The 143,504-nt window shown below is 52.0% G+C and overlaps 1 protein-coding gene and 1 long non-coding RNA gene across 3 annotated transcripts; one reads left to right on the top strand and one right to left on the bottom strand.

The window, feature by feature from the left end:
* The first annotated feature begins 30,935 nt into the window (after positions 1–30,935).
* Positions 30,936–43,263, top strand: LOC139272551 (uncharacterized). The gene is made up of 2 exons (XR_011594883.1): positions 30,936–30,985; positions 41,284–43,263. It is a non-coding gene; the product is annotated as an uncharacterized lncRNA (long non-coding RNA).
* Positions 43,264–75,436: 32,173 nt separating this feature from the next.
* On the bottom strand, positions 75,437–118,319 carry LOC139272924 (zinc finger protein 395-like). 2 transcript variants are annotated; one of them, XM_070889038.1, is made up of 9 exons: positions 117,671–118,319; positions 100,181–100,438; positions 94,452–94,702; positions 91,957–92,066; positions 90,989–91,176; positions 83,400–83,500; positions 76,905–77,163; positions 76,066–76,184; positions 75,437–75,977 (listed from the first exon to the last, which is right to left on the bottom strand). In XM_070889038.1, the coding sequence occupies exons 2-9, from the start codon at positions 100,430–100,432 to the stop codon at positions 75,866–75,868; spliced, it is 1,392 nt and encodes a 463-aa protein (XP_070745139.1). In that variant the 5' UTR covers positions 100,433–100,438; positions 117,671–118,319; the 3' UTR covers positions 75,437–75,865. The 2 variants fall into 2 exon arrangements, with proteins under 2 accessions (XP_070745139.1, XP_070745140.1); XM_070889039.1 differs by having other exon boundaries at positions 91,957–92,063.
* Between the last annotated feature and the right edge of the window lie 25,185 nt (positions 118,320–143,504).

The following is a 143,504-nucleotide window of genomic DNA, read 5'->3' as shown; positions in this document are numbered from 1 at the left end:
ATGGGGCAGTGGGGAAGGCCGTGAGTAGCATGGTATGGGGCAGTGGGGAAGGCAGTGAGTAGCATGGTATGGGGCAGTGGGGAAGACAGTGAGCAGCATGGTATGGGGCAGTGGGGAAGGCAGTGAGTAGCATGGCATGGCGCAGTGGGGAAGCAGTGAGTAGCATGGTATGGGGCAGTGGGGAAGACAGTGAGTAGCATGGTATGGGGCAGTGGGGTAAACAGTGAGTCGCGTGGTATGGGGCAGTGGGGACGGCACTGAGTAGCATGGTATGGGGTATTGGGGAAGGCAGTGAGTAGCATGGTATGGGGCAGTGGGGAAGGCAGTGTGTAGCATGGTATGGGGCAGTAGGGAAGGCAGTGAGTAGCATGGTATGGGGCAGTGGGGAAGGCAGTGAGTAGCATGATATGGGGCAGTGGGGAAGCATTGAGCAGCATGGTATGGAGAGTGGGGAAGCAGTGAGTGGCATGGTATGGGGCAGTGGGGAAGGCAGTGAGTAGCATGGTATGGGGCAGTGGGGAAGGCAGTGAGTAACATGGTATGGGGCAGTGGGGAAGGCAGTAAGTAACATGGTATGGGGCAGTGGGGAAGGCAGTGAGTAGCATGGTATGGGGCAGTGGGGAAAACAGTGAGTAGCATCGTATGGGGCAGTGGGGAAGCAGTGAGTAGCATGGTATGGGGCAGTGGGAAAGCAGTGTGTAGCATGGTATGGGGCAGTGGGGAAGGCAGTGAGTAGCTTGGTATGGAGAGTGGGGAAGGCAGTGAGTAGCATGGTATGGGGCAGTGGGGAAGGCAGTGAGTAGCATGGTATGGGGCAGTGGGGAAGGCAGTGAGTAGTATGCTATGGGGCAGTGGGGAAGGCAGTGAGGAGCATGGTATGGGGCAGTGGGGAAGCAGTGAGTAGCATGGTATGGGGCAGTGGGGTAGCAGTGAGTCGCATGGTATGGGGCAGTGGGGAAGGCAGTGAGTAGCATGGTATGGGGCAGTGGGGAAGGCAGTGAGTAGCATGGTATGGGGCAGTGGGGAAGGCAGTGAGTAGCATGGTATGGGGCAGTGGGGAAGGCAGTGACTAGCATTGTATGGGGCAGTGGGGAAGGCAGTGAGTAGCATGGTGTGGGGAAGGCAGTGAGTAGCATGGTATGGGGCAGTGGGGAAGCAGTGAGTAGCATGGTATGGGGCAGTGGGAAAGCAGTGTGGAGCATGGTATGGGGCAGTGGGAAAGGCAGTGAGTAGCTTGGTATGGAGAGTGGGGAAGGCAGTGAGTAGCATGGTATGGGGCAGTGGGGAAGCAGTATGCAGCATGGTATGGGGCAGTGGGGAAGGCAGTGAGTAGCTTAGTATGGAGAGTGGGGAAGGCACTGAGTAGCATGGTATGGGGCAGTGGGGAAGGCAGTGAGAAGCATGAAATGGGGCAGTGGGGAAGGCAGTGAGTAGTATGGTATGGGGCAGTGGGGAAGGCAGTGAGGAGCATGGTATGGGGCAGTGGGGAAGGCAGTGAGTAGCATGGTATGAGGCAGTGGGGAATGCAGTGAGTAGCATGGTATGGGGCAGTGGGGAAGGCAGTGAGTAGCATGGTATGGGGCAGCGGGGAATGCAGTGAGTAGCATGGTATGGTGCAGTGGGGAAGGCAGTGACTAGCATGGTATGGGGCAGTGGGGAAGGCAGTGAGTAGCATGGTGTGGGGAAGGCAGTGAGTAGCATGGTATGGGGCAGTGGGGAAGCACTGAGTAGCATGGTATGGGGCAGTGGAGAAGGCAGTGAGCAGCATGGAATGAGGCAGTGGGGAAGCAGTGAGTAGCATGGTATGGGGCAGTGGGGAAGCAGTGAGAAGCTTGGTATGGGGCAGTGGGGAAGGCAGTGAGTAGCATGGTATGGGGCAGTGGGGAAGGCAGTGAGTAGCATGGTATGGGGCAGTGGGGAAGCAGTGTGTCGCATGGTATGGGGCAGTGGGGAAGGCAGTGAGTAGCTTGGTATGGAGAGTGGGGAAGGCAGTGTGTAGCATGGTATGGGGCAGTGGGGAAGGCAATGAGTAGCATGGTATGGGGCAATGGGGAAGGCAGTGATTAGAATGGTATGGGGCAGTGGGAAAGGCAGTGAGTAGTATGGTATGGGGCAGCGGGAAAGGCAGTGAGTAGCATGGTATGGTGCAGTGGGGAAGGCAGTGAGTAGTATGGTATGGGGCAGTGGGGAAGACCGTGAGTGGCATGGTGTGGGGCAGTGGGGAAGGCAGTGAGTAGCATGGTATGGGGCAGTGGGGAAGCAGTGAGTAGCATGGTATGGGGCAGTGGGGAAGGCAGTGAGTAACATGGTATGGGGCAGTGGGGAAAATGTGAGTAGCATGGTATGGAGAGTGGGGAAGGCAGTGAGTAGCATGGTATGGGGCACTGGGGAAGCAGTGAGTAGCATGGAATGGGGCAGTGGGAAAGCAGTGTGTAGCATGGTATGGGGCAGTGGGGAAGGCAGTGAGTAGCTTGGTATGGAGAGTGGGGAAGGCAGTGAGTAGCATGGTATGGGGCAGTGGGGAAGCAGTATGTAGCATGGTATGGGGCAGTGGGGAAGGCAGTGAGTAGCATGGTATGGGGCAGTGGGGAAGGCAGTGACTAGCATTGTATGGGGCAGTGGGGAAGGCAGTGAGTAGCATGGTGTGGGGAAGTGGGGAAGGCAGTGAGTAGCATGGTATGGGGCAGTGGGGAAGCAGTGAGTAGCATGGTATGGGGCAGTGGGAAAGCAGTGTGGAGCATGGTATGGGGCAGTGGGGAAGGCAGTGAGTAGCTTGGTATGGAGAGTGGGGAAGGCAGTGAGTAGCATGGTATGGGGCAGTGGGGAAGCAGTATGCAGCATGGTATGGGGCAGTGGGGAAGGCAGTGAGTAGCTTGGTATGGAGAGTGGGGAAGCAGTGAGTAGCATGGTATGGGGCAGTGGGGAAGGCAGTGAGTATCTTAGTATGGAGAGTGGGGAAGGCAGTGAGTAGCATGGTATGGGGCAGTGGGGAAGGCAGTGAGAAGCATGAAATGGGGCAGTGGGGAAGGCAGTGAGTAGTATGGTATGGGGCAGTGGGGAAGGCAGTGAGGAGCATGGTATGGGGCAGTGGGGAAAGCAGTGAGTAGCATGGTATGAGGCAGTGGGGAATGCAGTGAGTAGCATGGTATGGGGCAGTGGGGAAGGCAGTGAGTAGCATGGTATGGGGCAGCGGGGAATGCAGTGAGTAGCATGGTATGGTGCAGTGGGGAAGGCAGTGACTAGCTTGGTATGGGGCAGTGGGGAAGGCAGTGAGTAGCATGGTATGGGGAAGTGGGGAAGGCAGTGAGTAGCATGGTATGGGGCAGTGGGGAAGCACTGAGTAGCATGGTATGGGGCAGTGGAGAAGGCAGTGAGCAGCATGGAATGAGGCAGTGGGGAAGCAGTGAGTAGCATGGTATGGGGCAGTGGGGAAGCAGTGAGAAGCTTGGTATGGGGCAGTGGGGAAGGCAGTGAGTAACATGGTATGGGGCAGTGGGGAAGGCAGTGAGTAGCATGGTATGGGGCAGTGGGGAAGCAGTGTGTCGCATGGTATGGGGCAGTGGGGAAGGCAGTGAGTAGCTTGGTATGGAGAGTGGGGAAGGCAGTGTGTAGCATGGTATGGGGCAGTGGGGAAGGCAATGAGTAGCATGGTATGGGGCAATGGGGAAGGCAGTGATTAGAATGGTATGGGGCAGTGGGAAAGGCAGTGAGTAGTATGGTATGGGGCAGCGGGAAAGGCAGTGAGTAGCATGGTATGGTGCAGTGGGGAAGGCAGTGAGTAGTATGGTATGGGGCAGTGGGGAAGACCGTGAGTGGCATGGTGTGGGGCAGTGGGGAAGGCAGTGAGTAGCATGGTATGGGGCAGTGGGGAAGCAGTGAGTAGCATGGTATGGGGCAGTGGGGAAGGCAGTGAGTAACATGGTATGGGGCAGTGGGGAAAATGTGAGTAGCATGGAATGGAGAGTGGGGAAGGCAGTGAGTAGCATGGTATGGGGCACTGGGGAAGCAGTGAGTAGCATGGAATGGGGCAGTGGGGAAGCAGTGAGTAGCATGGTATGGGGCAGTGGGAAAGCAGTGTGTAGCATGGTATGGGGCAGTGGGGAAGGCAGTGAGTAGCTTGGTATGGAGAGTGGGGAAGGCAGTGAGTAGCATGGTATGGGGCAGTGGGGAAGCAGTATGTAGCATGGTATGGGGCAGTGGGGAAGGCAGTGAGTAGCTTGGTATGGAGAGTGGGGAAGCAGTGAGTAGCATGGTATGGGGCAGTGGGGAAGGCAGTGAGTAGCTTAGTATGGAGAGTGGGGAAGGCAGTGAGTAGCATGGTATGGGGCAGTAGGGAAGGCAGTGAGCAGCATGAAATGGGGCAGTGGGGAAGGCAGTGAGTAGTATGGTATGGGGCAGTGGGGAAGGCAGTGAGGAGCATGGTATGGGGCAGTGGGGAAGGCAGTGAGTAGCATGGTATGGGGCAGTGGGGAATGCAGTGAGTAGCATGGTATGGGGCAGTGGGGAAGGCAGTGAGTAGCATGGTATGGGGCAGTGGGGAATGCAGTGAGTAGCATGGTATGGGGCAGTGGGGAAGGCAGTGAGTAGCATGGTATGGGGCAGTGGGGAAGGCAGTGAGTAGCATGGTATGGGGCAGTGGGGAAGGCAGTGAGTAGCTTGGTATGGAGAGTGGGGAAGGCAGTGAGTAGCATGGTATGGGGCAGTGGGGAAGGCAGTGAGGAGCATGGTATGGGGTAGGGGGGAAGCAGTGAGTAGCATGGTATGGGGCAGTGGGGTAGCAGTGAGTCGCATGGTATGGGGCAGTGGGGAAGGCAGTGAGTAGCATGGTATGGGGCAGTGGGGAATGCAGTGAGTAGCATGGTATGGGGCAGTGGGGAAGGCAGTGAGTAGCATGGTATGGGGCAGTGGGGAAGGCAGTGAGTAGCATGGTATGGGGCAGTGGGGAAGGCAGTGACTAGCATGGTATGGGGCAGTGGGGAAGGCAGTGAGTAGCATGGTATGGGGAAGTGGGGAAGGCAGTGAGTAGCTTAGTATGGAGCGTGGGGAAGGCAGTGAGTAGCATGGTATGGGGCAGTGGGGAAGGCAGTGAGAAGCATGGAATGGGGCAGTGGGGAAGGCAGTGAGTAGTATGCTATGGGGCAGTGGGGAAGGCAGTGAGGAGCATGGTATGGGGCAGTGGGGAAGCAGTGGGTAGCATGGTATGGGGCAGTGGGGTAGCAGTGAGTCGCATGGTATGGGGCAGTGGGGAAGGCAGTGAGTAGCATGGTATGGGGCAGTGGGGAAGGCAGTGAGTAGCATGGTATGGGGCAGTGGGGAAGGCAGTGAGTAGCATGGTATGGGGCAGTGGGGAAGGCAGTGACTAGCATTGTATGGGGCAGTGGGGAAGGCAGTGAGTAGCATGGTGTGGGGAAGTGGGGAAGGCAGTGAGTAGCATGGTATGGGGCAGTGGGGAAGCACTGAGTAGCATGGTATGGGGCAGTGGAGAAGGCAGTGAGTAGCATGGAATAGGGCAGTGGGGAAGCAGTGAGTAGCATGGTATGGGGCAGTGGGGAAGCAGTGAGTAGCTTGGTATGGGGCAGTGGGGAAGGCAGTGAGTAGCATGGTATGGGGCAGTGGGGAAGGCAGTGAGTAGCATGGTATGGGGCAGTGGGGAAGGCAGTGAGGAGCATGGTATGGGGCAGTGGGGAAGGCAGTGAGTAGCATGGTATGGGGCAGTGGGGAATGCAGTGAGTAGCATGGTATGGGGCAGTGGGGAAGGCAGTGAGTAGCATGGTATGGGGCAGTGGGGAATGCAGTGAGTAGCATGGTATGGGGCAGTGGGGAAGGCAGTGAGTAGCATGGTATGGGGCAGTGGGGAAGGCAGTGAGTGGCATGGTATGGGGCAGTGGGGAAGGCAGTGAGTAGCTTGGTATGGAGAGTGGGGAAGGCAGTGTGTAGCATGGTATGGGGCAGTGGGGAAGGCAGTGAGGAGCATGGTATGGGGTAGTGGGGAAGCAGTGAGTAGCATGGTATGGGGCAGTGGGGTAGCAGTGAGTCGCATGGTATGGGGCAGTGGGGAAGGCAGTGAGTAGCATGGTATGGGGCAGTGGGGAATGCAGTGAGTAGCATGGTATGGGGCAGTGGGGAAGGCAGTGAGTAGCATGGTATGGGGCAGTGGGGAAGGCAGTGAGTAGCATGGTATGGGGCAGTGGGGAAGGCAGTGACTAGCATGGTATGGGGCAGTGGGGAAGGCAGTGAGTAGCATGGTATGGGGAAGTGGGGAAGGCAGTGAGTAGCATGGTTTGGGGCAGTGGGGAAGCACTGAGTAGCATGGTATGGGGCAGTGGAGAAGGCAGTGAGTAGCATGGAATGGGGCAGTGGGGAAGCAGTGAGTAGCATGGTATGGGGCAGTGGGGAAGCAGTGAGTAGCTTGGTATGGGGCAGTGGGGAAGGCAGTGAGTAGCATGGTATGGGGCAGTGGGGAAGGCAGTGAGTAGCATGGTATGGGGCAGTGGGGAAGACAGTGAGCAGCATGGTATGGGGCAGTGGGGAAGGCAGTGAGTAGCATGGCATGGCGCAGTGGGGAAGCAGTGAGTAGCATGGTATGGGGCAGTGGGGAAGACAGTGAGTAGCATGGTATGGGGCAGTGGCGTAAACAGTGAGTCGCGTGGTATGGGGCAGTGGGGACGGCACTGAGTAGCATGGTATGGGGTATTGGGTAAGGCAGTGAGTAGCATGGTATGGGGCAGTGGGGAAGGCAGTGTGTAGCATGGTATGGGGCAGTAGGGAAGGCAGTGAGTAGCATGGTATGGGGCAGTGGGGAAGGCAGTGAGTAGCATGGTATGGGGCAGTGGGGAAGCAGTGAGCAGCATGGTATGGAGAGTGGGGAAGCAGTGAGTGACATGGTATGGGGCAGTGGGGAAGGCAGTGAGTAGCATGGTATGGGGCAGTGGGGAAGGCAGTGAGTAACATGGTATGGGGCAGTGGGGAAGGCAGTAAGTAACATGGTATGGGGCAGTGGGGAAGGCAGTGAGTAGCATGGTATGGGGCAGTAGGGAAAGCAGTGAGTAGCATCGTATGGGGCAGTGGGGAAGCAGTGAGTAGCATGGTATGGGGCAGTGGGAAAGCAGTGTGTAGCATGGTATGGGGCAGTGGGGAAGGCAGTGAGTAGCTTGGTATGGAGAGTGGGGAAGGCAGTGAGTAGCATGGTATGGGGCAGTGGGGAAGGCAGTGAGTAGCTTAGTATGGAGCGTGGGGAAGGCAGTGAGTAGCATGGTATGGGGCAGTGGGGAAGGCAGTGAGAAGCATGGAATGGGGCAGTGGGGAAGGCAGTGAGTAGTGTGCTATGGGGCAGTGGGGAAGGCAGTGAGGAGCATGGTATGGGGCAGTGGGGAAGCACTGAGTAGCATGGTATGGGGCAGTGGAGAAGGCAGTGAGTAGCATGGAATAGGGCAGTGGGGAAGCAGTGAGTAGCATGGTATGGGGCAGTGGGGAAGGCAGTGAGCAGCATGGTCTGGGGCAGTGTGGAAGCAGTGTGTAGCATGGTATGGGGCAGTGGGGAAGGCAGTGAGTAGCTTGGTATGGAGAGTGGGGAAGGCAGTGTGTAGCATGGTATGGGGCAGTGGGGAAGGCAATGAGTAGCATGGTATGGGGCAATGGGAAAGGCAGTGAGTAGTATGGTATGGGGAAGTGGGAAAGGCAGTGAGTAGTATGGTATGGGGCAGTGGGAAAGGCCGTGAGTAGCATGGTATGGTGCAGTGGGGAAGGCAGTGAGTAGTATGGTATGGGGCAGTGGGGAATGCAGTGAGTAGCATGGTATGGGGCAGTGGGGAAGGCAGTGAGTAGCATGGTATGGGGCAGTGGGCAAGCAGTGAGTAGCATGGTATGGGGCTGTGGGGAAGCAGTGAGTAGCATGGTATGGGGCAGTGGGGAAGGCAGTGAGTAGCATGGTATGGGGCAGTGGGGAAGGCAGTGAGTTGCATGGTATGGGGCAGTGGGAAAGGCAGTGACTAGCATGGTATGGGGCAGTGGGGAAGGCAGTGAGTAGCATGGTATGGGGAAGTGGGGAAGGCAGTGAGTAGCATGGTATGGGGCAGTGGGGAAGCACTGAGTAGCATGGTATGGGGCAGTGGGGAAGCAGTGAGTAGCTTGGTATGGGGCAGTGGGGAAGGCAGTGAGTGGCATGGTATGGGGCAGTGGGGAAGGCAGTGAGTAGCATGGTATGGGGCAGTGGGGAAGCAGTGTGTAGCATGGTATGGGGCAGTGGGGAAGGCAGTGAGTAGCTTGGTATGGAGAGTGGGGAAGGCAGTGTGTAGCATGGTATGGGGCAGTGGGTAAGGTAATGAGTAGCATGGTATGGGGCAATGGGGAAGGCAGTGAGTAGTATGGTATGGGGCAGTGGGAAAGGCAGTGAGTAGTATGGTATGGGGCAGTGGGAAAGGCAGTGAGTAGCATGGTATGGGGCAGTGGGGAAGGCAGTGAGTAGTATGGTATGGGGTACTGGGGAAGACCGTGAGCAGCATGGTATGGGGCAGTAGGGAAGGCAGTGAGTAGCATGGTATGGGGCAGTGGGAAATGCAGTGAGTAGCATGGTATGGGGCAATGGGGAAGGCAGTGAGTAGTATGGTATGGGGCAGTGGGAAAGGCAGTGAGTAGTATGGTATGGGGCAGTGGGAAAGGCAGTGAGTAGCATGGTATGGGGCAGTGGGGAAGGCAGTGAGTAGTATGGTATGGGGCAGTGGGGAAGACAGTGAGCAGCATGGCTTGGGGAAAACAGTGAGTAGCATGGTATGGGGTATTGGGGAAGGCAATGAGTAGCATGGTATGGGGCAGTGGGGAAGGCAGTGAGTAGCATGGTATGGGGCAGTAGGGAAGGCAGTGAGTAGCATGGTATGGGGCAGTGGGGAAGGCAGTGAGTAGCATGGTATGGGGCAGTCGGGAAGGCAGTGAGTAGCATGGTATGGGGCAGTGGGGAAGCAGTGAGTAGCATGGTATGGGGCAGTGGGGAAGCAGTGAGTAGCATGGTATGGGGCAGTGGGGAAGCAGTGAGTAGCATGGTATGGGGCAGTGGGGAAGGCAGTGAGTAGCATGGTATGGGGCAGTGGGCAAGCAGTGAGTAGCATGGTATGGGGCTGTCGGGAAGCAGTGAGTAGCATGGTATGGGGCAGTGGGGAAGAAGTGAGTAGCATGGTATGGGGCAGTGGGGAAGGCAGTGAGTAGCATGGTATGGGGCAGTGGGGAAGGCAGTGAGTAGCATGGTATGGGGCAGTGGGGAAGACAGTGAGCAGCATGGTATGGGGCAGTGGGGAAGACAGTGAGTAGCGTGGTATGGGGCAGTGGGGACGGCACTGAGTAGCATGGTATGGGGCATTGGGGAAGGCAGTGAGTAGCATGGTATGGGGCAGTGGGGAAGGCAGTGAGTAGCATGGTATGGGGTATTGGGGAAGGCAGTGAATAGCATGGTATGGGGCAGTAGGGAAGACAGTGAGTAGCATGGTATGGGGCAGTGGGGAAGGCAGTGAGCAGCATGGTATGGGGCAGTGGGGACGGCAGTGACTAGCATGGTATGGGGCAGTGGGGAAGGCAGTGAGTAGCATGGTATGGGGCACTGGGAAAGGCAGTGAGTAGCATGGTATGGGGCAGTCAGGAAGCAGTGAGTAGCATGGTATGGGGCAGTGGGGAAGGCAGTGAGTAGCATGGTATGGGGCAGTGGGGAAGGCAGTGAGTAGCATGGTATGGGGCAGTGGGGAAGCAGTGAGTAGCATGGTATGGGGCAGTGGGGAAGGCAGTGAGTAGCATGGTATGGGGCAGTGGCGAAGACAGTGAGTAGCATGGTATGGGGCAGTGGGGAAGACAAGTGAGCAGCATGGTATGGGGCAGTGGGGAAGGCAGTGAGTAGCATGGTATGGGGCAGTGGGGAAGACAGTGAGTAGAATGGTATGGGGCAGTGGGGCAGGCGGTGAGTAGCATAGTATGGGGCAGTCAGGAAGCAGTGAGTAGCATGGTATGGGGCAGTGGGGAAGGCAGTGAGTAGCATGGTATGGGGCAGTGGGGAAGCACTGAGTAGCATGGTATGGGGCAGTGGGGAAGGCAGTGAGTAGCATGGTATGGAGAGTGGGTAAGGCAGTAAGTAGCATGGTATGGGGCAGTGGGGAAGGCAGTGAGTAGCATGGTATGGGGCAGTGGGGAAGCAGTGAGTAACATGGTATGGGGCACTGGGGAAGCAGTGAGTAGCATGGTATGGGGCAGTGGGGAAGCAGTGAGTAGCATGGTATGGGACAGTGGGAAAGCAGTGTGTAGCATGGTATGGGGCAGTGGGGAAGGCAGTGTGTAGCTTGGTGTGGAGAGTGGGGAAGGCAGTGAGTAGCATGGTATGGGGCAGTGGGGAAGCAGTATGTAGCATGGTATGGGGCAGCGGGGAAGGCAGTGAGTAGCTTGGTATGGAGAGTGGGGAAGCAGTGAGTAGCATGGTATGGGGCAGTGGGGAAGGCAGTGAGTAGCATGGTATGGGGCAGTGGGGAAGCAGTGAGTAGCATGGTATGGGGCAGTGGGGAAGGCAGTGAGTTGCATGGTATGGGGCAGTGGGAAAGGCAGTGACTAGCATGGTATGGGGCAGTGGGGAAGGCAGTGAGTAGCATGGTATGGGGAAGTGGGGAAGGCAGTGAGTAGCATGGTATGGGGCAGTGGGGAAGCACTGAGTAGCATGGTATGGGGCAGTGGGGAAGCAGTGAGTAGCTTGGTATGGGGCAGTGGGGAAGGCAGTGAGTGGCATGGTATGGGGCAGTGGGGAAGGCAGTGAGTAGCATGGTATGGGGCAGTGGGGAAGCAGTGTGTAGCATGGTATGGGGCAGTGGGGAAGGCAGTGAGTAGCTTGGTATGGAGAGTGGGGAAGGCAGTGTGTAGCATGGTATGGGGCAGTGGGTAAGGCAATGAGTAGCATGGTATGGGGCAATGGGGAAGGCAGTGAGTAGTATGGTATGGGGCAGTGGGAAAGGCAGTGAGTAGTATGGTATGGGGCAGTGGGAAAGGCAGTGAGTAGCATGGTATGGGGCAGTGGGGAAGGCAGTGAGTAGTATGGTATGGGGTACTGGGGAAGACCGTGAGCAGCATGGTATGGGGCAGTAGGGAAGGCAGTGAGTAGCATGGTATGGGGCAGTGGGGAATGCAGTGAGTAGCATGGTATGGGGCAATGGGGAAGGCAGTGAGTAGTATGGTATGGGGCAGTGGGAAAGGCAGTGAGTAGTATGGTATGGGGCAGTGGGAAAGGCAGTGAGTAGCATGGTATGGGGCAGTGGGGAAGGCAGTGAGTAGTATGGTATGGGGCAGTGGGGAAGACAGTGAGCAGCATGGCTTGGGGAAAACAGTGAGTAGCATGGTATGGGGTATTGGGGAAGGCAGTGAGTAGCATGGTATGGGGCAGTGGGGAAGGCAGTGAGTAGCATGGTATGGGGCAGTAGGGAAGGCAGTGAGTAGCATGGTATGGGGCAGTGGGGAAGGCAGTGAGTAGCATGGTATGGGGCAGTCGGGAAGGCAGTGAGTAGCATGGTATGGGGCAGTGGGGAAGCAGTGAGTAGCATGGTATGGGGCAGTGGGGAAGCAGTGAGTAGCATGGTATGGGGCAGTGGGGAAGCAGTGAGTAGCATGGTATGGGGCAGTGGGGAAGGCAGTGAGTAGCATGGTATGGGGCAGTGGGCAAGCAGTGAGTAGCATGGTATGGGGCTGTGGGGAAGCAGTGAGTAGCATGGTATGGGGCAGTGGGGAAGAAGTGAGTAGCATGGTATGGGGCAGTGGGGAAGGCAGTGAGTAGCATGGTATGGGGCAGTGGGGAAGGCAGTGAGTAGCATGGTATGGGGCAGTGGGGAAGACAGTGAGCAGCATGGTATGGGGCAGTGGGGAAGACAGTGAGTAGCGTGGTATGGGGCAGTGGGGACGGCACTGAGTAGCATGGTATGGGGCATTGGGGAAGGCAGTGAGTAGCATGGTATGGGGCAGTGGGGAAGGCAGTGAGTAGCATGGTATGGGGTATTGGGGAAGGCAGTGAATAGCATGGTATGGGGCAGTAGGGAAGACAGTGAGTAGCATGGTATGGGGCAGTGGGGGAGACAGTGAGCAGCATGGTATGGGGCAGTGGGGAAGGTAGTGAGTAGCATGGTATGGGGCAGTGGGGAAGCAGTGAGTAGCATAGTATGGGGCAGTGGGGAGGCAGTGAGCAGCATGGTATGGGGCAGTGGGGAAGGCAGTGAGTAGCATAGTATGGGGCAGTCAGGAAGCAGTGAGTAGCATGGTATGGGGCAGTGGGGAAGGCAGTGAGTAGCATGGTATGGGGCAGTGGGGAAGCACTGAGTAGCATGGTATGGGGCAGTGGGGAAGCACTGAGTAGCATGGTATGGGGCAGTGGAGAAGGCAGTGAGTAGCATGGTATGGGGCAGTGGGGAAGCAGTGAGTAGCATGGTATGGGGCAGTGGGGTAGCAGTGAGTCGCATGGTATGGGGCAGTGGGGAAGGCAGTGAGTAGCATGGTATGGGGCAGTGGGGAATGCAGTGAGTTGCATGGTATGGGGCAGTGGGGAAGGCAGTGAGTAGCATGGTATGGGGCAGTGGGGAAGGCAGTGAGTTGCATGGTATGGGGCAGTGGGGAAGGCAGTGACTAGCATGGTATGGGGCAGTGGGGAAGGCAGTGAGTAGCATGGTATGGGGAAGTGGGGAAGGCAGTGAGTTGCATGGTATGGGGCAGTGGGGAAGCACTGAGTAGCATCGTATGGGGCAGTGGGGAAGCAGTGAGTAGCTTGGTATGGGGCAGTGGGGAAGGCAGTGAGTGGCATGGTATGGGGCAGTGGGGAAGGCAGTGAGTAGCATGGTATGGGGCAGTGGGGAAGCAGTGTGTAGCATGGTATGGGGCAGTGGGGAAGGCAGTGAGTAGCTTGGTATGGAGAGTGGGGAAGGCAGTGTGTAGCATGGTATGGGGCAGTGGGTAAGGCAATGAGTAGCATGGTATGGGGCAATGGGGAAGGCAGTGAGTAGTATGGTATGGGGCAGTGGGAAAGGCAGTGAGTAGTATGGTATGGGGCAGTGGGAAAGGCAGTGAGTAGCATGGTATGGGGCAGTGGGGAAGGCAGTGAGTCGCATGGTATGGGGCAGTGGGGAAGGCAGTGAGTAGCATGGTATGGGGCAGTGGGGAATGCAGTGAGTTGCATGGTATGGGGCAGTGGGGAAGGCAGTGAGTAGCATGGTATGGGGTATTGGGGAAGGCAGTGAATAGCATGGTATGGGGCAGTAGGGAAGACAGTGAGTAGCATGGTATGGGGCAGTGGGGGAGACAGTGAGCAGCATGGTATGGGGCAGTGGGGAAGGTAGTGAGTAGCATGGTATGGGGCAGTGGGGAAGCAGTGAGTAGCATAGTATGGGGCAGTGGGGAGGCAGTGAGCAGCATGGTATGGGGCAGTGGGGAAGGCAGTGAGTAGCATAGTATGGGGCAGTCAGGAAGCAGTGAGTAGCATGGTATGGGGCAGTGGGGAAGGCAGTGAGTAGCATGGTATGGGGCAGTGGGGAAGCACTGAGTAGCATGGTATGGGGCAGTGGGGAAGCACTGAGTAGCATGGTATGGGGCAGTGGAGAAGGCAGTGAGTAGCATGGTATGGGGCAGTGGGGAAGCAGTGAGTAGCATGGTATGGGGCAGTGGGGTAGCAGTGAGTCGCATGGTATGGGGCAGTGGGGAAGGCAGTGAGTAGCATGGTATGGGGCAGTGGGGAATGCAGTGAGTTGCATGGTATGGGGCAGTGGGGAAGGCAGTGAGTAGCATGGTATGGGGCAGTGGGGAAGGCAGTGAGTTGCATGGTATGGGGCAGTGGGGAAGGCAGTGACTAGCATGGTATGGGGCAGTGGGGAAGGCAGTGAGTAGCATGGTATGGGGAAGTGGGGAAGGCAGTGAGTTGCATGGTATGGGGCAGTGGGGAAGCACTGAGTAGCATCGTATGGGGCAGTGGGGAAGCAGTGAGTAGCTTGGTATGGGGCAGTGGGGAAGGCAGTGAGTGGCATGGTATGGGGCAGTGGGGAAGGCAGTGAGTAGCATGGTATGGGGCAGTGGGGAAGCAGTGTGTAGCATGGTATGGGGCAGTGGGGAAGGCAGTGAGTAGCTTGGTATGGAGAGTGGGGAAGGCAGTGTGTAGCATGGTATGGGGCAGTGGGTAAGGCAATGAGTAGCATGGTATGGGGCAATGGGGAAGGCAGTGAGTAGTATGGTATGGGGCAGTGGGAAAGGCAGTGAGTAGTATGGTATGGGGCAGTGGGAAAGGCAGTGAGTAGCATGGTATGGGGCAGTGGGGAAGGCAGTGAGTAGTATGGTATGGGGCAGTGGGAAAGGCAGTGAGTAGTATGGTATGGGGCAGTGGGAAAGGCAGTGAGTAGCATGGTATGGGGCAGTGGGGAAGGCAGTGAGTAGTATGGTATGGGGCAGTGGGGAAGACAGTGAGCAGCATGGCTTGGGGAAAACAGTTAGTAGCGTGGTATGGGGCAGTGGGGAAGGCACTAAGTAGCATGGTATGGGGTATTGGGGAAGGCAGTGAGTAGCATGGTATGGGGCAGTGGGGAAGGCAGTGAGTAGCATGGTATGGGGCAGTAGGGAAGGTAGTGAGTAGCATGGTATGGGGCAGTGGGGAAGGCAGTGAGTAGCATGGTATGGGGCAGTGGGCAAGCAGTGAGTAGCATGGTATGGGGCTGTGGGGAAGCAGTGAGTAGCATGGTATGGGGCAGTGGGGAAGGCAGTGAGTAGCATGGTATGGGGCAGTGGGGAAGGCAGTGAGTTGCATGGTATGGGGCAGTGGGAAAGGCAGTGACTAGCATGGTATGGGGCAGTGGGGAAGGCAGTGAGTAGCATGGTATGGGGAAGTGGGGAAGGCAGTGAGTAGCATGGTATGGGGCAGTGGGGAAGCACTGAGTAGCATGGTATGGGGCAGTGGGGAAGCAGTGAGTAGCTTGGTATGGGGCAGTGGGGAAGGCAGTGAGTGGCATGGTATGGGGCAGTGGGGAAGGCAGTGAGTAGCATGGTATGGGGCAGTGGGGAAGCAGTGTGTAGCATGGTATGGGGCAGTGGGGAAGGCAGTGAGTAGCTTGGTATGGAGAGTGGGGAAGGCAGTGTGTAGCATGGTATGGGGCAGTGGGTAAGGTAATGAGTAGCATGGTATGGGGCAATGGGGAAGGCAGTGAGTAGTATGGTATGGGGCAGTGGGAAAGGCAGTGAGTAGTATGGTATGGGGCAGTGGGAAAGGCAGTGAGTAGCATGGTATGGGGCAGTGGGGAAGGCAGTGAGTAGTATGGTATGGGGTACTGGGGAAGACCGTGAGCAGCATGGTATGGGGCAGTAGGGAAGGCAGTGAGTAGCATGGTATGGGGCAGTGGGAAATGCAGTGAGTAGCATGGTATGGGGCAATGGGGAAGGCAGTGAGTAGTATGGTATGGGGCAGTGGGAAAGGCAGTGAGTAGTATGGTATGGGGCAGTGGGAAAGGCAGTGAGTAGCATGGTATGGGGCAGTGGGGAAGGCAGTGAGTAGTATGGTATGGGGCAGTGGGGAAGACAGTGAGCAGCATGGCTTGGGGAAAACAGTGAGTAGCATGGTATGGGGTATTGGGGAAGGCAATGAGTAGCATGGTATGGGGCAGTGGGGAAGGCAGTGAGTAGCATGGTATGGGGCAGTAGGGAAGGCAGTGAGTAGCATGGTATGGGGCAGTGGGGAAGGCAGTGAGTAGCATGGTATGGGGCAGTCGGGAAGGCAGTGAGTAGCATGGTATGGGGCAGTGGGGAAGCAGTGAGTAGCATGGTATGGGGCAGTGGGGAAGCAGTGAGTAGCATGGTATGGGGCAGTGGGGAAGCAGTGAGTAGCATGGTATGGGGCAGTGGGGAAGGCAGTGAGTAGCATGGTATGGGGCAGTGGGCAAGCAGTGAGTAGCATGGTATGGGGCTGTCGGGAAGCAGTGAGTAGCATGGTATGGGGCAGTGGGGAAGAAGTGAGTAGCATGGTATGGGGCAGTGGGGAAGGCAGTGAGTAGCATGGTATGGGGCAGTGGGGAAGGCAGTGAGTAGCATGGTATGGGGCAGTGGGGAAGACAGTGAGCAGCATGGTATGGGGCAGTGGGGAAGACAGTGAGTAGCGTGGTATGGGGCAGTGGGGACGGCACTGAGTAGCATGGTATGGGGCATTGGGGAAGGCAGTGAGTAGCATGGTATGGGGCAGTGGGGAAGGCAGTGAGTAGCATGGTATGGGGTATTGGGGAAGGCAGTGAATAGCATGGTATGGGGCAGTAGGGAAGACAGTGAGTAGCATGGTATGGGGCAGTGGGGAAGGCAGTGAGCAGCATGGTATGGGGCAGTGGGGACGGCAGTGACTAGCATGGTATGGGGCAGTGGGGAAGGCAGTGAGTAGCATGGTATGGGGCACTGGGAAAGGCAGTGAGTAGCATGGTATGGGGCAGTCAGGAAGCAGTGAGTAGCATGGTATGGGGCAGTGGGGAAGGCAGTGAGTAGCATGGTATGGGGCAGTGGGGAAGGCAGTGAGTAGCATGGTATGGGGCAGTGGCGAAGACAGTGAGTAGCATGGTATGGGGCAGTGGGGAAGACAAGTGAGCAGCATGGTATGGGGCAGTGGGGAAGGCAGTGAGTAGCATGGTATGGGGCAGTGGGGAAGACAGTGAGTAGAATGGTATGGGGCAGTGGGGCAGGCGGTGAGTAGCATAGTATGGGGCAGTCAGGAAGCAGTGAGTAGCATGGTATGGGGCAGTGGGGAAGGCAGTGAGTAGCATGGTATGGGGCAGTGGGGAAGCACTGAGTAGCATGGTATGGGGCAGTGGGGAAGGCAGTGAGTAGCATGGTATGGAGAGTGGGTAAGGCAGTAAGTAGCATGGTATGGGGCAGTGGGGAAGGCAGTGAGTAGCATGGTATGGGGCAGTGGGGAAGCAGTGAGTAACATGGTATGGGGCACTGGGGAAGCAGTGAGTAGCATGGTATGGGGCAGTGGGGAAGCAGTGAGTAGCATGGTATGGGACAGTGGGAAAGCAGTGTGTAGCATGGTATGGGGCAGTGGGGAAGGCAGTGTGTAGCTTGGTGTGGAGAGTGGGGAAGGCAGTGAGTAGCATGGTATGGGGCAGTGGGGAAGCAGTATGTAGCATGGTATGGGGCAGCGGGGAAGGCAGTGAGTAGCTTGGTATGGAGAGTGGGGAAGCAGTGAGTAGCATGGTATGGGGCAGTGGGGAAGGCAGTGAGTAGCTTAGTATGGAGAGTGGGGAAGGCAGTGAGTAGCATGGTATGGGGCAGTGGGGAAGGCAGTGAGAAGCATGGAATGGGGCAGTGGGGAAGGCAGTGAGTAGTATGGTATGGGGCAGTGGGGAAGGCAGTGAGGAGCATGGTATGGGGCAGTGGGGAATCAGTGAGTAGCATGGTATGGGGCAGTGGGGTAGCAGTGAGTCGCATGGTATGGGGCAGTGGGGAAGGCAGTGAGTAGCATGGTATGGGGCAGTGGGGAATGCAGTGAGTTGCATGGTATGGGGCAGTGGGGAAGGCAGTGAGTAGCATGGTATGGGGCAGTGGGGAAGGCAGTGAGTTGCATGGTATGGGGCAGTGGGAAAGGCAGTGACTAGCATGGTATGGGGCAGTGGGGAAGGCAGTGAGTAGCATGGTATGGGGAAGTGGGGAAGGCAGTGAGTAGCATGGTATGGGGCAGTGGGGAAGCACTGAGTAGCATGGTATGGGGCAGTGGGGAAGCAGTGAGTAGCTTGGTATGGGGCAGTGGGGAAGGCAGTGAGTGGCATGGTATGGGGCAGTGGGGAAGGCAGTGAGTAGCATGGTATGGGGCAGTGGGGAAGCAGTGTGTAGCATGGTATGGGGCAGTGGGGAAGGCAGTGAGTAGCTTGGTATGGAGAGTGGGGAAGGCAGTGTGTAGCATGGTATGGGGCAGTGGGTAAGGCAATGAGTAGCATGGTATGGGGCAATGGGGAAGGCAGTGAGTAGTATGGTATGGGGCAGTGGGAAAGGCAGTGAGTAGTATGGTATGGGGCAGTGGGAAAGGCAGTGAGTAGCATGGTATGGGGCAGTGGGGAAGGCAGTGAGTAGTATGGTATGGGGTACTGGGGAAGACCGTGAGCAGCATGGTATGGGGCAGTAGGGAAGGCAGTGAGTAGCATGGTATGGGGCAGTGGGGAATGCAGTGAGTAGCATGGTATGGGGCAATGGGGAAGGCAGTGAGTAGTATGGTATGGGGCAGTGGGAAAGGCAGTGAGTAGTATGGTATGGGGCAGTGGGAAAGGCAGTGAGTAGCATGGTATGGGGCAGTGGGGAAGGCAGTGAGTAGTATGGTATGGGGCAGTGGGGAAGACAGTGAGCAGCATGGCTTGGGGAAAACAGTGAGTAGCATGGTATGGGGTATTGGGGAAGGCAGTGAGTAGCATGGTATGGGGCAGTGGGGAAGGCAGTGAGTAGCATGGTATGGGGCAGTAGGGAAGGCAGTGAGTAGCATGGTATGGGGCAGTGGGGAAGGCAGTGAGTAGCATGGTATGGGGCAGTCGGGAAGGCAGTGAGTAGCATGGTATGGGGCAGTGGGGAAGCAGTGAGTAGCATGGTATGGGGCAGTGGGGAAGCAGTGAGTAGCATGGTATGGGGCAGTGGGGAAGCAGTGAGTAGCATGGTATGGGGCAGTGGGGAAGGCAGTGAGTAGCATGGTATGGGGCAGTGGGCAAGCAGTGAGTAGCATGGTATGGGGCTGTGGGGAAGCAGTGAGTAGCATGGTATGGGGCAGTGGGGAAGAAGTGAGTAGCATGGTATGGGGCAGTGGGGAAGGCAGTGAGTAGCATGGTATGGGGCAGTGGGGAAGGCAGTGAGTAGCATGGTATGGGGCAGTGGGGAAGACAGTGAGCAGCATGGTATGGGGCAGTGGGGAAGACAGTGAGTAGCGTGGTATGGGGCAGTGGGGACGGCACTGAGTAGCATGGTATGGGGCATTGGGGAAGGCAGTGAGTAGCATGGTATGGGGCAGTGGGGAAGGCAGTGAGTAGCATGGTATGGGGTATTGGGGAAGGCAGTGAATAGCATGGTATGGGGCAGTAGGGAAGACAGTGAGTAGCATGGTATGGGGCAGTGGGGGAGACAGTGAGCAGCATGGTATGGGGCAGTGGGGAAGGTAGTGAGTAGCATGGTATGGGGCAGTGGGGAAGCAGTGAGTAGCATAGTATGGGGCAGTGGGGAGGCAGTGAGCAGCATGGTATGGGGCAGTGGGGAAGGCAGTGAGTAGCATAGTATGGGGCAGTCAGGAAGCAGTGAGTAGCATGGTATGGGGCAGTGGGGAAGGCAGTGAGTAGCATGGTATGGGGCAGTGGGGAAGCACTGAGTAGCATGGTATGGGGCAGTGGGGAAGCACTGAGTAGCATGGTATGGGGCAGTGGAGAAGGCAGTGAGTAGCATGGTATGGGGCAGTGGGGCAGCAGTGAGTAGCATGGTATGGGGCAGTGGGGTAGCAGTGAGTCGCATGGTATGGGGCAGTGGGGAAGGCAGTGAGTAGCATGGTATGGGGCAGTGGGGAATGCAGTGAGTTGCATGGTATGGGGCAGTGGGGAAGGCAGTGAGTAGCATGGTATGGGGCAGTGGGGAAGGCAGTGAGTTGCATGGTATGGGGCAGTGGGGAAGGCAGTGACTAGCATGGTATGGGGCAGTGGGGAAGGCAGTGAGTAGCATGGTATGGGGAAGTGGGGAAGGCAGTGAGTTGCATGGTATGGGGCAGTGGGGAAGCACTGAGTAGCATCGTATGGGGCAGTGGGGAAGCAGTGAGTAGCTTGGTATGGGGCAGTGGGGAAGGCAGTGAGTGGCATGGTATGGGGCAGTGGGGAAGGCAGTGAGTAGCATGGTATGGGGCAGTGGGGAAGCAGTGTGTAGCATGGTATGGGGCAGTGGGGAAGGCAGTGAGTAGCTTGGTATGGAGAGTGGGGAAGGCAGTGTGTAGCATGGTATGGGGCAGTGGGTAAGGCAATGAGTAGCATGGTATGGGGCAATGGGGAAGGCAGTGAGTAGTATGGTATGGGGCAGTGGGAAAGGCAGTGAGTAGTATGGTATGGGGCAGTGGGAAAGGCAGTGAGTAGCATGGTATGGGGCAGTGGGGAAGGCAGTGAGTCGCATGGTATGGGTCAGTGGGGAAGGCAGTGAGTAGCATGGTATGGGGCAGTGGGGAATGCAGTGAGTTGCATGGTATGGGGCAGTGGGGAAGGCAGTGAGTAGCATGGTATGGGGTATTGGGGAAGGCAGTGAATAGCATGGTATGGGGCAGTAGGGAAGACAGTGAGTAGCATGGTATGGGGCAGTGGGGGAGACAGTGAGCAGCATGGTATGGGGCAGTGGGGAAGGTAGTGAGTAGCATGGTATGGGGCAGTGGGGAAGCAGTGAGTAGCATAGTATGGGGCAGTGGGGAGGCAGTGAGCAGCATGGTATGGGGCAGTGGGGAAGGCAGTGAGTAGCATAGTATGGGGCAGTCAGGAAGCAGTGAGTAGCATGGTATGGGGCAGTGGGGAAGGCAGTGAGTAGCATGGTATGGGGCAGTGGGGAAGCACTGAGTAGCATGGTATGGGGCAGTGGGGAAGCACTGAGTAGCATGGTATGGGGCAGTGGAGAAGGCAGTGAGTAGCATGGTATGGGGCAGTGGGGAAGCAGTGAGTAGCATGGTATGGGGCAGTGGGGTAGCAGTGAGTCGCATGGTATGGGGCAGTGGGGAAGGCAGTGAGTAGCATGGTATGGGGCAGTGGGGAATGCAGTGAGTTGCATGGTATGGGGCAGTGGGGAAGGCAGTGAGTAGCATGGTATGGGGCAGTGGGGAAGGCAGTGAGTTGCATGGTATGGGGCAGTGGGGAAGGCAGTGACTAGCATGGTATGGGGCAGTGGGGAAGGCAGTGAGTAGCATGGTATGGGGAAGTGGGGAAGGCAGTGAGTTGCATGGTATGGGGCAGTGGGGAAGCACTGAGTAGCATCGTATGGGGCAGTGGGGAAGCAGTGAGTAGCTTGGTATGGGGCAGTGGGGAAGGCAGTGAGTGGCATGGTATGGGGCAGTGGGGAAGGCAGTGAGTAGCATGGTATGGGGCAGTGGGGAAGCAGTGTGTAGCATGGTATGGGGCAGTGGGGAAGGCAGTGAGTAGCTTGGTATGGAGAGTGGGGAAGGCAGTGTGTAGCATGGTATGGGGCAGTGGGTAAGGCAATGAGTAGCATGGTATGGGGCAATGGGGAAGGCAGTGAGTAGTATGGTATGGGGCAGTGGGAAAGGCAGTGAGTAGTATGGTATGGGGCAGTGGGAAAGGCAGTGAGTAGCATGGTATGGGGCAGTGGGGAAGGCAGTGAGTAGTATGGTATGGGGCAGTGGGAAAGGCAGTGAGTAGTATGGTATGGGGCAGTGGGAAAGGCAGTGAGTAGCATGGTATGGGGCAGTGGGGAAGGCAGTGAGTAGTATGGTATGGGGCAGTGGGGAAGACAGTGAGCAGCATGGCTTGGGGAAAACAGTTAGTAGCGTGGTATGGGGCAGTGGGGAAGGCACTAAGTAGCATGGTATGGGGTATTGGGGAAGGCAGTGAGTAGCATGGTATGGGGCAGTGGGGAAGGCAGTGAGTAGCATGGTATGGGGCAGTAGGGAAGGTAGTGAGTAGCATGGTATGGGGCAGTGGGGAAGGCAGTGAGTAGCATGGTATGGGGCAGTCGGGAAGGCAGTGAGTAGCATGGTATGGGGTAGTGGGGAAGCAGTGAGTAGCATGGTATGGGGCAGTGGGGAAGCAGTGAGTAGCATGGTATGGGGCAGTGGGGAAGCAGTGAGTAGCATGGTATGGGGCAGTGGGGAAGCAGTGAGTAGCATGGTATGGGGCAGTGGGGAAGCAGTGAGTAGCATGGTATGGGGCAGTGGGGAAGCAGTGAGTAGCATGGTATGGGGCAGTGGGGAAGGCAGTGAGTAGCATGGTATGGGGCAGTGGGCAAGCAGTGAGTAGCTTGGTATGGGGCTGTGGGGAAGCAGTGAGTAGCATGGTATGGGGCAGTGGGGAAGAAGTGAGTAGCATGGTATGGGGCAGTGGGGAAGGCAGTGAGTAGCATGGTATGGGGCAGTGGGGAAGGCAGTGAGTAGCATGGTATGGGGCAGTGCGGAAGACAGTGAGCAGCATGGTATGGGGCAGTGGGGAAGACAGTGAGTAGCGTGGTATGGGGCAGTGGGGACGGCACTGAGTAGCATGGTATGGGGTATTGGGGAAGGCAGTGAGTAGCATGGTATGGGGCAGTGGGGAAGGCAGTGAGCAGCATGGTATGGGGCAGTGGGGACGGCAGTGACTAGCATGGTATGGGGCAGTGGGGAAGGCAGTGAGTAGCATGGTATGGGGCACTGGGGAAGGCAGTGAGTATCATGGTATGCGGCAGTGGGGAAGGCAGTGAGTAGCATGGTATGGGGCAGTGGGGAAGGCAGTGAGTAGCATGGTATGGGGCAGTGGGGAAGCAGTGAGTAGCATGGTATGGGGCAGTGGGGAAGGCAGTGAGTAGCATGGTATGGGGCAGTGGGGAAGACAGTGAGTAGCATGGTATGGGGCAGTGGGGAAGACAAGTGAGCAGCATGGTATGGGGCAGTGGGGAAGGCAGTGAGTAGCATGGTATGGGGCAGTGGGGAAGACAGTGAGTAGAATGGTATGGGGCAGTGGGGCAGGCGGTGAGTAGCATGGTATGGGGCAGTGGGGGAGACAGTGAGCAGCATGGTATGGGGCAGTGGGGAAGGTAGTGAGTAGCATGGTATGGGGCAGTGGGGAAGCAGTGAGTAGCATAGTATGGGGCAGTGAGGAGGCAGTGAGCAGCATGGTATGGGGCAGTGGGGAAGGCAGTGAGTAGCATAGTATGGGGCAGTCAGGAAGCAGTGAGTAGCATGGTATGGGGCAGTGGGGAAGCACTGAGTAGCATGGTATGGGGCAGTGGGGAAGCACTGAGTAGCATGGTATGGGGCACTGGAGAAGGCAGTGAGTAGCATGGTATGGGGCAGTGGGGAAGCAGTGTGTAGCATGGTATGGGGCAGTGGGGGAGACAGTGAGCAGCATGGTATGGGGCAGTGGGGAAGGTCGTGAGTAGCATGGTATGGGGCAGTGGGGAAGGTCGTGAGTAGCATGGTATGGGGCAGTGGGGAAGCAGTGAGTAGCATAGTATGGGGCAGTGGGGAGGCAGTGAGCAGCATGGTATGGGGCAGTGGGGAAGGCAGTGAGTAGCATGGTATGGGGCAGTCAGGAAGCAGTGACTAGCATGGTATGGGGCAGTGGGGAAGGCAGTGAGTAGCATGGTATGGGGCACTGGGGAAGGCAGTGAGTAGCATGGTATGGGGCAGTGGGGAAGGCAGTGAGTAGCATGGTATGGGGCAGTGGGGAAGGCAGTGAGTAGCATGGTATGGGGCAGTGGGGAAGGCAGTGAGTAGCATGGTATGGGGCAGTCGGGAAGACAGTGAGTAGCATGGTATGGGGCAGTGGGGAAGACAAGTGAGCAGCATGGTGTGGGGCAGTGGGGAAGGCAGTGAGTAGCATGGTATGGGGCAGTGGGGAAGACAGTGAGTAGAATGGTATGGGGCAGTGGGGCAGGCGGTGAGTAGCATGGTATGGGGCAGTGGGGGAGACAGTGAGCAGCATGTAATGGGGCAGTGGGGAAGGTAGTGAGTAGCATGGTATGGGGCAGTGGGGAAGCACTGAGTAGCATGGTATGGGGCAGTGGGGAAGCACTGAGTAGCATGGTATGGGGCAGTGGAGAAGGCAGTGAGTAGCATGGTATGGGGCAGTGGGGAAGCAGTGTGTAGCATGGTATGGGGCAGTGGGGGAGACAGTGAGCAGCATGGTATGGGGCAGTGGGGAAGGTCGTGAGTAGCATGGTATGGGGCAGTGAGGAAGCAGTGAGTAGCATAGTATGGGGCAGTGGGGAGGCAGTGAGCAGCATGGTATGGGGCAGTGGGGAAGGCAGTGAGTAGCATGGTATGGGGCAGTCAGGAAGCAGTGACTAGCATGGTATGGTGCAGTGGGGAAGGCAGTGAGTAGCATGGTATGGGGCACTGGGGAAGGCAGTGAGTAGCATGGTATGGGGCAGTGGGGAAGGCAGTGAGTAGCATGGTATGGGGCAGTGGGGAAGGCAGTGAGTAGCATGGTATGGGGCAGTGGGGAAGACAGTGAGTAGCATGGTATGGGGCAGTGGGGAAGACAAGTGAGCAGCATGGTATGGGGCAGTGGGGAAGGCAGTGAGTAGCATGGTATGGGGCAGTGGGGAAGACAGTGAGTAGAATGGTATGGGGCAGTGGGGCAGGCGGTGAGTAGCATGGTATGGGGCAGTGGGGGAGACAGTGAGCAGCATGGTATGGGGCAGTGGGGAAGGTAGTGAGTAGCATGGTATGGGGCAGTGGGGAAGCAGTGAGTAGCATAGTATGGGGCAGTGGGGAGGCAGTGAGCAGCATGGTATGGGGCAGTGGGGAAGGCAGTGAGTAGCATGGTATGGGGCAGTCAGGAAGCAGTGAGTAGCATGGTATGGGGCAGTGGGGAAGGCAGTGAGTAGCATGGTATGGGGCAGTGGGGAAGCACTGAGTAGCATGGTATGGGGCAGTGGGGAAGCACTGAGTAGCATGGTATGGGGCAGTGGAGAAGGCAGTGAGTAGCATGGTATGGGGCAGTGGGGAAGCACTGAGTAGCATGGTATGGGGCAGTGGGGGAGACAGTGAGCAGCATGGTATGGGGCAGTGGGGAAGGTAGTGAGTAGCATGGTATGGGGCAGTGGGGAAGCAGTGAGTAGCATAGTATGGGGCAGTGGGGAGGCAGTGAGCAGCATGGTATGGGGCAGTGGGGAAGGCAGTGAGTAGCATGGTATGGGGCAGTCAGGAAGCAGTGACTAGCATGGTATGGGGCAGTGGGGAAGGCAGTGAGTAGCATGGTATGGGGCACTGGGGAAGGCAGTGAGTAGCATGGTATGGGGCAGTGGGGAAGCACTGAGTAGCATGGTATGGGGCAGTGGAGAAGGCAGTGAGTAGCATGGTATGGGGCAGTGGGGAAGCAGTATGTAGCATGGTATGGGGCAGTGGGGAAGGCAGTGAGTAGCATGGTATGGGGCAGTGGGGAAGCAGTGAGTAGCATGGAATGGGGCAGTGGGGAAGACAATGAGTAGCATGGTATGGGGCAGTGGGGATGGCAGTGAGTAGCATGGTATGGGGCAGTCAGGAAGCAGTGAGTAGCATGGTATGGGGCAGTGGGGAAGGCAGTGAGTAGCATGGTATGGGGCAGTGGGGAAGCAGTGAGTAGCATGGTATGGGGCAGTGGGGAAGCAGTGAGTAGCATGGTATGGGGCAGTAGGGAAGGCATTGAGTAGCATGGTATGGGGCAGTGGGGAAGGCAGTGATTAGCATGGTATGGGGCAGTGGGGAAGCAGTGAGTAGCATGATATGGGGCAGTAGGGAAGGCAGTGAGTAGCATGGTATGGGGCAGTGGGGAAGACAGTGAGTAGAATGGTATGGGGCAGTGGGGAAGAAGTGAGTAGCATAGTATGGGGCAGTGGGGAGGCAGTGAGCAGCATGGTATGGGGCAGTGGGGAAGGCAGTGAGTAGCATGGTATGGGGCAGTGGGGAAGACAGTGAGTAGCATGGTATGGGGCAGTGGGGAAGACAGTGAGCAGCATGGTATGGGGCAGTGGGGAAGGCAGTGAGTAGTGTGGTAGGGGCCTGTCATGTTTGACCATGAACCACCTTGCCCCCACCAGTACCCCTCCCCTTTGATATGATCTGGAGTGCACTGCCTGAAAAGGCGGTGGAACCAGATTCAATAACAACTTTCAAAAGGAAATTGAATATTACTTGTCGTTCCAGAGATTATTATCTTTGTGGCTCTGCTTTTTAATTTAGCCCCTGGCTGCTTATACTCTCTCAGCAGAACCTCTTCCTTTGTCCTACCTATGTCATTGGTACATACGTGGACCACGACAATTCCCCCTCCAAGTTCCTCTCCAGCCCAGAGGAGATGTCCTTAACCCTGGCAACACAGCCTTCGGGACACACGCTCTCGGCTGCAGGGAACTTTATCTATCTCCCTTGCTCTACTGTCCCCTGCAACTACCACGTTTCTTTTTCGATGTAATGCACTTTTTTGACAGAAAGGCGACAAGCCCCGCCACGCCAAGCTCCACCCCGCCTCCCCCTCCGGCCCAAATCATTCCATGCACGGGAAGCAGGGCCTTATCGTCGCCCAGCCAGTCTTTGGTCACAAAGCTTTGCTGGAGCCTTTCTCTCAAGTCATCCCAATTCTCTCCAGCATAATATTTCTCATCTGAGCTGTTGGTAGCCATTCTGTGGATTCTGTGATCCCGTAACTCGTCGCCACTGTTAAGTCCTGACTCTAATGTACTGACTTACACGAGACACATTCTGAAATCAAGGTCACTCTGGACCTACGCCTTTAATTCCAGCTCTCCAGTGCTGCACTTGCCTGAGGCCTCTCTTTATATACCTCAGTGGGACAGGTATGGAGTGTCTCCTGCAAGTGCACCCCCTGGTGGTAAGGTATGCTTATTGTTACAGGTCATATCCAGTTACAGTCATCTATAGCATGGTAAGATACAGTTGTATACAGTAATGTGAGCTACATGACAGTGCTTTACTGTTATGGATTGTTCCAGTTAATGGTCCAACGCTGTTCGGCAGGAATTGGCTTGAAAAAAATCAAATGGAATTGGAATGATATCAAAGCGTTGTCGTCGGAGGATGATACTCCATATGCTCAAGTGCTGAGCAAGTTCGAGGCATCGGCAATTTCATGGGAGCCAAGGTGCAGATACACGTGGATTCTGATGCAAGACCCGTCCATCATAAAGCTCAGGCAGTTCCGTACAGGATGAGGAAGAAGGTCGAAATCGAACTGGACAGACTCCAGCGTGAAGGGATCATATCACCGGTCGAATTTAACGAATGGGCCAGCCCCATTGTTACCTGTGTTGAAAAGTGATGGCACTGTCAGGATTTGTGGACACTACAAGGTTACAATCAACCGAGTTTCGAAACAGGATCAATACCCTTTACCGAAGGGTGATGACCTGTTTGCAATGCTAGCCGGGGTGAAGTCGTTCACTAAACTGGATCTGATGTCAGCCTACGTGACACAGGAACTTGTTGAGACGTCGAAGAAACTTGCGTGCATCAACACTCAAAGGACTGTTTATCTACAACAGGTGTCCTTTCGGAATTCGCTCGGAGCGTCCCTCGAACCGTCGTGCTCCAAGATTACATCCTGGTCACAGGTCGTGACACCGCCGAACATCTGAACAACCTGGAAGAGGTTCTGCATCGTCTGGACAAAGTGGGACAAAGACTGCAATGTTCAAAGTGCGTCTTCATGGCACCGGAAGTCGAATTCCTTAAGGAAAATTGCTGCTTATGGCATCAGGCCTACGGACTCGAAAACCAAGGCCATCAAAAATGCACCCAAGCCTGAGAATGTGATGGAGCTGCGTTCGTTCCTTGGTCTACTCAACTACTTCGGTAATTTCCTACCTAGATTGAGCAATTTATTAGAACCACTGCACATGCTGCGAAGAAAAGGCAACAACTGGGTTTGGGGTGCGTCTCAAGATAGAGCTTTTGAGAAAACCACTAATCTGCTTTGCTCTAACAAGCTGCTGGTACATTATGATCTGTGTAAGCGTCTAGTATTGGCTGTGATGCTTCGTTATATGGAGCTGGTAGTGTGCTCCAACAAGCTAATGAGTCGGGTAAACTACAACCTGTTGCGTATGCTTCTAAAAGTTTGTCAAAGGCGGAAAGAGCCTGCAGCATGATAGATAAAGAAGCATTAGCCTGTGTGTATGGGGTTAAAAAGATGCATCGGTACCTGTTTGGTCTTTGGTTTGAACTGGAAACAGATCACGAGCCACTCATTTCACTGTTTTCGGAAAACAAAGATATCAATACCAATGCATTGTCCAGCATCCAGAGGTGGGCGCTGACATTATCTGCCTATGATCATCTCATTTGCCATAGACCTGGCACTGAGAATTGTGCCGAAGCACTGAGCCGTCTGCCGTTGCCCACACCGGAGGTGGAGATGCCACAACCTGCAGAACTACTGTTAGTTATGGATTCTTTTGAAAGTGAAGGAACCCATGTCACGGCTCAACAAGTTAAGACCTGGACCAACCAGGACCCGATATTATCGGTTGTGAAACATTGTGTCCTTAGTGGTGGTTGGTCTGTCATATCCAAGCAAATGGGCGATGAGACCAAACTTTACAACCGTCGCAAAGACGAACTATCCAGTCAATCAGATTGTTTACTGTGGGGTAATTGTATTGTTATGCCTAAGAAAGGCAGAGAGAAATTTGTACATGATCTACATAGCACTCATCTCGGTATTGTCATGATGAAAGCCATTGCCAGGTCTCATGTATGGTGGCCTGGAATTGACTCTGATCTGGAATCATGTGTGCATCAGTGCAACATTTGCATGCAGCTAAGTAAAGCACCAGCGGAATCACTGCTGAGTCTGTGGTCGTGGCCGTCTAAACCATGGTCCAGGATCCACATTGACTTTGCAGGTCCCTTCCTGGGAAAGATGTTTTTAGTTGTGGTGGATGCATATTCCAAGTGAATAGAGTGTATAATCATGTACATCCAGTACATCCACAGCTACCATTGAGAGCCTTCGTGTCATGTTCGCCACTCATAGTCTGCCTGACATCGTTGTAAGCGACAATGGACCTTGCTTCACTCGTTTGGAGTTTTAAGAGTTTATGAAACTCAATGGTATCAAACATGTGAGGTCAGCACCATTCAAACCCGCATCTAATGGTCAAGCAGAGCGTACTGTCCAAACCATCAAACAGAGTATGAAACGTGTAACTCAAGGTTCACTGCAGACTCATTTGTCATGCATATTGCTTAGTTATAGGACAAGACCCCACACACTTACCGGGGTCTCCCCCGCTGAACTATTGATGAAGAGACGTCTTAAGTCCAAGCTCTCTCTCGTCCACCCTGACTTGAACGATCATGTTGAATACAGATGTCAAAGTCAGCAGTGGTATCATGATCACGCTGCTGTGTCACGTGACATTTCTGTTAACGATCCTGTGTATGTACTAAATTATGGTCAAGGTCCCAAGTGGATCGCCGGTACTGTTACGGCCAAGGAGGGTAACAGAGTGTTTATCGTCAAGCTCAGGAATGGGCGACATGCAGGAAACATGTTGATCAGATAAAGCTGCGACACACGGATGAACCGGAACAGTCTGAGGAAGACACAATCAGTGACCAACCAACCTACCCTCAGTCATCAGAGGACTCCACTATCATCAATGAATCTGAACTTTCAATCCCTGACATGGTCATTGCCACTCCCATCAGATCGGCTACCCAGCCCCCAGTCATAACAGACTCAGAACGCTCGCCCAAGGCTGGAGTTGAACTGAGACGATCAACTCGGGAGCAGAAAGCCCCGGACCGTCTCAATTTGTAAAATGACTGTTACTAATATCTTTAAAGGGAAATATTGTCATGTATGTATGCTTGGGGTTACTAGCCACCGCGACTGTCGGAGGTCTTCGGGCTGTGCGTGCAGCCCAGGTATAAAAGGCAAGCCATCATGTAATCACTTTGGGCCCTAATAAAGCAGAGCCAAGTTTGTACCTGAGTTAGTTAACTGTATTCAGTCTATTGAGTTATTACATACATAACTAAAGGAAATCAGCTCTCAGACTTTGCTTTGCTCCCTCTGTGACTGTGTTTATCTGCAGGCCCCAGAACACTCTCTCTTTCATCAGCCTGTTTCTTTATGGCATGTTCTCAGTGGCTAGACGGCATTTTTATCAAGTTGGGGATATCCTTTACTTCTTGCTTCTCTACATGCACTGTACATAGAAACATAGAAAATAGGTGCAGGAGTAGGCCATCCGGCCCTTCGAGCCTGCACCACCATTCAATAAGATCTTGGCTGATCATTCCCTCAGTATCCCTTTCCTGCTTTCTCTCCATACCCCTTGATCCATTTAACCGCAAGGGCCATATCTAACTCCCTCTTGAATATATCCAATGAACTGCCATCAACAACTCTCTGCGACAGGGAATTCCACAGGTTACCAACTCTCTGAGTGAAGAAGTTCCTCTCAGTCCTAAATGGCCTACCCCTTATCCTTAGACTGTGTTCCCTGGTTCTAGACTTCCCCAACATCAGGAACATTCTTCCTGCATCTAACCTGTCTAAACACGTCAGAATTTTATATGTTTCTATGAGATCCCTTCTCATCCTTCTAAACTCCAGTGAATACAGGCCCAGTCGATCCAGTCTCTCCTCATATCAGTCCTGCCATCCCGGGAATCAGTCTGGTGAACCTTCTTGCTATTGAGGGAGTGCAGCGAACGTCCTTCCTCAGATTAGAAGACCAAAACTGAACACAATATTCCAGGTGGGGCCTCACCAAGGCCCTGTACAACTGCAATAAGACCTCCCTGCTCCTATACTCAAATCCCCTAGCTATGCAGGCCAACATACCATTTGCCGCCTTCACCGCCTGCTGTACCTGCATGCCAACCTTCATTGACTGATGTACCATGACACCCAGGTCTCGCTGCACCTCCCCTTTTCCTAATCTGCCGCCATGGAGATAATATTCTGCCTTTGTGTTTTTGCCCCCAAAGTCGATAACCTCACATTTATCCACATTATACTGCATCTGCCATGTATTTGCCCACTTGCCTAACCTGTCAAATCACCCTGCAGCCTCTTAGCGTCCTCCTCACAGCTCACACCGCCACCCAGTTTAGTGTAATTTGAAAACAAGACTGATTGGATCAAACTACTTTTGGTTATGGATTTAAGGAAAATGTGTAGATTACCGAGTAACAATTAAAGTGGACACAGTCATCCCAGAGAATTCTTAAACCAGCATCAACAATATATTGAACAATGTAACTGTCGTTTGTATTTTGTTGTAGAACTCCGGAGATCGTCTGGAGGATTCAAATGCCACGTACATGGTAAGAAACTCCAATTATAGAACGTTAATACATTCCAAATAACCCTTCATTGAGCACATGTTACTAGAGTGCTGATTCTATCATTGCTCTGTTCCTTGTTAGGCATTATAGCAACCAGATCAATCCATATACAGTGAGCTTAAAGGTATGTTTCTCTAACCCTTGACAAGGGTAGAGACAAAGCGTGTGATATCGGTCACTTTTTGTATAAATGGTGAAACTGTGGGAAACCTTCACCTAAAATGGATCCATAGCAGCAACATTGCCTGGAATAGACCGAGAGCAATGAGCCCAGTGTGGTAACGGGCCATCAGTAGCCCAGTACGGTGATGGATTGAATGTTGTGTGGTGATGAACAGCTTTTATTAAATCATTAACACCCACACACACACACACAAATCCTCTCCTTTGTTCACACTGAGTATTGTAACCAGGTTAAAAGTAGCCCGTACACTTCATTTTCTGATTCAACATTTTCCATTGGTTTCAAAGTATTGGCCCTGATTTTTTCAACAAGAGTTATGTCACATTAATTCTGGGAAAATAGACCATAATAATCAAGGAAAAGTTACATACTGGCTGGCCACTTACACTCCTATAACCATTAATTACGTGTCACTGTTATTTCAGAGATAAACACGTCTCCCGCTGATCAATTTTTCAACCTCAATGATACAGGGACTGAAAGGGTTAAATGATGAGGACAGGTTGCAACAATTGGATTGTATTGCCTTCAGTTTCGAAGGTCGAGGGGTGATCTAATCGAGGTGTTAAAATGTTAAAGGGATTCGATGGGGTAGATTGAGAAAAACTATTTTCTCTGATGGGAGAATCAAGAACAAGACGGCATAACCTTAAAATGAGAGTGAGGCCATTGAGGAGGGAAACAGTTCCAGCAGCAGTCCCTGATGGTGATCAGGAGTGGCAATGTGACCAGATTTTATCCCTGTCCAGCCCATGACTCCTCAACTGCCGCTGTTGGAGACAACACAGATCATTATTACTGAAACATGGCTGAAAGGGCAGGACTGGCAGCATAACATTCCTGGTTGCAGGGTTTTCAGACGTGATAGAGAGGGCGATAAAAAGGAGGGGGGTCCTTACAGCTGAGAGGAGGGATGATACGTGAGAAAGATCATCAAATGAGTCCATATGGGTTCAACTGAAGATCAAAAACTGTCAGAGGGCGATAGGAGAACAAATATGGGCATATTTCTGAGAAGTCCAAACACAATAGGGCAGTAATAGTAGGGGATTTCAACTACCCTAACATTAACTGGGATAGCATCAGTGTAAAAGGTATAGAGAGCACAGAATTCATAAAATGCAATCAGGAGAACATTTATAGCCAACACATAGCAAACCCAACAAGAGAGAGACGGTTCTGGCCTTAGTTTTAGGGAATGATGCTGGAGAGGTGGAAGGGGTATCAATGGGGGAGCATTTTGGTGATAGTGATCATAATTCAGTTAGATTTAGTGTAGTTATGGAAAGGAGAAAGATAAACCAAGAGTAAAAGTTCTCAGTTGGGGAAAGGCCAATTTTAATAAGCTGAGATGTGACTTAGCAAAAGTGGACTTCAAACAGCAACGAAGGTAAATCAGTGTTGGGGCAGTGGGAGGCATTCAAGAAGGAGATAGTGGTGGTTCAGAGCAAATATGTTCTCTCAAAGAAAAAGGGTGGGACTCCCAAATCTAGAGCTCCCCAGATGTCAAGGGAGATACAGTGGGATAAGGCAAAAAATGGAAGCTTATATTGGATACCGAGAGTTAGAAAGCCTAGAGGAGTACAGAAAGTACAGGGGTGAAATTAAAAAGGAAATTAGGAAAGCAAAGAGAGGGTATGAAAAAATATTGGCAAATAAAATCAAGGAAAACCCAAAGATGTTCTAGAAATACATAAAGAGCAAGAGGATAACTAAAGAAAAAGTAGTGTATATTGGAGAGCATAAAGGTAACCTGTGTGTGAAGGCAGAAGACATGGGTATGGGTCTTGATGAATACGTTGCGTGTGTCTTCACAAAAGAGAGGGAAAATGCAGACATTGTAGTTAAGGAGGAGGAGTGTAATATATTCGATGAGGTAAACGTAGAGAGGAGATATTAAGGAGTTTAGCATCTTTGAAAGTGGATAGATTGCCAGGCCCGAATGAAATGCATCCCAGGCTGTTAAGAGAAGCAAGGAAGGAAATATTTTTCAATCCTCTCAGGCTACATGTGTGGTACTGGAGGACTGCTAATGTTGTACCGTTGTTTAAAAAGGGAGAAAGGGATAGACTGAGTAATTACAGCCCAGTCAGCCTAACCATGGTGGTGAGGAAATTGTTGGCAAAAGTTCTGAGGGACAATATTAATTAATCATCATTTAAAAAGGCATGAATTAACCAAGGATAATCAGCATGGATTTGTTAAGGGAAGGTCGTGTCTGACTAACTTGATAGAATTTTTTCAGGCGGTAACGAGGATGGTTGTTGAGGGTAGTGCGTTTGTCTACATGGATTTTTAGCAAGGCCTTTGACAAGGTTCCACATGGCAAACTGGTCAGGAAAGTAAAAGACCATGGGATCCAAGGGGAAGTGGCAAGTTGGATCCAAAATTGGCTCGGCAGGCAGCAAAGAGTAATGGTCGACGGGTGTATTTGTGACTGGAAGGCTGTTTCCAATGGGGTTCCACAGCACTCAGTACTGGGGCTCTTGCTTTTTGTGGTATACGTCAATGATATAGATTTCAATGTAGGGGGTATGATTAAGAAGTTTGCAGATGATACAAAAATAGACTGTGTGGTTGACAGTGAGGACGAAAGCTTTAGACTGCAGGAAGATGCCAATGGATTGGTCAGGTGGGCAGAAAAGTGGCAAATGGAATTCAATCCGGAGGAGTGTGAGGTAATGCATTTGGGGAGGGCTATCATCATAGGCAGTCCCTCGGAATAGAGGAGGATTTGCTTCCACTCCCAAAGTGTGTTCTTTGATGGCTGAACAGTCCGATACGAGAGCCACAGACCCTGTTACAGGTGGGACAGATATTCGTCAGGGGAAGGGGTCAGTGGGGCTGGTTTGCCGCGCGCTCCTTCCGCTGCCTGCGCCTGACCTCTTCATGCTCTTTGCATTGAAACTCGAAGAGCTCAACGCCCTCCCGGATTGACTTTCTCCACCTCGGGCGGTCTGCGGCCAGGGTCTCCCAGGTGTCAGTGGTGATGTCGCACTTTACCAGGGAGGCTTTGAGGGTGTCCTTATAACGTTTCCGCTGTCCTCCTTTGGCTCGGTTACCATGAAGGAGCTCCGCATAAAGCATTTGCTTAGGGAGTCTCGTATCTGGCCTGCGAACTATGTGGCCTGCCCAGCGAAGCTGATCGAGTGTGGTCAGTGCTTCAATGCTGGGGATGTTGGCCTGGTCGAGGACACTGATGTTGGTGCGTCTGTCCTCCCAGGGGATTTGCAGGATCTTGCCGAGACATCGTTGGTGATATATCTCCAGCGACTTGAGGTGCCTTCTATACATCGTCCATGCCTCAGATCCATACAGGAGGCTGGATATTACTACAGCCCTGTAGACCATGAGCTTGGTGGTAGATTTGAGGGCCTGGTCTTCAAACACTCTTTTCCTCAGACGGCCGAAGGCTGCACTGGCGCACTGGAGGCGATGCTGAATCTCCACATCAATGTCTGCCTTTGTTGATAAGAGGCTCCCGAGATATGGGAAATGGTCCACGTTGTCCAGGGCCGTGCCGTGGATCTTGATGACTGGGGAGGCAGTGCTGTGCGGCGGGGCAGGCTGGTGGAGGACCTTTGTCTTACGGATGTTAAGTGTAAGGCCCATGCTTTCATATGCCTCAGTGAATACATTGACTATATCCTGGAGTTCAGCCTCTGAATGTGCGCAGACACAGGCGTCGTCCGCATACTGCAGCTCAACGACAGAGGTTGGGGTGATCTTGGACCTGGCCTGGAGACGACGTAGGTTAAACAGCTTCCCACTGGTTCTGTAGTTTAGTTCCACTCCAGCGGGGAGCTTGTTGACTGTGAGGTGGAGCTTGGTGGCGAGGAAGATTGAGAAGAGGGTTGGGGCGATGACGCAGCCCTGTTTGACCCCGGTCCAGATGTGGATTGGGTCTGTGATAAGGATCACGGCCTGCATGTCGTCGTGGAGCAGGCGGAGGATGGTGACAAACTTTTGGGGGCATCTGAAACAGAGGAGGATGCTCCATAGAACCCTAATGGTTGACAGTGTCAAAGGCTTTTCTAAGATCGAAAAAAGCCATGTATCAGGGCTGACGCTGCTCCCTGCATTTTTCCTGCAGCTGTCGCGCTGCAAAGATCATGTCTGTTGTGCCCCGTAGGGGATGAAATCCGTACTGTGATTCCTGGAGGAACTCCTCGGCCACAAGGGGAAGACGATTGAGGAGGACTCTAGCGACAACTTTCCCAGTGGCTGATAGCAGGGAGATTCCCCTGTAGTTGCTGCAGTCGGACTTGTCCCCTTTTTAAAGATGGTCACAATCACTGCATCTCGGAGATCTCCCGGCATGCTCTCCTCCCTCCAGATGAGAGAGATGAGGTCGTTTATCCGCGCCAACAGCGCCTCTCCGCCATATTTTAGCACCTCAGCAGGGATTCCATCCGCACCTGTAGCATTGTTATTCTTCAGCTGTTTTATGGCTTTGCCGACCTCGTGCAATTGGGGTTTCACTGAGTTGGTGGTGGATCGCGTGCTGCGAGATGGAGTCGCGAACACTCAAGTCAAAGGCAGAGTCTCGATTGAGGAGATCTTCAAAGTGCTCCTTCCATCGGGCCCTGACAGCCTTGGTGTCCTTGATGAGTGTTTCCCCGTTCTTGGCCAGGAGTGGAGTGGGGCCTTGGGAGTTTGGACTGTAGGTGGCCTTGACTGCAGCAAAGAATCCTCGCATATCATGGCTGTCGACCAGTTGTTATATCTCCTGTGCTTTCTCCATCCACCACCTGTTCTTTAGGTCCAGGATTTTTTGTTGGACCTGAGCCTTGAGCCATCTGTAATGTTGTTTTGCAGCTCCTGAGTTGGGTTGTTGCTTGAGGCTCAGGAATGCTTTGCACTTGCAAATGATCTCCTGATCATTTTCATCAAACCAATCCTGATGTTTTCTGGTTGAGTGACCAAGTGTCTCTTCACAGGCACTGGTTATAGAGACCTGGAGGGCAGACCAAGCGCTGTGGGCATTCAGCATCTCAGGGTCATCAAGGCACGCCAGATTGGCTGTGAGGTGCTGGCTGTATAGGGCTCTCGTAGCTGGGTCTCTAAGTGCCCCTGCATTAACTTTTTTGTTGCACTGCTTCTGCTGTCCCTTCTGTTTTGGGGCTATGTTGATGTCGATGATGGATCGGATTAGGCGATGGTCTGTCCAGCAGTCGTCAGCTCCTGTCATGGCGCGGGTGATGCGCACATCCTTGCGATCCCTGGCTCGGTCGATGACATAGTCAAGCAGGTGCATGATGACAAGTTCATGTTCTAGACATTTTGTCAGGAATAGGGTACCGCTGGAGTTGGCTTTCCCTACCCCCTCTCTGCCAATCATGCCTTCCCAGAGGGCTGTGTCTTTGCTGACCCTGGCATTAAAATCACCTAGGAGGATCAATTTGTCGCCCGCGGGGACACGGGACAAGGATGTCTCGAGGTTGGAATAAAAACCCTCTTTAGCCTCATCCGTTGCATCGAGTGTTGGGACGTACGCACTGATGACTGTGGCTCATTGGTTCTGAGATAGGGTGAGACGGAGAGTCATGAGGCATTCGTTAACCCCACAGGGGGAGTCTTTGAGGCGGTCAAGCTCATTCTTGACGGCAAAGCCGACTCCATGAAGGCGGCATTCTGCCTCTGGTTTCCCTTTCCAGAAGAAGGTATACCCTCCACCATGTTCCTTCAACTGGCCTTCTCCTGCCCGCCGGGTCTCGCTTAAGGCGGCGATGTCAATGTCAAAACATCTGATGCAACTATGGCGGTGCGGCGTTCCGGCCTGTTGCTGTTGGGATTGTCCGTGAGGGTCCTGACGTTCCAGGTCCCGAACTTCATACTGACGGAGTGGAAGATGCCTGTGCGTGAGTTCTTTTAACGTGGGGGGCCGCTGCACACCAGCCACCACACGGGCTTAGCTGAGCAAGGTCTTGGTCCAGTGGCAAGGGGGTCCAAGACAACTGGAGACCAGGCACAGCTCGATAAGCCTAATTGCCGACGGCGAAGTGTTGGCCACAAGCTCGGCTCCGAGTAGCGCCATTGATGGCCCGAGGCTTGGCTGGGGAGCAGGCATTAGCACGGTCACTTCCAAAGTTATTTTAAAAGTTAAAAGTTGATAAAAATTCCCAATTTATTTCAAAAGTTTCTAAGAGTTGTTAAAAAGTCAAGGATGTAGATCAATAATAAATGTTCGAAGTATTTTGATTAAAAGTCTAAAAGATAAGTTTTAAAAGTTATCCCAACTTGTTTAAAAAATTTAAAGGTTGATTAAAAGTTTAAAAACTAATTAAAAGTTGGTCAGGAGTTTAAGACGGTGGGTTGAACACCGCCACCGTGGAGTCCCCTCGGCCGGTTCAGCACCGGCCTGGAGTCCCCTCGGCCGGTTCAGCGCCGGCCTGGAGTCCCCTCGGCCGGTTCAGCACCGGCCTGGAGTCCCCTCGGCCGGTTCAGCGCCACCGTGGAGTCCCCTCGGCCGGTTCAGCGCCACCGTGGAGTCCCCTCGGCCGGTTCAGCACCGGCCTGGAGTCCCCTCGGCCGGTTCAGCGCCACCGTGGAGTCCCCTCGGCCGGTTCAGCGCCGGCCTGGAGTCCCCTCGGCCGGTTCAGCGCCGGCCTGGAGTCCCCTCGGCCGGTTCATTCAGCGCCGGCCTGGAGTCCCCTCGGCCGGTTCAGCGCCGGCCTGGAGTCCCCTCGGCCGGTTCATTCAGCGCCGGCCTGGAGTCCCCTCGGCCGATTCAGCGCCGGCCTGGAGTCCCCTCGGCCGGTTCATTCAGCGCCGGCCTGGAGTCCCCTCGGCCGGTTCAGCGCCGGCCTGGAGTCCCCTCGGCCGGTTCATTCAGCGCCGGCCTGGAGTCCCCTCGGCCGATTCAGCGCCGGCCTGGAGTCCCCTCGGCCGGTTCATTCAGCGCCGGCCTGGAGTCCCCTCGGCCGGTTCAGCGCCGGCCTGGAGTCCCCTCGGCCGGTTCATTCAGCGCCGGCCTGGAGTCCCCTCGGCCGGTTCAGCGCCGGCCTGGAGTCCCCTCGGCCGGTTCATTCAGCGCCGGCCTGGAGTCCCCTCGGCCGGTTCAGCACCGGCCTGGAGTCCCCTCGGCCGGTTCAGCACCGGCCTGGAGTCCCCTCGGCCGGTTCAGCGCCGGCCTGGAGTCCCCTCGGCTGGTTCCACGTTCCCCCAATCAGTCAGCACAATGAACACCTGGTGTACAACCACAGGGACAGGTGTGGGCAGGTGTGTGGTGTCCTTTCGGCCAGGATGGCCCGCGACCGGTGTGGAGTCCTTTCGGCCGGCGCGGGATCCCTTTGGCTCGGGACAGAAGCGGCCGGCGCGGGGTCCCTTCGGCAACTGCAAAGTAACGTTTATTTGTTGTCCTGCTGGGGCTGCTCAGGGCCCGCTGTGTGTTGTCCTGCTGGGGCTGCTCAGGGCCCGCTGTGTGTTGTCCTGCTGGGGCTGCTCAGGGCCCGCTGTGTGTTGTCCTGCTGGGGCTGCTCAGGGCCCGCTGTGTGTTGTCCTGCTGGGGCTGCTCAGGGCCTGCTGTGTGTTATCCTGCTGGGGCTGCTCAGGGCCCGCTGTGTGTTGTCTCGCTGGGGCTGCTCAGGGCCCGCTGTGTGTTGTCCTGCTGGGGCTGCTCAGGGCCTGCTGTGTGTTGTCCTGCTGGGGCTGCTCAGGGCCTGCTGTGTGTTGTCCTGCTGGGGCTGCTCAGGGCCTGCTGTGTGTTGTCCTGCTGGGGCTGCTCAGGGCCTGCTGTGTGTTGTCTCGCTGGGGCTGCTCGGGGCCCGCTGTGTGTTGTCTCTCTGTGTGTTGTCTCGCTGGGGCTGCTCAGGGCCCGCTGTGTGTTGTCCCTCTGGGGCTGCTCAGGGACCGCTGTGTGTTGTCTCCCTGGGGCTGCCCAGGGCCTGCTGTGTGTTGTCTCGCTGGGGCTGCTCAGGGCCCGCTGTGTGTTGTCTCGCTGGGGCTGCCCAGGGCCTGCTGTGTGTTGTCTCACTGGGGCTGCCCAGGGCCTGCTGTGTGTTGTCTCGCTGGGGCTGCCCAGGGCCTGCTGTGTGTTGTCTCGCTGGGGCTGCCCAGGGCCTGCTGTGTGTTGTCTCACTGGGGCTGCCCAGGGCCTGCTGTGTGTTGTCCCTCTGGGGCTGCCCAGGGCCCGCTGTGTGTTGTCCTGCTGGGGCTGCTCGGGGCCCGCTGTGTGTTGTCTCTCTGTGTGTTGTCCTGCTGGGGCTGCTCAGGGCCCGCTGTGTGTTGTCTCGCTGGGGCTGCTCAGGGCCCGCTGTGTGTTGTCCTGCTGGGACTGCTCAGGGCCCGCTGTGTGTTGTCCTGCTGGGACTGCTCAGGGCCCGCTGTGTGTTGTCCTGCTGGGGCTGCTCAGGGCCCGCTGTGTGTTGTCCTGCTGGGGCTGCCCAGGGCCCGCTGTGTGTTGTCCTGCTGGGACTGCTCAGGGCCCGCTGTGTGTTGTCCTGCTGGGACTGCTCAGGGCCCGCTGTGTGTTGTCCTGCTGGGGCTGCCCAGGGCCCGCTGTGTGTTGTCCTGCTGGGGCTGCTCAGGGCCCGCTGTGTGTTGTCCTGCTGGGACTGCTCAGGGCCCGCTGTGTGTTGTCCTGCTGGGACTGCTCAGGGCCCGCTGTGTGTTGTCCTGCTGGGGCTGCCCAGGGCCCGCTGTGTGTTGTCCTGCTGGGGCTGCTCAGGGCCTGCTGTATGTTGTCCTGCTGGGGCTGCTCAGGGCCCGCTGTGTGTTGTCCTGCTGGGGCTGCTCAGGGCCCGCTGTGTGTTGTCTCGCTGGGGCTGCTCGGGGCCCGCTGTGTGTTGTCTCGCTGGGGCTGCTCAAGGCCCGCTGTGTGTTGTCTCGCTGGGGCTGCCCAGGGCCTGCTGTGTGTTGTCTCACTGGGGCTGCTCAGGGCCTGCTGTGTGTTGTCCCTCTGGGGCTGCTCAGGGCCCGCTGTGTGTTGTCTCGCTGGGGCTGCTCAGGGCCCGCTGTGTGTTGTCTCGCTGGGGCTGCTCGGGGCCCGCTGTGTGTTGTCTCGCTGGGGCTGCTCAAGGCCCGCTGTGTGTTGTCTCGCTGGGGCTGCTCGGGGCCCGCTGTGTGTTGTCTCGCTGGGGCTGCCCAGGGCCCGCTGCGTGCTGTCCGGCTTCCTCACCTGGAGAATGGCCCCGGAGAGCGCTGCGTGCTGTCCGGCTTCCTCACCCGGAGAGCTAACAAGGCAAGGGAATACACAATAAATGGTAGGACACTGAGAAGTGTAGAGGAATAGAGGGACCTTGGAGTGTATGTCCACAGATCCCCGAAGATAGCAGGCCAGGTGGGTAAGGTGGTTGGTTAAGAAGGCATATGGAATACTTTCCTTTATTAGCCGAGGCATGGAATACAAGAGCAGCGAGGTTATGCTTGAACTGTATAAAACACTGGTTAGACCACAGCGAGAGTACCGCATACAGTTCTGATCACCACATTACAGGAAAGATGTGATTGCACTAGAGAGGGCACAGAGGAGACTTATGAAGATTTTGCTAGGACTGGAGAATTTTAGCTCTGAGGACAGATTGGATAGGCTGTGGTTTATTTCTTTTGGAACAGAGGAGGCTAAGGGGAGATTTATTGAGATGTATAAAATTATGAGGGGCCTAAATAGAGTGGATAGGAATGACCTATTATCCTTAGCAGAGGGGTCAGTAACCAGGGGGCTCAGATTTAAAGTAATTGGTAAAATGAGTAGAGGGGAGGTGAGAACTTTATTCACCCAGATGGGTGGTAGGGGTCTGGAACTCACTGCCTGAAAGGGTGGTAGAGGCAGAAACCCTCGTCACAGTTAAAAAGTACTTGGATATGTACTTGAAGTGCTGTAATATACAGGGCTAAGGACTAAGAGCTGGAAAGAGGGATTAGGCTGGATAGCTCTTTGTCGGCCGGCACAGACACGATGGGCCGAATTGCCTCCTTCTGTGCCGTAAATTTCTATGATTCTATGATTCACTCAACCCTGAGACCTTCCCAGTCTGTATGGCTCAGATACGCCCGGGATAAACTCAGACAGTGTCTGAAATTGTCTTTTATTGTCACATTTTACACTAGATTATTTCAGATAACTGCTTTGTTTTTAATTCTGTTCAAACAGGCAATAAATAAACAGCTGACAGCTGAACTACAGAAGAAGTCCTGCCATAAGATGCTATACTGGGAGGACGAACATATGATGGACATTTTGAGCAGGAAAAGGTTATCAGACCCAACAAACCTGCTCCCCACCTGCTCACCAGATCCTTCAATCCCTTTTCTCATATGATTATCTTGAACCTATTTATTTTGTTCATATCAGGAACATTCTTTGGTTACTTACTCCACAATTCTGTCAGCCTTTGGGTGCCTGACTTTAACCTTTGCTCCTCTCTTCCTAACTTGCTTCTCCTGGTATTTGAACAATTTGCTTTGGCACTGTAATGTCTGTAAGCTTGTAATGCTTGTAGCGCCACACTGTGGATGTGGACGTATTGTGTACTGCAGCTGCATAGTTAATCATTAAACAACAGGCAGTTTTCCGGACCTCTATCCATGCTAATATATTAGCCCCAACCCCGTGAACTTTTATCTTGTGTAGTAATCTTTTATGTGGCACCTTGTCAAATGCAACTGGTTCCCCTTTATCCACCCTGTTCGTTACAACCTCAAAGAATTCTTGCAAATTTGTCAAACATGACTTCCCCTTCATAAATCCATGCTGACTCTGCCTGACCGAATTATGTTTTTCCAAATGTCCTGCCACTACTTCTTTAATAATGGACTCCAACATTTTCCCAACCACAGATATTAGGCTAACTGGTCTATAGTTTTCTGCTTTTTGCCTGCCTCCTTTTTTAAATAGGGGTGTTAAATTTGCAGTTTTCCAATCTGCTGGGACCTCTCCAGAATCCAGGGAATTTTGGTAAATTACAACCAATGCATCCACAATCCCTGCTGCTACTTCTCTTAAGACCCTAGGATGCATTCCATCAGTTCCAGGGGAATTATTCGCCTTTAGTCCCATTATCTTACTGAGTACCACCTCCTTAGTGATTGTGATTGTGTTAAGTTCCTCCCCCCCCTATAGCCCTTTGACTATCCACTGTTGGGATATTGTTAGTGTCCTCTACTGTAAAGACTGATACAAAATATTTGTTCAGAGTTTCTGCCATCTCCATGTGCCCCATTATTAATTCCCCGGTCTCGTCCTCTAAGGGACCAACATTTACTTTAGCCACTCTTTTCCTTTTTATATACCTGTAGAAACTCTTGCTGTCTGTTTTTATATTTCGAGCTAGTTTACTTTCATAGTCTATCTTCCCTTTCTTAATCATTTTTTTAGTCATTCTTTGCTGGCTTTTAAAAGCTTCCCAATCTCTGTCCTCGCACTAGTTTTGGCCACTTTATATGCCCTTGTTTTTAATTGGATACCGACCTTTATTCCTTTAATTAGCCACAGATTTTCATCATAAGTTAAATATCCTGGAACCTTGAATAACATGCAGACATCCTGATTTTCAGGTTAAACCATTGTCTCCCCCTCCCGACCATGTGGAAGTCTTGGAACAGCTCACTGTTCCCCCTCCCTCCCTCGCTCTCTCTCTCCCCCCCCCCCGCTCTCACTGCTCCCCCTTCCCCCCCCCACCATTGCTGCTCCCCCTTCCCCCCCCCCCCATCGCTGCTCCTCCTCCACCCCCCATACTCGCTCACTTGTTGCTCTCCGCTCGATCACTGCTTTCTCCTTTTGATACTCTTGGCTCTCTCTCGCTCAATGCTCTCGGGGATCTCCTCTCAGAGGAAGACTAAAGTGTTTCAGTAAATCAGTTAATTTGGCAACTGATCAGAGTACTGTCTTAATACTAATGTCCCCTGAGCCACAGAACAGAAGCACGATTGCTACTTGCTGCGAGCTGTATAAAGTATAACATTTCCAAACACACACTGTAATCTTGCTCAATGAGTCTTATAATTGTGCTGTATTCAGTTGAACCCAGCTAAGGCTGCACCACTGTGATGGTGGAATCACATTTATTCTGCTGGTTTTGATGATTCTGTATTACCTTTGAAGTACAGCAATTAAATAAAATATTATACTGCAGTGGAGTCCGTCGTGATTTAGCTATTTGCTGATGAATCACCTTCACGTATCCGGGTATTCTAAATGATCTTCCCACTTTAACCATGGCTTGAATTTGATCATTTCAGTAATAGCCATTCGAAACCAGGGCGACACAGCAGTTTGATGATTGCAATAACAGGAATGACTTGCACGACAGTTCTGATCAAAGGTCATCGACCTGAAACATTTAGGGCTGGACTTTTGGCTTTCCTGATTTAGGGGTGTTAATCGCGACAGGGCAGTAAAGATACCGCCTGAAAAATGATTTGCGCCCTCGACTGGGAAATTCGATAAACAAGTAGGATCCATGTTCGTGGGCGTTAAATCAGGCGCTGCACAACGGACTTTGTGCGCCTCAGCTGAAAATTGCAGCAGTAAAAGAGGCGGCCATTTTGCGCATGTGCAGTAGGATTTTTTTCCCATTTCAGGGCACGGCAGCTTCCTGTGCGCATGCACAGATGACCCGACTGACTTCTGGCACTTCTGCAGAGATGGAGCAGCAGGAGGGCAGGCAATTCTCCAATGAGGTCTTAGTCCGCAAAACATTCAACGACTTTACCAGGATCGTCGCGTGAGTATCATTCACATTTATTTATGGCTGCTATCCTTCCAACATGAATGTCAGACACTATGTGAACTCTTTCATGTATATGGCCATTCTCAAAGCCTTGCAGCCTGTGCGGTGGGTTTCACAATGCATCGGAAAGCTGCAGGAAGTCTTCTCCAGCCATTGCCTCTTAATGAATGATGCACGTACACTCGAGTTCCCTAATCATTGAGAACATCCTCGCAATACACTACCACTGCTGATATGGGTTTCATAAGATCACCTGCAGCCCCTATGTTACCTCCATCTCACCCAGTAACAATTGCTCATTAAGCTCATGCAACATCCACACAGATTGAAGTGATGTCATTGGAACATCCATACAGTATGGTAGGCATATGTGGCACAACAGGAGATGTACCCTTTCTGAACCCTTCCTATTTTTCTCTTTGCAGTCGAAGCACTCACACAACAGGCGTGAGCAGCTGCACACAGGCGGGGGTCCACCTCAAATCCTAGACTTGATGTCGAGGAACGGGTGTCGGCCCTCATTGGAGCACCAGCTCGGGCAGTTGCCGGGGGAGATGCTGAGTCCCTTTCGGGTAGTGAGGGTATGTAAATGGATTGCGCGACTGATGTGACTTTATTGAGACGTATTATGAAGTGGCTGGGGGCCTTCGAATGTACATGTCCAAGGCCTCCTTCCTGCTAACACCTTGCCCCCTCCCCTGCTGCTAACCACACGTCTGTTTTTTTGTGCTTGCAGAACGTCAGCCACAATCGCGCCAACCTTTTGCGAGGTATCTACATCTGACCATGGGGAGATGACAAGGCTCGCGAAAACACTCAAATGCCTGAGTTGCAGAGCCTTCCAGTTGGCCCTTGCGGGAGACCACATCTGGGATCAGGACAATTTCCAGGGATTTGAGTCGTTGGAGGCTCCTGGCCCCAGTCGCCTACAGCAACGTGAAGCGAGAGAGAAATCTCGGAGGCCAGCTCTCCGGAGGGTGAGTCGGCAAATTAGGTCTGCTCAACAACAGGCAGACATGGAACCGGCCTTGGTGGAAATGTCCAGGGTAAGCACACAGATCTGGTCATGGGGAGGTGACAAGGCTCGCAAAAACACTCATGGGTACATTGGGTAGGATTCCAGAGAGCATCAACAAACTCGCTGTGACTGTTGTGGAGGCTGTGTCACGTATAGTCCGTGCAACTCAGGACTCCAGCGAGGCCATCATTGCCCACACACAGAGGCAGGTGGCCTCCAGCAGCGACAGTGGTGTTCCACAGTGTGTGGCACGAGTCTTTGATCATGTCGCTGCATCGATAGGGGTACTGAAGTTGAATGTTCAGCCATGAACTCATTGAATGGCGGTGCAGGCTAGAAGGGCCGAATGGCCTACTCCTGCACCTATTTTCTATGTTTCTATGTTTCTATTTTCTATCGATCGAATCGCAGGCACAAGCGACGCTGCTGCTTGGTGATGTGATATGGTCGACAACTGGTGCCAACCTCTGTGTTCCCCACTGTCCAACAGGAAAGGAATGGTGCTGAAGCAGACCAGCAAGTTGTGGAGACACATCGTGCGCCGTAGGTTCAGGTCCAACTCCGTTGGAGCCTCAGTGCCTCCCAGGAAATGGAAGGTGCTGTCCTTCCTCAGGATGGCAGCATTCCCGCTCCCACCACTGGCTCTCCAACCATGCACCATACACAGTACACATCCCAGCCACCAGTGACTGCTTCCGCCGAAAATGAGACACAGCAGTCCACAGCCGGGCCTTTCAAACCAAGAGCTGGTCCAGGGCATCATCGTATGCTGTCTGCACGGCCTGCCTCCCTAACACAGCAGCCCTCAAGCAGCCTTGCTGTAGGCACTGAGACCACATTGAGGAGGAGCTGCAGGCGTGGGAGGGGGATGAAGGGAAGTGGTGGAAATTTCACAGCAAGTTTTTAATAAATGAACTTGTTCACTGACTTGCTGCAGAATGCTGTATATTGCATGGTCTGGTTTTTGTTGGTCAATTGTATCATTTGGTGTTGTTGGGGGTATTGTTTATTACTAGTTTTTATTAAAATATTACTTTGACTCTTTGCCATTGATGTTGTGTGTCTCATTCCAGAATTCAGTGTCGATGAGCCATTATGGTGGCACAGAGTTGTGAGTCGTAGCTGCACCCCAGCTTCCCCATTCAAGTTAACCGCTCCATTATGAGCTGGCACCGTGTGGCTCTTCCTCTGGCAGCATCTCCACGCTGCCTCCCCTGTGGATGGGGTGCTCTGCAATCGGTGCCTCGCCAGGCTCCTCTTCATCGTCCTCCTCGTCCTCCTGAAATGGGCCTGCAATCTCCAGTGGCAATAGCTTGGATGATGTGGAATCGGTATGGGTGGAGCTACAGAATACCAAAGGGCAGAAAATGCTAGTGGGAGTTGTGTACAGATCACCAAACAGTAGTAATAAGGATGGGGACAGCATCAAACAAGAAATTAGAGATGCATGCAATAAACGTACAGCAGTTATCATGGGCGACTTTAATCTACATATTGATTGGGCTAACCAAACTGGTAGCAATGCGGTGGAGGAGGAATTGCTGGAGTGTATCAGGGATGGTCTTCTCGACCAATATGTCGAGGAACCAACTAGAGGGCTGGCCATCCTAGACTGGGTGATTTGTAATGAGAAAGGACTAATTAACAATCTTGTTGTGCGAGGCCCCTTGGGGAAGAGTGACCATAATATGGTAGAATTCTTTATTAAGATGGAGAGTGACACAGTTAATTCAGAGACTAGGGTCCTGAACTTGGGGAAAGGTAACTTCGATGGTTTGAGGCGTGAATTGGCTAGAATAGACTGGCGAGTGATACTTAAAGGGTTGATGGTGGATAAGCAATGGCAAACATTTAAAGATCACATGGATGAAATTCAACAATTGTACATCCCGGTCTGAAGTAAAAATAAAACGGGGAAGGTGGATCAACCGTGGCTAACAAGAGAAATTAAGGATAGTGTTAAATCCAAGGAAGAGGCATATAAATTGGCCACAAAAAGTAGCAAAGCTGGGGACTGGGAGAATTTTGTAATACAGCAGAGGAGGACAAAGGGTTTAATTAGGAGGGGGAAAATAGAGTATGAGAGGAAGCTTGCTGGGAACATAAAAACTGACTGCAAAAGCTTCTATAGATATGTGAGGAGAAAAAGATTAGTGAAAACAAACGTAGGTCCCTTGCAGTCAGATTCAGGTGAATTTATAATGGGGAACAAAGAAATGGCAGACCAGTTGAACAAATACTTTGGTTCTGTTTTCACGATGGAAGACACAATTAACCTTCTGGAAATACTAGGGGCCCGAGGGTCTAGTGAGAAGGAGGAACTGAAGGATATCCTTATAAAGTGGGAAATTGTGTTCGGGAAATTGATGGGATTGAAGGCCGATAAATCGCCCGGGGCCTGATAGTATCCATCCCAGAGTACTTAAGGAAGTGGCCTAAGAAATAGTGGATGCATTAGTGATCATTTTCCAACAGTCTATCGACTCCGGATCAGTTCCTATGGACTGGAGGGTAGCTAATGTAACACCACAGTTTAAAAAAGGAGGGAGAAATAAAACCGGGTAATTATAGACCGATTAGCCTGACATCAGTAGTGGGGAAAATGTTGGAATCATTCATTAAAAATGAAATAGCAGCGCATTTGGAAAGCAGTGACAGGGTCAGTCCAAGTCAGCATGGATTTATGAAAGGGAAATCATGCTTGACAAATCTTCTGAAATTTTTTGAGGGTGTAACTAGTAGAGTGGACAAGGGAGAACCAGTGGATGTGGTGTATGTGGACTTTCAAAAGGCTTTTGACAAGGTCCCACACAAGAGATTGGTGTGCAAAATCAAAGCACATGGTATTGGGGGTAATGTACAAGAAACATAGAAACATAGAAAATAGGTGCATGGGTAGGCCATCTGGCCCTTTGAGCCTGCACCACCATTCAATAAGATCATGGCTGATCATTCCTTCAGTACCTCATTCCTGCTTTCGCTCCATACCCCTTGATCCCTTTAGCCGTAAGGGCCATATCTAACACCTTCTTGAATATATCCAATGAACTGGCATCAACAACTCTCTGCGGCAGGGAATTCCACAGGTTAACAACTCTCTGAGTGAAGAAGTTCCTCCTTATCTCAGTCCTAAATGGCTTACCCCTTATCCTAAGACTATGTCTCCTGGTTCTGGACTTCCCCAACAACGGGAACATTTTCCTGCACCTAACCTGTCCAGTCCCGTCAGAATTTTATATGTTTCTATGAGATCCCCTCTCATCCTTCTAAACTCCAGTGAATACAGGCCCAGTCGATCCAGTCTCTCGTCATATGCAGTCCTGCCATCCCAGGAATCAGTCTGGTGAACCTTCGCTGCACTCCCTCAACAGCAAGAACATCCTTCCTCAGATTAGGAGACCAAAACTGAACACAATATTCCAGGTGGGGCCACACCAAGGCTCTGTACAACTGCAGTAAGACTTCCCTGCTCCTATACTCAAATCCCCTTGCTATGAAGGCCAACATACCATTTACCTTCTTCACCGCTTGCTGTACCTGCATGCTAACCTTCAATGACTGATGAATCAAGACACCCAGGTCTCACTGCACCTCCCCTTTTCCTAATCTGCCGCCATTCAGATAATATTCTGCCTTCGTGTTTTAGCCCCCAAAGTGGATAACCTCACATTTATCCACATTATACTGCATCTGCCATGTATTTGCCCACTCGCCTAACCTGTCCAAATCATCCTGCAGCCTCTTAGCATCCTCCTCACAACTCACACAACCACCCAGTTTAGTGTCATCTGCAAACTTTGAGATATTGCACTCAATTCCATCATCCAAATCATTAATATATATTGTAAAGAGCTGGGGTCCCAGCACTGAGCCCTGCGGCACCCCACTAGTCACTGCCTGCCATTCTGAAAAGGACCCGTTTATCCCGACTCTCTGCTTCATGTCTACCAACTAGTTCTCTATCCACATCAGTACATTACCCCCAATACCATGTGCTTTGATTTTGCACACCAATCTCTTGTGTGGGACCTTGTCAAAAGCCTTTTGAAAGTCCAAATACACTACATCCACTGGTTCTGCCCTGTCCACTCTGCTAGTTACATCCTCAAAAAATTCCAGAAGATTTGTCAAGCATGATTTCCCCTCATAAATCCATGCTGAGTTGGACCGATCCTATCACTGCTTTCCAAATGCGCTGCTATTTTATCCTTAATGATTGATTCCAACATTTTCCCCACTACTGATGTCAGGCTAACCGGTCTATAATTACCCGTTTTCTCTCTCCCTCTTTTTTTAAAAAGTGGTGTTACATTAGCTACCCTCCAGTCCATAGGAACTGATCCCGAGTCAATAGACTGTTGGAAAATTATCACCAATGCATCCAGTATTTCTAGGGCCACTTCCTTAAGTACTCTGGGATGTAGACTATCAGGCCCTGGGGATTTATCAGCTTTCAATCCGGTCAATTTCCCTAACACAATTTCCCGCCTAATAAAGACATCCTTCAGTTCCTCCTTCTCACTAGACCTTCGGACCCCTAGTACATCGGGAAGGTTATTTGTGTCTTCCTTTGTGAAGACAGAACCAAAGTACTTGTTCAATTGGTCTGCCATTTCTTTGTTCCCCATTATAAATTCACCCGAATCCGACTGTTTGTCTTCACTAATCTTTTTCTCTTCACATATCTATAGAAGCTTTTGCAGTCATTTTTTATGTTTCCGGCAAGCTTCCTCTCGTATTCTAATTTCCCCTCCAAATTAAACCCTTTGTCCTGCTCTGCTGTATTCTAAATTTCTCCCAGTCCTCAGGCTTGCTGCTTTTTCTGGCCAATTTATATGCCTCTTCCTTGGATTTAACACTATCCTTAATTTCCCTTGTTAGCCACGGTTGAGCCACCTTCTCCGTTTTATTTTTACTCCAGACAGGGATGTACAATTATTGAAGTTCGTCCATATGATCTTTAAAGGTTTGCTATTGCCTATCCACCGTCAACCCTTTAAGTATCATTTGCTAGTCTAATCTAGCCAATTAGCGCCTCATACCATCAAAGTTACCTTTTCTTAAGCATTTAAGAAAAGGGAAATCATGCTTGACAAATCTTCTGCAATTTTTTGAGGATGTTAATAGTAAAGTGGACAAGGGAGAACTGATGTGGATAGAGAACTGGTTGGCAGACAGGAAGCAGAGAGTTGGCATAAACGGGTCCTTTTCAGAATGGCAGGCAGTGACTAGTGGGGTGCCACAGGGCTCAGTGCTGGGACCCCAGCTCTTTACAATATATATTAATGATTTAGATGAAGGAATTGAGTGTAATATCTCCAAGTTTGCAGATGACACTAAGCTGGGTGGCAGTGTGAGCTGTGAGGAGGATGCTAAGAGGCTGCAGGGTGACTTGGATAGATTAGGTGAGTGGGCAAATGCATGGCAGGTGCAGTATAATGTGAATAAATGTGAAGTTATCCACTTTGGGAGCAAAAACACGAAGACAGAATATTATCTGAATGGCGGCAGATTAGGAAAAGGGGAGGTGCAATGAGACCTGGGTGTCATGGTTCATCAGTCATTGAAGGTTGGCATGCAGGTACAGCAGGTGGTGAAGAAGGCAAATGGGATGTTGGCCTTCATAGCCAGGGGATTTGAGTATAGGAGCAGGGATGTCTTACTGCAGTTGTACAGGGCCTTGGTGAGGCCTCACCTGGAATATTGTGTTCAGTTCTTGTCTCCTAATCTGAAGAAGGACGTTCTTGCTATTGAGGGAGTGCAGCGAAGGTTCACCAGACTGATTCCTGGGAAGGCGGGACTGACATATGAGGAGAGACTGGATCAACTGGGCCTTTATACACTGGAGTTTAGAAGGATGAGAGGGGATCTCATAGAAACTTACAAGATTCTGATGGGACTGGACAGGTTAGATGCGGGAAGAATGTTCCTGATGATGGGGAAGTCCAGAACCAGGGGACACAGGCTTAGGATAAGGGGTAGGCCATTTAGGACCGAGATGAGGAGAAACCTCTTCACTCAGAGAGTTGTTAACCTGTGGAATTCCCTGCCGCAGAGAGTTGTTGATGCTAATTCTTTGGATATATTCAAGAGGGAGTTAAATATGGCCCTTATGACTAAAGGGATCAAGGGGTATGGAGAGAACGCGGGAAAGGGGTACTGAGGGAATGATCAGCCATGATCTTATTGAATGGCGGTGCAGTCTAGAAGGGCCGAATGGCCTACTCCTGCACCTATTTTCTATGTTTCTATGTAATGCCTGGTCCCTCATGAGAGCTAAGTTGCGTAACATGCAGCACACCACAATGAATTTGGACACCTGTTGAGGGGAGTATTGAATGCTGCCTCCAGAGCAGTCCAGGAATCGGAAGCGCTGCTTGAGCACCCCCACTGTCTGTTCAATGATGTTGCGGGTGGCTGCATGGCTCTCATTGTCGCGCTGCTCGGCTTCTGTGGTGGGGTTGCGGAGGTGGGTCATGAGCCAGGTGGCCAAGCTGTAACCTTTGTCCCCGATCAGCCAGCCTGCCTTTGTTTTTGTCACTGAAACATTCGTGAGACAGTGTTCCCACACAAGATGAAAGCATCATATGTGCTCCTTGGATAGCGGGCATTCACTGCGAGGGTACGCTGCGTGTGGTCGCACACCAACTGCACATTAAGGGAGTGGTATCCCTTTCGGTTTCTGAATACCTCTGCCTTGCGAGCACCAGTCAATGATCTCCTTGAACACTCGGGAAGCCCGCAATTCTACCAAACCCTAAAGTCCTCTCATTCTGGCTGCCCTTCCTCTTAGGGAACTTTATGAAGTCCATTCTGTAGGCGTACAGAGCCTTTGTTATGTGCCCAATGCAGCGTGTGGAGAGATGCTGCATATGTCCCCTGTTGCTGCCTGCAAGGAGCCGGAGGCATAAAAGGCCATCGGCACAGTCACCTTGACCACGACGGGCAGCACAGCCCTGTTGTTGCTGGTAGACTGCAAGTCTGCCTGTAGGGAATCACATCACTGTCAGCACTTCCTTTCGGAAGCGCTGCTTTCTCATGCACTGCCCCTCAGAGAGCTGGAGGAATTCGCGATAGTCCCTATAAACCTGTCTGGGTTAAGGCCTCCTCCCCAGATCTCCTCATCCGTGGGCCCACATGGACAAGAGCCCTCCTTCTAGCTTGAAGCCACCTGCCAATAGCAACCAGCATAATACGCTGGCGAACTAGGAATGTTCCCATTCAAATCTCTCACTGACCTTGTAAGGAAACTGTAATTGCACATAAAATCACCATTTGCAAGTCATAGAAACATGGAAAATAGATGCAGGAATAGGCCATTCGGCCCTTCGAGCCTGCACCACCATTCAATAAGATCATGGCTGATCATTCACCTCAGTACCATTCCTGCTTTCTCTCCATACCCCTTGATCCCTTTAGCTGTAAGGGCCACATCCACCTCCCTTTTGAATATATTTAGTGAATTGGCCTCAACAACTTTCTGTGGTAGACAATTCCAACGGTTCACAATTCTCTGAGTGAAGAAGTTTCTCCTCATCTCAGTCCTAAATGGCTTACCTCTTATCCTTGCACTGTGACCCCTGGTTCTGGACTTCCCCAACATCGGGAACATTCTTCCTGCATCTAACCTGTTCAATCCCATCAGAATTTTATATGTTTCTATGAGATCCCCTCTCATTCTTCTAAATTCCAGTGACCATAAGCCTAGTCAATCCAGTCTTTCTTCATATGTCAGTCCTGCCATCCAAGGAATAAGTCTGGTGAACCTTCACTGCACTCCCTCAATAGCAAGAACGTCCTTCCTCAGATGAGGAGACCAAAACTGCACACAATATTAAGGTGTGGCCTCACCAAGGCCCTGTACAACTGCAGTAAGACCTCCCTGCTCCTTTACTCAAATCCTCTTGCTATGAAGGCCAATATGCCATTTGCCTTCTTCACCACCTTCTGTACCTGCATGCCAACTTTCAATGACTGATGTACCATGACACCCAGGTCTCGTTGCACCTCCCCTTTTCCAAATCTGTCACCATTCATAGAAACATAGAAAATAGGTGCAGGAGTAGGCCATTCGGCCCTTCTAGTCTGCACCGCCATTCAATGACTTCATGGCTGAACATGCAACTTCAGTACCCCATTCCTGCTTTCTCACCATACCCCTTGATCCTCCGAGTAGTAAGGACTTTTTGAATATATTTAGTGAATTGGCCTCAACAACTTTCTGTGGTAGAGAATTCCACAGGTTCACCACTCTCTGGGTGAAGAAATTCCTCCTCATCTCGGTCCTAAATGTCTTACCCCTTATCCTTAGACTGTGTCCCCTGGTTCTGGACTTCCCCAACATTGGGAACATTCTTCCTGCATCTAACCTGTCTAACCCCGTCAGAATTTTAAACGTTTCTATGAGGTCCCCTCTCATTCTTCTGAACTCCAGTGAATACAAGCCCAGTTGATCCAGTCTTTCTTGATAGGTCAGTCCCGCCATCTCGGGAATCAGTCTGGTGAACCTTCGCTGCACTCCCTCAACAGCAATAATGTCCTTCCTCAGGTTAGGTGACCAAAACTATACACAATACTCCAGGTGTGGCCTCACCAAGGCCCTGTACAACTGTAGCAACACCTCCCTGCCCCTGTACTCAAATCTCCTCGCTATGAAGGCCAACATGCCATTTGCTTTCTTAACCGCCTGCTGTACCTGCATGCCAACCTTCAATGACTGATGTACCATGACACCCAGGTCTCTTTGCACCTCCCCTTTTCCTAATCTGTCACCATTCAGATAATAGTCTGTCTCTCTGTTTTTACCACCAAAGTGGATAACCTCACATTTATCCACATTATACTTCATCTGCCATGCATTTGCCCACTCACCTAACCTATCCAAGTCGCTCTGCAGCCTCATAGCATCCTCCTCGCAGCTCACACTGCCACCCAACTTAGTGTCATCCACAAATTTGGAGATACTACCTTTAATCCCTTCGTCCAAATCATTAATGTACAATGTAAACAGCTGGGGCCCCAGCACAGAACCTTGCAGTACCCCACTAGTCACTGCCTGCCATTCTGTAAAGTCCCCATTTACTCCTACTCTTTGCTTCCTGTCTGACAACCAGTTCTCAATCCATGTCAGCACACTACCCCCAATCCCATGTGCTTTAACTTTGCACATTAATCTCTTGTGTGGGACCTTGTCGAAAGCTTTCTGAAAGTCCAAATATACCACATCAACTGGTTCTCCCTTGTCCACTCTACTGGAAACATCCTCAAAAAATTCCAGAAGATTTGTCAAGCATGATTTCCCTTTCACAAATCCATGCTGACTTGGACCTATCATGTCACCTCTTTCCAAATGCACTGCTATGACATCCTTAATAATTGATTCCATCATTTTACCCACTACCGATGTCAGGCTGACCGGTCTATAATTCCCTGTTATCTCTCTCCCTCCTTTTTTAAAAAGTGGGGTTACATTGGCTCCCCTCCACTCCATAGGAACTGATCTAGAGTCAATGGAATGGTGGAAAATGACTGTCAATGCATCCACTATTTCCAAGGCCACCTCCTTAAGTACTCTGGGATGCAGTCCATCAGGCCCTGGGGATTTATCGGCCTTCAATCCCATCAATTTCCCCAACACAATTTCCCGACTAATAAGGATTTCCCTCAGTTCCTCCTCCTTACTAGACCCTCCGACCCCTTTTATATCCGGAAGGTTGTTTGTGTCCTCCTTCGTGAATACCGAACCAAAGTACTTGTTCAATTGGTCCGCCATTTCTTTGTTCCCCGTTATGACTTCCCCTGATTCTGACTGCAGGGGACCTAAGTTTGTTTTTACTAACCTTTTTCTCTTTACATATCTATAGAAACTTTTGCAATCCGTCTTAATGTTCCCTGCGAGCCTCTTCTCGTACTCCATTTTCCCTGCCCTAATCAAACCCTTTGTCCTCCTCTGCTGAGTTCTAAATCTCTCCCAGTCCCCGGGTTCGCTGCTATTTCTGGCCAATTTGTATGCCACTTCCTTGGCTTTAATACTATCCCTGATTTCCCTTGATAGCCACGGTTGAGCCACCTTCCCTTTTTTATTTTTACGCCAGACAGGAATGTACAATTGTTGTAGTTCATCCATGCGGTCTCTAAATGTCTGCCATTGCCCATCCACAGTCAACCCCTTAAGTATCATTCGCCAATCTATCTTAGCCAATTCACGCCTCATACCTTCAAAGTTACCCTTCTTTAAGTTCTGGACCATGGTCTCTGAATTAACTGTTTCATTCTCCATCTGAATGCAGAATTCCACCATATTATGGTCACTTTTCCCCAAGGGGCCTCGCACAATGAGATTACTAATTAATCCTCTCTCATTACACAACACCCAGTCTAAGATGGCCTCCCCCCTAGTTGGTTCCTCGACATATTGGTCTAGAAAACCATCCCTTATGCACTCCAGGAAATCCTCCTCCACCGTATTGCTTCCAGTTTGGTTAACCCAATCTATGTGCATATTAAAGTTACCCATTATAACTGCTGCACCTTTATTGCACACACCCCTAAATTCAGATAATATTCTGCCTTCCTGTATTTGCCACCAAAATAAATAACCTCACATTTATCTACATTATACTGCATCTGCCATGCATTTGCCCACTCACCTAAATGGAGGGCGGAGCGGTAAGTTTTTGTGTCTCCGCAAATCAGTTGCCGAATTTACCGGCCGGCGCTAAAACCTAGATGCCTGGCGTTGTGTACAAAAGCAGCATTTACCGCCCCTCCTGGAGAGCCGAAAATCCAGACCGAACTTTCTTTCTTTCTCCACAGATGCTGCCTGACCCGCTGAGTATTTCCAGCATTTTCTGTTTTATTTATCATTGCACTGCAGTATCTATGTAACAGACAGCACAACTATTTACGAATCAGTTTTTACTCACCAGCATTTGCACAAATTAATTTTTTGGGTCTTGTTTAAAGTCTGGAGACTGCTGATGAAGTGCTTGCAAGACAGAATCATCGGATTCTCAGGTGGAGAAATAGAACCTGCGCTTCGGGAAGAGGGAGCAAGGACAGTTGCCCTGCTTGGCACTCCAGGGCATCCTCCCCATGCCACAGTGCCTGTAAGATATCGCCTATTGACAGATATTAAAAGTTAGAATTAAGAAGCTTATTTTACACGTCTCTAATTAATGAATAACCTTTATGTTTGTAACTTCCTTTATATGCATTCTTTGTATGTAAAACTCACTTAGAAATGATAGAAAATGGCCATACAACATAAAATGGGTTTTAACTGGGGAAAGGCTGAGAAGCAAAGCATCATGGTAAATTGAGCCATTTTGCAACTGCTGATACAGCTTCATTTAGAACTTTTTATATACCTCCTTTTTATATACCTATAGAAACTCTTGCTATCTGTTTTTCTATTTTGCGCTAGTTTGCTTTCATAGTCTATCTTCCCTTAATCTTTTTTTTAGTTGTTCTCTGCTGGCTTTTAAAAGCTTCCCAGTCTTCTGTCGTCCCACTAGTTTTGCCCACTTTGTATGCCCTTGTTTTTAATTGGATACCGTCCTTAATTAACCACAGATGGCTATCTTTTTTTCTCTTACACCCTTTCCTCTTCACTGGAATATATTTTTCTTGAGAGTTGTGAAATATCTCCTTAAATGTACACATTGTAAACCGTCCTACACTATGCTTTTCCAAATGTCCTGCTACTACTTAGAAACATAGAAAATAGGTGCAGGAGTAGGCCCTTCGAGCCTGCACCGCCATTCAATGAGTTCAAGGCTGAACATGCAACTTCAGTACCCCATTCTTGCTTTCTCTCCTTCCTTAATAATGGAGTCCAGCATTTTCCCAATGGCAGATCTTCGGCTAACCGGTGTATAGTTTACTGCTTTCTATCTCCCTCTTTTAAATAGGGGCGTTACATTTGAAGTTTTCCAATCCTCTGGGACCTCCCCAGAATCCAGGAAATTTTGGTAGATTACAACCAATGCATCCACTATCTCTGCAGCCACTTCTTTTAAGACCTTAGGATGCAGGCCATCAGGTCCAGGGGACTTGTCCACCTTTAGTCCCATTATTTTACCGAGTACTTTTTCTTTAGTGATAGTGATTGTTTTAAGTTCCCCCCTCGATTATCTATTATTGGGATGTTTTTAGTGTCTTCTATCGTAATGGCAGATACAAAATATTTGTTCAAAGTCTCTGCCATTTCCCTGTTCCCCATTATTAATCTCCCAGTCTCATCCTCTAAGGGACCAAGGTTTACTTTAGCCACGCTCTTCCTTTTTATATACCTATAGAAGCTCTTACTGTTTGTTTTTATATTTGTTGCTAGTTTACTCTCTCAATCTATCTTCTCTCTCTCATTTTTTTAGTCGACCATTGCTGGTTTTTAAACATTTTCTAATCCTCTGTCCTTCCACTAATCTTGCCAACATTGTATGCCATTGTTTTCAATTTGATACCATCCTTTACTTCCTCTGTTAGCCACAGATGGTTCTCCCTTCTCTTAGAGTCTTTCCTTCTCACTGGAATATATTTTTGTTGAGAGTTATGAAATATCTCCTTAAATGTCTGCCACTGCTTATCAACTGACTTACACTTTAATATATTTTCCTAGTCCACTTTAGCCAACCCTGCCTTCATACCTTTGTAAACCCCTTTATTTAAAGTCAGGACAGTGGTTTGAGGTGCAACTTTCTCACCCTCCAACTGAATTTGAAATTCAACCATGCTATGATCGCTCTTTCCAAGAGGATCCTTTACTATGAGATCATTTATTAATCCTGTCCCATTACACATTACCAGATCTAAGATAGCCTGCTCCCTGGTTACCCCTGGTCAACACATCCTGGTCCCTGGTCACCACAGCCCAGGCTACAGGCCACGATGCTGAGCACTCATACACCCCTTCCCTTGCTGGACACCATCTCAGCAATGCACGCACTGCAACGAGCCCCAGCCTGGAGGGCAACCAGACATATTTCAGCTTGCAGCCAATGTAGCCAGTCGAAGCTTTCTCCTAGATCTTTTCTGGACACAAATGTATTTCTAAACAGCCAAACAAACCTGTTGACAGAAGCCATTGCTCTGTTACACTCTCCCAAAGGTTATCACCATGGTTACACGGGGCATTCCTCAGACAGGCAAATCCAGATGCCCTCCTTTGTCGGTGCTCTTACTGCCAGTGTTTTCACTGGACACATTCAGGAAGCTGTGAAATAAAATGCTGCCAAAAAAGTAACATTGGATCCATTGACTTTTTGTCCATAATATTTTGTTAAATACTTTTGACATTGCTGGATTTTTCTAGTGAGTGAGATTAAGGGGCTCACAAGGAAACCGTTCAAATAACTTATAATTGACAACTGAGCATAGATACTAGGTTATGTATGAATTAATTGTGAAACTTTGATAGTTCAGAAGTTCTCTTCAATCACACCGTTTAGCTTCAAACATCGCAGACACCGGGTGATAAACTGGTGAGAGGGACAGCTTGATGCTTGACCTTGCAATGTACGCTCGCAGTATGTTTGTACTGTTCTAACAAAGTCATTTCTCTCATCTCCAACTATAGTGTCCATCTTCCATTCGAGTTTAACATCCTCTGTCTGCAGATGAATCGAACTAGTTCAGAAATCAGGCACGTTCATGGAACTATCAAAGTTTCAATAACTCCTGACTCTGTCGGCAGGATTTAGTAAATTCTCATTTTCACATATCTTTATCTGTTTACACTTTATTACAGAGTTTGAAACATTCTCCAGCTGATTCCAACCCAAGGTATATGGTAAGTAGATCTCTGTACAATAAACAATGATGTGTCTGGTATACAAAATTCACCAAATGCCCAAAGTATTATCTTGCTGGGATCTAATTGGTCCCATGTATCTTATTGACAGGCCTATCCACCAATCCCAAAACCCCAACCAATAGGAATGGGCGAGGTGACAAGCAAATCAAATTTTCAGCCATGCTGGAGTCCCCACTGAATCACTGGGACCTCCCAGTTCTCATGTTGCAGGGTCATTGCTGTCCCCACATTCAGGTCTCCCAACCTAAGCCCCACCCGCAAGTTCAAGCCTCATCTCCTACCCACCCTGCCACCACAAGCTCCCGGCTGCACCTCACTCACTCCCAATCCCCTGGTCTCCTTGCTCACTCCCAACCTCAGGACCTGTGACCACCCACTGCATTCCACAATTCCACCAAAAGAAAGAGAAACATCCATTAATATCGCTCCCTTCACAACCTCATTGTCCCACATCGCTTTACAGCCAATGAAGTACTTTTCAGGTGCAGTCACTGTTGTAATGTAAGAAACGCAACAACCAGTTTGAGCACAGCAATGACCCACAAACATAATTGGCCAGGACACTGGGAGAACTCACCTGCTCTTCAAAATCGTGCCGTGGGATCTTTTACATCCACCTGAGAGGGCAGATGGGTCTCGGTTTAACATCTCATCTGAAAGACGTCAGCTCCAACATTGCAGCACTCCCTCAGCACTGCAGAGAACTGTCAGCCTGGCTTATATGATCGCGTCTCTAGAGTGGAGCTTGATCCCACAATCTTTTGACTCAGAGGCAAGTGTGCTGCCCACTGAACCAACCCTTAGGAATTGGCGAGGACACCATCAGAGATACAGGTATATCTTTTTTTGCTCACAGCAATAAGTATTATTAGAAAAGTGAAATATTCCAAGTACCCCTTCATTGGCCATGTGTTACTAGATTGCTGATTCTATCATTGCTCTGTTCCCTGTTAGGCATTACAGCAACCGGATCAGTCCATATACAGTGAGCTTAAAGGTATGGTTTTCTGTCACTTGTTGTATAAATGGTGAAACTGTGGGAAAACCTTCACCTAAAATGGGTCCATAGCAGCAGTGTTGGCTGGAATAGACCGAGAGCAATGAATCCAGTGTGGTATCGGGCCGCACGCACGCATGGTCCACATTGTCCAAGGCCTCGTCATGGATCTTGATAATCGGGGAGCAGTACTGTGTTGTGTGGCAGGGGCAGGTTGGTAGAGCACCTTTGTCTTACGGATGTTTATTGTAAGGCTTATACTCTCGTACGCTTCAGTGAAGATGGTTCGGAGTTTGACTTCCGAGTGTGTACAAACGCAAGCATCGTCAGTGTACTGTAATTCAATGACAGAGGGAGCTTGCTTGTGTGCATAGGTTGGCTGCTGCGTTTCCCACATTATAACAGTGACTACACTCCAAAAGTACTTCATTGGCTGTAAAGCACTTTGAGACATCAAGTGGGCATGAAAGGCGCTATATAAATCCAAGTCTTTCTTTCTTCATATCTTCAACTCAATCTATCCACCTTCACCCCTATACACAACTCTATCTATCTATCTTCACCCCATATCTCCAATCCAATCTATCTATTTTCACCCCATATCCCCAACCCAATTTATCTATCTTCTCCCCATAGCTCCAATCCAATCTATCTATCTTCACCCCATATCTCCAATCCAATCTATCCATCATCTCCCCATATCTCCAATCCAATCTATCTATCTATCTATCTTCACCCCATATCCCCAACCCAATCTAACTATCTTCACCCCATATCTCCAATCCAATCTATCTATCTTCACCCCATATCCCCAACCCAATTTATCTATCTATCTTCACCCCATATCTCCAATCAAATCTATCTATCTTCACCCCATATCTCCAATCCAATCTATCTATCTTCACCCCATATCTCCAATCCAATCTATCTATTTTCACCCCATATCCCCAACCCAATCTATCTATCTTCACCCCATATCTCCAACTCAATCTATCTATCTTCTCCCCGTGTCATACGTCCTCAAAATGGAGTCAGTCATGAGACTGAATGCTGGGAAAATAAAGGACGAATGATAGTTAAACCTTGAGGGCTTAAACAAATAAACAAATCCTTACCAAGGATTGAAGGCAAGCCATCAACACCACAGGTCCAGCGAAAGCTCATTAAGGAACATAAAGATGTCCTACTTTATCTGAACCCTTTTGTTAGCAAAGACCTGAGAAACTCAAGAGTGAATGAGTGACCCGGCATGACTGGGGCCCAGTGTCTCATTGAGTTGGAAGAGATCAGGGATGCCAACGGGTCTTTGTGAGGTTACTGATACCAGAAGGGCGGAACTTTTCCAACGTATCTTTTAAAAATTCATTCATGGGATGTGGGCATCGCTGGCAAGACTGTCAGTTATTGCCCATCCCTAATAAATGTAACATGCCTCACTCAGATTGGTCAATGGAATAGAGGAGGTTTGATCGGAAATTAAAGATATGCAGGATAGTGTTTTTCACTTTTCAGTCTTCACTTCTCAGTTCTCAGTCCTTAGTTTTTAGTTTTGTTTTTTAGTGGTTCTTGTACTAGTCTTTGTAGTATTGCTCCAACCCTCTTCTCAATCTTCCTCGCCGCCATGCTCCACCTCACAATCAACAAGCTCCCCGCTGGAGTGGAACTAAACTACAGAACCAGTGGGAAGCTGTTTAACCTTCGCCGCCTCCAGGCCAGGTCCAAGACCACCCCAACCTCTGTCGTTGAGCTGCAGTACGTGGATGATGTTTGCGTCTGTGCACATTCAGAGGCTGAACTCCAGGATATAGTCAATGTATTCACTGAGGCATATGAAAGCATGGGCCTTACGCTTAACATCCGTAAGACAAAGGTCTTCCACCAGCCTGTCCCCGCCGCACAGCACTGCCCCCCAGTCATCAAGATCCACGGCGCGGCCCTGGACATCGTGGACCATTTCCCATATCTCGGGAGCCTCCTATCAACAAAGGCAGACATTGATGTGGAGATTCAACATCGCCTCCAGTGCGCCAGTGCAGCCTTCGGCCGCTGAGGAAAAGAGTGTTTGAAGACCAGGCCCTGAAATCTACCACCAAACTCATGGTCTACAGGGCTGTAGTAATACCCGGCCTCCTGTATGGGTCTGAGGCATGTATAGAAAGCACCTCAAGTCGCTGGAGATATATCACCAACAATGTCTCCGCAAGACCCCTGGGAGGACAGGCGCACCAACATCAGTGTCCTCGACCAGGTTAACATCCCCAGCATTGAAGCACTGACCATACTCGATCAGCTTCGCTGGGCAAGCCACATAGTTCACATGCCAGATACAAGACTCCCTAAGCAAATGCTTTATGCGGAGCTCCTTCATGGTAAACGAGCCAAAGGAGGACACCCTCAAAGGACACCCTCAAAGCCTCCCTCAGAGTCCAAAAGCCTCAGAGTCTCAACACCGAGAGCATGAAGAGGCCAGGCGCAGGCAGCGGAAGGAGCGCGCGGCAAACCAGCCCCACTGACGCCTTCCCTCGACCAATGTCTGTCCCACCTGTAGCAGGGTCTGTGGCTCTCGTATCGGACTGTTCAGCCACCAGAGAACTCACTTTGGGAGTGGGACTGCCTATGAATGAATGTAGTAGAAGATGTAAGTATCTGTACATGTAGAATTACATGGAATATATGGCACAGAAACAGGACATTCAGCCTAACCAGTCCATGCTAGCTTCCATTCGAGCCTCCTCCTATCCTTCCTCATCTAAATCTATCAACATTAGCCTCTATTCCCTTCTCCCTCATCTGCTTATCGAGCTTCCCCTTAAATACATTGATACTATTCGCCTCAACCACTCCCTGTGGTAGCGAGTTCCACATTCTCACCACTGACTGGGTCAAGAAGTTCCTTCTGAATTCCCGATTTGATTTCTGGATGTCTTACTTATATTGATGGCCTCTAGTTTTGCTGTTCCCCACAAGTGGAAACATTCTGTCACAACAAACTCGATCACAACTGATCATAGTTTTGAAGACTCCTATTAGGTCACCCCTCAGATTTCTTTTTTGAAGAGAAAAGCGATCCAGCCTGTTCATTCTTTCCTGATGGATCCTCCTCAGTATTGATTATACTCAGTATTGATTCTTTCCTGATGGATCCTCCTCAGTATTGATTATACTCAGTATTGATTCTTTCCTGATGGATCCTCCTCAGTATTGATTATACTCAGTATTGATTCTTTCCTGATGGATCCTCCTCAGTATTGATTATACTCAGTATTGATTCTTTCCTGATGGATCCTCCTCAGTATTGATTATACTCAGTATTGATTCTTTCCTGATGGATCCTCCTCAGTATTGATTATACCCCCAACCCCTCAATTTGATGTCTACTCATTTTGTAAATGTAAAAATAGAAGGGTCTCTCTCTAAAATTGGAAACTGTATCTCTGACTGAAATGTTGCAGAAGTGAAACTGTGCAATTATACCGACAGACGTAAGTGTGTCGCTAAGATCAAGGGAGGGGATATTTCAGCCAGCCAGTTCAGATACAGCTAGCAGCATGAAAGATGAATTTACCTGGGAGCAAAGGATCAAGGAGCAATGATAGCATCTCTACAAATGGAGGTTTATCACTATGACATCTCAGAAGGCTGACGCCATCATCCTAGAGGAAAGCACATTATATGTGCCAAATTTGGTACGTTGTTAACTAAAGAATCAACAATGTTTCAGAATTCCTAGGTGATTTAACTCAAACACTATCTAGCCCTTAAAATGCTCTTAAACTCATTTTGGATTATGTGAATTAAATGTCTCCCCCTATTTGTACTTTAGTGCTCTGAGGCACTGAATAATACAATTTTGGATTTGCTCACAATCACTGTTTTATTGGATATATGAAAGTGTCGGACACGTCCCAAAGTGTACACCTTGTTTACACATGTTAGCCATGTTCTGAATCATTTTGGAGAAACTGTAGGGGGATTCCATTGCTGTCACTGACATCTATGGTTGCCAACTGACGTATTCCTGGAGAATTGATCATGTAACATTTGATCACATGACACTGTTCGTGTTGATGCTTAATCACATGACATGTGATTATGTGACAGTTATGTGTGCGCACTTGGTCCATGCAGCAGAGCAGGTCTCCAGCCGTCCTGGTTAACCCTTGTCACTGGATAAAGGCCTAGCTCTGTCAAGCCCGTGTAGTGGCTGATGTGCAACGGTCACCACACGTTAAAAAAATCCACACACAGACATCTTCCACCCCCTCAACTGGAGTTCAGGACTGGAACATCGGGTCCTTCATTGAAACATCTGTGAACTCTCGTGGAAGCAAGTCATCCTCGTTCGAGGGACCGTCTACGATGATATGATGAGAGGAAAGCGAGGCAACCCCTTCATCCATGCCAGCTGTAAGGCAGAAATAACTGAGACAAAGAAGTCTCCAGACTGGTGTTAGAATTGAAGGATTCATTCCATCGTACAATAGCTAAAGCGACTTGAACAGTGTGAACATAAATAACTGATAATAGGCAGCTCCAAACATCTGAAGGCCAGGAATGGAATGTCTGACTCCAACATTGGGAGAATAAGGTCAGGAGAGATGGGCCTTCAGAAAATATAAACAGGAAAGACTTGTGAAGAGGAGGATTTCACCGAAGAGTTGAGGCAAAGAACTCTTAGGAAATTAAAGCAATCATTATCACTAGAGAAAAAGTACTAGGCAAACTAATGAGACTAAAGGCTGACAAGTCCCTGGGACCTGATGGCCTGCATCCTAGGGTCTTAAAAGAAGTGGCTGCAGAGATAGTGGATGTATTGGTTGTAATCTATCAAAATTCCCTGGATTCTGGAAAGGACCCAGCAGATTGGAAAACTGCAAATGTAATATTTAAGAAAGGAGGGAGCGAGAAAGCAGGAAATTTTAGGCCAGGTAGCCTAACATCCGTCATTGGGAAAATGCTGGAGTCCATTATTCAGGAAGTAGAAGTAGGGCATTTAGAAAATCATATTACAGTCAAGCAGAGTCATCATAGATGTTTGAAAAGGAAATCGCGCTTGACAAATGTATTAGAGTTCTTTGAGGATGTAATGAGCAGGGTGGATAAAGGGGAACCAGTAGATACAGTATATTTGCATTGTCTAAAGGCATTTGATAATGTGCCACATAAAAGGTTACTGCACAAGATAGAGGATTGGCTAACTAACAGAAAATAGAGAGTCGGGATAAATGGGTTATTTTCAGGTTGGCAAACTAACTAGTGGGGTGCCACAGGGATCAATGCTGGGGCCCCAACTATTTACAATCTATATTAATGACTTGGCTGAAGGAGCCAGGTTTGCTGACGATACAAAGATAGGTGGGAAAGCAAGTTGTGAGGAGGACGCAAAGAGCTGGATTTTCAGTTGGAGGCTTTTTCAGGCGGCAATGGCGGTGAGACGGTAAGGTTTGTGCTGGTAAATGATTTGCTTCTGCAGCTAGGCCCTGAGTGTGGAGCGGAGCGCTAAAGGAGGCTATTCACACCAGTCATAGGGCGCTGGGCTGGCTGAGCAACTGAAAATCCGTTGCTAAAGAGTCGGCTTCGGAACGCCCTAAGGGAGGCTTCCCTGGAAAAAAAATCACCAAAAAAACCCACAAAAAACATTCCCAATACCTTGCCCACGCCACATAAAGATAAATCGTAAAAACAAAACAAGGAAAAAACAAACAATCACACTTACCTCATGTTGTCCTTGCTTCCCTCACCCCCACTGGAACAGCTGGGACTGCCTGCTTTCCCAGATGGTCTCACTACGGGTCCCGTTCCAAACATACTTCACAACGGTGTCACAACCAGGGGCTTTGCACACCGGATCGACGCTCCTGGGCGGAACTGCTCAGCGTCTCCCAAAACCGGCACCAAATATCCCAGCGGGGGGGGGCGCTGGAAGCTGGCCGTCCGGCCCAAAGTCATTTGCATATCCATTACCGCCACTCCGGGGTGCCAATACGGGCACAAGCCCAACAAAAATCCAGCCCATAGGGTCTGCAAAGGGATATAGACAGGCCCAATGAGTGAGCAAACATTTGGCAGATGGAGTATCATGTGGGAAAGTGTGAGGTGACCCACTTTGGTGGGAAAATAGAAAAGCAAATTATTATGTAAATGGAGACTACAGAATGCTGCGGTACAGAGGGATCTGGGTGTCGTCGTACATGAAACATAAAATGTTAGTATGCAGGTACCACAGATAATCAGGAAGGCAAATGGAATGTTGGCCTTTATTGCAAGGGGGATGGAGTATAAAAGTAGGGAAGTCCTACTACAACTGTACAGGGTATTGGTGAGGCCACACCTGGAGTACTGCGTACAGTTTTGGTCTCCTTATTCAAGGAGGGATATATTTGCATTGGAGACTGTTCAGAGAAGGTTCACTAAGTTGATTGCTGGGATAAAGGGCTTGTCTTATGAGGAAAGGTTGGACCTACACACATTGGAGCATAGAAGGTGATCTTTTTGAATCATAAGATTCTGAGGGGCTTGATAGGGTAGACGCTGAGAGGATGTTTCCCCTCGTGGGGGAATCTAGGACTAGGGGACATAGTTTCAGAATAAGGGACCGTCCATTTAAGACGGAGATGAGGAGGAATTTCTTCTCTGAGGATTGTGAATCTTTGGATTTCTCTACCCCAGAGCGATGTGGAGGCTGGGTCATTTAATATATTCAAGGCTGAGATATCGACAGATTATTGAACGGTAGGGGAGTCGAGGGTTATGGAGAACAGGCAGGAATGTTGAGTTGAGGCCAAGATCAAATCAGCCATGATCTCAGTGAATGGCGGAGCAGGCTCAAGGGGCCATATGGCCTACTCCTCCTCCTATTGCTTATGTTCTTAGGCTGATTGCCCTCTTTCCCTCTACTCCAGTTCATGTTCTCTCCTCTCTCCCCCTCTCCCAGTTCATGTTAGAATTTTGTTCAATGTAATAATAGAAAAAGAAGTTAAGGACGAGGGTACTTGAATTTTTAACATTTATTCTCAGGATGTGGGTGTCGCTGGCAAGGCCGGCATTTATTGGCCATTCCTGATTGCCCCTTGAGAAGGTGGTGGTGAGCCGCCGCCTTGAACCGCTGCAGTCCGTGTGGTGAAGGTGCTCCCACAGTGCTGTTAGGGAGGGAGTTCCAGGATTGTGACCCAGCGACGATGGAGGAACGGCCGATATATTTCCCAGTCAGGATGGTGTGTGACTGGGAGGGGAACGTGGAGGTGGTGGTGTTCTCATGCACCTGCTGCCCTTGTCCTTCTAGGTGGCAGAGGTCGCGGGTTTGGGAGGTGCTGCTGAAGAAGCCTTGGCGAGTTGCTGCAGTGCATCTTGTAGATGGTACACACTGCAGCCACGGTGCGCCGGTGATGTTGAAGTTGGTGGATGGGGTGCCGATCAAGCGGGCTGCTTTGTCCTGGTTGGTATCGAGCTCCTTGAGTGTTACAGCTGCACCGATCCAGCCATGAAGGGAGAGCCATGGATATATTCTAAAATAAGTGGTTCAAATATCAATCTGCAGGATTAACTTGAGCGTAAGAGGAGGTGCTCCAGGCCACAGAGTGGATTGAAAAGCTGTGGAGTGGTGGAACACGAGTGGCTCACTCTTGCCTCATGGGATCAGATAATACAGATTTACAGGACTCGTAATCTAGTGAATGTGAATTCAAATCCCACCACAGCAGTTTCAGAATTTGAATTCAATCGTTAAAAAAATCTGGATATAAAAACCTGATACCAAAACCACTGCAGCGGTTCAAGAAGGCACACCTCCATCTTCTTGGGTAAGGAGGGATGGGCAATTAATGCCACCGACAGCAAATCCCCAGAATGATTATAAACCCCATTCCCCCTCTCCTCCATACCAGGTACCAGTGACCCACTGCTCGGATCACTGCCTCACTGTTATTAAATTATTAAATTGTATAATCACATTTTTATCTTTCTCTTTTTTTATTTAAAATTATAAAGTTGTATGTAATATACAAAATCACACCGTCAGACATTCTGTTTACGAACCCTCTAATACAACCTAAGCCGAAGAGTTAAAACAGCAACCCTTCCATGCAGCACGCTGGCATCCGAACCGGCCCCCAACCACAGTGACCTCGGCCAGACAGCAGGCCCGAGCGCTGAACACACCCCTACAGGGTGGGTCTGACCTCGTACCATTCCACACCTTGCCACACGTAGGTCTGGCAGCAGTGTAGTCAGTGGATATTACAGGGTCACCAAGCACCTGACAACAAGACTTGCATTTATATAGTGTCTTTCACGACCACCGGACATCCCAAAGTGCTTCACAGCGAATGAAGAACTATTGGAGTGCAGTCACTGTTGTAATGTAGGAAACACGGCAGCCAGCGTACGCACAGCAAGCTCCCACAAACAGCAATGTGATAATGACCAGATAATCTGTTATTAGTAATGCTGACTGAGGGATAAATATTGGTCAGCATAACTCCCCTGCTCTTCAAAATAGTGCCGTGGGATCTTTTACATCCACCTGAGAGAACAGATGGGGCCTCGGTTTATCGCCTCATCCAAAAGACAAGGCCCGAGGATGAAGGTGCGTAGCCCACTCGAACTTCTAACTCTAATGCAACTATTTCTATCTGAATATTGGAGGAACGCCCGTGTCCTGAACCTTTTCTGGGCCCTTGTTTCAGACGGGAGAGTCTTTAAAGGCACGCTGGTTGCTTTCATTACCCACAGGCTCACTGTTACCATTTCAGCACTGATCTAGAATTACTGCCACACCTCACATTCTCTCCAACCATATTTATTTTAAGATAAAGATTAAAACATTTCAATTCACGTTCTGTTATTTACATAAGAATATAAGAATTAGGAGCAGGAGTAGGCCATCTGGCCCCTCGAGCCTGCTCCGCCATTCAATAAGATCATGGCTGATCTGATCATGGACTCAGCTCCACTTCCCCGCCCGCTCCCCATAACCCTTTACTCCCTTATCGCTCAAAAATCTGTCTATCTCCGCCTTAAATATATTCACTGACCCAGCCTCCACAGCTCTCTGGGGCAGAGAATTACAATGTAGAGGTTTTCATGAAATTCGGAATCGCGTTTGATTATATTTTCATTTATTTTATAAATTATTTAAGCTTTATCTTTTAATACAAACCACACACATTATGTCCGTGGGCGTGACAGACCTCAAACTGCCCCCATGACTGTCAGCTGCTCAATTTATTCAATTCCCTTTGTCAGGAAAAGAGGGGCGGTGGGAGTGGGTATCGGGGAGAGAGGGGATATTGGGAGGGAGGGGCTGGAGTATCGGGGGTGGGGGGGAGGGAGGGTAAGGAGAGGGAGGATCGGGTACTAGGGAGCGAAGGAGGTGAGGAGAGCATGCTCCCTCTGCGCTCTCTCTTTAACCATTCTGTTTAACGCCCTTTGTTGGCATGAGTTTGGAGCAGATATCTTGTCCAGACTCGCGTTCTATGACAGAAGCAGTGGGGCCAGAGGACTATGGGAATTATATACCAACACAGGACAGTGAAAGCACTGCCTCAGTCTGTGTGTGAGCGAACAGGAGACGTGTCCAGGCTTCTATCAGCACACGCTGCCTGATCTTACACCAGTGTAGTGCATTCTACATTCATTGCCAGGGAATCCTGCAGATCTCCGAAACTACAATCTGAGTCCCCTGGGACCCGTGCAGCAGATGGAAGGTTGCAGTACCTCCGTCCCTCCACTAGTGGGAGCTGCTCAAGCACATGGCAGACAGGTGCTCAAATCCTCAGATGCCCCACCATTCAACCCTCCGCTCACCCACCCCGAAAACCGGAACTGCAATCCGTGTCCAAGCAACGGGGGAAGGAGGGGAGGGGAGGGAGTCTCGGGGTTCACAGGGTCAGGGTCCATTGAGAGGGCCGCTAAGTGGGAGCAGGAAGTGTCAGCGGGTCATACCCACATCCAGAGAAAACCCTGGATGTGAAGCTGTTGTCCAGCTTCGGGTCCTGGACACGGCTCCTGCTCATTCACACACTGGGGACATGGAGGCAGCACCCTGGGTAGCCAGCACCCTTGGGAAATGGAGACAGCACCCTGGGGATGGGGAGACAGCACCCTGGGGACACACAGACAGCACCCTGGGTGGACAGCACCCTGGGGCGACAACACCCTGGGGACACAGAGACAGCACCGTGGGGACACAGAGACAGCACCCCGGGTGGACAGCACCCTGGGGCGACAACACCCTGGGGACACAACACCCTGGGGACACAGAGACAGCACCGTGGGGACTGGGAGACAGCGCCCTGGGGACACAGACAGCACCCTGGGGACACAGACAGCACCCTGGGGACACAGACAGCACCCTGGGGACACAGAGACAGCACCCTGGGGACACAGAGACAGCACCCTGGGGACACAGAGACAGCACCCTGGGGACACAGACAGCACCCTGGGGACTGGGAGATGAGCACACAGCCTCTCAGTGGTTTGAGTCACACACAGGTTTTAGCAAACACTCCACACTCTCCCGTTGAAGATCCCCACAAAGGACAGAAAGAGCAGGCGATCGGACCCCGATCTTACAATGACTTTAACACTATGAAACCGACACTGGCATCAGAGGAGGTGAGCAATTAGGAGATTGTACGCCGGGGATTGTAGGACGGACAGGGGTCGGGGCAAGACTGTTTTCCCTTTTACCAAGTGTAGACGGTGCTGTCACCACCTTTGGCTGTTCCCAGATCCTGGGCAAATGTTTCAGAATTTTAAATACTTGTAGCTGCTGTAAATAATACTTCAATCTCATTGTCCCTCTGCAGTCAAATTCCACTGATGATAGAAACAGTGGGGCCACTCTGGGTCTTTAAAAACATGCGGAGCTGAAACAGAGCACCCAAGGTCAGAGGAAAGCCTCTCGACAAACCCAGCTCGAAAGAAGGTTTGCTGATACTGAGTCCGTTTGCTTTGCTCCCTTCATCTCTGTCCTCTCCCCACCCCCAAAAAATACACTTAATAAAATAACAGCTGGTGATGGCAGAGGCCAGTGATGCCGAATCAGTGGGGGAATCATGTGTGAGGGCAGAAATGGTGAAAGGTCAGGCGCACCCAGCACCACGGCTGGCCGAGGCTCCATGTGCTGGACCAGGATAGTCCTGCTGCTCGGAGCCCCAGCTCTCTTGGACCTTCTGCTCAATCCCTGGCTTTACACCCAGCCTATCATGTGTGGCTGGCCCAACATCAGCGTTTGTTCCCTCTCCCCAGCAGTCAGCTGTGACTCAGTGGGCAGCACACTCGCCTCGGAGTCCAAAGGTTGTGGGGTCAAGTCCCACTCTAGGATCGAGCGCATAAATCTAGGCTGTCACTCCCAGTGCTGAGGGAGTGCCGCACTGTCAGGTGCCGTCTTTTGGATGAGACGTTAAACCGAGGCCCCGCCTGCTCTCTCAGGTGGACATAAAAAATCTATTTCGAAGAGCACGGGAGTTATCCCCGGTGTTCTGGCCAATATGTATCCCTCAACTACTATCACTAAAACAGATTATCTGGTCATTATCACATTGCTGTTTGTGAGAGTTTGCTGTGTGCAAATTGGCTGCTGCGTTTCCTACAATCGTCACCATAGACAGTCCCTCGGGGTCGAGGATGGCTTGCTTCCACACTAAATGAATTCTCAGGTGACTAATTAACTCATTTTAAACGGTGGAAGATGCCTGTCCATGAATTCTATTAACGTTTCACACCAGCCACCGGAGTAGGGTCTTGGTCCAGTGGCAAGGGGATCCAAGGCGACTGGAGACCAGGCTCTGCCGCATGTGCCAATACATACACACAGACTCAAACATTCTCCTACTGTCCTCCCTCCTCCCCACAGGACCTCAATCAGAGGAGCAGTTTGGAGCTGTGGGCAAATCAAAAAAAGGCCCAACTAACGCAACAGCAGAATGACCAATGCAGAGGTCGGGACGGGCGAGGAGCGGGGGTCGGGACGGGCGAGGAGCGGAGGTTGGGGCGGGCGAGGTTCCGGGGTCGGGACGGGCGAGGAGTGGAGGTTGGGGCGGGCGAGGTTCCGGGGTCGGGACGGGCGAGGAGCGGAGGTCGGGACGGGCGAGGTTCCGGGGTCGGGACGGGCGAGGAGCGGAGGTCGGGACGGGCGAGGAGCGGAGGTCGGGACGGGCGAGGAGCGGAGGTCGGGACGGGCGAGGAGCGGAGGTCGGGACGGGCGAGGAGCGGGGGTCGGGACGGGCGAGGAGCGGGGGTCGGGACGGGCGAGGAGCGGGGGTCGGGACGGGCGAGGTTCCGGGGTCGGGACGGGCGAGGAGCGGAGGTTGGGGCGGGCGAGGTTCCGGGGTCGGGACGGGCGAGGAGTGGAGGTTGGGGCGGGCGAGGTTCCGGGGTCGGGACGGGCGAGGAGCGGAGGTCGGGACGGGCGAGGTTCCGGGGTCGGGACGGGCGAGGTTCCGGGGTCGGGACGGGCGAGGAGCGGAGGTCGGGACGGGCGAGGAGCGGAGGTCGGGACGGGCGAGGAGCGGAGGTCGGGACGGGCGAGGAGCGGGGGTCGGGACGGGCGAGGAGCGGGGGTCGGGACGGGCGAGGTTCCGGGGTCGGGACGGGCGAGGAGCGGGGGTCGGGACGGGCGAGGAGCGGGGGTCGGTACGGGCGAGGAGCGGGGGTCGGGACGGGCGAGGAGCGGAGGTCGGGACAGGCGAGGAGCGGGGGTCGGGACGGGCGAGGAGCGGGGGTCGGGACGGGCGAGGAGCGGGGGTCGGGACAGGCGAGGAGCGGGGGTCGGGACGGGCGAGGAGCGGGGGTCGGGACGGGCGAGGAGCGGGGGTCGGGGCGGGCGAGGAGCGGAGGTTGGGGCGGGCGAGGTTCCGGGGTCGGGACGGGCGAGGAGCGGGGGTCGGGACGGGCGAGGAGCGGGGGTCGGGACGGGCGAGGAGCGGAGGTTGGGACGAGCGAGGAGCGGGGGTTGGGACGGGCGAGGAGCGGGGGTTGGGGCGGGCGAGGAGCGGAGGTTGGGGCGGGCGAGGTTCCGGGGTCGGGACGGGCGAGGAGCGGAGGTTGGGACGAGCGAGGAGCGGGGGTTGGGGCGGGCGAGGAGCGGAGGTCGGGGCGGGCGAGGAGCGGAGGTTGGGACTGGCGAGGTTCCGGGGTCGGGACGGGCGAGGTTCCGGGGTCGGGACGGGCGAGGAGCGGAGGTTGGGGCGGGCGAGGTTCCGGGGTCGGGACGGGCGAGGAGCGGAGGTTGGGGCGGGCGAGGAGCGGAGGTCAGGACGGGCGAGGAGCGGAGGTCGGGGCGGGCGAGGAGCGGAGGTTGGGGCGGGCGAGGAGCGGAGGTTGGGGCGGGCGAGGTTCCGGGGTCGGGACGGGCGAGGTTCCGGGGTCGGGACGGGCGAGGAGCGGAGGTCGGGACAGGCGAGGAGCGGAGGTCAGGACGGGCGAGGAGCGGAGGTTGGGGCGGGCGAGGAGCGGAGGTTGGGGCGGGCGAGGAGCGGAGGTTGGGGCGGGCGAGGAGCGGAGGTTGGGGCGGGCGAGGAGCGGAGGTTGGGGCGGGCGAGGAGCGGAGGTCGGGGCGGGCGAGGAGCGGGGGTCGGGGCGGGCGAGGAGCGGAGGTTGGGGCGGGTGAGGAGCGGAGGTTGGGGCGGGCGAGGTTCCGGGGTCGGGACGGGCGAGGTTCCGGGGTCGGGGCGGGTGAGGAGCGGAGGTTGGGGCGGGCGAGGTTCCGGGGTCGGGACGGGCGAGGTTCCGGGGTCGGGACGGGCGAGGAGCGGGGGTCGGGACGGGCGAGGAGCGGAGGTCGGGACGGGCGAGGTCCGGAGGTCGGGACGGGCGAGGAGCGGAGGTCGGGACGGGCGAGGTTCCGGGGTCGGGACGGGCGAGGAGCGGGGGTTGGGGCGGGCGAGGAGCGGAGGTCGGGACGGGCGAGGAGCGGAGGTCGGGATGGGCGAGGTTCCGGGGTCGGGACGGGCGAGGAGCGGAGGTTGGGACGGGCGAGGAGCGGAGGTCGGGACGGGCGAGGTTCCGGGGTCGGGACGGGCGAGGAGCGGAGGTCGGGACGGGCGAGGTTCCGGGGTCGGGACGGGCGAGGAGCGGAGGTCGGGACGGGCGAGGAGCGGAGGTTGGGACGGGCGAGGTCCGGAGGTCGGGACGGGCGAGGTCCGGAGGTCGGGACGGGCGAGGTTCCGGGGTCGTGACGGGCGAGGAGCGGAGGTCGGGATGGGCGAGGTTCCGGGGTCGGGACGGGCGAGGTTCCGGGGTCGGGACGGGCGAGGTTCCGGGGTCGGGACGGGCGAGGAGCGGAGGTCGGGACGGGCGAGGTTCCGGGGTCGGGACGGGCGAGGTCCGGAGGTCGGGACGGGCGAGGTTCCGGGGTCGGGACAGGCGAGGAGCGGAGGTCGGGACGGGCGAGGTTCCGGGGTCGGGACGGGCGAGGAGCGGAGGTCGGGACGGGCGAGGTTCCGGGGTCGGGACGGGCGAGGTTCCGGGGTCGGGACGGGCGAGGTTCCGGGGTCGGGACGGGCGAGGAGCGGAGGTCGGGACGGGCGAGGTTCCGGGGTCGGGACGGGCGAGGTCCGGAGGTCGGGACGGGCGAGGTTCCGGGGTCGGGACGGGCGAGGAGCGGAGGTCGGGACGGGCGAGGAGCGGAGGTCGGGACGGGCGAGGTTCCGGGGTCGGGACGGGCGAGGAGCGGAGGTCGGGACGGGCGAGGTTCCGGGGTCGGGACGGGCGAGGAGCGGAGGTCGGGACGGGCGAGGAGCGGAGGTCGGGACGGGCGAGGTCCGGAGGTCGGGACGGGCGAGGTCCGGAGGTCGGGACGGGCGAGGAGCGGAGGTCGGGACGGGCGAGGAGCGGAGGTCGGGACGGGCGAGGTCCGGAGGTCGGGACGGGCGAGGTCCGGAGGTCGGGACGGGCGAGGTTCCGGGGTCGGGACGGGCGAGGAGCGGAGGTCGGGATGGGCGAGGTTCCGGGGTCGGGACGGGCGAGGTTCCGGGGTCGGGACGGGCGAGGTTCCGGGGTCGGGACGGGCGAGGAGCGGAGGTCGGGACGGGCGAGGTTCCGGGGTCGGGACGGGCGAGGTCCGGAGGTCGGGACGGGCGAGGTTCCGGGGTCGGGACGGGCGAGGAGCGGAGGTCGGGACGGGCGAGGTTCCGGGGTCGGGACGGGCGAGGAGCGGAGGTCGGGACGGGCGAGGTTCCGGGGTCGGGACGGGCGAGGTTCCGGGGTCGGGACGGGCGAGGTTCCGGGGTCGGGACGGGCGAGGTTCCGGGGTCGGGACGGGCGAGGTTCCGGGGTCGGGACGGGTGAGGAGCGGAGGTTGGGACGGGCGAGGTTCCGGGGTCGGGACGGGCGATGTTCCGGGGTCGGGACGGGCGAGGTTCCGGGGTCGGGACGGGCGAGGAGCGGAGGTCGGGACGGGCGAGGTTCCGGGGTCAGGACGGGCGATGTTCCGGGGTCGGGACGGGCGAGGTTCCGGGGTCGGGACGGGCGAGGAGCGGAGGTCGGGACGGGCGAGGTTCCGGGGTCGGGACGGGCGAGGAGTGGAGGTCGGGACGGGCGAGGTTCCGGGGTCAGGACGGGCGAGGAGCGGAGGTCGGGACGGGCGAGGTTCCGGGGTCGGGACGGGCGAGGTTCCGGGGTCGGGACGGGCGAGGAGCGGAGGTCGGGACGGGCGAGGTTCCGGGGTCGGGACGGGCGAGGTTCCGGGGTCGGGACGGGCGAGGTTCCGGGGTCGGGACGGGCGAAGTCCGGAGGTCGGGACGGGCTAGGAGCAGAGGTTGGGACGGGCGAGGTTCCGGGGTCGGGCGGGCGAGGAGCGGAGATCGGAAACGGAGATGAGGGACGGAGGAGCGGAGAGGTCGAGGCCGAGAGGTGGAGCACGGGCCAATCGCGGGGCCGTGAAGTCGTGCGGCTCACATTGCGGACTATGAATTCCCGACATTACAATAGTGACTACACTCTAAAAGTACTTCATTGTCTGTAAAGCGCATCCAGTGCTGGTTAAAGGGGATATATCAATGCAAGACTTTCTTTTTCTTTTCTCTCCCCAACAGACAGACTCTGGACAGCTTGAGCCCCAGTCTGAACGATAGATGCCCTACAGAGGGACAAATGCACCCCATCCCAATCCTGCAGAGTCCCTCTTCTCACAAGGAGCCGGTGTTATATTTGTATTAAAGGCAGCTTCCACCCTCAGTGATGAAAGCGCTGACAAGCTTTCTTCCATTTACAGGCTGTGCACCACTGGCTCCTGTTCTCCGCACCATAGACCTTGCGGCATTTCTTAGCATCACCGCGGACCTTCCTGTCAATCGGGAAACGGGAAACAATTTACTTTCACAGCCATTGCAATGGTCAAATCTCGCAGTACACAAGCCCTGCCCGTCACTCACTTTACCCCGCTGAGTGTCTGAGGCGTCGAGGCGAATACGATGTGCGGGTTGAACAAAGCCGCGTGTGGCTGGACAGAGCAGTCTCCCAACGTGACGCAACAGCCGTAGTCTGGAGAGACCTGGAAAGGAAGGAGACTCAGTCACTGCCCAATGCCCAGACCCACTTCCCAACCCCTCAGGGCACTGCCCAGACCGTGGGCACTGCCCAACCCCTCATTCACTGCCCAGACCGCGGGCACTGCCCAGACCCACTTCCCAACCCCTCAGGGCACTGCCCAGACCCACTGCTCAACCCCTCGGTCATTGCCCAACCCCTTGGTCACTGCTCAGACCCAATGCCCAACCCCTCATTCACTGCCCAGACCGTGGGCACTGCTCAACCCCTCGGTCACTGCCCAGACCGCGGGTACTGCCCAACCCTCAGGGCACTGCCCAAACCCACTGCTCAACCCCTCGGTCATTGCCCAACCCCTCGGTCACTGCCCAGACCGTGGGCACTGCCCAACCCTCAGGGCACTGCCCAAACCCACTGCTCAACCCCTCGGTCACTGCTCAGACCCAATGCCCAACCCCTCAGTTATTGCCCAACCTTCAGGGCACTGCCCAAACCCACTGCTCAACCCCTCGGTCACTGCCCTGACCCACTGCCCAATTCCTCGGTCAGTGCCCAAACCACGGGCACTGCCCAACCCCTCGGGCAGTGCCCAGACCCACTGCCCAGCCAACGGTCAGTGCCCTCTGTTATTGGCCAATATTGAGGTGCACAAGACTCCGAGAGCTGGGCTTCTGTTGGAACTGCACTCCTGGTTGGTCCGCCCCGAGCTCTCTGCTGCCCCCACCTGGTAGGTGTGATCCACACAGACCTGCCACAGGCAGCTGGGAGCGGACCGACTGAGCATGTCCGGGATCTGGATATCCGACGTCCCCTCCCGTGGGCCCAGCGACTGAGGGGCGGCAGCGACTCGCTGACACTGGAGAGCGGCGGGTGGAGATGCACAGCATCGACTGGCCAGTGTCTCGGAGACCTGGTCCGCACTCACTCCGATCTCGGTGTAGTAGAAATCTTCCTCTCCATTACTGTGATCAGAGTCGCTGCATCTGTCGAAATTAAGAAAGAAAGACTTGCATTTTTATAGCACCTTTCATGACCACCGGACGTCTCAAAGCACTTTACAGCCAATTAAATACTTTTGGAGTGTAGCCACTGTTGTAATGTGGGAAACAGGTCAGCCAAGTTGCACACAAGCAAGCTCCCACAAACAGCAATGTGATAATGACCAGATAATCTGTTTTTTATTATGCTGTTTTAACAACAGCAGCTTGAAACACAGGAGCAACGATAGCACGGGAAACTCCCTTCCCAATCTCCCCCCGCCCCGCCCGACAGTCCGCTCTCCCTCAGGTTGTAAGCGACACACACTGCAGTTTAATCTCAATCCAAGGCCGACGCGTAGATGGGCAGGCCGGAGGGGTTAGTCTCCTGGCCCCATGGTGCAGCGAGGGGGTGTCAGTGGAGATAGTGGGTGACTAACACCCCACCCACACTACCTCAGCCGAGCGGCCAATCTTCACTTGCAAGCTGAGGCTATTCAACCAGAGTGTGCTTCAGCAGAGAGCTAGACCCTGCCTCATTCAATGTCCTAGAATCTTACAGCACGAAGGGGGCCATTCAGCCCATCGTGCCTGTGCTGGGTCTTTGAATGAGCGATCCAATTAGTCCCACCCCCACTGCTTTTTACACCACTGCCCTGCAAATTTCTCCTTTTCAAATAATAATTTCCTTTGGAAAGTTACTATTGAATCTGCTTCCACTGCCCATTCAGGCAGCGCGTTCCATCTCCCGATAACTCACTGCGTAAAAATAATTCTCTTCATCTCCCGCTCTGGTTCTTTTGTCAATCACTTTAAAGTGGTGAGGGTTCGTGTGAGTGGGAATTTAATAAGACAAAGAGCAAGGAGAAGGCAATAGGGCCAGGGTAGCATTGGGAGAAATGATAACCAGAGCGGGACAGGAAGGGACAGAATGTATAAATATAAGAGTTTATCACAAAGTGGGGTCAAATCAGGGAAAAATGGTAAAAAAAACAAATTTAAAAGCTCTTTACTTGAATGCACGCAGCATTCATAATAAAATAGATGAGTTGACGGCACAAATAGATACAAATGGGTATGATCTGATAGGCATGACAGAGGCGTGGTTGCAAGGTGACCAAGGCTGGGAACTAAGGGCCCAAAATTGGTGAAGGCCCCACCCGCCGAAAGGACCGCCGATGGCCAACGAGGTACCCGACGGTACGTTGGGCGGAATATTCATCGTGAAGGTCCTTCAAAGGGTGGCAGCCGGTGGGAGCTCCCAATCGCGGCTTGCTGCCCAAGTGCCGCCAAGGATGGAGTCGGGCCCACAGAGGGTCAAATAATGGATAATCGAGGGGCTAAAGGGAGGGAGGAACTTAATACAAAGCTTTTACCGATATATAAAACGGAAAAGAGTGACTAAAGTGAATGTTGGTCCCTTAGAAGATGAGAAGGGGGATTTAATAATGGGAAAATGTGGAAATGGCTGAGACCTTAAACAATTATTTTGCTTCGGTCTTCACAGTGGAAGACACAAAAACCATGCCAAAAATTGCTGGTCACAGGAATGTGGGAAGGGAGGACCTTGAGACAATCACTATCACTAGGGGGGTAGTGCTGGACAGGCTAATGGGACTCAAGGTAGACAAGTCCCCTGGTCCTGATGAAATGCATCCCAGGGTATTAAAAGAGATGTCGGAAGTTATAGCAGATGCATTCGTTATAATCTACCAAAATTCTCTGAACTCTGGGGAGGTACCAGCGGATTGGAAAGCAGCTAATGTAACGCCTCTGTTTAAAAAAGGGGGCAGACAAAAGACAGGTAACTCTTGGCCGGTTAGTTTAACATCTGTAGTGGGGAAAATGCTTGAAGCTATCATTAAGGAAGAAATAGTGGGACATCTAGATAGGAATAGTGCAATCAAGCAGACGCAGCATGGATTCATGAAGGGGAAATCATGTTTAACTAATTTACTACAATTCTTTGAGGATATAATGAGCATGGTGGATAGAGGTGTACCGATGGATGTGGTGTATTTAGATTTCCAAAAGGCATTCGATAAGGTGCCACACAAAAGGTTACTGCAGAAGATAAGGGTACGCGGAGTCAGAGGAAATGTATTAGCATGGATCGAGAATTGGCTGGCGAACAGAAAGCAGAGAGTCGGGATAAATGGGTCCTTTTCGGGTTGGAAATCGGTGGTTAGTGGTGTGCCACAGGGATCGGTGCTGGGACCACAACTGTTTACAATATACATAGATGACCTGGAAGAGGGGACAGAGTGTAGTGTAACAAAATTTGCAGATGACACAAAGATTAGTGGGAAAGCGGGTTGTGTAGAGGACACAGAGAGGCTGCAAGGAGATTTAGATAGGTTAAGCGAATGGGCTAAGGTTTGGCAGATGGAATACAATGTCGGAAAGTGTGAGGTCATCCACCTTGGAAAAAAAAACAGTAAAAGGGAATATTATTTGAATGGGGAGAAATTACAACATGCTGTGGTGCAGAGGGACCTGGGGGTCCTTGTGCATGAATCCCAAAAGGTTAGTTTGCAGGTGCAGCAGGTAATCAGGAAGGCGAATGGAATGTTGGCCTTCATTGCGAGAGGGATGGAGTACAAAAGCAGGGAGGTCCTGCTGCAACTGTACAGGGTATTGGTGAGGCCGCACCTGGAGTACTGCGTGCAGTTTTGGTCACCTTACTTAAGGAAGGATATACTAGCTTTGGAGGGGGTACAGAGACGATTCACTAGGCTGATTCCGGAGATGAGGGGGTTACCTTATGATGATAGATTGAGTAGACTGGGTCTTTACCCGTTGGAGTTCAGTAGGATGAGGGGTGATCTTATCGAAACATTTAAAATAATGAAAGGGATCGACAAGATAGAGGCAGAGAGGTTGTTTCCACTGGTCGGGGAGACTAGAACTAGGGGGCACAGCCTCAAAATACGGGGGAGCCAATTTAAAACCGAGTTGAGAAGGAATTTCTTCTCCCAGAGGGTTGTGAATCTGTGGAATTCTCTGTCCAAGGAAGCAGTTGAGGCTAGCTCATTGAATGTATTCAAGTCACAGATAGATAGATTTTTAACCAATAAGGGAATTAAGGGTTACGGGGAGTGGGCAGGTAAGTGGAGCTGAGTCCACGGCCAGATCAGCCATGATCTTTTTGAATGGCGAAGCAGGCTCGAGGGGCTGGATGGCCTACTGCTGTTCCTAATTCTTGTGTTATTTTGTTCTTATGTATGTTCTTATGTTCTATTATCACTAAACAAGTAGTACTCGGTAAAATAATGGGACAAAAGGCGGACAAGTCTCCTGGACCTGATGGCCTGCATCCTAGGGTCTTAAAAGAAGTGGCTGCAGAGATAGTGGCTGCCTTGGTTGTAACCTACCCAAATTCCTTGGATTCTGCGGAGGTTCCAGCGGATTGGAAAACCGCACATGCAACGCCCTTATTTAAAAAAGGAGGCAGAAAGAAAGCAGGAAACTATAGACCAGTTAGCCTAACATCTGTCGTTGGGAAAATGCTGGAGTCCATTATTAAGGAAGCAGTAGCAGGACATTTGGAAAAGCATAAGTCAATCAAGCAAAGTCAACATGGTTTTATGAAAGGGAAATCACATTTAACAAATTTTCTGGAGTTCTTTGAGGATGTAATGAGCAGGGTGGATAAGGGGGAACCGGTCGATCTGGTGTATTTGGATTTCCAGAAGGCATTCGATAAGATACCACATAAAAGGTTACTGCACAAGATGAAAGTTCACGGGTTGGGGGTAATATATTAGCATGGATAGAGGATTAGCTCACTAACAGAAAATAGAGAGTCAGGATAAATTGATCATTTTCCGGATAGCAAACAGTAACTAGTGGGGTTCCACAGGGATCGGTGCTGGGGCCTCATCTATTTACAATCTATATGAATGACTTGGATGAAGGGACCGAGTAGCCAAATTTGCTGACGATATAAAGATGGGTGGGAAAGCAAGTTGTGAGGAGGACACAAAAAATCTCCCTGTTCCTGCACCCTTATTTAGTTTATATTTCCTCTCCTTATTCTTTCTCCCAAAATGTATCACTTCACACTTTTCTGTGTTAAATTTCATCTGCCCATTCTTCCTGAAGTCTATCACTACCCTCCTCACTGTTCACTATACTGCCAAGTTTTGTGTCATCTGTAAATTTTGAAATTGTGCCCTGTACACCCAAGTCCAAGTCATTAATATATATCAGGAAAAGCAGTGGTCCCAGTCCCGACCCCTGGGGAACACCACTGTATACCTGCCTCCAGTCCGATAAACAACCGTTCCCCACTACTCTCCGTTCCCTGTCGCTGAGACAATCCCGTACACATGCTGTCTCTGTCCCTTTTATTCCATGGGCTTCAACTTTGCTGGCAAGCCTATTATGTGGCACTTTATCAAACGCCTTTTGGAAATCCATATATACCACGTCAACCCCATTACCCTCATCAACCCTCTCAGTTAATTTCATCAAAAAACTCGATCAATGTGATTAAGCATGATTTGCCTTTAACAAATCTGTGCTAGCTTTCCTTAATCAATCCACAATTGTCCAAGTGACTGTTAATTTTGTCTCTGATTACTGTTTCTAACAGCTTCCCCACTGCCGAGGTTAAACTGACCGGCCTGTAGTTGCTGGGGTTATCTTTGCACCTTTTTTTGAACAATGGTATAACATTTGCAATTCTCCAATCCTCATTTCTAAGGAGGGTTGGAATATTCTATCAAAACCATTCATGATTTTGAACACCTTGATCAAATCTCCTCGTAACCCTCACTGCTCGAAGGAGAACAACCTCAGCTTCTCCAGTCTCTCCATGTAACTGAAGGTCCTCATCCCTGGCATCATGTGCACACACTTCCCAACACAGATCATTGGTTAGAGCCAGCAGCAAGAACACCAGTTCACCTCCCTGCTCCACAGCCCAGGGGAGTGATGCTGGAAATGCTTTCCCACAACGTGCTGTCTGAGATGAACTAACTACGTCACTGACTTAAACTGCATGGTCCCGAAACACAGCAGGCACTGCACTAACCAGCTACACCACTGGGGGGAGACACACACCACAGCATTAACTTCTACAGTGTCTTCATTCTGCACAGTTCATGACATCTTAAAATATCAACAACAATTCAATAGGACAGTGTAGAGGGAGCTTTATTCTGTATCTAACCCCTTTACCTGCCCTGGGAGTGTTTGATGGGACAGTGTAGAGGGAGCTTTACTCTGTATCTAACCCCCTGTACCTGCCCTGGGGGTGTTTGATGGGACAGTGTAGAGGGAGCTTTACTCTGTATCTAACCCCCTGTACCTGCCCTGGGGGTGTTTGATGGGACAGTGTAGAGGGAGCTTTACTCTGTATCTAACCCCCTGTACCTGCCCTGGGGGTGTTTGATGGGACAGTGTAGAGGGAGCTTTACTCTGTATCTAACCCCCTGTACCTGCCCTGGGAGTGTTTGATGGGATAGTGTAGAGGGAGCTTTATTCTGTATCTAACCCCGTGCTGTACCTGCCCTGGGAGTGTTTGACGGGGACAGTGTAGAGGGAGCTTTACTCTGTATCTAACCCCGTGCTGTACCTGCCCTGGGAGTGTGTGATGGGACAGTGTAGAGGGAGCTTTACTCTATATCTAACCCCCTGTACCTGCCCTGGGAGTGTTTGATGGGACAGTGTAGAGGGAGCTTTACTCTGTATCTAACCCCCTGTACCTACCCTGGGAGTGTTTGATGGGACAGTGTAGAGGGAGCTTTACTCTGTATCTAACCCCGTGCTGTACCTGCCCTGGGAGTGTTTGATGGGACAGTGTAGAGGGAGCTTTACTCTGTATCTAACCCCGTGCTGTACCTGCCCTGGGAGTGTTTGATGGGACAGTGTCGAGAGAGCTTTACTCTGTATCTAACCCCCTGTACCTGCCCTGGGAGTGTTTGATGGGACAGTGTAGAGGGAGCTTTACTCTGTATCTAACCCCCTGTACCTGCCCTGGGAGTGTTTCATTGTGTGACCTCCATCAGCTCTACACCTCAGAATGTTATTCTTCATTATTACTGAGGGCAGGCAATCAGCTCCACACAGCCTCCCCCCGCCCCTGGGGCACCCCGTGAGCCGTCTCCCCGCGACCCCACCACACCACCCCCAATGGCCCCTCCTCCCCCCGTGGCCCCGTCTCCCCCCCTCCCCGTGGCCCATCTCCCCTCCCCCCTCCCTCCCATGACCCATTTCTCCCCCGAGGCCTCACATACCCGAGATGCACGGTTCGGATGTGCCTGCGAATTCCGACAGTTGAACAGAGGCGTTTCTGGCACCGGGGCCACATGCAGTGGTACAGGAGCTTGATCGAGTTCTGGGAGAGAGGGTGTGGACAGAGACGATTAGACATCAAGGCAAACATCTCTCTCATCACCACATGTTCGGCCAAGTAAGCCCCTTGTAACTCAGTGAACGGGAGTCGCAGTCTGGCTGCTGAAACTGAAAGGCCCCCTCCATCCCGAAACCCTAGCACCCACACCCACTCCCCCCCCCGCCACAGCACCCACTCCCCCCACCACACAGCACCCACTCCCCCCCCCCACAGTACCCACTCCCCCCCCGCACAGCACCCACTCCCCCCCCCCACAGTACCCACTCCCCCCCCGCACAGCACCCACTCCCCCCCCCCACAGTACCCACTCCCCCCCCCCCACAGCATCCACTCCCCCCCCCCCACAGCACCCACTCCCCCCCCCCCACAGCATCCACTCCCCCCCCCCCACAGCACCCACTCCCCCCCCCCCCACAGCACCCACTCCCCCCCCCCCACAGCATCCACTCCCCCCCCCCCACAGCACCCACTCCCCCCCCCCCCACAGCACCCACTCCCCCCCCCCCACAGCATCCACTCCCCCCCCCCCACAGCACCCACTCCCCTCCCACACAGCATCCACTCCCCCCCCCCCACAGCACCCACTCCCCTCCCACACAGCACCCACTCCCCCCCCACACATCACCCACTCCCCCCCCCCACAGCACCCACTCCCCCCCCACACAGCATCCACTCCCCCCCCCCCACAGCACCCACTCCCCTCCCACACAGCACCCACTCCCCCCCCCCCACAGCACCCACTCCCCCCCCACACAGCATCCACTCCCCCCCCCCCACAGCACCCACTCCCCTCCCACACAGCACCCACTCCCCCCCCCCCACAGCATCCACTCCCCCCCCCCCACAGCACCCACTCCCCCCCCACACATCACCCACTCCCCCCCCCCACAGTACCCACTCCCCCCCCGCACAGTACTCACTCCCCCCCCCAAAGCACCCACTCCCCCCCCACCCCCACCCCCACCCCCACAGCACCCACTCCCCCCCCACACAGCACCCACTCCCCCCCCCACACAGCACCCACTCCACCCCCCCCCACAGCACCCACTCCCCCCCCCACAGTACCCACTCCCCCCCCGCACAGCACCCACTCCCCCCCCACCCCCACCCCCACCCCCACAGTACTCACTTCCCCCCCGCACAGTACTCACTCCCCCCCCCACAGCACCCACTCCACCCCCCCCCACAGCACCCACTCCCCCCCCCACAGTACCCACTCCCCCCCCGCACAGCACCCACTCCCCCCCCCCCACAGCACCCACTCCCCCCCCCCACAGTACCCACTCCCCCCCCGCACAGTACTCACTCCCCCCCCCACAGCACCCACTCCACCCCCCCCCACAGCACCCACTCCCCCCCCCACAGTACCCACTCCCCCCCCGCACAGCACCCACTCCCCCCCCCCCACAGCACCCACTCCCCCCCCCCACAGTACCCACTCCCCCACCGCACAGTACTCACTCCCCCCCCAAAGCACCCACTCCCCCCCCGCACAGTACTCACTCCCCCCCCCCAAAGCACCCACTCCACCCCCACCCCCACAGCACCCACTCCCCCCCCACACAGCACCCACTCCACCCCCCCCACAGCACCCACTCCCCCCCCCACAGTACCCACTCCCCCACCGCACAGTACTCACTCCCCCCCCCCAAAGCACCCACTCCCCCCCCCCCACAGCACCCACTCCCCCCCCCCCACAGCACCCACTCCCCCCCCCCCACAGTACTCACTCCCCCCCCAAAGCACCCACTCCCCCCCCCCACAGCACTCACTCCCCCCCCCACAGCACTCACTCCCCCCCCCACAGCACTCACTCCCCCCCCCAACAGCACCCACTCCCCCCCCCCCCACAGCACCCACTCCCCCCCCCGCACAGTACTCACTCCCCCCCCCAACAGCACCCACTCCCCCCCCCCCACAGCACCCACTCCCCCCCCCCCACAGCACCCACTCCCCCCCCCCACAGCACCCATTCCCCCCCCGCACAGTACTCACTCCCCCCCCCAACAGCACCCACTCCCCCCCCCCCCACAGCACCCACTCCCCCCCCCCCACAGCACCCATTCCCCCCCCGCACAGTACTCACTCCCCCCCCCAACAGCACCCACTCCCCCCCCCCCCACAGCACCCACTCCCCCCCCCCACAGCACCCACTCCCCCCCCCCCCCACAGCACCCACTCCCCCCCCCCCCACAGCACCCACTCCCCCCCCCCCCCACAGCACCCACTCCCCCCCCCCCCCACAGCACCCACTCCCCCCCCCCCCACAGCACCCACTCCCCCCCCCCCCACAGCACCCACTCCCCCCCCCCACAGCACCCACTCCCCCCCTCACACAGCACCCACTCCCCCCCCCCACAGTACCCATTCCCCCCCCGCACAGTACTCACTCCCCCCCCCACAGCACCCACTCCCCCCCCCCCACCCCACCCCACAGCACCCACTCCCCCCCTCACACAGCACCCACTCCCCCCCCACACAGCACCCACTCCCCCCCCCCCCCACAGTACCCACTCCCCCCCCGCACAGTACTCACTCCCCCCCCCAAAGCACCCACTCCTCCCCCCCCCCAAAGCACCCACTCCTCCCCCCCCCCCACAGCACCCACTCCCCCCCCCACACAGCACCCACTCCCCCCCCCCCACAGTACCCACTCCCCCCCCGCACAGTACTCACTCCCCCCCCCCAAAGCACCCACTCCTCCCCCCCCCCCCCACAGCACCCACTCCACCCCCCCCCCCCCCCCAACAGCATGCACTCTGTTATGTCTTGAACAAAGAATCTGGCCAGATACTGGAAGCTCAAAGTAAGGTGTGACCATAGTCCTTTATTACAGGTCTCAGAGTGCCTCTCCAGCCTGTGAGGCCCCCTTATATACAGCTGCTCCCAAGGGATTGTGGGATCCCTTGGGACTCCAGGGGATGAGCCCTCTGGTGGTTAAACATGGTATTTACATACATAACAACACTCCCCCACAAAGTCAATATGTGTAACTATTTACAATGTGAGTCGATCTGGGGCCTTCCTTTCCCTGGTTGATCGTCTCGGTGCAAATGCTGGTTTTGGTGAGTCATTTGTTGGGCCCTCACTGGCCTTGCTGGGCTGCTGCAGGTGATGGATTCTGCTTCCTGGTCAACCGCTAGGTCGGTTGCCACTTGTACATGTGTGCGAGGGTCGAAAAAGGTAGAGTCTATTATGGGTTGTTCTGGATAGTCCGTTAATCTGAGTTTGGTTTGATCCAAGTGTTTCCTGCAGGTGAGTCCATGTGAAAGTTTGACCTGAAACACCCTACTCCCCTCTTTGGCCACGACAGTGCCGGGGAGCCACTTGGGACCTTGTCCATAGTGCAACACAAATACAGGATCATTAGTCTCGATTTCGCATGACACATTTGCGCGATCGTGATATGTATTCTGTTGAAGTCGCCTGCTCTCTACCTGTTCATATAGATCAGGGTGGACTAACGAGAGCCTTGTCTTAAGTGCCCTTTTCATGAGCAGTTCAGCGGGAGGGAATCCAGTGAGTGAGTGGGGTCTTGTGCAGTAACTAAGCAGGACTCGGGATAGGCGAGTCTGCAGTGAGCCTCCAGTTACCCTCTTCAAGCTCTGCTTGATGGTTTGCACTGCTTGCTCTGCCTGACCGTTGGACGTTGGTTTAAACGGGGCAGATGTGACATGTTTGATCCCATTGCAGGTCATGAACTCGGCACTGGTGAAACACGGCCCATTGTCACTCAGAAGGACGTCAGACAGGCCGTGCATGGCAAACATGGCCCGCTAGCTTTCAATGGTGGCAGCGGACGTGCTTGCCGACATTATCACACATTCAATCCATTTGGAGTATGCATCTACAACCACAAGGAACATTTTTCCCAAGAATGGGCCTGCATAGTCAACATGGACTCTGGACCAGGGTTTGGAGGGTCAGGACCATAAACTTAGTGACGCCTCCCTGGGTGCATTGCTTAACTGGGAACATGTATTACATTTGTGCACACAGGATTCTAAGTCTGCATCGATCCTGGGCCACCACACGTGGGATCTGGCTATCGCTTTCATCATTACGATGCCTGGGTGGGTGCTGTGGAGATCACTGATGAAAGTGTCCCTGCCCTCCACTACCCGATTACCCCATCGGAGGCAGTCTGCCTGTATAGACATTTTATCTTTGCGCCGCTGGTACGGCTTTATTTCTTCCTGCATCTCTAACAGGACACTAGACCAACTCCCGTGGAGCACACAGTTTTTTACTAAGGACAGTAAGGGGTCCTGGCTCATCGAGATTCTAACCTGTCGGGCGGTAACAGGTGATTGCTCACTCTCGAATGCTTCCATTACCATGACTAAATCTGCGGGCTGTGCCATCTCCACCCCTGTGGTGGGCAATGGCAGCCTACTGAGAGCATCGGCACAGTTTTCTGTGCCTGGCCTGTGGCGGATGGTGTAGTTGTATGCGGACAACGTGAGCGCCCATCTCTGGATGCGGGCCGATGCATTCGTATTTATCCCCTTACTTTCAGAAAATAGGGATATAAGCAGCTTGTGGTTAATACTATCTCTCTATGATCTCTCTCTTTTTTTTTTTTTTTTTTTTCTTTTTTTTTAAACATACGCTAATGTTTCTTTTTCGATCATGCTGTAGGCCCTCTCAGCCTTAGACAGACTTCTGGATGCATAAGCAACTGGTTGCAATTTGTCAGATTCATTTGCTTGTTGCAATACACACCCGACACTATATGACGACGCATCACATGCTGGTACCAAACGTTTACATGGATCATACAATACAAGCAATTTGTTTGAGCAAAACAGTTTCCTAGCTTTCTCAAAGGCATTTTCTTGGCTTTTACCCCATACCCATTCATCTCCTTTACGCAGTAAGGCGTGCAGGGGTTCTAACATTGTGCTAAGACGCGGTAAGAAGTTACCAAAGTAGTCCAGGAGTCCAAGAAACGACCACAGCTCCGTCACGTTCTGTGGTCTCGTTGCGTTCTCGATTGCCTCCGTCTTCGAATCGGTGGGCCTGATGCCGTCCGCCGCGATTCTTCTCCCCAGGATCTCCACTTCAGGCGCCAGGAAAACTCACTTCGAGCGTTTTAACCTGAGCCCGACACGATTAAGCCGACTAAAAACCTCCTTCAGGTTCTGCAGGTGCTCGACGGTGTCCCGACCTGCAACCAAGATGTCGTCCTGGAAGACCACGGTGCGCAGGACTGACTTCAGCAAGCTTTCCATGTTCCTCTGGAATATCGCCACGGCCGATCGAATCCCAAATGAGCATCTGTTGTAACTAAAGAGACCTTTGTGCGTGTTGATACAGGTGAGGCCTTTCGATGATTCCTCCAGCTCCTGCATCATATAGGCCGAGGTCAAGTCCAGCCAGCGTAGCAAAAAGGTCGTCTGCCTTCAGTAGTGAGTATTGATCCTGCAGTGAGAAACGATTGATAGTTACTTTGTAATCTCCACAGATTCTGACGATGCCATCTCCCTTGAGGACTGGAACGATCGGACTGGCCCACTCATTGAATTCGATCAGAGAAATGATGCCCTCTCATTGCAGCCTGTCCAGCTCGATCTCCACCCTCTCTCTCATCATGTAAGGTACCGCTCTCACCTTGTGATGGATGGGTCGCGCCCCCGGAATCAAATGGATCTTCACTTTTGCTCCTTGGAACTTCCCGATGCCCAGTTCGAACAGCGAGGAGAACTTGTTTAGGACCTGGGCACGTGAGGTGTGGTCGACGGACGAAAGTGCTCTTTCCCAGCCAGCTCCTGCCGAACAGCGTGGGGCCATCGCCCGGTACCACCCAGAATGATAACTCGTGCACCGCTCCATCGTAGGAGATCTTTACGGTAGCAACGCCAATTATGGGAATCAGTTCCTTTGTGTACGTTCTCAGTTTAGTACGAATGGGAGCCAGGACTGGCCTTGAGGCTTTGCTGCACGACAATTTATTGAAAGTCTTTTTGCTCATTATCAACTGACTTGCGCCTGTGTCCAGTTCCATTGACACCGGGAGTCCATTTAATTCAACCTTCAGCATTATCGGGGACACTTTGTGGTAAATGTGTGCACCCCATATACCTCTGCCTCCTCGGTCTGAGGCTCCGGTTCGTCGTGATCCACCGTGGATCTGTCCTCTTCTGCAACATGGTGGTCTGCAGGATTAGCAGGGTTTGCAGCTCGCCTGCACATACGTTAGAGGTGTCCCATTGTTCCACAGCCCTTGCAAAAGTACCCTTTGAAGCAGCATGAATGGAAACGATGATCACCTCCACAGCGTCAACAAGGTGTTAATGGCCTTGTATTCACCACCCTAGATGGTGGACTCTGAGTCATCTGTGGACGTGCAGCTGCAGGCATGTAAGTCCTGCCCTGTACATTTCGATTCAAAAACAATGTTCACAGTACTTGCAGCAGCACTCGTGTGCTGAGAGATTTGTTTTGTATTGTCACTGGTGGCAATGAATACCTGGGCTATCGCTATGGCTTTACTCGAGGTTGGGGTCTCTACAGTCAAAAGTTTGCGAAGTATTACCTCATGGCCAATGCCAAGTACAAAAAAGTCCCTGAGCATGTGCTCCAAGTGTCCTTCAAATTCGCAATGTCCTGCAAGGCACCTTAGCTCGCCATTTCCTGGCCTTCAGACCTTCTGTAGGTGTAGAACCGATACCTCGCCATCAGAACGCTTTCCTTCAGGTTTAGAAGCTCCTGGACCAGTGTGCACAACTCATCGTACGACTTCTCTGTGGGTTTCGCTGGAGCGAGCAGATTTTTCATGAGGCCATACGTTGGTGCCCCGCAAACGGTGAGGAGGATCGCTCTTCGTTTGGTAGTGTTCGCTTCTCCTTCCAGCTCGTTGGCCACGAAGTATTGGTTGAGTAGCCCCACGATGGTTTCTCCCTCCAAAAATTTCCCCAGGGCGCCCACGGTTCTCTGCATTGTTGCGGTGGGGTTGGTCATCTGTATCTCATCGCCAGTTGTTATGTCTTGAATAAAGAATCTGGCCAGATACTGTAAGCTCAAAGTAAAGTGTGCCCTTAGTCCTTTATTACAGGTCTCCAGAGTGCCTCTCCAGCATGTGAGACCCCTTTATGTACAGGTGCTCCCAAGGGATTGTGGGATCCCTTGGGACTCCAGGGGATGAGCCCTCTGGTGGTTAAACATGGTATTAACAGGTTTACATATATATAACAGGTATATAACACACTCCACCCCCCGCTCCACCCAGCACCCACTCACCCCAGCACCCACTCCACCTCACCCCACCTCCGAGCACCCAATCTCTCTCCCCCGCTCCCAGCACCCACTCCCCCCCCCACCCCTAGCACCCATTCTCTTCCCACCCCAACCAGCACCCACTCACCCCAGCACCCACTCCACCCCCCTCCCTGAGCACCCAATCTCTCTCCCCCGCTCCCAGCACCCATTCTCTTCCCACCCCAACCAGCACCCACTCCGTTGACTCACCTTCCTTTTGCGGGGTGACTCCTCGACCAGCAGTGGATGTGTGAGGTGATGCTCAGCACCGTCCCCCTGCGCTGTGCCCAGGGCTGGTGTAAGAGGCGGTGGGGAAGGGGATGACGAACCGCTGCTGCAGCACGAACTCCAGTTGCTGCTGGTCCCACTCCCGGAGTCATTCCTGGAGTCTCCCCACACTAGCACAGGGACAAATCAAACAGGAAAATTCACTCACACTCTATTGTGCTCAGTAGGGCCGTGTGTGAACGGTGAGTGTGAGCACAGAGCTGTGAGCTCACAGGTTTGAGTGTGTAACGTGTGTAGATGTATGGGAGACGTGCCAGAGGTCAGACAGAGACAGACGGCCCGTCACAACTGGATCGAGAGCCCAGGTCACACAACGCCGGCCCCTCAGGATAGAGACCTGTAAACCCTACGCGTGACAGCACCAGGATATACTCGCTTTGGAGGCAGTTCAGAGAAGGTTCACTAGGTGGATTCCAGGGATGAGGGGGTTGACTCATGAGAAAAGGTTGAGTAGATTGGGCCTCTACTCATTGGAATTCAGAAGAATGAGAGGTGATTTTATCGAAACGTATAAGATTATGAGGAGGCTTGACAAGGTGGATGCAGAGAGGATGTTTCCACTGATGGGGGAGACTAGAACTAGGGGGCATGATCTTAGAATAAGGAGCCGCCCATTTAAAACTGAGATGAGGAGGAATTTCTTCTCTCAGAGGGTTGTAAATCTGTGGAATTCGCTGCCTCAGAGAGCTGTGGAAGCCGGGACATTGAATATATTGAAGACAGAAATAAGGGATTAAGGGGTTATGGGCGGTGGGCAGGGAAGTGGACCATGATCGGATCAGCCATGATCGTATTGAATGGCGGAGCAGGCTCGAGTATGGCCTACTCCTGCTCCTCTTTCCTATGTTCTTATGTAGGAGCTGTGGCCACCTGGAGATCGATGCTCTTACCTGTCGGGGGTTTGGGGAGCAAAGGGCTGTGCAGCAACGGACTGCACGATAGGCTGGTGAGCACCATGGCCGCCATGATCTCATCCATATCCACCGTTCCTGGGCTCCTGCTGGGAATGAAGAGAGAGAGTTAGCAGCTGGGATTGAAATCCATCTCTGAGCTCGGAGGTCACCGATACAGGGTGAGGCCACACCTGGAGTATTGTCTGTTTTGGTCTCCTTACCCAAGGAAGGATATACGTGCCATAGAGGGAGTGCAACAAAGGTTCACCGGACTGATTCTTGGGATGGGGGGATTGAGTAGACTGGGCCTATAGAGAATTTAGAAGAATGAGAGGTGATCTCATTGAAACATACAAAATTTTTATAGGGGTTGTCAGGGTAGATGCAGGGAGGATGTTTCCCCTGGCTGGAGAGTCTAGAACCAGGGGTCACAGTCTCAGAATAAGGGGTTGGCCATTTAGGACTGAGATGAGGAGAAACTTCTTCACACAAAGGTTTGGAATTCATTGAGTATATTCAAGATAGACCTCAATACATTGTTGGCTACTAAGGGATATGGGGATAGTGCAGGAAAGTGGTTGATCGTATTGAATGGTGGAGCAGCCGCGAGGGGCCAAATGGCCGACTCCTGTTCCTATTTCTGATATTCATACAAGGTCACCGAGTGACTAACCTGCCTTTCACCTGCTCCCTTGCTGCACCTAGTGATTCTCTCTATAATCCCGCCAGGAAAGTGAAGGGAAGCATTACCTCACTGCATCTCCCCCCGTACCTCCCCGAACCACCAATACCCACCCCCCCCCACCCTGCCTCCCCGAACCACTGCTCCCCACTGTCCTCACCCCCCCCCCACCCTGCCTCCCCGAACCACTGCTCCCCACTGTCCTCACCCCCCCCCACCCTGCCTCCCCGAACCATTGTTCTCCACTGTCCTCACCCACTGTCCTCACCCACCGCTCCCCACTGTCCTCACTCACTGCTCCCCCATCCTGCCTCCCCTCTCCCCCCCCACCCTGCCTCCCCGAACCACTGCTCCCCACTGTCCTCACCCCCCCCCACCCTGCCTCCCCGAACCACTGCTCCCCACTGTCCTCACCCCCCCCCACCCTGCCTCCCCGAACCACTGCTGCCCACTGTCCTCACCCACTGTCCTCACCCACTGCCCTCACCCACTGCTCCCCCTCCCTGCCTCCCCTCTCCCCCCCCACCCTGCTTCCCCGAACCACTGCTCCCCACTGTCCTCACCTCCCCCCCCCCACCCTGCCTCCCCGAACCACTGCTCCCCACTGTCCTCACCCCCCCCCACCCTGCCTCCCCGAACCACTGCTCCCCACTGCCCTCACCCACTGTCCTCACCCACTGCCCTCACCCACTGTCCTCACCCACTGCCCTCACCCACCGCTCCCCACTGCCCTCACCCACTGTCCTCACCCACTGCTCTCACCCACTGCCCTCACCCACTGCCCTCACCCACTGCCCTCACCCACTGCCCTCACCCACTGTCCTCACCCACTGCTCTCACCCACTGCCCTCACCCACTGCCCTCACCCACTGCCCTCACCCACTGCTCTCACCCACTGCCCTCACCCACTGCCCTCACCCACTGCTCCCCCTCCCTGCCTCCCCTCTCCCCCCCCCACCCTGCTTCCCCGAACCACTGCTCCCCACTGTCCTCACCTCCCCCCCCCACCCTGCCTCCCTGAACCACTGCTTCCCACTGTCCTCACCTCCCCCCCCCCACCCTGCCTCCCTGAACCACTGCTCCCCACTGTCCTCACCCACTGTCCTCACCCACTGTCCTCACCCACCGCCCTCACCCACCGCCCTCACCCACTGTCCTCACCCACCGCTCCCCACTGCCCTCACCCACTGCTCCCCACTGTCCTCACCCACTGCCCTCACCCACTGTTCCCCACTTCCCTCACCCACTGCTCCCCACTGCCCTCACCCACTGCTCCCCACTGCCCTCACCCACTGCTCCCCACTGTCCTCACCCACCGCTCCCCACCCTGCCTCCCCTCTCCCCCAACCACTGCTCCCCACTGCTCTCTCCCCCACCCCCCCACCCCGCCTCCCCTCCCCCACCCTGCCTCCCTTCTCCCCCATCCCCAACCACTGCCCCCACCACATCTCCCCTCTCCTCACCGCCCCCATCCTACCTCCCCTCTCCCCACTGCCCCCACCCTGCCTCCCCTCTCCCCACTCCCTAATGCCCCCACCCTACCTCCCCTCTCCCCACTCCATAATGCCCCCACCCTACCTCCCCTCTCCCCACTGCCCCCACCCTACCTCCCCTCTCCCAACCCTGCCTCCCCGCTCCCCACTGCCCCCACCCTGCTCCCCCTCTCCTCACTCCCCACTGCCTCCACCTTGCCTCCCCTCTCCCCGCTCCCCACTGCCTCCACGCTGCTTCCCTTCTCTCCCAACCACCACTCCCCACTGCCCCACCCCCCTCCCCTTTCCCCCTCCCCCACTCCCCGCTCCAGACCCACCTTTGAGGCACGTCGATGCTCTCGGAGATGGGCTCGCTCCTGGGCTCGGCGGGTTTGTTCGCCGATCTCGCGTGCTCCCTCTCCAGCTCCTGGAGTCGTGGCGACTTGCGGCTCTCCCCCAGCCGCACATCCTCGATCCTCCGCAGTGAGCGCAGCTCCTCCTCCTCCACATAGATCAGAACCTCGTTATCCACATGATTGTGCTGCTCAACCAGCCCGGCGCACTCACGCCCGTCGTGGGTCAGGTAAACCTGGGGGAGGCAAGGCAGGGCCGTCAGTGCGGGGGAGGGGAGGGGCGGGGGTGCTACAATAGGGCGGCGTGATGATGGTCCTATATCTACATCATCCGTTCAGCTATTGTATCCAATCAATATCAACGGAGACTGAAATCTGGATCAATCTGTGCTGCCTTTCTCCACTCATCTCCACTGCACTCCACTTCTATCGGCATATAAATAGTAAAAAGGGGAGTAATAGAAGGGATAGAGCCGATTCAGGACCAAAGAGAAGACCTACGCATGTAGACAGAGGGTATGGCTGAGGTACTAAGTGAGTACTTTGCATCGGTCTTCACCAAAGAAGAAGATGCTGCCATAGACATAGTGAAGGAGGAGGTCGAGGAGACACGATAGGATAGAAATTGATAGAGAAGAAGTACTAGAAAGACTTAAAGTAGATAAATCACCAGGAGCAGATGGAATGCATCTGAGGATGCTGAGGGAATTCAGGACGGAAATCATGCAGGTACTGGCCATAATCTTCCAATCCTCCATAGATACAGGGGGTGGTGCCAGAGGACTGGAGAATTGCAAATGTTACACCCTTGTTCAAAAAAGGATGTAAAGATAAACCCGGCAACTATTGGCCGGTTAGTTTAACCTCGGTAGTGGGGAAGCTTTTAAAAACAGTAATCAGGGACAAAGTTAACAGTCACTTGGACAAGTGTGGAGTAATTAAGGAAAGCCAGTACGGATTTGTTAAAGGCAAATCGTGTTTAACCAAGTTGATTTGAGTTTTTTGATGAGGTAACAGAGAGGGTTGATGAGAGCAGTTGACGTGATGTACATGGATTTCCAAAAGCTGTTCAACAAAGTGCCACATATCCAGCAAAGCTGAAGCCCTTGGAATCAAAGGGACAGTGGCAGCATAGATACGGAATTGGCTCAGTGACAGGAAACAGAGAGTAGTGGGAAACTGTTGTTTATCGGACTGGAGGAAGGTATACAGTGGTGTTCCCCAGGGGTCGGTACTGGGACCACTGTTTTTCTTGATAATTATTAGTGATTTGAACATGAGTGCACAGGATACAATTTCAAAATTTGCAGATATCATAAAACTTGGAAGTATAGTGAACAGTGAGCAGGCGAGCGATAGACTTTAGGAAGACATAGACAGGCTGGTGAAATATTGATTGGGACAAATTTAGTGTGAAGGGTATAGAGGGTGTGGAATTCTTGAAATGCATTCAACAGAACTTTTTTTAGTCAGTATGTAACAAGCCCAACACGAGAGGGGGCGGTCTTGGATTTAGTTTTGGGGAATGAAGCTGGGCAGGTTGAAGGGGTATTAGTAGGGGAGCATTTGGGTGCTAGTGACCATAATTCAGTCAGATTCAAGTTGGTTATGGATAATGACAAGAATAGGAATAAAAGTTCCGAATTGGGGAAAAGCTAATTTTGCTAAGTTAAGGAGTGATTTGGCCATGGTGGACTGGAAACAGCTACTTGTGGGTAAATCAGTGTCGGAACAGTGGGAGGCATTCAAGGAGGAGATCCGGAAGGCTCAGGCCAAACATGTGCCCTTAAAGAAAAAGGCTGGGAAAAATAATTCTAGAGCCCCCTGAATGTCTAGGGACTTACAGGGGAGGATTAAGAAAAAAAAGGACGGTTATGTCATATATCAACGGCTAAATACTATAGAATCTTTAGAGGAATATAAGAGGCAAAATTAAAAAGGATATTAGAAATGCTCAGAGAGAGCATGAGAAATTCTTTACCAGTAAAATTAAGAAAAACACTAAGATGTTATATAAATATATTAAGAGTAAGAGGGTAACTAAAGAAAGGGTATTAGAGACCATGAGGGTAATCTTTGTGTGTGGCGGAAGATGAATTTGCATCTGACTTCACAAAGGAAAGAGGTAATGCAGATACTGCTATCAAGGAGGAGTGTGATATTCTAGATGAAATAAATATAGTGAGAGAGGAAGTATTAAGGGCTTTAGCAGCTTAGTCACCTCAGTGATGGGAAAATTATTGGAAAAAATCCTTAAAAACAGGATAAATCTGTATTTGGAAAGGCAAGAATTAATTAGGGACAGTCAGCACGGATTTGTTAAGGGAAGATCGTGTCTGACTAACCTGATTGAATTTTTTGAGGAGGTAACCAAGAGGGTCGATGAGGGTAGTGTATATGGACTTTAGCAAAGCTTTTGATAAGGTCCCACATGGTAGACTGGTCATTAAGGTTAAAGCCCATGGGATACAGGGCAAAGTGTCAAGTTGGATCCAAAATTGGCTTGGAGGTAGGAAGCAAAGGGTAATGATTGATGGATGATCTTGTGACTGGAAGGATGTTTATAGTGGGGTTCCGCAGGGCTCAGTACTGGGTCCCTTGCTTTTTGTGGTACAAATCAACGATTTAGATCTGAATATTGGAAGTATGATTAAGAAGTTTGCAGACAACACTAAAATTGGCTGTGTGGTTGATAATGAAGAGGAAAGTCATGGGCTGCAGGAGGATATCAATCTACGGGTCAGGTGGGCAGAGCAGTGGCAAATGGAATTTAACTCAGAGAAGTGTGAGGTGATGCACTTTGGGAGGGCCAATAAGGAAAAGGTATACACATTAAGTGGAAAGCCATTTAATAGTGTAGATAAACAAAGGGACCTTGGAGTGCTTGTCCACAGATCCCTGAAAGTAGCAGGCCAGGTGGATAAGGTGGTTAAGAAGGCATACGGAATGCTTGCCTTTATTGGCCGAGGCTTGGAATATAAGAGCAGGGAGGTTATGCTTAAATTATATAATACTTTGGTTAGGCCACAACTGGAGAACATTGCGTGCAGTTCTGGTCGCCGTATAATAGGAAGGACGTGATTGCACGAGAGGGTGCAGAGGAGATTTACTAGGATGCTGCCTGGAATGAAGAATCTTAGTTATGAGGACAGATTGGATAGGCTGGGATTGTTCTCATTGGAACAGAGGAGGTTGAGAGGAGACCTCATTGAGGTGTACAAAATATTGAAGGGCCTGGACATAGTGGATAGTAAGGATCTATTGCCATTGGTGGAGAGGTCTATTACGAGGGGGCAAGGTGATTGATGGAAGGTTTAGAGGGGACTTGAGGGGGGGGCTTCTTTACGCAGAGGGTTGTGGGGATCTGGAACTCGCTGCCTAGAAGAGTGGTGGATGCAGAAACCCTCACCACTTTTAAGAGATGTTTGGATGGGCACTTAAAAGTGCTGTAACCTGCAGGGTTATGGACCTAGAGCTGGTAATTGGGATTAGACTGGATGACCTTTTGCTGGACGGAGCAGATATAATGGTAAGTACTGCAGGGAATAGAATACAGCCAGGGTGATCTCCTGGACTAGTGTCGATCGCCTGGATGGGTCGGAGAGGAATTTTCCCAGATTTTTACTCCCTAAATTGGCCTGGGTTTTTATCTAGTTTTTGCCTCTCCCAGGAGATCACATGGCTCTGGTTGGGGTGGAGTGTAGAATGTTTCAGTGTAAGGGGTGTCGCAGTTGTGTGAGGCGGACTGGTTGGGCTGGGTGCTCTTTACCTTTCCGTCATTGTTCATAGGTTTATATGTAACCTTCGGGGCTGCTGACCGAGGGCCGTGCGGCTCTTTGTTGGCCGGCGCGGACACGATGGGCTGGAATGGTCTCCTTCTGCGCTGTAAATTTCTATGTTTCTAAATGGGCAGACACATGGCAGATGAAATTTAACGCAGAAAAGTGTGAAGTGATGCATTTTGGTGGAAAAAATGAGGAGAAGACATATAAACTAAAGAGTACAATCCTAAAGTGGGTGCATGAACAGAGAGACTTGGGGGTATGTGTGCATAAATCATTGAAGATGCAGGTTGTGAAAACTGTTAATAAGGCCTACGGATCCTGGGCTTCATAAATAGAGGCAGAGAGTACAAAAGTGTGGAAATTATGATGAATCTGTATAAAACAATTGGAGTGTCCAATTCTGGGCAGCAGATTTGATCGAGGTGTTCAAAATCATGAGGGGTCTCGACAGAGTAGAGAGAGAGAAACTGTTCCCATTGGTGGAAGGGTCGAGAACCAGAGGACACAGATTTAAGGTGATTGTCAGAAGAACTAAAGGCGATGCAAGAAACAAAAAAATTATGCAGTGAGTGGTTAAGATCTGGAATGCACTGCCTGAAAGGGTGTTGGAGGCAGACTCAATTGTATCTTTCAAAAGGGAGTTGGATAAGGTTCTAAAGGAAAAAATATCTGCAAGGCTACAGGAAAAGTCGTTAATCTATATTAACGACTTGGAAGAAGGGACCAAGTGTGAAGTAGCCAAGTTTGCTGACTATACAAAGATGGGAGGAAAAGCAATGTGTGAGGAGGGCAAAAATTTGGCAGATGGAGTATAATGTTGGAAAGTGTGAGGTCATGTACTTTAGCAGAAAAAAAATCAAAGAGCAAGTTATTATTTAAATTGCAAAGTGCTGCAGTACAGAACAGTTGGATCTGGGGGTACTTGTGCATGAAACACAAAAGGATAGTATGCAGGTACAGCAAGTGATCAGGAAGGCCAATGGAATCTTGGCCTTTATTGCAAAGGAGATGGAATATAAAAGCAGGGAAGTCTTGCTACAGCTATACAGGATATTGGTGAGACCACACCTGGAATACTGCGTGCAGTTTTGGTTTCCATATTTATGAAAGGATATACTTGCTTTGGAGGCAGTTCAGAGAAGGTTCATTCTAGAGATGAGAGGGTTGACTTATGAGGAAAGGTTGAGTAGGTTGGGCCTCTACTCATTGGAATTCAGAAGAATGAGAGGGGATCTTATTGAAATGTATAAGATTATGAGGGGGCTTGACAAGGTGGATGCAGAGAGGATGTTTCCACTGATGGGGGAGACTACAACTAGGGGGCATAATCTTAGAATAAGGGACCGCCCATTTAAAACTGAGATGAGGAGAAATTTCTTTTCTCAGAGGGTTGTAAATCTGTGGAATTCACTGCCTCAGAGAGCTGTGGAAGCTGGGACATTGAATACATTTAAGACAGAGATAGACAGTTTCTTAACCGATAAGGGAATAAGGGGTTATGGGGAGAGGGCGGGGAAGTGGAGCTGAGTCCATGATCGGATCAGCCATGATCGTATTAAATGGCGGAGCAGGCTCGAGGGGCTGTATGGCCTACTCCTGCTCCTATTTCTTATGTTCTTTTGAAAGGGCGGGGGGAGTGGGACTGGCTGAGAGTCGGCACAGGCTCGACAGGCCGTGTTGTAACCATTTGCTGATCCCACATAACAGGAGAAAGGGCTGGACAGCTGAAGAACTAGCCTCCCAGGCCTTTACCCACACTACTGTGTAACAGGCCACTAGCTAGTGTGGAAGGGGAGCTGAGGATTTCTCTGCCTCCTTTAGTCACCCTCTGCCCGGGCTGCAGTCCCCCAAACCTGGCCCCAGGCTCCTGTCCCCTGAACAGGCACACGGCTCCCTGCTGACAGTATGAGTGTGCGGAGCTGCCCCTACCTTCTGCCCAGGGTAGAGTTTAAAGCGGGCCAGGCTCTGGAACCCTGGGCCAATGATGCTGTCTTCGCTGTATTCCTTGAACTGACCATCCTCGAACGACACTGTGTACGAGGAGTTGCCTCTCACTGAATCCAGCCGGAATGCTTGGATCTGTCCGGGAATCAGCATTCCATCACCGGAAGGGCTGGGGGTGTGAACAAGGGCACCCAGCAGCGACCGTTTTCCCAGACGTCTAGACAGCACGCTCGCCATCTTTACCTGTGGGGAAGGTAATAGCACAGGGTCCATTATCATAAGACCACAAGAAATAGGAGCAGGAGTAGGTCATATGGTCCCTCGAGCTTGCTCCGCCATTCAATAAGATCATGGCTGATGTGATCTTGGCCTCAACTCCATTTTTCTGCCTGTCCCCCATAACTCTTGACTCTACTGTAGTTCAAAAATCTTTCTATCCCCACCTTGAATGTATTCAATGACCCAGCCTCCACAGCTCTCTGGGATAGCGAAATCCAAAAATTCACGACCCTCTGAGAGAAGAAATTCCTCCTCATCTCGGGCGACTCCTTATTCTGAAACTATGCCCCCTAGTTTGGGATTCCCCCACAAGGAGAAACATCCTCTCTGCATCTATCCTGTCAAGCCCCCTCAGAATCTTATATGTTTCAATAAGCTCACCTCTCATTCATCTAAACTCGAATGAGTATAGATCCAACCTGCTCAACCTTTCATCACAGGAATCAACCGAGTGAACCTTCTCTGAACTGCCTCCAATGCAAGTATATCCCTCCTTAAATGAGACCAAAACTGTACGCAGTGCTCCAGGTGTGGTCTCACCAATGCCCTGTACAGTCACCCCTTGCAATAAAGGCCAACATTCCATTAGCCTTCCTAATTACTTGCTGTACCTGCATGCTAACCTTTTGTGTTTCTTGTACGAGGACACCCAGATCCCTCTGTACTGCAGCATTCTGTAGTCTTCATTTAAATAATATTCTGTTTTTCTATTCTTTATACCAAAGTGGATAACCTCACATTTTCCCACATTATACTCCATCTGCCAAATTTTTGTCCACTCACTTAACTTATCTATATCCCTTTGCAGATTATTTGTGTCCTCCTCACATCTTGCTTTCCCACCTATCTTTGTATCGTCAGCAAATTTGGCTACATCACATTAATGATTTGGATGAAGGGACCGAGTGTAAATAGTAAATAGTTGAGGCTCCAGCATTGATCCCTGTGACACCCCACTAGTTACTGATTGCCAAACCAAAAATGACCCATTTATCCCATTCCTCTGTTTTCTGCTAGTTAGCCAATCCTCTTTCCATGCTAATATATTTCCCCCAGCACTGTGAGCTTTTATCTTGTGCAGTATCCTTCCATATAGCACCTTATCGAATGCCTTTTGGAAATCCAAATACATTGCATTTTCTGGTTCCCCTTGATCTACCCTGCTCGTTACATTCTCAAAAGAACTCTAATAAATTTGTCAAACATGCTTTCCCTTTTATAAAACCATGTTGACTCTACTTGATTGTATTATGATTTTCTAAATGTCCAGCTACTTCTTCCTTAATAATGGATTGCAGCATTTCCCAATGTTTAAATGGAGAAAGATTGCAAAGTGCTGCAGTACAGCGGGACCTGAGGGTCCTGGTGCATGAAACACAAAAGGTTAGTGATCAGGAAGGCCAATGTTATCTTGACCTTTATTGCAAAGGGGATGGAGTATAAAAGCAGGGAAGTCTTGCTACAGTTATACAGGATATTGGTGAGGCCACACCTGGAATACTGCATGGAGTTTTGGTTTCCATATTTACGAAAGGACATACTTGCTTTGGAGGCAGTTCGGAGAAAGTTCACTAGGTTGATTCTGGAGGTGAGGGGTTGATTTATGAGGAAAGGTTGAGCAGGTTGGGCCTCTACTCAATGGAGTTCAGAAGAATGAGAAGTGATCTTATCGAAACGTATAAGATTATGAGGGAGCTTGACAAGGTGGATGCAGAGAGGATGTTTCCACTGATGGGGGAGATTAGAACTAGGGGGCATGAAATTTCTTCTCTCAGAGGGTTATAAATCTGTGGAATTCACTGCCTCAGGGACATTGAATAAGTTTAAGACAGAAATAGACAATTTCTTACACGATAAGGGGACAAGGGGTTATGGGGAGCAGGCGGGGAAGTGGACCTGAGTCCATGATCAGATCAGCCATGATGTTATTGAATGGCGGAGCAGGCTCGAGGGGCTGTATGGCCTACTCCTGCTCCTATTTCTTGTTCTTAAGACTGACTGTTCGTGGCCAATTTCTGAATCTTCATGGGCCAACCTTGAAAGTGCATTCAGCTTCGACGTACGATACTCGATTCTGTAATCGTATTGGGACAATAAAATAGCCCATCTTTGCATTCTGGAAGCTGCCATAGATGGAATTGCTGCCTTTGGGCCTAGGATAGCTTGTGATCTATTACTAGCGTGAATTGGTGTCCCAAAAAGAAACTGTTGAAACTTTTTCATACCAAATATAATTGCCAAAGCCTCTTTCTCAATCTGGGCATAATTTTGTTCACTTTTGTTGAGCGTACGTGATGAAAAGACAACCGTTTTTTCCTGCCCATTATTCATAAGATGGCTGATCCCTGCTCCCACACCATGAGGCTGATCCCTGCTCCCACACCATGCCCAGAGACTGATCACTGCTCCCACACCCTGCCCAGAGGCTGATCCCTGCTCCCACACCATACCTAGAGACTGATCACTGCTCCCACACCATGCCCAGAGACTGATCACTGCTCCCACACTATGCCCAGAGACTGATCCCTGCTCCCACACCATGCCCAGAGACTGATCCCTGCTCCCACACCATGCCCAGAGACTGATCACTGCTCCCACACCATGCCCAGAGGCTGATCACTGCTCCCACACCATGCCCAGAGACTGATCACTGCTCCCACACCATACCCAGAGACTGATCACTGCTCCCACACCATGAGGCTGATCACTGCTCCCACACTATGCCCAGAGACTGATCACTGCTCCCACACCATGCCCAGAGACTGATCCCTGCTCCCACACCATGCCCAGAGACTGATCACTGCTCCCACACCATGCCCAGAGGCTGATCCCTGCTCCCACACCATGCCCAGAGACTGATCCCTGCTCCCACACCATGAGGCTGATCACTGCTCCCACACCATGCCCAGAGGCTGATCACTGCTCCCACACCATGCCCAGAGACTGATCACTGCTCCCAAACTGTGCCCAGAGGCTGATCCCTGCTCCCACACCATGCCCAGAGACTGATCACTGCTCCTACACCATGATTCCGGAGATGAGGGGGTTACCTTATGATGATAGATTGAGTAGCCTGGGTCTTTACTCGTTGGAGGTCAGAAGGATGAGGGGTGATCTTATAGAAACATTTAAAATAATGAAAGAGATAGACAAGATAGAGGCAGAGAGGTTGTTTCCATTGGTGGGGGAGACTAGAACTAGGGGGCACAGCCTCAAAATACGGGGGAGCCAATTTAAAACCGAGTTGAGAAGGAATTTCTTCTCCCAGAGGGTTGTGAATCTGTGGAATTCTCTGCCCAAGGAAGCAGTTGAGGCTAGCTCATTGAATGTATTCAAGTCACAGATAGATAGATTTTTAACCAATAAGGGAATTAAGGGTTATGGGGAGTGGGCGGGTAAGTGGAGCTGAGTCCACGGCCAGATCAGCCATGATCTTGTTGAATGGTGGAGCAGGCTCGAGGGGCTAGATGGCCTACTCCTGTTCCTAATTCTTATGTTCTTATGTTCTTATGTCCCACACCATACACATTCTGTGTGCCGGTGGCTATCAACACATCATCTTGCTTGCACAAACAGTGATTTATTCCCGGTAAGATCTGATTCATGGTTGCCTGAAATATCTTTGGTAAGGACTTGATACCATTGGGCAACTTAGTGTATGAATATAAACCTTTGTGTATATTGATTGTGAGATACTGCTGACTATCCTTGTCAATGTTGAGTTGACCATAGCGTGGGAAAGATCCTGTTTTGTGAAGACCTTGGCTCCCACCAGTTCTGCATACAGGTCCTGTGATGTCGGTAAAGAGTACTGTTAATCATCAACTGCTCGATTCAGGGTAATTTTATAGTGCCCACAGAGCCGTATGATTCTGTCTGCCTTTGGAACTACATCATCATAGACAGTCCCTCGAAATCGAGGAAGACTTGCTTCCACTCTAAAAGTGAGTTCTTAGGTGACTGTACCGTCCAATGCAGGAATTACAGTCTCTGTCACAGGTGGGACAGACAGTGGTTGAAGGAAAGGGTGAGTGGGAAGACTAGTTTGCCGCACGCTCCTTCCGCTGCCTACTCTTGCTTTCTGCATGCTCTCGGCGACGAGACTTTGGAACTACAACTCCTATCAGTCTTCAGTAAAACTCCGTTTTTCTCCAATTTATCAAGCCCACACTCAACCTGCCATTTTAATGCATTTGGTACCGGCCTTGGTCTACAAACAATAGGTTCATCAGTCCTAACCCGGATATGTGCATTGTATCCCTTAATACCCTCGTATGAGTCCTCAAACGTGTTAGCATATTTCTCTAGCAGAGTATCTAGCCGTGACTTAACCATTTCTGTACTACAGATGTTGCACCAATATAAACAAAGCATTCCTAGCCAATCTTTGCCCATAAGTGTCGGCTGATTGACGTATTTCACTATAATAACCGGTAATCTTGCTTGTTGCCCCTGGTATTGTACTACACACTCCATTTGTCCAAGCATCTGCAGTTTTTCCCCTGAATATGTTTTTAGCTTTGCGGAGTTCCCCTTTAGTGGTACTCCCCTGAAATTCTTGTAATACACATCCTGACTCATTATTGAGCAATCAGACGCTGTTTCTATTGTCGTATTAATCCATAGATTATTAATCAGTACTAATGTTCTGAAATTCTCACACAAGGAATGTACTGCCTTGCCCTTCACTGCACATACACCAAAACCTCCACTGTTCTGATCAGTTACCGCCCAGTGAAGTCTTTGATTATCGTTGAGCCTGTCCTTGGATTTACATGTGACTGCAATGTGTCCCCTTACTTGGCACCGGTAGCATCTTGTCCATTTGAACCAACACTGTTGTGCGGTATGGTTGCTATTAACACCAATGACATCTATTCTTCTCGGTTTCATAATGCTCCCTCTGACTAGAGCTCACCATCTTCTGCGTTTCTACAGCCCAGTGACTGAACTGCTACTACTGCCAGTAATGGGTGAAATTCCTCAATATTTTTCTCTGCCATCTCCATGAAGGTGGCTATCTTGCAAGCTTTCTCAAAAGAGAGATCATCCATACTTAACAATGTTGATTGGATGCGTTCATCCGTTAGTCCACATACAAATTTATCTCGAAGAGCCCTATCTCAGAATCCTCCAAAATTGCAGTGTAGAGATAATTTTCTTATGACAACAATTTATTCACTGATGGTTTCATCAGGACTTTGGTTTCTCATTGCGAACTTATAGCTCTCCACTATTTCTAAAAGCTGTGGATCAAATGATTCTCCAACATCTGTCGTATTTCTGAGAATGAAGCATCTATTATACCTTGGATAAAGAGTCAGACTCGATGCTGCAAGCTCAAAGTAAGTGTGACCGTAGTCCTTTATTACAGGTCTCAGAGTGTCTCTCCAGCCTGTGAGGCCTCCTTATATACAAGTGCTCCCAAGGGATTGTTAGACATGGTAATTATAGGTTTACATACTTAACAACGCTCCCTCCACCCCCCAAAGTCAATAGTGTAACTATTTACAATGTGAGTCGATCTGGGGCCTTCCTTTCCCCGGTTGATCGTCTCGGTGTAAATGCTGGTCTTGGTGAGTCGTTTGTTGGGCCCTCGCTGGGTTGCTGTGCAGCTGGCCTTGCTGGGCTGCTGGGGGTGGTGAACCTTGCTGGGTTGCTGCGGGTGATGGGTTCTGCTTCGTGGTCAACCGCTGGGTCGGTTGCCACTTGTGTGTGTGTGTTAGAGGGTCGATAAAGGTAGTCTATTGTGGGTTGTTCTGGATAGTCCGTAACTCTGTGTTTGGTTTGGTCCAAGTGTTTTTGGCAGGTGAGTCCATTTGTAAGTTTGACCACAAACACCCTCTTTGGCCAAAACAATGCCAACAATCCACTTGGGACCTTGTCCATAGTTCGACAGGATCATTTACTTCAATTTTGCGTGACACATTTGCGCGATCATGATATGTACTCTGTTGAAGCAGCCTGCTCTCTACCTGTTCATGGAGATGAGGGTGGACTGACGAGAGCCTTGTCTTAAGTGCCCTTTTCATGAGCAGTTCAGCGGGAGGGACCCCGGTGGGCGAGTGGGGTCTTGTGCTGTAACTAAGCAGGACTCGGGATAAGCGAGTCTGCAGTGAGTCTCCAGTTAACCTTTTCAAGTCTGCTTGATTGTTTGAACTGCTCGTTCTGCCTGACCATTGGACGCTGGCTTAAACAGGGCAGACTTGTCAGTTTGAACCCATTGCGAGCCGTGAATTCCTTGAATTCGGTACTGGTAAAGCACGGCCCATTGTCACTTACAAGGACATCAGGCAGGCCGTGCGTGGCAAACATGGCCCATGGGCTTTCAATGGTGGCAGCGGACGTGCTTGACGACATTTGGAGTACGCATCTACAACCACAAGGAACATTTTTCCCAAGAATGGGCCTGCATAGTCGACATGAACCCAAGACCACGGTTTGGAGGGCCAAGACCATAAACTTAATGGCGCCTCCCTGGGTGCATTGCTTAACTATGAACATGTATTACATTTGTGCACGTAGGACTCTAAGTCTGCCTCGATACCTGGCCACCACACGTGGGATCTGGCTATCGCTTTCATCATTACGATGCCTGGGTGGGTGCTGTGGAGATCACTAATGAAAGTGTCCCTGCCCTTTTTTGGCACAACTACCCGATTACCCCATCGGAGGCAGTCTGCCTGTGTAGACATTTCATCTTTGCGCCGCTGGTACGGCTTTATTACTTCCTACATCTCTAACGGGACACTAGACCAACTCCCGTGGAGCACACAGTTTTTTTATTAAGGACAGTAAGGGGTCCTGGCTCATCCAAGTTCTAATCTGTCGGGCGGTAACAGGTGATTGCTCACTCTCGAATGCTTCCATTACCATGACTAAATCTGCGGGCTGTGCCATCTCCACCCTGGTGGTGGGCAAAGGCAGCCTACTGAGAGCATGGCACAGTTTTCTGTGCCTGGCCTGTGGCGGATGGCGTAGTTGTATGCGGACAACCTGAGCGCCCATCTCTGGATGTGGGACGATGCATTCGTATTTATCCCCTTACTTTCAGAAAAGAGGGATATAAGCAGCTTATGGTCGGTGTCAGATTCAAATTTGAGCCCGAACAGATATTGATGCATTTTCTTTACCCCGTAAACACATGCTAACGCTTCTTTTTCGATCATACTGTAGGCCCACTCGGCCTTAGACAGACTTCAGGATGCATAAGCAACTGGTTGCAATTTCCCAAATTCATTAGCTTGTTGCAATACACACCCTACCCCGTACGACGACGCATCACATGCTAGTACCAAACGCTTACATGGATCGTACAACACAAGCAATTTGTTTGAACATAACAGCTTCCTAGCTTTCTCAAAGGCATTTTCTTGGCTTTTACCCCATATCCATTCATCTCCTTTACGCAGTAAAGAGTGCAGGGGTTCTAACAATGTGCAAAGACCCAGTAAGAAGTTACTAAAATAGTTCAGGAGTCCTAGAAACAACCGCAGCTCCGTCACGTTCTGTGGTCTTGGTGTGTTCTCGATTGCCTCCGCCTTCGAATCGGTGGGCCTGATGCCGTCCGCCGTGATTCTTCTCCCCAGGATCTCCACTTCAGGCGCCAGGAAAATGCACTTTGAGCATTTTAGCCTGAGCCCCACACAATTAAGCCGACTAAGAACCTCCTCCAGGTTCTGCAGGTGCTCGACGGTGTCCTGACCTGTAACCAAGATGTCGTCCTGGAATACCACGATGCACGGGACTGACTTCAGCAAGTTTTCCATGTTCCTCTGGAATATCGCCACAGCCGATCGAATCCCAAACGGGCAACTGTTGTAACTAAAGAGACCTTTGTGGGTGTTGATGCAGGTGAGGCCTTTCAATGATTCCTCCAGCTCCTGCATCATGTAGGCCAAGGTCAAGTCCAACTTCGTGAACGTTTTCCCACCCGCCAGTGTCGCAAATAGGTCGTCTGTCTTTGGTAGCGGGTATTGATCCTGCAGGGAGAAACAATTGATAGTTACTTTGTAATCACCACAGATTCTGATGGTGCCATCTCCCTTGAGGACTGGAACGATCGGACTGGCCCACTCATTGAATTCGATCAGTGAAATGATGCCCTCTCGTTGCAGCCTGTCCAGCTCGATCTCCACCCTCTCTCTCATCATGTAAGGTACTGCTCTCGTCTTGTGATGGATGGGTCGCGCCCCCGGAATCAAATGGATCTGCACTTTTGCTCCTTGGAACTTCCCGATGCCTAGTTCGAGCAGGGAGGGGAACTTGTTTAGGACCTGGGCACATGAGGTGTCGTTGACGGACGAAAGCGCTCGGATGTCGTCCCAGTTCCAGCATATCTTTCCCAGCCAGCTCCTGCCGAACAGTGTGGGGCCATCGCCCGGTACCACCCAGAGTGGTAAATCATGCACCGCTCCATCGTAGGAGACCTTTACGGTAGCACTGCCAATTACGGAAATCAGTTCCTTTGTATACATTCTGAGTTTAGTACGAATGGGAGTCAGGACTGGCCTTGAGGCCTTGCTGCACCACAATTTATCGAAAGTCTTTTTGGACTGGTTTGCACCCGTGTCCAGCTCCATGGATACCGGGAGCCCATCTAATTCAACCTTCAGCATTATCGGGGGACACTTTGTGGTAAATGTATGCACCCCATATACCTCTGCCTCCTCGGTCTGAGGCTCTGGTTCATCGTGATCCACCATGGATCCGTCCTCCTCTGCTACATGGTGGTTTGCAGGATTAGCAGGGTTTGCAGCTCGCCTGCACATGCGTTGGAGGTGTCCCATTGTTCCACAGCCCTTGGAAACGTACCCTTTGAAGTGGCATGAATGGAATCAATGATCACCCCCGCAGCGCCAACAAGGTGTTAATTGCCTTGTATTCACCACCCTTGATGGTGGACTCTGAGTCATCTGTGGACGTGCAGCTACAGGCGTGTAAGTCCTGCCCTGTACATTTCGATTCGAAAACAACATTACTTTGTTCACAGTATTTGCAGCAGCACTCGTGTGCTGGGAAATTTGTTTGATATTGTCACTGATGGAGATAAACACCTAGCTATCGCTATGGCTTTATTCAAGGTTGGGGTCTCTACAGTCAAAAGTTTGTGAAGTATTACTTTATGGCCAATGCCAAGTACAAAGAAGTCCCTGAGCATATGCTCCAAGTGTCCATCAAATTTGCAATCTTCTGCAAGGCGCCTTAGCTCGCCACTTTCTGGCCTTCAGACCTCTTGTACATGTAGAACTAATACCAAGCCATGAGAACGCTTTCCTTCGGGTTTAGATGCTCCCAGACCACTGTGCACAACTCATCGTATGACTTGTCTGTGGGTTTTGCTGGAGCGAGCAGGTTTTTCATAAGGCCATATGTTGATTCCCCGCAAACGGTGAGGAGGATCGGCCTTCGTTTGGCAGCATTCGCTTCTCCATCCAGCTCATTGGCCACAAAGTATTGGTCAAGTCGCTCCACGAAGGTTTCCTAATCATCTCCTTCCAAAGATTTCTCCAGGATGCCCTCAGTTCTTTGCATTGTTGCATTGGGGTTCGTTATCTGTATCTCATCGCCAGTTGTTATATCTTGGATAAAGAGTCAGACTAGAAACATAGACATAGAAACATAGAAACATAGAAAATAGGTGCAGGAGTAGGCCATTCGGCCCTTCGAGCCTTGTACCGCCATTCAATGAGTTCATGGCTGAACATGCAACTTCAGTACCCCATTCCTGCTTTCTCACCATACCCCTTGATTCCCCAGAGTAGTAAGGACTACATCTAACTCCTTTTTGAATATATTCAGTGAATTGGCCTCATCAACTTTCTGTGGTACAGAATTCCACAGGTTCACCACTCCCTGGGTGAAGAAGTTTCTCCTCATCTCGGTCCTAAATGGCTTACCCCTTATCCTTATACTGTGACCCCTGGTTCTGGACTTCCCCAACATTGGGAACATTCTTTCTGCATTTAACCTATCTAAACCCATCAGAATTTTAAACATTTCTATGAGATCCCCTCTCATTCTTCTGAACTCCAGTGAATACAAGCCCAGTTGATCCAGTCTTTCTTGATAGGTCAGTCCCGCCATCCCGGGAATCAGTCTGGTGAATCTTCGCTGCACTCCCTCAATAGCAAGAATGTCCTTCCTCAAGTTAGGAGACCAAAACTGTACACAATACTCCAGGTGTGGCCTCACCAAGGCCCTGTACAACTGTAGCAACACCTCCCTGCCCCTGTACTCAAATCCCCTCGCTATGAAGGCCAACATGCCATTTGCTTTCTTAACCACCTGCTGTACCTGCATGCCAACCTTCAATGACTGATGTACCATGACACCCAGGTCTCGTTGCACCTCCCCTTTTCCTAAACTGTCACCATTCAGATAATAGTCTTCCTCTCTGTTTTTACCACCAAAGTGGATAACCTCACATTTATCCACATTATACTTCATCTGCCATGCATTTTCCCACTCACCTAACCTATCCAAGTCGCTCTGCAGCCTCATAGCATCCTCCTCACAGCTCACACTGCCACCCAACTTAGTGTCATCCGCAAATTTGGAGATACTACATTTAATCCCCTCGTCCAAATCATTAATGTACATTGTAAACATCTGGGGTCCCAGCACAGAACCTTGCGGTACCCCACTAGTCACTGCCTGCCATTCTGAAAAGTCCCCATTTACTCCTACTCTTTGCTTCCTGTCTGACAACCAGTTCTCAATCCACGTCAGCACACTACCCCCAATCCCATGTGCTTTAACTTTGCACATTAATCTCTTGTGTGGGACCTACTACAAGCTCAAAGTAAGTGTGACCTTTATTACAGGTCTCAGAGTGCTTCTCCAGCCTGTGAGGCCTCCTTATATACAGATGCTCCCAATGGATTGTGGGATACCTTGAGATTCCAGGGGATAAGCCCTCTGGTGGTTAGACATGGTAATTACAGGTTTACATACATAACAGCATCCTGAACCTTTCTCGGGGTTAACAGATTCACTAAGATACTATAATTCTCTGCACCAATCATGACTGACAAAATAGCTTTCATCTTCTCATCCACTGCTTGATTCCTATTGGAGAATTTGCCACATCTGCTGGGACTTCATTGACATCATTAGTTCTAAAAAAAACATTTGCAATCTTTTACTGTAAGATCTAAATGATTCCTTATTCTTGTCCAAGGCTCCCAAATTACTGACATAACTCATTGTCACATCCATTTTGCCTTCTTCGCTTAATAGCCATTAATCACTCAATAATCTTGAATTGCTTTTCAATGACTGAATGGCCTTCCACAAGCTCTTTTTGTCAGTTCAACACTGTTCAATACTCACAAAAAGAATGGTTCTACCAGATTCTCATTCGGTAATCACACTGCTGGTATATCTCCTTGCATTTGCCTTCTCATAAAAGGAAATTCCACCAAAAATTTCTTCATGAAGAAACTCCCATCCTCGTTGCCATTTTGTAATGAATTTGCTTCATGGGTTCTTTGCTTAAGAATTCATAGCAACACATTGCAATTAAGAACTAGTTGGTTTATTAGCAAAGGTTTAAGAATCACACTGTACATTACCAGTTCATCCACCATGCGCACAACCACCTGCCCCATCGTGGATTCCCTAAACCCAAGCGACTGGGGTTTTATTGAATCTTGTGAACATCATGTGGCTGGCTAAGCCACTCACAATTCAACAGCTCTACAAACCTGTGAGCATACTCACAGGCGCATACATTACAGCAGCCACCAATGATGGGGCAACGAAAATGGGGGTTGCTCAAGAGGCCAGAATTGGAGGAGCGCGGAGATCTTGGAGGGTTGTAGGGCTGGAGGAGGCTACAGAGGTAGAGAGGGACGAGAGCATGGAGGGATTTGAAAACATGGATGAGAATTTTAAAATCGAAATGTAAGCAGACCGGGCATCAGTGAAGGCTGGTGAGCACATGGTGGGAAAATAGATTAAAGTGTAGGATGGTTGATGTACAGTGGCGTACATTTATGGAGATATTTCACAACTCTCAAGAAACATACATGCCAGTGAGGAGAAAAGGGTGTAAAAGAAAAGATAGCCATCCGTGGCTAACTAAAGAAATAAAGGACGGTATCCAATTAAAAACAAGGACATACAAAGTGGCCAAAACTAGGGGGAGGACAGAAGATTGGGAAGCTTTTAAAAGCCAGCAAAGAACGACCAATAAAATGATTAAGAAAGGGAAGATAGACTATGAAAGTAAACTAGCACGAAATATAAAAACAGATAGCAAGAGTTTCGATAGATATATAAAAAGAAAAAGAATGGCTAAAGTAAATGTTGGTCCCTTAGAGGACGAGACCAGGGAATTAGTAATGGGGAACATGGAGATGGCAAAAACTCTGAACAAATATTTTGTATCAGTCTTTACGGTAGAGGACACAAACAATATTCCAACAGTGGATAGTCAAGGGGCTATGGGGGGGGAGGAACTTAACACAATCACAATCACTAAGGAGGTGGTACTCAGTAAGATAATGGGACTCAAGGCGGATAAATCCCCTGGAACTGATGGCTTGCATCCTGGGGTCTTAAGAGAAGTAGCGCCAGGGATAGTGGATGCATTGGTTGTAATTTACCAAAATTCCCTGGATTCTGGGGAGGTCCCAGTGATTGGAAAACTGCAAATGTAACGACCCTATTTAAAAAAGGAGGCAGACAAAAAGCAGGAAACTATAGACCAGCTAGCCTAACATCTGTGGTTGGGAAAATGTTGGAGTCCATTATTAAAGAAGCAGTAGCAGAACATAAATAATTCAGTTCGGCAGAGTCAGTATGGATTTATGAAGTGGAAGTCATGTTGGACAAATTTGCTGGAGTTCTTCAAGGATGTAATGAACAGGGTGGATAAAGGGGAACCAGTGGATGTGGTGTATTTGGATTTCCAGAAGGCATTTGACAATATGCCACATAAAAGGTTACTGCACAAGATAAAAGTTCATGGGGTTAGGGGTAATATATTAGCATGGATAGAGGATTGGCTAACTAACAGAAGACAAGAGAGTTGGGATAAATGGTTCATACTTTGGTTGGCAACCAGTGACTAGTGGGGCGCCGCAGGGATCAGTGCTGGGACCCCAACTATTTACAATCTATATTAATGACTTGGAAGAAGGGACCGAGTGTAACGTAGCCAAGTTTGCTGATGATACAAAGATGGGAGGAAAAGCAATGTGTGAGGAGGACACAAAAAATCTGCAAAAGGACAGAGAGAGGCTAAGTGAGTGGGCAAGAATTTGCATATGGAGCATAATGTTGGAAAGTGTGAGGTCATGCACTTTGGCAGAAAAAATCAAGGAGCAAGTTATTACTTAAATGGAGAAAAATTGCAAAGTGCTGCAGTACAGCGGGACCTGGGGTACTTGTGCATGAAACACAACAGGTTAGTATGCAGGTAAAGCAAGTGATCAGGAAGGCCAATGGAATCTTGGCCTTTATTGCAAAGGGGTGGAGTATAAAAGCAGGGAAGTCTTGCTACAGCTATACGGGGTATTGGTGAGGCCACACCTGGAATACTGCGTGCAGTTTTGGTTTCCATATTTAAGAAAGGATATATTTGCTTTGGAGGCAATTCAGAGAAGGTTCACTGGGTTGATTCCAGAGATGAGGGGGTTGATTTATGAGGAAAGGATGAGCCTCTACTCATTGGAATTCAGAAGAATGAGAGGTGATCTTATCGAAACGTATAAGATTTTGAGGGGGCTTGACAAGGTGGATGCAGAGAGGATGTTTCCACTGATAGGGGAGACTAGAACTAGAGGACAGAATCTTAGAATAAGGAGCTGCCTATTTAAAACTCAGATGAGGAGGAATTTCTTCTTGTAGTGTATGGAAAAAGAGTCAGACTGAACACTGTGAGTTCAAAGTAACGTGTGACCTTAGTCTTTTATTGCAGGTCTCCGGAGCGCCTCTCCAACCTGTGAAGCACTCTTAAATACCTGTGCTCCCAAGGGATTATGAGATCCCTTGGGACTCCGGGGAATGAGCCATCTGGTGGCTGTACAGATTATATACAAGTCCAGATACATAACACTTCTCTCAGAGGGTTGTAAATCTGTGGAAATCACTGCCTCAGAGAGCTGTGGAAGCTGGGACATTGAATACATTTAAGACAGAGATAGACAGTTTCTTAATCGATAAGGGAATAAGGGGTTCTGGGGAGCGAGCAGGGAAGTGGAGATGAGTCCATGATCGGATCAGCCACGATCATATTAAATGGCGGAGCAGACTCGAGAGGCCATATGGCCTACTCCTGCTCCTATTTCTTAGCACAGGGTTGCACAGGGTTGATGGGTGAACGGGACTTGGTGTGAGATAAGACATGGGCAGCAGAGTTTTGGAGGAGCTCAAAGTTTATAGAGGATAGAAGATGGGAGGCCGGCCAGGAGAGTGTTGGACTAATAATAATGTCATGGAGTGATTGCAAAGCAGTAAATTATTTTAAAAGTGCTGGGGGTGAAATTGCCCACTGCCGGAAACGAGGCGCACCTACTGGTTTTAATGTGTTCTGGCCGCCCCGTGCATAAGGGTGACCTCACCATCGAAATTCAGCAGCTCGGGCTTTTGTTTGGCAGCTGGGCAGACGTGTCCTCATCATCGGGGCGGAAATGGAGGTGGGGCAGAGTGTCCGACGCTGTCAGTCATCAGCGTCCGTCATCGCGCTGGCGCGTTACAATGTCCCTCCCCTTCAGTTAAAGGGGTGAGCCGCTGTGAACTCTGCAGCCACTTTAGTGGCAAACACTGGGCAACCAGGGAGGATTTCGGTTGGGCCAGCGGCCAGGCACCCTAGAGGGGGTGACACAAGGCTACCTGTTGGCGGCCCGGCCGAACCCGCGGCCGTAATTGTCGGACCGCCCTGGCAGTCGGCCAACAAAAAAAACATGGCGGCCGCAGCAGTGCGCCCTCCCCTTTAAAGGTGGCCGGGCTGCCATGTCACAGAGAGTGTACCCACAGTAAAAGCTGGCGGGGGGCACCGATCGCCAGCGGGGCCGCTCCCATGGGGCAATGCCGGGAAAGGGACAGTTTTGCGATGGGGTCTCCGCCGGTCGGTAAAGGGTCGGCGCGTGCACGCAGCGGTGGGAAAACGGGGTCCCAGACACCGCTCCAAAACTGAGGAAGGGTCATTTCCAAAATGGCGGGTGCTCCGCGGAGAGTCAGCGGCCATTCCGCGCCGCCCCGTGGCTGCCCGAGACATAGAAACATAGAAAATAGTTGCAGGAGCAGGCCATTCAGCCCTTCTAGCCTGCACCACCATTCAATGAGTTCATGGCTGAACATGAAACTTCAGTACCCCCTTCCTGCTTTCTCACCATACCCCTTGATCCCCCGAGTAGTAAGGACTTCATCTAACTCCCTTTTGAATATATTTAGTGAATTGGCCTCAACTACTTTCTGTGGTAGAGAATTCCACAGGTTCACCACTCTCTGGGTGAAGAAGTTTCTCCTCATCTCGGTCCTAAATGGCTTACCCCTTATCCTTAGACTGTGACCCCTGGTTCTGGACTTCCCCAACATTGGGAACATTCTTCCTGCATCTAACCTGTCTAAACCCGTCAGAATTTTAAACGTTTCCATGAGGTCCCCTCTCATTCTTCTGAACTCCAGTGAATACAAGCCCAGTTGATACAGTCTTTCTTGATAGGTCAGTCCCGCCATCCCGGGAATCAGTCTGGTGAACCTTCGCTGCACTCCCTCAATAGCAAGAATGTCCTTCCTCAAGTTAGGAGACCAAAACTGTACACAATACTCCAGGTGTGGCCTCACCAAGGCCCTGTACAACTGTAGCAACACCTCCCTGCCCCTGTATTCAAATCCCCTCGCTATGAAGGCCAACATGCCATTTGCTTTCTTAACCACCTGCTGTACCTGCATGCTAACCTTCAATGACTGATGTACCAATGACACCCAGGTCTCGTTGCACCTTCCCTTTTCCTAATCTGTCACCATTCAGATAATAGTCTGTCTCTCTGTTTTTACCACCAAAGTGGATAACCTCACATTTATCCACATTATACTTCATCTGCCATGCATTTGCCCACTCACCTAACCTATCCAAGTCACTCTGCAGCCTCATAGCATCCTCCTCGCAGCTCACACTGCCACCCAACTTAGTGTCATCCGCAAATTTGGAGATACTGCATTTAATCCCCTCGTCTAAATCATTAATGTACAATGTAAACAGCTGGGGCCCCAGCACAGAACCTTGCGGTACCCCACTAGTCACTGCCTGCCATTCTGAAAAGTACCCGTTTACTCCTACTCTTTGCTTCCTGTCTGACAACCAGTTCTCAATCCATGTCAGCACACTACCCCCAATCCCATGTGCTTTAACTTTGCACATTAATCTCTTGTGTGGGACCTTGTCGAAAGCCTTCTGAAAGTCCAAATATACCACATCAACTGGTTCTCCCTTGTCCACTTTACTGGAAACATCCTCAAAAAATTCCAGAAGATTTGTCAAGCATGATTTCCCTTTCACAAATCCATGCTGACTTGGACCTATCATGTCACCATTTTCCAGATGCACTGCTATGACATCCTTAATAATTGAAAGGGGCGATTTCTGCCCCCTGAAGTGCTGAGAGGCCATTCAGCCACTGGAGCTCGGCCCTTCCACAGATCCTGTCCATCCCACCACCGACTCTACAACACACTCTCACCTGCTGCACAAACTTTCTGCCAAGTTTTGCCTTCACACAAATTCAGGTGGGACGCCCGAACGTGAATTCTGTGGACAACTGACGCCCAGCCCCCAGGTCTCACCCCCAGCCCCACTGGGCCGTCCAGTGTCCCAGGAAGTAGCTGCCTATCCGTCTCTTATCGATAACCTTCCCTCCCATTCAGCGGCACAGATTCTGCCGGCGTTTTCGAATTGTTCGAGTACACTGTGTTTTCGGAGCGAGTACAATCATCTCCCGTTCATTCAGGCTTTCTTTCTACACATGAAGACAATTCATATTCTCCAGTAATACAAATTAAGCAACTTAATAAATACATTCAATCTTTGAATGAATGACTCAATTGAATTAAGCAACTACAAATTAATAGTACACTGTATTCTACAAATTCAGTGTGTGTGAGTGTGAATGAGAAAGTGAGAAAAGAGTGAGTGCGAGAGCAGAGGACCTGTTAGCAATGATATTTTATATTAATTTTAATACTTACCTTCTCTGAGAAGGTGGCGTCTCTACGGGGAGATGCATTGGGAATTCCTGGACCTCTGTCCCTCTGTCTCTCTGCCCCTCTGTCCGGGCTCTGTCCCTCTGGCTCTCTGCCCCTCTGTCCCAGCTCTGTCCCTCTGTCCCGGCTCTGTCTCTCTGCCCCTCTGTCCAAGCTCTGTCCCTCCGTCTCTCTGTCCAGGCTCTGTCTCTCGGTCCCTCTGTCCCGGCTCTGTCCCTCGGTCCCTCTATCCCGGCTCTGTCCCTCGGTCCCTCTGTCCAGGCTCTGTCCCTCGGTCTCTCTGTCCCTCGGTCCCTCTGTCCAGGCTCGGTCCCTCTGTCTCTCTGTCCCTCTGTCTCTCTGCCCCTCTGTCCAGGCTCGGTCCCTCTGTCCAGGCTCGGTCCCTCTGTCTAGGCTCGGTCCCTCTGTCTCTCTGTCCCTCTGTCTCTCTGCCCCTCTGTCCAGGCTCGGTCCCTCTGTCCAGGCTCGGTCCCTCTGTCTCTCTGTCCCTCTGTCTCTCTGCCCCTCTGTCCAGGCTCGGTCCCACTGTCCAGGCTCTGTCCCTCTGTCTCTCTGTCTCTCTGTCCCGGCTCTGTCTCTCGGTCCCTCTGCCCAGGCTCGCTGGGCGGTGTGAAATCTCCGGCTCTCTCGAACCTTTAACTGTGCCCAGATGTGGAGAGAGTGAGGGAAATCCCGGAGCGGATCTGTAACACTGTCAGGATTTATTCCTCTTTTTTTATTGGTTCAGGGATGTGAGAATCACTGGCGAGGCCGGTATTTATTGCCCATCCCTAATTGCCCCTTGAGAAGGTGGTGGTGAGCTGACTTCTTGAACCGCTGCAGTCCGTGTGGTGAAGGTGCTCCCACAGTGCTGTTAGGGAGGGAGTTCCAGGATTGTGACCCAGCGACGATGAAGGAACGGCCGATATATTTCCAAGTCGGGATGGTGTGTGACTCGGAGGGGAACGTGGAGGTGGTGGTGTTCCCATGCACCTGCTGCCCTTGACCTTCTAGGGAGGTGCTGCTGAAGAAGCCTTGGCGAGTTGCTGCAGTGCATCTTGTAGATGGTACACACTGCAGCCATGGTCATTACCATCAGCATCATAGGCTGTCCCTCAGAATCGAGAAAGACTTGTTTCCACTCCTAAAGTGAGCTCTTTGGTGGCTGAACAGTCCAATGTGAGAGCCACAGACTCTGTCACAGGTGGGACAAACAGCCATTGAGGGAAAAGGTGGGTGGGACAGGTTTGCCGCAGGCTCTTTCCGCTGCCTGCGCTTGTTTTCTGCATGCTCTTGGCGTTGAGACTCGAGGTGCTCAGCGCCCTCTCGCATGCACTTCCTCTACTTAGGGCGGTCTTGGGCTCCCAGGTGTCGGTGGGGATGTTGCATTTTATCAGGGAGGCTTTGCAGCCACGGTGCGCCGGTGGTGGAGGGAGTGAATGTTGAAGATGGGGGATGGGGTGTCAATCAAGCGGCTGCTTTGTCCTGGATGGTGTCGAGCTTCTTGAGTGTTGTTGGAGCTGCACTCATCCAGGCAAGTGGGGAGTATTCCATCACACTCCTGACTTGTGCCTTGTAGATGGTGGAAAGGCTTTGGGGAGTCAGGAAGTGAGACACTCACCGCAGAATACCCAGCCTCTGACCTGCTCTTGTAGCCACAGTATTTATGTGGCTGGTTCAGTTAAGTTTCTGGTCAATGGTGACCCCCAGGATGTTGATGGTGGGGGATTCAGCGATGGTAATGTCATTGAATGCCAAGGTGAGATGGTTAGACTCTCGCTTGTTGGAGATAGCTTGAATGTTACTTGCCACTTATCAGGCAAGGTGTAAATATTGTCCAGGACTTGCTGCATGCGAGCATGGACTGCTCCATTATCTGACGAATTATGAATGGAGCTGAACACTATGCATTCATCAGCGAACATTCCCACTTCTAACATGATGGAGGGAAGGTCATTGATGAAGCAGCTGAAGATGGTTGGGCCTAGGACACTGCCCTGAGGAACTCCTGCAGTGATGTCCTGGGGCTGGGGTGATTGACCTCCAACCACCACAACCATCTTCCTCTGTGCTGGGTATGACTTCAGCCAGTGGGGAGTTTTCCCCCTGATTCCCATTGACCAGTTTTACTCGGGCTCCTTGATGCCACACTTGGTCAAATGCTGCCTTGATGTCGAGGGCAGTCACTCTCACCTCACCTCTGGAATTCAGCTCTTTTGTCCCTGTTTGGACCAAGGCTGTAATGAGGTCTGGAGCAGAGTGGTTCTGGCGGAACCCAAACTGGGCATCAGTGAGCAGGTTATTGGTGAGTAAGTGCCGCTTGATAGCACTGTCGACGACACCTTCCATCACTTTGCTGATGATTGAGAGTAGACTGACGGGGCGGTAATTGACCGGATTGGGTCTGTCCTGCTTTTTGTGGACAGGACATACCTGGGCAGTTTTCCACATAGTCGGGTAGATGCCAGTGTTGTAGCTGTACTGGAACAGCTTGGCTCGAGCACAGGCCTTCAGCACAACAGCCGGAATGTTGTTGGGGCCCATAGCTTTTGCTGTGTTTAGTGCGCTCAACCATTTCTTGAAGTGAATTGAATTGGCTGAAGAATGGCTTCTGTGATGGTGGAAACCTCAGGAGGAGGCCAAGGTGGATCATTCACACGGCACTTCTGGCTGAAGTATTTTGCACTTGTGTGCTGGGCTCTGCCATCATTGAGGATGGGAATATTCATGGAGCCTCCTCCTGTTAGTTGGTTAATGGTCCACCACCATTCACCACTGGATGTGGCAGGACTGCAGAGCTTTGATATGATCCGTTGATTGTGGAATTGCTTAGCCCTGCCGCTGCTCAGGATGCATGTAGTCCTGTGTTGCAGCTTCCCCAGGTTGGTACCTCACTTTTAGGAACGCCTGGTGCTGCTCCTGACATGCTCTTCTGCACTCCTCATTGAACCAGGGGTGGTCCCCTGACTTGATAGAACGGTAGGGTTCCTCTCCTATCATCCCTTTCACTCTAAACATCGCTTCAGAAATTAGCATAAATCGGAACAAAAACACAAGAACATTTTTTGTGGCTGCAGCAGAAGTTTTTGCAAAAAGAAACGAAGTTTGATTGTGGTTCCAAGATGTGTTGAAATTCCAGGCCGGGTTTTGTGGATAGTTTGTACTCCACGAGTTGTAAACAGCAAATCCACGCGGCTGAAGCCGGTGAATAAAATCAGGCTGGGAATGGGGTTGGGAGAATAGGAGAGGGAGAGGGAATGGGGTTTAGAATAGGAGAGGGAATGGGGTTGGGAGAATGGGAGAGGGAGAGGGAATGAGGTTGCGAGAATGGGAGAGGGAGAGGGAATGGGGTTGGGAGAATGGGAGAGGGAGAGGGAATGAGGTTGGAAGAGGGAGAGGGAATGAGGTTGGGAGAGGGAGAGGGAATGGTGTTGGGAGAGGGAGATGGAATGAGGTTGGGAGAATGGGAGAGGGATGGAGTTAGGAGAATGGGAGAGGGAATGGTGTTGGGAGAGGGAGAGGGAATGGGGTTGGGAGAATGGGAGAGGGAATGGAGTTGGGAGAAGGAATGGGGTTGGGGGAGAGGGAGAGGGAATGAAGCTGGGATTGGGAATATGGGAGGTGGACCAGGATGAGGAGTGGGAATAGGGCTGCGAACTGTCGGGAAGCGAGGATTGAAGGAGGGTCAGGCCGCACTGTCTGTGTCTGTGTCAGGGCCAGGGTCAGTATCGCCCCCGATTGATCAGTGAGCAAACAAAGCTCCTGTAAAATCAGCAGAAAGATCAAAGCGCAGAATGTGGGGAGAGCTCGCTCTGATTTACTCATCAATGTTGATATTTTAATATCATCCTGAAATGTTCCAGCCTGGCATGTGAAAGTTTAGAGGAATCAACAAAGATGGGTAGCAACATTTGTATTGGTGGTGTCCTGAAGGTGGAACAGGCTCCGTGCGAGCCGTGCTCTCTCAGCACTCCCCATGTACTCTCTCTGGCCCCACCCCGGGCTCTGTTCTGCAGTGTCGGGATAAACACGGCCACTGTGTACGTGCCAAAGCACACATCCCTCCCCCGCCGTGTACACAGGCAGAACACAGTCTCTCAGCGGCACACACAACACGTACAGCAAAGCCCAGTGCTGGGCCATGTCACCCTGCAACCCACTCCCAGCTTGGTGTTCACCTCCAAACCCTGCTTGGACAATTATTTCTGTGCCTCCCCTCTGCACAAAGCAGTCCACTGGTGTCAGGTTTGGCTCTGTAAGACTTCAACTTCCTCTCCAGAGATGGCAGCACAAATTCCAGGCTGGCACTCCAGTGCAGTACTGAGGGAGCGCCGCACTGTCGGAGGGGCAGTACTGAGGGAGTGCAGCACTGTCGGAGGGGCAGTACTGAGGGAGCGCCGCACTGTCGGAGGGGCAGTACTGAGGGAGTGCAGCACTGTCGGAGGGGCAGTACTGAGGGAGCGCCGCACTGTCGGAGGGGCAGTACTGAGGGAGTGCAGCACTGTCGGAGGGGCAGTACTGAGGGAGCGCCGCACCGTCGGAGGGGCAGTACTGAGGGAGTGCAGCACTGTCGGAGGGGCAGTATTGAGGGAGTGCAGCACTGTCAGAGCGGCAGTACTGAGGGAGCGCCGCACTGTCGGAGGGGCAGTACTGAGGGAGTGCTGCATTGTTGGAAGGGCAGTACTGAGGGACTGCTGCACTGTCGGAGGGGAGTACTGAGGGAGTGCTGACACTGTCGGAGGGGCAGTACTGAGGGAGTGCTGCACTGTCGGAGGGGCAGTACTGAGGGAGTGCTGACACTGTCGGAGGGGCAGTATTGAGGGAGTGCTGCACTGTCAGAGGGTCAGTACTGAGGGAGAGTTGCACTGTCAGAGGGGCAGTACTGAGGGAGTGCCTCACTGTCGGAGGGGCAGTACTGAGGGAGAGCCGCACTGTCAGAGGGGCAGTACTGAGGGAGTGCTCACTGTCGGAGGAGCAGTACTGAGGGAGTGCTGCACTGTCGGAGGGGCAGTACTGAGGGAGTGCTGCACTGTCGGAGGGGCAGTACTGAGGAAGCGCTGCACTGTCGGAGGGGCAGTACTGAGGAAGCGTTGCACTGTCGGAGGGGTGATACTGAGGAAGCGCTGCATTGTCGGAGGGGCAGTACTGAGGGAATGCTGCACTGTCAGAGGTGCCGCCTTTCAGATGAGGCATTAACCTGGAGTATTGTGTACAGTTTTGGTCTCCTAACTTGAGGAAGGACATTCTTGCTATTGAGGGAGTGCAGCAAAGGTTCACCAGACTGATTCCCGGGATGGTGGAACTGACATATCAAGAAAGACTGGATCAACTGGACTTGTATTCACTGGAGTTCAGAAGAATGAGAGGAGACCTCATAGAAACGTTTAAAATTCTGATGGGTTTCGACAGGTTAGATGCAGGAAGAATGTTCCCAATGTTGGGGAAGTCCAGAACCAGGGGTCACAGTCTAAGGATAAGGGGTAAGCCATTTAGGATCGAGATGAGGAGAAACTTCTTCACCCAGAGAGTGGTGAACCTGTGGAATTCTCGACCACAGAAAGTTGTTGAGGCCAATTCACTAAATATATTCAAAAAGGAGTTAGATGTAGTCCTTACTACTAGGACGATCAAGGGGTATGGTGAGAAAGCAGGAATGGGGTACTGAAGTTGTATGTTCAGCCATGAACTCATTGAATGGCGGTGCAGGCTAGAAGGGCCGAATGGCCTACTCCTGCACCTATTTTCTATGTTCCTATGTTTCTAAACCGTCTGCTCTCTCAGGTGGATGTAAAGGATCCCACGGCACTATTTCGAAGAAGAGCAGGGGAGATATCCCCGGTGTCATTGTCAATATTTATCCCTCAGTCAACATGACAAAAAACAGATTATCTGGTCATTTTCACATTGCTGTTAATGGGATCTTGCTTGTGCGCAAATTGGCTGCAGCATTTCCTACATTACATCATTGGCTGTAAAGTGCTTTTGGGCATCCTGAAATCAGGAAAGTTGGTTTATAAATACAAATGGGCCCAAATTGCCCCTCCCGATACGGCCTCGGCCACAGGGCGGCGCGAATGACCACCGGCTTTCCATGGAGGGGCGCCATTTTAGAAATAGCCTACCTCAGGAGCAGGGCGGTGTCTGGGATCGCTCCGCTCATTTTCCCACCGTGGAGACCACGCACCGACTGGCGGGGACTCCCTCGCGAAATTGCCCCGCGCGAAAGCCCTCGACAGCTTTTGCTGTAAATGGTGGCAAGGCCACCCTTAAAGGGGAGGGCGCACTGCGTGGCCGCCATGTTTTTGGTATTTGTCGGCCGACTGCCAGGTCAGGCCGACATTTATGCCCCCGGGCGCTGCCCCTGGCACCCCCCCTCTCTTGGGTACCAGGCTGCTGGCCCGGCCGAAACCCTCCCTGGTGGCCAGCGCGGCGCTGATGACTGATCGGGGCGGCGAGGTCACTTGCTCCCCGCACTCGACTGGAACACCGCACCACGGAGAAAAAAAAAACCCCAAAGTGCTGAATTTCTCGGGTGTCTCCGCCCCCCTGGACTGGGGTGGAGAAATACTTTTAAAAAAATGGTAGGTGCGCACCGTTTCGGGCAAAGGGCACTTTCTACCCCAAGTCCTTTTAAAATTCCCCTCCCCGTCCGTTGTGAGCCAGTTTATTTTCTCACCAGTGAGCCCCTTTGCCCACACGTCACTTCTGAAAGTGTCGGTTGCTCACTGGGCCACGGGCCTGGAAGTCTCTTGCACCGGAGGCCATTGGTTATGCTCGGGCCTAGTTGTGGGTGTCCACAGGCTGGACATCCCGGGGAGCATCACAGCATTAATTTCACACAAAGGGTACTGGAAATCTGAAACTTTCCCAAAACGCTGTGGATGTTGGGGATGAAGTGCAGCTTTCAAGACTGAGATCGATAATGTTTTGTTGGGTAAGGGTGTCAAGAGATGCCGAGCAAAAGCGGAGTTAAGATACGGATCAGCCAGAATGTAATTGAAGAGTGGAGCAGGCTCGAGGGGCTGAATGGCATCCCCCTGTTCCTGTGTTCCCATTTTCACACGATCCTCAAGGTCAGGGCTCTGAGCTATAAAGATAGACTGGAAAACTTGGGCTGTGCAGCCTGAAAGGGAAGCATCCTATAGTGACCTCACAGAGAGATATGACATCGTTCAGGGGATAGGAACAGGTGACACAAAGTAGTATTATAAACTGGAAGAACCAATAGGTCTTTTGCTGTCCATCATTTTCGTATGCTTGTGTTTTTATTTTGCCCCAGCCGGTGATTTATGGGGTCACCAGGGTCTCTGTGCATGTGATCACTTGGCGACACTATAACGCACATCAGTGTAAAAAGAACACAGACTGCAGCCAGTGCAGTCTACATACATTCATATCTGTTATGCATGTAAACATTACCAATGTGTAAGACTTGCCACCACGGAGCGCCCCTGTGGGAGACCCAAGGGTCACCTGCACACCCTGCGGCAAGCAGGTATAAAAGGCAGACTACCATGCTACCTCCTCACTCTGGAGTTACAATAAAGAGACTAAGGTCACAACAGTTTGAGTTTAAGATGTACAGTCTGGCGGAGTCATTCTAAACATAACAAATGGTGACGAGTAAAAGATCACGAACTTTCACGCAGTTATGGCTGCCGTTGGTATTCTTGAGAGATTTGTTGAGGGCGTTTATTGGGAAGCCTTCGTTGAGCGTCTTGACCAGTACTTTGTGGCCACCGAGCTGGAAAAGGCAGAAACCGCGATCAAGCGCAGGGCGATTCTCCTCACCGTTTGTGGGTCCACGATATATAGCCTCATCAAAAATCTGCTAGCACCAACGAAACCAACGGAGAAGACATATGAAGAGTTGTGCTCGCTGGTTCGGGAACACCTCAAGCCAAAGGAGAGCATCTTGATGGCCAGGTATCACTTTTACACGCACCATTGCTCTGACGTGGCGAGCTATGTCGCTGATCTAAGACACCTTGTGGGACTGTGCGTATTTGCTGGTTTTTTGGGGGAAATGTTGCGGAACTTTATCGTGCTTGGAATCGACCACGAGGTCATTCTTCGCAAACTGCTGTCTGCCGAATCCCGAGATCTGAGTAAGGCCATCACGATAGCCCAGGCTTTTATGTCCACCAACGATAATACTAGACAGATATCATTGCAGCATCAGCAAGTACTGTGCATCAAATAATGCCTTCAGCAGGCAGAACTGTACATGGCAGGGCCAAGAGGCCCACAGAAGCCAGACCTAGGATGACTCAGAGCCCGCCGTGGGGCGTGAATGCGAATCCATTAGCACCATGTTGGCGCTGCGGGGGTAATCATCGAGCCCATCAATGTCGATTCAAGCACTACGTGTGCAAAGGCTGTGGAACAATGGGGACCTCCAGCGAATGTGCAGACGTGTTGCGTCTCACCACATGGCAGAGTCGGCAGAAGATGACCGATCCGGTGCGGATCACGCTGAACGAGTAAGAGAGGCAACTCAACCCGAGGCTGAAGAGGAAGTGTATGGGGTACACACCTTCACCACCAAAAGCCCTCCGATAATGTTAAAAGTCAAATTAAGCGGCATTCCAGTTTCCATGGAATTGGACACAGGGGCGAGTCAGTCAATTATGAGCCAGAAGGCTTTTGAGAAACTGTGGGGCAACAGAGCACAAAACTAAGCCCGATCCACACCAAGCTGCGCACTTACACCAAAGAGCTCATACCAGTCATTGGCAGTGTATCAGTGAAGGTATCGTACGATGGAGCTGCGCATGATTTACCACTATGGATTGTACCGGGCAATGGCCCAACGCTGTTCTTAGAATAAGGGGCCGCCCATTTAAAACTGAGATGAGAAGGAATTTCTTCTCTCAGAGGGTTGTAAATCTGTGGAATTCGCTGCCTCAGAGAACTGTGGAAGCTGGGACATTGAATAAATTTAAGACAGAAATAGACAGTTTCTTGAACGATAAGGGAATAAGGGGTTATGGGGAATGGGCAGGGAAGTGGACCTGAGTCCATGATTGGATCAGCCATGATGGTATTAAATGGCGGAGCAGGCTCGAGGGGCTGTATGGCCTACTCCTGCTCCTATTTCTTATGTTGTTATGTTCGGCAGAAGCTGGCTAGGAAAGATCCGATGGAACATGGACGACCTCAAAGCACTGTCTTCGGAGGATGACGCCTCGTGCGCCCAAGTGCTAAACAAATTCCCGTCATTATTCGAGCCAGGCATCGGCAACTTCACAGGCGACAAAATCTAGTCCCTGATGCACGCCCCGTTCATCACAAGGCCCGAGTGGTTCCATACATAATACGAGAGAAAGTCGAGATCGAGCTGGACAGACTTCAACCAGAGGGGATCACATCGCCAGTCGAGTTCACCGAGTGGGCCAGTCCAATCGTGCTGGTGTTGGAGAGCGATGGGACGGTCAGAATCTGCGGAGACTACAAGGTAACGATCAACCGAGTCTCATTACAGGACCAGTACCCACTACCCAAAACAGATGACCTGTTTGCAACACCAGCAGGGGGGAAGTCGTTCACCAAGCTGGATCTAACCTCTGCTTACATGACATAGGAGCTGGCTGAACCTTCAAAAATATTGACGTGCATCAACACGCAGAGAGGACGGTTTGTGTACCACAGATGCCCCTTTGGGATTTGCTCAGTGGCGGCCATCTTCCAGAGGAACATGGAGAGTCTGCTGAAATCGGTTCTGCGCATCGTGGTGTTCCAAGACGACATCCTGATCACTGGCCGCAACACCACCGAACACTTGCACAACCTGGAAGAGGTTCTCAAGTGACTAGACAGAGTGAGACTCAGGCTGAAACAACGCTCCAAGTGTGTTTTCCTGGCGCCAGAGGTCGAATTTCTGGGGAGAAAGATTGCGGCGGGCGGCATCAGACCCACGGACTCCAAGACGGAGACCATCAAGAATGCACCCAGACCACAGAATGTGACAGAGCTGCGTTCGTTCCTGGGACTCCTCAACTACCGGGGTTGAGCACTTTGCTGGTACCATTGGATTTATTGCTATGCAAGGGTGACGACTGGGTTTGGGGTAAATCTCAAGAGACAGCCTTTAACAAGGCCAGAAACCTGCTATGTTCTAACAAGTTACTTGTATTGTATGACTCATGTAAACGTTTAGTACTAGCTTGTGATGCATCTTCGTACAGGGTCAGTTGTGTGTTACAGAAAGCCAATGGGTCAGGCAAACTGCAACCGGTTGCATATGTATCCAGAAGCTTATCTAAGGCTAAAAGAGCCTGCAGTATGGTTGAGAAAGAAGCATTAGCATGCGTATATAGGGTTAAGAAAATGCACCAATACCTATTTGGGCTCCGGTTCGAGCTCGAAACCGACCACAAGCCACTCATTTTGTTGTTCTCAGAAAGCAAAGGTATTAACACCAATGCTTCATCCCGTATCCAAAGATGGGCACTAACGTTATCTGTGTATGATGATGTAATCCACCACAGACCAGGCACTGAGAACTGTGTGGATGTCCTCAGTCGGCTGCCATTGCCCACCACCGGGGTGGAAATGGTGCAACCCGCAGACTTGCTTCTTGTAATGGATGCTTTTGAGAGCGAGGGGTCAGCTGTCACGGCTCGCCAGATCAGGACCTGGACTAGCCAGGACCCGGTGCTATCACTAGTAAAAAGCTGTGTCCTCAATGGGAGCCGGTCGGCGGTCCCAGGGGAAAAGCAAGAGGAAATGAAGCCGTTCCACCGACGTAAGGATGAATGTCCATCCATTCGGACTGCCTCCTATGGGGGAATCGTGTAACTTTGCCAAACAAAGGCAGGGAAACGTTTATACGCGACCTACACAGTCCCCACCCAGGCATAGTCATGATGAAGGCTATCACCAGGTCGCATGTTTGGTGGTCCAGCATTGACTCGGAATTGGAGTCATGTGTACACCAGTGCAACACTTGCTCACAGTTGAGCAATGCACCAAGGGAGGCCCCACTGAGTCTGTGCTCATGGCCCTCCAAACCGTGGTGAAGGGTTCGCTGGCCCTTTTCTAGGAAAGATGTTCCTAGTAGCAGTGGACGCTTACTCTAAATGGAATGAATGTATAATAATGTTGCCATGTACGTCCACTGCTACTATTGAAAGCCTCCGGGCCATCGTCGCTACCCATGGTTTTCCCGATGTCCTTGTTAGTGACAATGGACCGTGTTTCACCAGCTCAGAATTCAACGAGTTCATGACCTGCAATGGCATCAAACATGTCAGGTCTGCGCCGTTTACGCCCGCAGCCAATGGTCAGGCGGAACGGGCAGTCCAAACCATCAAGCAGAGCTTGAAAGGCGTGACGGACAGTTCCCTGCAGACCCGGTTATCACGGATTCTGCTCAGCTACCGCACGCGAACCCACTCGCTTACTGGTGTTCCCCCTACAGAATCGCTAATGAAGAGAGCACTCAATACCAGGCTCTCCTTAGTCCACCCGGATCTCAATGATCATGTAGAAACCCGGTGTCACCAGCATAACGTGTACCACGATCGCACGGCTGTATCACGTAACATTGAGGTTAATGATCCTGTGTTTGTTCTTAATTACGGTCATGTTCCCAAATGGGTTGCTGGCACTGTGTTAGCCAAGGAGGGGAACAGAGTGTTTGTTGTCAAACTTTTGAATGGACAAACGTGCAGAAAGCCCTTGGATCAGACCAAACTGCGGTTCCCTGACAACCAAGAACAGTTTGAAGAGGACATTGATCCACCCACACACACCCAACCAGCAATCGACCTCGCGGTCAACCATGAGGATGAACCCACCATGCCCGACAGTTTATTCAGACCAGCCACACCGCAGTACAGCAATGATCCGACAGACTCACCCAGGCCAGGACTTCAACTCAGGCGATCAACCCGGGAACGCAGAGTCCCGGAACGCCTCAACTTGTAAATAACTTGTATGTAAGACTTTGGGGGGGGTGGGGGGGGAATGTTATGTGTGTAAACATTACCAATGTGTAAGACTTTCCACATTGGGGGCGCACCTGTGGGAGACCCAAGGGTCACCTGCACACCCTGGGCAAGCAGGTATAAAAGGCAGTCTACCATGCTACCTCCTCACTCTAAAAAAACCAAGGTCACAACAGTTTGAGCTGAAGATGTACAGTCTTGTGGAGTCATTCTAAACGTAACAATATACACTGTGGGGTCTGCGCTCTTCTAATTGCTGTGACTCACTGGGCAGCACACTTGCCTCTGAGTCAGAAGGTTGTGGGTTCAAGTCCCACTCCAGGGACTGGAGCACATAAATCTAGGCTGACTCTCCAGTGTAGTGCTGAGGGAGTGCCGCACTGTCGGAGGGGCAGTGCTGAGGGAGTGCCGCACTGTCAGAGGTGCTGTCTTTCGGATGAGACATTAAACCGAGACCTGTCTGCCCTCTCAGGTGGATGTAAAAGATCCCATGGGACTACTTCGAAGAAGAGCAGGGGAGTTATTCCCGGTGTTCTCGACAATATTTATCCCTCAATCAACATAACAAAAACATTATTTGGTCATCATCACATTGCTATTTGTGGGAGCTTGCTGTGCGCAAATTGGCTGCCGCATTTCCCACATTACAACAGTGACTACACTCCAAAAGTACTTCATTGGCTGTAAAGCACTTTGAGCCTTTCGGTGGTTGTGAAAGGCGCTATATAAATGCAAATCTGTATTTTTTTTCCTTTTCCGTGGAGAGCCCTGGGATATTTTGTCACGTTATATAAATGCAAGTTGTTGTTGAAACCTCCCTGAATACGAGCAGCCAGAGTAGGCCACCCTAGCTGGAGGCGAACCTGTAGTAGGACTGCCTGAGAGCAGAGCAAGTGATGGGAGTTGTCATTGTCAGTGAGAGAGCAAGTATTAAGGGGTTTAGCATCTTTGAAAGTGGATAAATCCCCAGGCCCGGATGAAATGTATCCCAGACTGATGAGAAGCAAAAGAGGAAATAGCAGAGGCCCTGACCATCATATTGCAATCCTCTCTGGCTATTAGGATGGTGCCGGAGAACTGCGAACATCACACCGTTGTTTAAAAATGGAGAAAGGGATAGACCGAGTAATTACAGGCCAGTCAGCATAACCTCGGTGGTGGGAAAATTGAGGGACAGGATAAATCTTTGTTTAGAAAGGCACAAGTTAATCAAAGACAGTCAAAGATGGTGGATTGGAAAGTTGTTTCCAGTGGGGTTCCGCAGGGCTCAGTACTAGATCCCTTTTATGGTATATATCAATGATTTAGACTTGAATGCAGGGGGCATGATTAAGAAGTTAGTCGTGTGGTTGATAGTGAGGGAGAGTGAGGGAGTCCCTGGCCAAAGACCACCCTAAGTGGAGGAAGGACATCCGGGAGGGCACTGAGCACCTCGAGTCTCGTCACCAAGAGCATGCAGGAAACAAGCGCAGACAGCGGAAGGAGCGTGCGGCAAACCAGTCCCACCCTCCCTTTCCCTCGCCCACTGTCTGTCCCACCTGTGACAGGGACTGTAATTCCCGTATTGGATTGTACAGTCACCTGAGAACTCACTTTTAGAGTGGAAGCAAGTCGATTTCGAGGGACTGCTTATGATGAGGAGTGAGGTAGAAAGCTGTAGGATGCAGGAAGATATGAATGGACTGGTCAGGTGGGCAGAAAGTGGCAAATTTTAACTGCTCCTCCATTCACAGTGTGACTGATTCCCACTCTTTCTTTCTCTCCAGCTGCTCGCACGTTGACAGTTTGGGTTTGACCCCAACTCCACCAACCATCACCCCTCCTCCAACCCTCAAACTCCTCCAACCCTCAACCCCCTCCAACCCTCAACCCCCTCCAACCATCACCCCTCCTCCAACCCTCAACCCCCTCCAACCATCACCCCTCCTCCAACCCTCAACCCCCTCCAACCCTCAACCCCCTCCAACCATCACCCCTCCTCCAACCCTCAACCCCCTCCAACCATCACCCCTCCTCCAACCCTCAACCCCCTCCAACCCTCAACCCCCTCCAACCATCACCCCTCCTCCAACCCTCAAACCCCTCCAACCATCACCCCTCCTCCAACCCTCAACCCCCTCCAACCATCACCCCTCCTCCAACCCTCAACCCCCTCCAACCCTCAACCCCCTCCAACCATCACCCCTCCTCCAACCCTCAAACCCATCCAACCATCACCCCTCCTCCAACCCTCAACCCCCTCCAACCATCACCTCTCCTCCAACCCTCAACCCCCTCCAACCCTCAACCCCCTCCAACCGTCAACCCCCTCTAACCCTCAACCCCCTCCAACCATCACCCCTCCTCCAACCCTCAACCCCCTCCAACCATCACCCCTCCTCCAACCCTCAACCCCCTCCAACCATCACCCCTCCTCCAACCCTCAACCCCCTCCAACCATCACCCCTCCTCCAATCTTCAACCCCCTCCAACCCTCAACCCCCTCCAACCATCACCCCTCCTCCAACCCTCAACCCCCTCCAACCCTCAACCCCCTCCAACCATCACCCCTCCTCCAACCCTCAACCCCCTCCAACCCTCAACCCCCTCCAACCCTCAACCGCCTCCAACCATCACCCCTCCTCCAACCCTCAACCCCGTCCAACCCTCAACCCCCTCCAACCATCACCCCTCCACCAACCCTCAACCCCCTCCAACCCTCAACCCCCTCCAACCATCACCCCTCCTCCAACCCTCAACCCCCTCCAACCCTCAACCCCCTCCAACCATCACCCCTCCTCCAACCCTCAACCCCCTCCAACCATCACCCCTCCTCCAACCCTCAACCCCCTCCAACCATCACCCCTCCACCAAACCTCAACCCCCTCCAACCGTCAACCCCCTCCAACCATCACCCCTCCTCCAACTCTCAACCCTCCTCCAACTCTCAACCCCCTCCAACCATCACCCCTCCTCCAACCCTCAACCCCCTCCAACCCTCAACCCCCTCCAAACATCACCCCTCCTCCAACCCTCAAACCCCTCCAACCATCACCCCTCCTCCAACCCTCAACCCCCTCGAACCCTCAATCCCCTCCAACCCTCAACCCCCTCCAACCATCACCCCTCCTCCAACCCTCAACCTCCTATAACCCTCAACCCCCTCCAACCATCACCCCTCCTCCAACCCTCAACCCTCTCCAACCATCACCCCTCCTCCAACCCTCAACCCCCTCCAACCATCACCCCTCCTCCAACCCTCAACCCCCTCCAACCCTCAACACCCTCCAACCATCACCCCTCCTCCAACCCTCAACCCCCTCCAACCATCACCCCTCCTCCAACCCTCAACCCCCTCCAACCCTCAACCCCCTCCAACCATCACCCCTCCTCCAACCCACAACCCCCTCCAACCCTCAACCCCCTCCAACCATCACCCCTCCTCCAACCCTCAACCCCCTCCAACCATCACCCCTACTCCAACCCTCAACCCCCTCTAACCCTCAACCCCCTCCAACCCTCAACCCCCTCCAACCATCACCCCCTCCTCCAACCCTCAACCCCCTCCAATCATCACCCCTCCTCCAACCCTCAACCCCCTCCAACCCTCAACCACCTCCAACCATCACCCCTCCTCCAACCCTCAACCCCCTCCAACCCTCAACCCCCTCCAACCATCACCCCCCTCTAACCATCACACCTCCTCCAACCCTCAACCCCCTCCAACCCTCAACCCCTCCAACCCTCAAACTCCTCTAACCATCAACCCTCCTCCAACCCTCAACCCCCTCCTCCAACACTCAACCCCCTCCAACCCTCAACCCCCTCCAACCATCACCCCTCCTCCAACCCTCAACCCCCTCCAACCCTCAATCCCCTCCAACCCTCAACCCCCTCCAACCATCACCCCTCCTCCAACCCTCAACCTCCTCCAACCCTCAACCCCCTCCAACCATCACCCCTCCTCCAACCCTCAACCCTCTCCAACCATCACCCCTCCTCCAACCCTCAACCCCCTCCAACCATCACCCCTCCTCCAACCCTCAACCCCCTCCAACCCTCAACCCCCTCCAACCATCACCCCTCCTCCAACCCTCAACCCCCTCCAACCATCACCCCTCCTCCAACCCTCAACCCCCTCCAACCCTCAACCCCCTCCAACCCTCAACCCCCTCCAACCATCACCCCTCCTCCAACCCACAACCCCCTCCAACCCTCAACCCCCTCCAACCATCACCCCTCCTCCAACCCTCAACACCCTCCAACCATCACCCCTACTCCAACCCTCAACCACCTCTAACCCTCAACCCCCTCCAACCCTCAACCCCCTCCAACCATCACCTCCTCCTCCAACCCTCAACCCCCTCCAACCATCACCCCTCCTCCAACCCTCAACCCCCTCCAACCCTCAACCACCTCCAACCCTCAACCCCCTCCAACCCTCAACCACCTCCAACCATCACCCCTCCTCCAACCCTCAACCCCCTCCAACCCTCAACCCCCTCCAACCATCACCCCCCTCTAACCATCACACCTCCTCCAACCCTCAACCCCCTCCAACCCTCAACCCCCTCCAACCCTCAAACCCCTCTAACCATCAACCCTCCTCCAACCCTCAACCCCCTCCTCCAACCCTCAACCCCCTCCAACCCTCAACCCCCTCCAACCATCACCCCTCCTCCAACCCTCAACCCCCTCCAACCATCACCCCTCTGCCAACCCTCAACCCCCTCCAACCCTCAACCCCCTCCAACCATCACCCCTCCTCCAACCCTCAACCCCCTCCAACCATCACCCCTCCCAAAAACCCTCAACCCCCTCCAACCATCACCCCTCCTCCAACCCTCAACCCCCTCCAACCCTCAACCCCCTCCAACCCTCAACCCCCTCCAACCATCACCCCTCCTCCAACCCTCAACCCCCTCCAACCATCACCCCTCCTCCAACCCTCAACCCCCTCCAACCCTCAACCCCCTCCAACCCTCAACCACCGCCAACCATCACCCCTCCTCCAACCCTCAACCCCCTCCAACCATCACCCCCTCTAACCATCCCCCCTCCAACCCTCAACCCCCTCCAACCCTCAACCCCCTCTAACCATCACCCCTCCTCCAACCCTCAACCCCCTCCTCCAACCCTCAACCCCCTCCAACTATCAAACCCCTCCAACCCTCAACCCCCTCCAACCATCACCCCTCCTCCAACCCTCAACCCCCTCCAACCATCACCCCTCCTCCAACCCTCAACCCCCTCCAACCCTCAACCCCCTCCAACCCTCAACCCCCTCCAACCATCACCCCTCCTCCAACCCTTGCCCCCCAACTCTCACCCTCCTCCTCCAACCCTCCCCCCCCTCCTCCAACCCTCACCCCCCTCCTCCTCAAATCCTCACTCTCTCCTCCAACCCTCACTCCCCCAACCTTCACTCCCTTGTCCAACCATCACCCCTCCTCCAACCCTCAACATCCTCCAACCCTTAACCCCCTCCAACCCTAAACCCCCTCCAACCATCACCCCTCCTCCAACCCTCAACCCCTTCCAACCATCACCCCTCCTCCAACCCTCAACCCCCTCCAACCATCACCCCTCCTCCAACCCTCAACCCCCTCCAACCATCACCCCTCCTCCAACCCTCAACCCCCTCCAACCCTCATCCACTCTCCAACCCTCAACCCCCTCCAACCCTCACCCACTCTCCAACCCTCAACCCCCTCCAACCATCACCCCTCCTCCAACCCTCAACCCCCTCCAACCATCACCCCTCCTCCAACCCTCACCCCTCCTCCAACCCTCACCCTCCCAACCCTCGCCCCCCCAACTCTCACCCTCCTCATCCAACCCTCACCCCCTCCTCCAACCCTCACTCTCTCCTCCAGCCCTCACCCCCCCAACCTTCACTCCCTCGTCCAACCCTCAACCCCCTCCAACCCTCAATCCCTCAATTAACCCTCACCCCCTCATCCAATCCTCACCCACCTCCAACCCTCACCCCCCTCCAACCCTCACTCCGCTCCAACACTCACCCCCTCCAACTATCATCCCCCTCTCACTCTGCCCCCCCTCACTCTGTCCCCCACTCCAATTCTCATTTCCCTTTAACCCTCAACCCCCATTCCAACCACCAATCCCACCTCCCTCACTCTGCCCCACCCTCCAATCCTCATCCCCCTTTAACCCTCAACCCCCACTCCAACCACCAGTCCCTCCTCCCTCACTCTGTCCCCGCCTCACTTTGTCCCCCCCTCCAACCATCACTCGCACTCCAACCATCACTACCCCTCCCTCACTCTGTCCGATGGCCCTGATCCTCCGCTCCACAGTTAAACACTGTATTAAATGCGATCTGTCTGGTGCAGCAGTGATGTGGCAGAACAGAGAGCTCAACAGGGAGAGGATCGTATTAAACCTCGCAAATCGCGGAGACTGGAGAGTGGTGACAAGCCGGTGAGTGGAGGCCTGGGCTGGGTGGCACTGGGAACTGGGTGAGTGGAGGGTTTGGGCTGGGAAGGGGGTGAGTGGGGAGTTTGGGATGAGAAGGGGGTGAGTGGGGGGTTTGGGCTGGGAAGGGGGTGAGTGGAGGGTTTGGGATGGGAAGGGGGTGAGTGGAGGGTTTGGGCTGGGAAGGGGGTGAGTGGAGGGTTTGGGCTGGGAAGGGGGTGAGTGGAGGGTTTGGGCTGGGAAGGGGGTGAGTGGAGGGTTTGGGCTGGGAAGGGGGTGAGTGGAGGGTTTGGGCTGGGAAGGGGGTGAGTGCAGGGTTTTGGATGAGAAGGGGGTGAGTGGGGGGTTTGGGCTGGGAAGGGGGTGAGTGGGGAGTTTGGGATGAGAAGGGGGTGAGTGGGGGGTTTGGGCTGGGAAGGGGGTGAATGCAGGGTTTGGGATGGGCTGGGAAGGGGGTGAGTGGGGGTTTGGGATGGGATGGGAAGGGGGTGAGTGGGGAGTTTGGGATGGGCTGGGAAAGGGGTGAGTGGGGAGTTTGGGATGAGAAGGGGGTGAGTGGGGGTTTGGGCTGGAAAGGGGGTGAGTGGAGGGTTTGGGATAGGAAGGGGGTGAATGGGGAGTTTGGGATGGGATGGGAAGGGGGTAAATGGGGGGTTTGGGCTGGGAAGGGGGTGAGTGGGGAGTTTCGGATGGGAAAGGGGTGAGTGGGGGTTTAGGGATGGGAAGGGGGTGAGTGGGGGGTTTGGGATGGGAAGGGGATGAGTGGGGGGTTTGGGATAGGAAGGGAGTGAGTGCAGGGTTTGGGATGGGAAGGGGGTGAGTGGGGGAGTTAGGGATGGCCTGGGAAGGGGGTGAGTGCAGGGTTTGGGATGGGAAGGGGGTGAGTGGGGGGGGTTAGGGATGGCCTGGGAAGGGGGTGAATGCAGGGTTTGGGATGGGAAGGGGGTGAGTGGGGGGTTTGGGATGGGAAGGGGGTGAGTGGGGGGTTTGGGATGGGAAGGGGGTGAGTGGGGGATTTGGGATGGGAAAGGGGTGAGTGGGGGGCTTGGGATGGGAAGGGAGTGAGTGGGGAGTTTGGGATGGGAAGAGGGTGAGTGGGGGATTTGGGATGGGAAGAGGGTGAGTCGGGGGTTTGGGATGGGAAGGGGGTGAGTGGGGGGTTTGGGATGGGAAAGGGGTGAGTGGGGGGTTCGGGCTGGGAAGGGGGTGAGTGGGGGGTTTGGGCTGGGAAGGGGGTGAGTGGGGGGTTTGGGCTGGGAAGGGGGTGAGTGGGGGGTTCGGGCTGGGAAGGGGGTGAGTGGGGGGTTTGGGCTGGGAAGGGGGTGAGTGGGGGGTTCGGGCTGGGAAGGGGGTGAGTGGGGGGTTTGGGCTGGGAAGGGGGTGAGTGGGGGGTTCGGGCTGGGAAGGGGGTGAGTGGGGGGTTTGGGCTGGGAAGGGGGTGAGTGGGGGGTTCGGGCTGGGAAGGGGGTGAGTGGGGGGTTCGGGCTGGGAAGGGGGTGAGTGGGGGGTTCGGGCTGGGAAGGGGGTGAGTGGGGGGTTTGGGCTGGGAAGGGGGTGACAGTGAGCTTCCTCTCGGCTACGTTTTGCGGTAAACCTTACCTGCTGGGCATCTTGTGGCCAGGATCTGCCTGCGGCCGCGTTTACCTCACTGCTCCCCCGCTCAGGCCTTTGGCTAAAATTGCAGATTGGTCTCTGATACATTTTCGCCTGTGCTGAATAACCTGCTGGATTGCTCCCCATCGGGTATAGCAATTACAGCAAGGGCTTCCTGAACTCTGCATGTCATGTTTTGGCCTGAGGTGTGAACATTGGCTAGACTGTTGTATACATTCCTGCAGCTTGTTGAAGCTGTCAGCAGTAACTGACCTTTGCCATGTGTGCACACTGTAGCCAGAAATAAAGAATCCACATGTCACAGTGCTCGCCCTGTGACTCCAACTTCAGCGCTGTGAGCGAACAGAGGGAGAAGTTCTGAGTATTCACTTGCCTTATTGCACGTGGTGATGTGAGTTGGTGCGTATAATGTTGCAAGACCGCAGAGGGAAGCCTATTCCCGGCACACATGATGGATTGCAACACTCGAATCACAAGCAGGTCCTCAGACGACCTCTAAGGAAGCCTCCTTACCTACTTATTTGGCCGGAGAGTCTCGAACTAGGGGCCACAGTCTCAGGATAAGGGGATGGCCTTTTAAAACAGCGGTGAAGAGGAATTTCTTTAGAATTTCTTTAGAATTCTCTACCCCAAGGGCTGTGCATGCTCAGTCGTTGAGTATATTCAAGGCTGAGATCGATAGATATTTGGACTCCAGGGGAATCAAAGGATATGGAGACCTGGTGGGAAAGTGGGGTTGAGGTCCATGATCAGCCATGATCGCATTGAATGGCGGAGCAGGCTCGAGGGGCCGAATGGCCTACTCCTGCTATTTCTTATGTTCTTATGCTCACAAGCAGGGAGCAGGATGACACATTATTTTAAACAGAGTGCGAGGGACTCTTACATCATGCGTTTGGTAGTTTAATGGATACGTTGCAGAACGAATAAATCAGGGGATGTGAATTCAAATCCCACCATGGTAGTATGAGGGATTTGTTTTAAACATTTCTAGAAGTAAAAAGCCGTCGGATTGTTATAAACTCACAGGCAGTTCACTGGTCCTGTCGGGAAGGAAATCTGCCGTCCTTACCCTGTCTGGCCAATATGTGACGCCAGTCCATGGCAATGTGGTTGACTATTTACTGCCCGCTGAAGTGGCCCAACAAGCCACTCACTTGTATCAGGGCAACAAGGGGTCGACAATAAATGCTGTGCCTGCCAGTGATGCCCACAGCTCGAGAATAAATTACAAAAATACCAAACACTCAACACGTTAAAATTTACACTTCTGAATTTTTATTTCAATTTTTAAAAAACCTTTAGATTTTCCCACAACAATCCAAAAAATGCTCTTACTCTTGAACAATAGTAAAAAAAAAATCATAATGAAGAGCCAAGCATTTTGTGTTAAAACACGGTTATAAAACTCTGCATGAGATAAACAGTGTTGCATCTTTGCTGATTGGGGAACCGAGGACTGGGCTGTAGATGGATACTGTTCACCATCCTCCTCTTCCTGGCGTCCGGTCGCTTCTGGTTCCTCTTCAGCAAAGATGTGAGTGCCTCTTTTCGGCAGCAGGCAACATCGTACCAGCCCGCTCAAGGTCATATTTCAAGTCACTACGCAGAGCATTCGAAACACTGGACAAATGCTAGTGAGCACAGGAGGCTGTTGTTTTATGTATTTGCCTCTTGAATGCGAGTTATTACAGGCTCTTTCAGGGGTGGGTGTCTGCAGATTCCGCAGAGGTGTCATTGGGCACGGTGATAGCTGTCATATAGACAACATCTCCAGAACCTTGGGAGGAAACTAAAGAGTTGGGTCAACTTGATCCAGAAACTCACCGGAAGCACGTGGGGAGCAGACGTTCAAAGCCTCCGTATGGCAGCACTCACCCTGCTGTACCCTACAGCGGAGTACTGCTCTCCAGCATGGCTATCAGTCCGCATGTCAAATGCGTTGAAGTGTCCAGCTGAATTCTACTATGAGAATTATCACTGGTGCGCTTTTATCGACACCAACTCCTTGGCTGCCTGTGCTTGCAAACATCTCACCACCACACCTACGCCACGAATACGCAGTCTCCAGAGAATACAACCCCTACACCAGCAAAGACCTGCCGATCCAGGCCGACTTGGACAACCGACCACCAACCCCTCTCAGATCTAGATGGCCATTTTGGACCATCACCAAAGCCCTTCAGTGATCTCCCCTCGGCCTTGATGGCTGATGGTGAAATACTTGCAACATACAGAATGGATTCCTTACAGAGGAGCCCACAGTACAACCTGTAGGATCAAACCTTCCCCGCAAACGGTGGACAACCATCGACCGCCTCAGAAGCGGTCACGGTCGATGCTGCCGCCTTCTCCAGGGGTGGGAGATTAAAGCCTCCCCATCATGTGACTGTGGAGCTCCTAATCAGACCCTGGAGCACATCATCGAGCCCTGCCCTCACAGGGAACTCACAGGCAGCCTACACAGTATCCACGCTGTTACACCGGGAGCTTTGGCCTGGATATCTGGCTTAGATATTGACATTTGATTTGCTTTGCTATTACCATACAAAAGAAGAAGATAGCTGTAAAGCCACAGAACTTTGCATTGTATCTTCTCCCTCGAATGGTTGGGGGATTCTCCCGAGGTGTGTGCATCGTGAGCACTCGCTGGAACACCAGCATTCACTTGCATCCTTCTGTAGGGAGAAACAACGTCTTCTGTGTGGACTATAGCGAGAGCTTGGCTTGGAGCCGTGCGAATGCAGACACAAGAACAATCGGTGGTTCCTGGGGAACGACACATTTAGTAAAATTGACTCTCTGTCCTTTGGAAGCGTGGACACTAACGATTACATATCATCTTAGCACGTTGCCAAAATATCTCAAAGTACGTCAAGTGGCGGAGATTAAACCAAAAGGTTGAGAGATTTTAGTTCCAAGATCAGAGACTGAGTGTCAATCAGTTCAACCTATTTCAATGCATAACCAAGGAGGTGCCAGGAGGCAGCCGGCCAATCTTCCAGAATTTGAGGCAAAAATGCTGTGCCTGCCAGTGATGCCCAGATGCAAAAATGCATCTGTTGTAACATGTCGAGTGAGGCTAAGGACCTGCTGGGACAGCTCATCATCCTGCTGACAGAGAGGAAACAGTCAAACCGCAGGCAACGCCTGCAACTGCAGGGAGTGCTGAGCTGTTCCTCACACATGCCACATGCAGGCTAGTAATGCTGCATGGATTGATTACATAGGATTACATAGAATATACAACACATTGGGCCCAACCAGTCCATGCCGGCGTCTATGCTCCACTCGAGCCTCCTCCCGTCTTTCCTCATCTAAATCTGTCAGCATAACCCTCTATTCCCTTCTCCCTCATATACTTGTCCAGCCTCCCCTTAAATGCATCGATACTATTCGCCTCAACCCCTCCCTATGGCAGCGAGTTCCACATTCTCACCTCTCTCTGGGTGAAGAAGTTTCTCCTGAGTTCCCGATTGGATTTCTGGGTGACCATCTTATATTGATGGCCTCTAGTTATGCTTTTCCCAAGTGGAAACATTCTCTCTGTATCCACTTTATCAAAACCTTTCATAATTTTAAAGACCTCTATTAGATCACCCCTCAGCCTTTTTTTAAAGAGAAAAGAGACCCAGCCTGTTCACTTTTCCTGATATGTATATCCTCGCATTTCTGGTATCATCCTTGTAAATCGTCTCTGCACCCTCCCCAGTGTCTCTATATCCTTTTTATAATATGGTGACCAGAACTGTCCGCAGTGCTCCGTGTGGTCTAACCAAGGTTCAATACAGGTTTAGTATAACTTCCCGACTTTTCAATTCAATCCCTCTAAAAATAAACCCTAGTGCTGGGTTTGTTTTTTATGGCCTTGCTAACTTGTGTCACAACGTTTAGTGATTTGTGTATTTGTATCCGAGATCTCTTTGCTCTTCTATCCCACTTAGATTCGTATCTTCCAAGTAATATGTGACCTCCCTATTTTTCTCAACGATTAATGGACAGAAAACAGAGAGTAGGAATAAACAGGATATTTTTGGGTTGACAGGATGTAACTAGTGGTATGCTGCAAGGATCAGTGCTTGGGCCTCAGCTATTTACAATCTATATCAATTACTTAGATGAGGGGACCGAGTGTAATATATTCAAGTTTGCTGACGCTATAAAATTGGGTGCAAGGAGGACACAAAGAGCTTGCAAAGGGACATAGTCCATGAGGGTCCTGACGTTTCAGGTCCCGAACTTCATACTGACCAAGTGGAAGATGCCTGTGCCTGAGTTCTTTTAACGTGGGGTGGCCGCTGCACACGGGCTTAGCTGAACAAGGTCTTGGTCCAGTGGCAAGGGGGTCCAAGGCGATTGGAGATCAGGCACTGCTGTATAAGCCTAATTGCCTACGGCAAATTGTTGGCCGCAAGATAGGCAACAAGTAGCGCCATTTTTAGAAGATGGCCCGAGGCTTGGTTGGGGGCAGGCATTCGGAAGGTCAGCTGTTCAGGCATTAGGAAGGTGTTGCCTGCCCGGTACCAGAGTTAAGGACATCTCCTCTGGGCTGGAGAGGAACGGAGTGGGAGGGGGAATATCCAGCTGTTGTGGTCCATGTAGGTGCCGACGGCATAGGTAGGACAAAGAAAGAGGTTCTGGTGAGGGATTATAAGCAGCTAGGGGCTAAACTAAAAAGCAGAACCACAAAGGTAATAATCTCTGGATTACTACCTGAGCCACGAGCAAATTTTCATAGGGTAAATAAGATCAGAGAGTTAAACACGTGGCTCAAAGACCGGTGTGGGAGAAATGGGTTTTGTTTCCTGGGATACTGGCTCCAGTACTGGGGTAAGAGGGAGCTGTTCCATCGGGACAGGCTTCATTGGCACCAAGCTGGGGCCAGTGTCCTGGCGAATCAAATAACTGGGGCTGTCGAGAGAGCTTTAAACTAAATAGTGAGGGGGAGGAATCAGGTGAGTGGAAATTTAAAAAGTCAAAAAGAAAGGAGAAGGCAATATAGCAGGGTAGCGGTGGGGGAAATGATAACCGGAGTGTGACAGGAAGGGACAGAGTTTATAAACATAAGAGTGAATCACAAAGTGGGGTCAGAGTACGTAAAAATGGTAAAAAGACAAAATTAAAATCTCTTTATCTGAATGCATGCAGTATCCGTAACAAGATAGATGAGTTGCACAAATAGATACAAATGGGTACGGTCTGATGGCCATTACAGAGATGTGGTTGCAAGGTGACCAAGGCTGGGAACTGAATATTCAGGAGTATTTGACACTTCAGAAGGATAGACAGAAAGGAAAAGGAGGTGTTAATAAAGGATGAGATCAGTGCAGTAGTGAGAAATGATATTGGCTCAGAAGATCAAGATGTAGAATCAGTTTTGGGTGGAGATAAAAAATAATGAGGCGTACTGTATAGGCTCCCTAACAGTAGCTACACTGTAGGACAGAGTATAAAAAAGAAATAATGGAGGTTTGTAAGATTTTAATCTTCATATTGATTGGGCAAATTGAATTGGCAAGGGTAGCCTTGAGGAAGAGTTCATCGAGTGTATTTGGGATGGTTTCTTCGAACCGACCAGGGAGCAGACTATTTTAGATGTGGTAATGTGTAATGAGACAGGATTAATTAATGATCTCATGTAACACAAAAAGTTAGTATACAAGTACAGCAAGTAATCAGCAAGGCAGGCCTTTATTGCAGGCGGGTGGAGTATAAAAGCAGAGAAGTCCTGCTACAACTGTACAGGGTATTGGTGAGGCCACACCTAGAATACTTTGTGCAGTTCTGATCTCCTTATTTAAGGGAGGATATACTTGCATTGAAGGCTGTTCAGAGACGGTTCACTCGGTTGATTCCGG

This window comes from Pristiophorus japonicus, chromosome 9 (assembly GCF_044704955.1).
Source record: "Pristiophorus japonicus isolate sPriJap1 chromosome 9, sPriJap1.hap1, whole genome shotgun sequence".
Taxonomy (NCBI): domain Eukaryota; kingdom Metazoa; phylum Chordata; class Chondrichthyes; family Pristiophoridae; genus Pristiophorus; species Pristiophorus japonicus.
This window is presented reverse-complemented; position numbering and strand designations above follow the sequence as displayed.

Bases quoted from the DNA above. Each gene is read 5' to 3' on its own strand.
- LOC139272924 (XM_070889038.1), bottom strand. From the start codon at position 100,432: ATGGCGAGCGTGCTGTCTAGACGTCTGGGAAAACGGTCGCTGCTGGGT. The intron at 92,067-94,451 runs GTGGGTCTGGAG...CTTCATTCCCAG, and splicing joins AGCATCGACGTGCCTCAAAG to CAGGAGCCCAGGAACGGTGG. The intron at 76,185-76,904 runs GTGGGGGCAGCA...CTTCCTTTCCAG, and splicing joins GTGTGGATCACACCTACCAG to GTCTCTCCAGACTACGGCTG.